The 118,701-nt window shown below is 38.3% G+C and overlaps 8 protein-coding genes across 13 annotated transcripts; 4 read left to right on the top strand and 4 right to left on the bottom strand.

The window, feature by feature from the left end:
• The first annotated feature begins 6,418 nt into the window (after positions 1-6,418).
• On the top strand, positions 6,419-8,183 carry LOC149000614 (transcription factor MYB20-like). The gene is made up of 3 exons (XM_089140026.1): positions 6,419-6,599; positions 6,767-6,896; positions 7,000-8,183. The coding sequence occupies exons 1-3, from the start codon at positions 6,467-6,469 to the stop codon at positions 7,697-7,699; spliced, it is 963 nt and encodes a 320-aa protein (XP_088996152.1). The 5' UTR covers positions 6,419-6,466; the 3' UTR covers positions 7,700-8,183.
• A 3,995-nt stretch (positions 8,184-12,178) lies between these two features.
• On the bottom strand, positions 12,179-83,915 carry LOC149000613 (mediator of RNA polymerase II transcription subunit). Its single transcript, XM_089139416.1, has 21 exons — positions 83,627-83,915; positions 83,501-83,544; positions 74,788-74,887; positions 73,696-74,676; positions 70,230-70,467; positions 51,850-52,106; positions 51,428-51,641; positions 47,613-47,893; positions 42,750-42,833; positions 40,658-40,752; positions 39,132-39,294; positions 38,808-39,053; positions 37,534-37,704; positions 37,295-37,408; positions 36,985-37,110; positions 33,627-33,772; positions 17,677-17,917; positions 16,824-17,589; positions 14,156-14,337; positions 13,178-13,281; positions 12,179-13,064 (listed from the first exon to the last, which is right to left on the bottom strand). The coding sequence occupies exons 1-21, from the start codon at positions 83,711-83,713 to the stop codon at positions 12,863-12,865; spliced, it is 4,842 nt and encodes a 1,613-aa protein (XP_088995542.1). The 5' UTR covers positions 83,714-83,915; the 3' UTR covers positions 12,179-12,862.
• A 2,322-nt stretch (positions 83,916-86,237) lies between these two features.
• On the top strand, positions 86,238-87,745 carry LOC149000612 (non-specific lipid transfer protein GPI-anchored 9-like). The gene is made up of 3 exons (XM_089139196.1): positions 86,238-86,577; positions 86,733-86,774; positions 87,636-87,745. The coding sequence occupies exons 1-3, from the start codon at positions 86,238-86,240 to the stop codon at positions 87,743-87,745; spliced, it is 492 nt and encodes a 163-aa protein (XP_088995322.1).
• A 1,194-nt stretch (positions 87,746-88,939) lies between these two features.
• LOC149000611 (uncharacterized) lies at positions 88,940-91,032 on the top strand. Its single transcript, XM_089140908.1, has one exon. The coding sequence runs from the start codon at positions 89,017-89,019 to the stop codon at positions 89,590-89,592; it is 576 nt and encodes a 191-aa protein (XP_088997034.1). The 5' UTR covers positions 88,940-89,016; the 3' UTR covers positions 89,593-91,032.
• Positions 91,033-96,351: 5,319 nt separating this feature from the next.
• Positions 96,352-102,172, top strand: LOC149000610 (glucan endo-1,3-beta-glucosidase 3-like). 2 transcript variants are annotated; one of them, XM_089140675.1, is made up of 5 exons: positions 96,352-96,559; positions 96,642-96,722; positions 99,818-101,071; positions 101,193-101,220; positions 101,381-102,172. In XM_089140675.1, exons 2-5 carry the CDS (start codon positions 96,668-96,670, stop codon positions 101,529-101,531), a joined length of 1,488 nt encoding a protein of 495 aa, XP_088996801.1. In that variant the 5' UTR covers positions 96,352-96,559; positions 96,642-96,667; the 3' UTR covers positions 101,532-102,172. The 2 variants fall into 2 exon arrangements, with proteins under 2 accessions (XP_088996801.1, XP_088996802.1); XM_089140676.1 differs by lacking the exon at positions 96,352-96,559 and having other exon boundaries at positions 96,566-96,722.
• A 1,804-nt stretch (positions 102,173-103,976) lies between these two features.
• Positions 103,977-105,727, bottom strand: LOC149000609 (SGNH hydrolase-type esterase superfamily protein). The gene is made up of 6 exons (XM_089139486.1): positions 105,471-105,727; positions 105,240-105,367; positions 105,011-105,137; positions 104,797-104,909; positions 104,357-104,606; positions 103,977-104,275 (listed from the first exon to the last, which is right to left on the bottom strand). The coding sequence occupies exons 1-6, from the start codon at positions 105,700-105,702 to the stop codon at positions 104,055-104,057; spliced, it is 1,071 nt and encodes a 356-aa protein (XP_088995612.1). The 5' UTR covers positions 105,703-105,727; the 3' UTR covers positions 103,977-104,054.
• A 343-nt stretch (positions 105,728-106,070) lies between these two features.
• LOC149000608 (F-box protein SKIP28-like) lies at positions 106,071-114,317 on the bottom strand. Of its 5 annotated transcripts, XR_016170674.1 has the most exons (5): positions 113,715-114,317; positions 113,301-113,623; positions 109,001-109,673; positions 108,741-108,811; positions 106,071-107,495 (listed from the first exon to the last, which is right to left on the bottom strand). XR_016170674.1 is itself a non-coding variant. In XM_089139489.1 (4 exons), exons 1-3 carry the CDS (start codon positions 113,782-113,784, stop codon positions 109,002-109,004), a joined length of 1,065 nt encoding a protein of 354 aa, XP_088995615.1. In that variant the 5' UTR covers positions 113,785-114,317; the 3' UTR covers positions 106,074-107,495; position 109,001. The 5 variants fall into 5 exon arrangements, 3 of the variants coding, with proteins under 3 accessions (XP_088995615.1, XP_088995614.1, XP_088995613.1); XM_089139489.1 differs by lacking the exon at positions 108,741-108,811 and having other exon boundaries at positions 106,074-107,495; XR_016170673.1 differs by having other exon boundaries at positions 106,080-107,495; positions 108,741-109,673; positions 113,715-114,207.
• Positions 114,318-114,820: 503 nt separating this feature from the next.
• On the bottom strand, positions 114,821-118,145 carry LOC149000607 (uncharacterized). Its single transcript, XM_089140023.1, has 2 exons — positions 117,754-118,145; positions 114,821-115,756 (listed from the first exon to the last, which is right to left on the bottom strand). Exons 1-2 carry the CDS (start codon positions 117,982-117,984, stop codon positions 115,601-115,603), a joined length of 387 nt encoding a protein of 128 aa, XP_088996149.1. The 5' UTR covers positions 117,985-118,145; the 3' UTR covers positions 114,821-115,600.
• Positions 118,146-118,701: the final 556 nt, after the last annotated feature.

Below are 118,701 nucleotides of genomic sequence, written 5' to 3'. Positions count from 1 at the left end.
TGGTGATAATTTTTATTTTTCTTGAGTAAACTAACTTTTATTTCCAAGACAGAGAGAGAGGATAATCCGAGTTACACATCTTCGCAAGCCGACCAGTGAATACCGGTTAGTCTTTCCTACTCGGTAAGGAGACTGTCTTCTTGGCTAGGGAAGCAGGCAGCAAACGCTGCTGCTAGTCTTCCTAGGAGAATGCATAAACTTACACTGTAGGATGAATGATATTGTAATCATAAATGACAATGATGTCAATGCAGAGTGTCATTTCAGGACTAGTGATGTGTATTTCATCGTTTTTTTTCTTTCTTTTCCCTCGAAGATCAAATCTGTGTTTACCAATCAAATTATGATGGATGGATTATTTAAATTTTTGTGCCATTACTTTTGCAACCTATCCTTTACAGCTCGAAAGAGGTTCTTGATATGATGCTTGAAGCATATGTTTTTGTTTAGTTATACTTTTCAAATAGATTGATTCATTAAGAATGTCACTATCCCATATTAATTTTCTCCAAACATGTATGTTTTATTGGTAAAATTTAACCTACCAAATTAACAGTTACAGGATGGGTTTTTCTGAATCAGTGGTTCTTAGGTTTGCAGTTTTGAGCTAGTTTTAATACAATTACTTTGGAAAAAAACACAACAAAAAATATGCTTATCATAATTTGCATTTTTCAATCACTAAAATAGTTGGGTTTTTTTTAAGGATACAAGGTGGTAAGGCTAAGAAGGTATTAGGTGTGAACCATAATTCTCTCACACTTTTTCCTATCTCCGACACTGTCCAACACCACCGTTGGCTCTGGTCCACTCTTAACTAGACAAAGAAACGACTTATTTCGAGATGAATTGATATTCGCAATCCCATATCACAACTCAATGCATGTTGCACTCTAATGGTACTTGTTTGAAAAACTTTAAGTTTGAAGTAAAGCAGCCATCGACATTAAAAACCGTTCACGTAACGTGACCAAACTATTTTACACCTTCAAAATGTCAATGACTTGGCTTCCTGATTCCGTGTTACCCTCTCTTTTCTTGACACCGTAACAATGCCATAATCACGTTGAGATTTTGTTTATTGGTAACATCAAACACATTAAACAATGTAAAAAACCCTACACTAAGATGGTAACATTATTTATATTTAATCTAGTCACACTAAGCCACTAAGCCACTTTTAATGACTATATAGGTTGGATTAGGGTTTTCCATATAGTCGGATTAGGGTTTTCCAAGTTCTAGATATTGAACTCTTTCAGTACAATTTGAAACTAATAATCACAGTTTAATATTCAAACATAATTTGGCTTTGAAGTATAAGAGAAGATGGTGAATGAAAATTACTTGGGTCTGCACAGTTAATGCACAACACTTGCAGCAAACGGTCGAAATCAAGATCTTGACCATTCACAGTACAATGTTACATATTAAATTGTGTAACACTGAAGTCGAGCACGTGATAAGTGATGAATGACTACTAAGAGATTCTCTTTCTACTTAGAGTGTCAGCATTGCCTCATTATTATGTCATTATTTTTATTTGTCACCCAAAAGAAGCCATTATTTTTTATTATTTAAATATTATCCATTCCAAGCTCTTTCTAGTTTTGTCCACTTGTAAAGCTCACACGAGTTTAGAGTGGCGTAGTGGTGGTTTGGTAGACCGGTCCCACGGACCAGATTGTATTGGTCCGAGTCGGTCCTTTTGATTGGTATTCGAATGCGACAAAAGGTCACCCATCCTCTCAAGTTAACGTTGGAATATTTGTGGGACCCACCACTAAACGGGACCCACTTTGGATTTTCTTTTCTCGTGGCCCCCCTAATGACTGACTTTTACTTAGATTGCCTAACAAAACCTAAAATTCCTTGGGGTGCTAGACAGCACCTGCAACAAACGGTCGAGCTTGATATATCGATCGAGATTTCTAAAAAACGGTTTTCACATTTTTTTAAAAGCGAACGGTTGAGATTTCGATCTTGACCGTTTCGCAGCACAGTGTTGCACAATTATCTATAGTCGAGCTCAACAAAACCAATCATTAGAGAAACCCCGATTCATCAGACTGGTCAGTTTGGAGTTGTTTAAATATTAGTGTTGGAAGCAGTCGTATTCGAGCAAACCGCTTAGCCTCTTATTTATACACCACTCGAGTAAAAATTCTACTTGAGGCAAATTGTGCTTCGTTTTGTAAATTTAAATCCCCCACTCTCCTACAAACCTTCATTACTACTATAACTAGTAATAGTCTAGTACCTAACTCTTCAAACATTAGCTACGGCTCTTACCAGAGGCTTAGCTGTAAGCCTGTAACTCTTCAAACTATCTTTAAGTAATGCATTATGCTTTATGATAAAAGAAAAAAAAATGAACTAGTCACATTCGATACACAATACAACAATCCCAGTCCCAATTAAATATGATCGGTTGCAAAGATTCTTATCTTCCAATCAGTTATATTTGAGGTCATGCTAGATGCAAGGTTTAAGATATTCATATATTTTCTTATCACTTCTTCTAAAATTACTTAAGGTTTGTCACTGGTTCTTTTAATTCCGTCAATTTGAATTGTATCATTTTACCACAGAACGACATTTATCGGTTTTCGTTGAACGTGGTCAGACAATCGCGTATCGGTTTTATCAATATAAGGGTGGGGCCGGGTGGGATCCACGCGTTTTGACTAGATGGGAATGAAGAAGAGTGACACTATCCAAAAGGGTGTCGGTATTTGGACGAAAAAAAAAAAAGCGTGTCGGTAACCGTTGTAACTGCCAATGTCTTGGGAAGCTGTGAAAATCTTGCATCAGAGTTCAGACTCGGTGAACAGATTGTGATTCAAGTTTCACAGGGTTTCACTTTCACGGTTTCACTCCCCTTGAATCCTTGAATCCTTAATTAAGTCAAAAGAGTTGAAAAGTGCAGTTCTACTTCACACGTTCCAATGAGAAAGGAATCTTAACAAAGTCAGATGATCACACGAGGCATCATGTCATCCCTACGTCATCAACCATAATATTTGCAGCGTGGGTCCTACTTGGAAAACTTTGTTGTACATTTGTACCATGTTGGACCAGTTTTATTTATTTTTTATTATTATTTTTTTTTTCTAAGGGTAATATGAGAACTTTATTCATTGAACTGAACTATAGTACAGAAAAACAACAAAAAAAAGGAATGTACTTCAGCAAGAAAAAGAGAAAAACAGATGCATGAAACATAAGATTCGCATAGGGATGTTCGAACCAAAGAGAGGAATGTGACCAAACTATCAGACATGCAATACATGAGGTCTTTTAGGTTAAGGTAGGGGTAAAATTTAGTAAAACTTTAGAAATAAATATGTATGTACGACACAGATAAGTTTAAAAGATGCGGAAAACGGATCTCCCTTCATAATAGTCCAAACGGGAGAAAAAGCGGAGACAAACACGTCACAGGGGAGGAGAGAGAACACACCACAGGGGGTGGAGAAGCTACATTGTGACCATCTATGAGAACTAGTTGGAAGGCGATCGACAGAAGCTTGCGGCAACATTACCTCCAGATCTACGGGATGCTTTTCCAAATCTAGCGCATAACCTCCAGATCCGCATGATGCACCCTAGATCTAGCATCTACAAAGAAATAGGAAAAAAGAATAGTAGGAAGGTGGAGAAAGGAGAAAGAGGAGGAATTAGAAGGGTAAAAGGAGAAGTAGGTGTGACAAGAAGAGAGAAGAAAGGAGGAGACAAGGAGGCAGAGAGACTCCTCAAAATGGAACGGTGGTTGTAGGGTTTTGTGACCTCCCCTTGAATGAATCAAGTAACAAGTATTTGAGTACGCACTGTTGGACCAGTTATGACATATGGTATAGAGTGTTGGATTGCTAAAAAAAACACATTTATAAACTTAGTGTAATAATAATGATGATACTAAAATGAATGAGTAACAAAACTAAGAATGACAAGATAAGTGATGATCATATTATAGTTGTTTCGAAAGTTTCTCTGATAAGTGAAAAGCTATAAGAAAGTCGTTTTAGGTGACACAATCATGTTCAACGGAGGCATGTAAATGAACAATTTAAGGCAAATTTAATTTGGTTTTAATGATTTTAGAACAATCACCAATTTTATGGGGACTCTATGAATTAGTTATTTTTAATACTTTAATCTTGTTTTATAAGACTTTTCATTAGTAAAAATTTTATATATTAAGGGAAGGATTGTATTGGGAGGGGAATTGAAAGAGATTTGAATTGATGACCTCTCACTTTTGAAGTGTTGATCTTGACTATTATTAAGTTTCCTTAAATAAAACATGTTTGCTAAAGAGAACAAGTTTCAATATAGATGCTACACAAAATTTCATTAAAAGCAATGATTGAAAGATTGCATTTAATTTTAGATATGTCACTAAGAATTTCTCATAAATACAATGCCGAATAAGGAGGAGGTCATTTTTTTTTCTTTCTTTTTGTGTTTTTTTTTCTTTTGAGTTTCGAATATTTACATTAGGGTTATGGAACAAAAATGTGGACTTAGCAATAAACACATTAGGTATCACTGTATCAGTTCGTGGAGATTATTTCTCGCAAAAAATAAATAAGGGACAAGGGTTCAAAAAAACGCATGCATCAATAATGTAGTTTATCATATTAGAAGCCAATGTTTGTATCAATACTTCTCAAAAGATCTTTTCTACAAAAAAATAATGCAAGTATAGGGATGAAAATAAAAACTTTGGGGTGGACAACTAACATCAAATGCCAATTCACTGCAAATCTTCGCAAAAATTAGGGTTGATAATAGTTTAAAACAAACTTAGCCATCAATGATGTAATGTATTTATGGAATGACAACATTGAGTTACAATAGATGCATTTATACATCAATTCAAGAAGAATCTCCACAAAAAGTTACAACAATATAATTTCAATTATGGCAAAAATTAGTTGATGTACTCTAGTAGTAAACCAACAATAATGGTCTTTCGAAGGATCTTGAAGTTGATATGCATGATTGGGGTATACACTATCGAACTTGTATCTTCATTGCTTTTCTAATTCCTTTCAAGATTCCAACGGCTTCTCTATAACTTATAAAATTAAGATCGAACGATAATAGATTATGATGAACTCTTGTAAATAAGAGGTCATGAGCTCAAGAAACAACTAAAGATTTGTCTTAAAACCGTCGTTAAGTTCAAACCCACATATTTCCTCACCACATTTCATGGAGTTATTTAGTAATCTCTAGCTCTTTAAATACATTTACTACCTTATCCAAAAAGGAAGTACATTCATAATGAAATAAATGGCTTATCCAAGTATAAGCATTTCAATGTCTTAATTGCATATGTTCATGCCATGAACCTTAAACCTAGAGAAAATGGAAAATAATTTATGATATGAAATAATTATTTGCCACTACTGAGAATAGGTTTCTTATGTGATACTCTTCTAACTTTACCAAGGAAATACTCTAACGAAAACTGAGTTTCCATTTTGCCAATGTTACCACCTTGCGAGGATGGTTTCAAACATAACATAGAATAGCCCTAGAACACAATTTTCATTCAAATGAAATAGACTGAAAAACACTCAAAAAAGAAGAAAACATTTTTAGTAAGCAAGGTTTAAAGTATCAATATCAAATATCGTATTGGTTAGGTGATTTTAAGAAATGTATCATCTTGTATCAAACATTATATTATATAAGCCAATGTATTTCAATGCAGTTCAATAGAGATAAATATCAATATTATCATATCGGTTGTGTCCAATATGATTACGTATCGACTAGTATAGTATCGTATCATGGAAGACCTTAAACCTTGTTTGCTAGAGTTGATTTGGATTCATTAATGGATGAAATCAAGAAAAGATTTAAATCTTCAAAAATTTACTTTTTTGGGTTTTTTTTTGTATTTTTATTTTAATTTGGAAAAAAATCATTAATAACTAACCCAAGAAATCATTAATATTTAACCAAAGAAATCATACCCTCTGAAAATCTTTCAAAAGAAAATCCAGATAACACTAATAGCCATAGCCTAAAAATCCAGGAAAATCCATCATAAATACAACCCAAGAGAACCTCTGTATTAAAGGAAAAACTAATTAAAGCATTCCAAAAAGAAAGAGAAAAAGGGTATATTGGGAACTTCAGAATGATGACTTTTCTCAGCCGTCTGATAAGCATAACTATATCACAGTTGAGATAGAAAGCCACCATGATCTAATTATGGAAAATCTTGACAAGGTCAAATCTCATAAGTACCCTGTATAGTATATACTGACGGTGTAGGAAAAGAAAGATTATCTCATAATCTCAACGTGTACATGGTACCCTTGAGTCCTTTTGGGGGTAGTGAATCATTTATAAATCAAGCTGGTGATCCCTTCAGTCTCTTCAGTTCTCTCTCTCTTGTCGTCTCATTTTTCAAGGCTCAGGTTTTGGATTTGTTGAGATCAGAGAAATGGGAAGGCAACCTTGCTGTGACAAGGTGGGCTTGAAGAAGGGGCCATGGACAACTGAGGAAGACAAGAAGCTCATCAACTTCATCATTAACAATGGCAATTGCTGCTGGAGAGCTGTTCCTAAGCTTGCAGGTCAAAAACAATTTATGGGTTTTCTTCTCCAAACCCAAATGAGCAATCTTCTTGTTTTTGGCTAAATTTGAAGTTTTTGACTAATAAAAAAGTGGTTTCATATTGGTGAATGGTGATAATGGTATTCAGAGATTCATTTTTTCATTTAAACTTTTTATGGATTGCAGGTTTGTTAAGATGTGGAAAAAGTTGCAGGCTTAGATGGACTAATTACCTTAGACCTGATTTGAAAAGGGGTTTGTTGTCAGAATCTGAAGAGCAAACTGTTATTGATCTCCATGCTTCTCTTGGCAACAGGTTTCCATTATATATTTTTCTTATTGATTTCAGTGGGCATTTGCTATGTTCATGCTTTGAAGTCCTCAATTTTTCTTACCCTTCCCTTTTTCCTAAATTGCAGATGGTCAAAAATAGCTTCTCATCTCCCTGGTAGAACTGATAATGAGATCAAGAATCACTGGAACACCCACATCAAGAAGAAGCTGAAGAAGATGGGAATTGATCCTGTCACTCATAAGCCAATCTCTAACCCAAATGGTCAACAAGTTCTACTCCGACCCTCACCATCACCACCACCACCTCCATCACCACCACCACCACAAATGGAACCGGAATTTACTGTTCCTGCCATTTCAGAAGCAGAGCTGAACATAGAAAATGAGATACTTCTGCAGTCAGCAGTTAATGGGATACAAGAGGGAAGTAACATTATGAGCATTGCAGACCCTTTCAGTTCTTCAGAAAATAATACCAGTTTCTGGACAGAAGAAGTTCCTTTTATAGAAGCCGATGAGCTTCTAGCCCCTTGTGGTTCTTCTGCATCAACTTCTTCTATTTCCTCTTCCTCTGTTTCATCTGGGGTTTCATCTGGTGTTTCATCTGGGATTTCATCTGGGGTTTCACCTGGTATCCCTGAAGACATGCAGTTCTCAGGTTTGGACTGGCCTGAATGCTCCAACCTGCCATTCTGGGATGAATTTAACATCTGGGATCTACTTGGTGATGAAGATGATGGCATGAAAATAGCCAACGATTCTCTTCTCAATGAGATCCAAAGAACTGCTCCTGATCAAGAACTCTGGAAATTAGACCCTTCGTGATTATACTTCAGCAGGAATTATATCCATCTGTGGTTGTAGAGAATTCTTGGTGGTCAGAAATGAAAAACCCATGAACTATTTTCTTTTTACAGAAAGAATTCTTGGTGGTCAGAAATGAAAAACCCATGAACTATTTTCTTTTCCCTTCTGTAAAAAACTCAAAATTTACAGGTATTTTCAAAGTTTTATCTTGGGTTCTTTGCATTTGTGACTGTCCTCCTCAAAAAAGCCAAAAAGGAAAAATATAATGGAACTGTCAGAGAAATGCCTCAGCCTTAGATGTTAGTTTCTGAACCGGAATTTCATAATAAATAAAGAAATGTCAAATGCCTTAGTGAACATTTCTCCAGTAGCAGAAAGAATATCCAATGGTTTGTCATTTTCTTTTACTGCTGATTTGTCTTATTGGATTGGATTTTCTCTCTGTATTTTTTCTTTTGTGTCACTTTGTGGAGAAGTCAGTGAGGATTGGGTCAATCATAAATAAAGTTTTCAGCAATTCCTCTATAGTCTCTTTAACTTAAGGGAGGGGTAATTGAATTCAAGAACTTTTAGATGAATTCCATAAGAATTTTTTTGCTAATTATGTGAAATTCAAGTGAGTTTCTTTATAAGGATTACAGTGATTGCTTTGTCTTGTAAAATGGAATTGTAAAATACTAGTAACAATGACTTGGTTCCAACCTTATACTCATGAGGAAGCTTTCTCATTTTTATGAATCAGCCGGTAAGCATGATGTTATGTTCATAGAAAAATACTTGAAAATATCGACGGTGTTGATATACAATTAAATACCGTAATTTCCAAAATATGTGCATCATCAATGTTAACAGTATTTCAATGCTTATATTTCACGATCGCAGGCAAAATGGTTGTCAACTCATCAATCAAGATTATTCGGTTGTCAAACTTGAAAACTTCAACGGTTATAATCATAATATGTTGACGATTCAAATACCTAAGTTTGCGACTTACGTTCAAGACTGACTATTTTTAAGTTTTATTTATTTCAACATGAAATATATGTTGAAGTTAAGAAAAAGAAAATTCGTTATAGACTATGACTAAAGTGAATTATGGTTTTTTTTAAGTGACAAGAGATGAGATCATTAGATTTTACTTCAATTATCACATTGATTTTTTTTTATCCCTTCACTGTGCTAATATTTTTTGAACTCTCTATATAAAGTCAATTTACCTTAAAATTGAACTTTAAAGAATTATTTATTTTATAAAGATTTAAAAACTTTGATGAGTATTTTATTTCTACCATGAATGGAGAAGTTTTTATTTTTATTTTTTTTGAAAAAACAGATTATCAGGTATAATTCAAATTAGAAGGTGACAGAGTACTTTTGTTTTAATTTTTGAGAATCAATTCTGGAATAGTTTCAGAATTTAGAATGAGTTTCAAAGAAATCTCTCTTCCTGAAATAGTTCTCTAGAGATTTTAAAAACAGATGGAATTCTTTTCATAAATAAGTTGTTTACATGGGTCCATCTAAAATTTGGTCCCACCAGCAAAATTACCACCCTTATCCATAGACACCTAGGGACCTACATCAAGATAAGAAATAACATGTGATCCTCCAATTCTGGGAATTTTCAACACCTAGTTATAATAGAAATAGATTTCCAAAAGCTTTATAGTAGAATTCTCAAATCTCTCAATGGCTCTGTTGGAAAATTAAGAAAATTAAGGTAAATAAGTGTCAATTGGGTAACTAAGTTGACCCATCAGATTGGTTATGTTCTAGCAACTCTATCAAGAAAAAGATTAGTGATAGGTTTCAGGTTCTCGATCCAAACCTTTCTATCATAGATCTCAAAAAACAGATTAGTTAGGCCGTTTATTAAAATATTAGTGCAAGTTAATCTTCAAAACGAATACAAAAGTTCAGTCACACTTGCCAAAAGACACTCAGGTTATGTATTTAAGGAGGAGATTGAAAGAAATGGATACACTTAGCATATGAGATTATAATTTTTTTAAAAAATTTAATTCATAGTTTATTTTTTCTTAGAAAAAAATTATAATTTTAAGGTGTCTTCTTAGCTTCTGAGAGTGAAAATCAGAAAAATATGGAAGTTACTATCATCAATTTGGAACCTCATTTTCTAATTCTCAACTGCAATTTCAAAACTCCCAACCATTACATTCACATGCTCTCGTCTCTACTATGACCTCCAATGGTATAAAGCATATATTCCATTAACTACATCTACAGAAGGAGCTCCACCCCATGGGTTTTCTGGAATACAGATGATTCTCATAATTGACAGGTGTCAAACTGGAAGGGTTACCAACTGCTCTACCAAAAAAACAAATGAAATCCTCTTTTAGATTCGAAAAGAACAAGAAACAGAGAGTGAGAGGACATCACATCATTATATAGGAGTCAAAGAGAGAATATATAGATAAACTGGTCCACTTCCTAGACTCAAAAATCCCAGTTTGGAGTCTTTGAAAACTGAAGTTTCTCCTAACTGCACTGAAACCACAAGAAAATGAAGTCAGAAGCAGGTGGGTCTCAGGCTCAATTGTGTAATTTCTGTTAGAAGTTAGAACAAACAGTTGGCTCTTCCATTACAGCCATTCCACACACGCGCATAAAGAGAAACATAATCCACAAAACTGAAAGCAAAACCTAGAGAGAGAGAGAAAGAGAGATTCTATATAACTCTATTACCCAACTATGAAGTCGGTGGTGCTCAACAGCTCTGAGTGACAGTAACACAACTTATAAGTCAATTTTGATTGATACACGTCAGGGGTTGTGATTAGTTTAAAGAATGAAGAATTTTTTTTGTCTCACCAGACATCACCAAAAACCAGAAACTTTCTCTAATATTATTTCAGAAGGGAACTAAAGAAGCAAGATATTACTAAATTATCTAATGAACAGGATAAAACCATCAAAACAAACCCACAAACTTCTTTCGAGGGGGTTCTCTGAGTTTTGGGCTCACTTTACAATGATAACTTCCATGGAAGGATACAGAACTTTGGACAAATATGCAGAGAGAGAGAGAGAGAATGGTTAGGTAGGTAGTGGAAGACTGGATGGATGATGAGAAAGGAGAAATGAATATGATGAACCCATTTTGGAGATTTGTTTAATGTAGACATTAGAAACCATGAGCTTGTTGGCTTTTCAGGGTAAGGTTTTTTATATTATTTAAAATCTCTTCTAGGGTTCTTCAACATCTGCCCTTATTTAAGGGGATAAGGCAAAATGTGGCATAGGAAGATTGGACCATTTTTTTATTTGAACTTGTGGGGGTGGAGAGAGAGGCTTGAGGATAATCATTGGCCGGTTGTGCCACACATAGTTCCATTTCATTGGTCTCTTTAGTGGATTCTGGGTCCCCCACTATCAGCACCACTCCATTTTTCTAATTGGGCGTAAGAAGCTGAATGCTTTAAGAGGCCCTAATTTGGTGTATGACCACTAAATTAGGTCAACCTAGTATGAAATAAGTTAATAAAGCTTGATTTAATTTGTTTCATTAGTTCCAAACTAAGTACTAAGTTCATTCCATCAACTTCGAGTTACATTAAGCCCTTAAACATATTTCATACTAGGTTAACCCAATTTAACAGCCATTCACCATATTGCACTCTGCATTTAACATTTGACAATGGTTTAAGTTTCTGTACTCAAATATACTGCCAAGGATTTGAGTTTTGACTTTGTAAGTGAAGAGCTAATTTGGATTTTATCAAGAAATTAAAATGAAAATGATGCTGGCTAGATTTTCTTGTTCAAGTTGAATTTATGGATTGTTCTTTTTTCTGTATATTAAATATCTAAGGTTCTAACTCACAGTACTACGCGTTTTGGGTTCAAAAAGTTGCAGATGAACCACGCCGACACGATTCAGGAGTCTTGTGGATTCAGTTTCACTTCTCAATCTAAAAAGTGGAATACCAACTGGAGTACATTTGAGCATGAATATGTCCTAATCACTAGAAGATTGCTTCTTTTTTTAAGTGTCGATGACATTAGAAATTTAGAACCCCACCAAAGAGAAAGGTGGGATTTGCTTTGTGATTCCCCTGTTTTCTATATCAATCATTTTCACAGTTGATGATTGCTTTCTTTGTAAGTTGTTGGTGTTCATTCCTATTTCACTTCCATTTTAGAACCCTTATCCTCTTCAGTTAATGATAGCTTCTACATTCTTCTTGTTCGTGCCAAGGTGTACGAGGTGATCTGTTGTAGTTTGTGCCATTAGAATAAAGGAAAGCAACACTTTCTCAGAGATATTGCTTCAACAACTCCTTCCAATTACTCATGATTTGGAAGAATGGCATTGAGGACACACAACCCAAATGGGTTCTCACCTGGTTGCTGGGTCAATATGAATATCGATTACATTCCAACTTCTCAGAAAGCTCCCCACTCCTGAATCATCATAAACTAATGTTTCTTTTCTGAGTTCAACAGGGGCAAATTTTGGTTATGTAGTTTCTAAGAATCAGAAGTTACTTAAGATATAAAATAGAATTTCCCCTTTTCAATCTAACAAAGGTTGAAGTATATCTATCGATTCTACCAAAAAAGTACATCTATTGATTCACTAATGACCCAAGGCATCACCTGAATCATAAGTCTACGACTAAAGTGCAGTTGCAAACTTCAATACCAGATTGAAACACAACGATGTTGAAAATTTGAATTTTCGAAGATTCAAAAATTGTGTCAAATACGAAAATCTACAAGATAAGTTTGGTGTAACACTGCAACTATGAAGCTTCCTAAGAGATAAACTTGGCTATCCATGAAAGGAACTTAAGGTTTTGAGAAATAGAGAGAGACCATTAAAAGGAAACTTCGTTTTTTTTTACTGTTAATAGAAGCGAAGACAATTAATTTACATTCTAACTTGTGCGACAGTAGCTTACATCTTTCCTACAGCTACACGGAAGACTACCTGTATTTTCTCATGAAAAGAACGTTACAAAAATACAACTGGCAAGCAAAATGATGAGAAACTAACTTGAAGCTGCGTGATCTAACAGTGTATGCATTGACAACAATCCCATCAACAGCAGTTCCATCTTGTGCAAAAGTTAGCCACGACGCTCATAGATTTGCCACAACATCAAGTGCAAGACCAGAGAGAACCAGCCAGAAAAATGTAGAGCATTTAAGGCGTTATGAGGGATTTTGGGCCAGCTTTGGATGGGTTGCAGCATAAATGGAGGAGTTCGGATCAGTCTTCAAGTGGGAAAGAAGATGTTGAACATCTGGCCGCAAGGACTCCATTAATTTTGAACAAAGAGTTAAACTCTCAGGTTTAGGCTTGCTACTACTCTGTACAGGTCCTCCCTGTCCTTCGTACAGGACAATATGATGACTGAAAAGACAATAATGTCAACATGTAAAAATCCCTTTTTTATTGGTAAAATTGAGGGAGGGGGGGGGGGGGGGATGCTAGAGATTCGGTAATGGATAAGAATAATATCTTACAGGAAGTCAATGAGATCTGCTATTTCTGATGCCTCAGCAGGACTAGATAGTTGTGAGTTCTTCCCATATACATCACTTATTGAATTAAGCAATAAGGCTAAAGTCTGCAACATGAGAAGAAAATTTTAGTTGACCAGGAAAAGGAATTACAGATCATTAATAAAATGTGGCAATGAACTATGCAAAAGGACAAAGTGCATGCCCCTATAATTTTCCAGCCATGTTCACGAATGTGGAACACCAGCATGCTTGTGTCATCCTTAGAAACTAGATCTATTCTCGCTTTAAAAAAGAGGATGAGAGATGGAGTAAAGAATGAACAGAGAAATCACTAGCAGGAAGAGAGCGAAAAAGAGAGAAAACCTCAGCCTTTTTCCTGAGGCTCTGATTGTTTCAACTTTCAACATAAAATAGTTTCATAAAGATACTAACATCATTTCCAAGGTTGGGCATGACCAGAAAGTACATGTTCAACATGATAGGGGGAAATAATTTTGCAACATGATGCGGGTGAAGTCATTCCATGGGTGCCGAGAGTAACACTTGCCAAGAAACCATCTCTATTTTGCATGACATCCAGAGCTTCCAACATTTTCCATCACACTTCAGCAAATATTTACCCCCTATTCTAATCCTAGTAGTGATTCTGTATCATGAAGTATTGCTACCTCACCTCTCAGAAAAATAGCAAAAATGCAAATTGTCATATTTTCACACAATGGAAATATATGGTATTAGGTAAGGCATCAATATTCCATTCAAAATTTCCTTTTGTATTAGTTCAACTCTGTCCAGAATGAAAATTGGAAATTATTCACCATATGGAATGAAAAATTCATCATATAGAAAATAACTGATATATTGAATAGTTCTTTCTGGCACAACCTTTTGGTCATAGGTTCAGTATGACCTCTTAAATATTAACCAAAAGAGAGGAGAGCTTTGTTTCAAGCAGTTGAGCAGAAAGAAAAATTTTACCTTCATGAAAAGAGGTCGACTAAAGGCAATCCTTGGGAGTAGTGGACCCATAATACGGAATGCTATTCTCAACATTGCAACAGAAGTCAGTGGTTTTAGATGCTTAATTATTGCATGTGTCCCATCCAGCCACTCTTGTGGAAGATTACTGAAGAAAGAGTGGAGCAGCGAAACCACATTACCTGATGATAAGAAAAACAAATGCAAAAACACAACTTCAGATTGCAAGGGAAGTGGACGACCACAGGTGAAAGAAATAGAAGTAATTAATACCTTAATTCATAAAAGGCGAGAGAAACCTAAATGCAAACAATTGCTTAAAAGTAACAGAAAAATGAGAATGCAGTTCAATAGAAATCTCCTAAGAATTGTTTCCATGTTGCTGATTTCTAATACATTCAATATCAGAAGCCTCAAAAACAGGAGGGAGAAAATAATTGGCTTCAGTTGCATCCGAAATTCTTTCTGCATGATATTTCTATAACTAATTGGCTAGAGACTGCACAATCATTGTTCTTACACTACAAAAGACAGCTTTTGGCCTTAATAAAATTATAAAACAAGCCTAGGGTGGTGGCATTAGCATAAATGGGCGAGTTAAAAAAATAAAGGGATGCATGCCTATATAGTGAAGGGCATTTGATCGAATTTGGGACAAGACATGTGACTAATCCATCCCCAAGACCAATCTATCCAATGCTCAGAGATGAGAATTGTCACATATCTCCCCATGTGACTACAATTGGTAAGACACTTCCATAAGCTTCTTCTTTTTTTGATGAATGAATAATTAAATTAACAAAGAAAGAACAACAAACAGCCTCTATAAGGGAGACTAGAAAGAGGAAGTGAGACCCCAAGATACAATAATAAGCCTGTTCCTTGGGGTGTCATCAACCAGGGGGTGGGGAAGAGAAGAAACTCTAGCAGAAATATCAAAATAGATGGTTTTCCAAATCATATCAATAGAACGGGATTTGGAGGTCCATCTTCTAAGGTTGCGCTCCCACCAAAGGTGATGAATAGAAGCACTTCCATAAGCTTATCAGGCCAGCTTGTTCAAATCTTTAACCAATCAACAATAGACATTACTGATTCTAAGCAAGAAATCTACCCAACGGTATATAGTAGTGGCTTTTTTAATTTTTGTTTTTGGGGGTTGGGGAGAGGAGGAGCAACTATAAACCATCCCCAACAGGACACCAGGCCCGAAAACACCTCCACTCAGAATCCAATATTGATTGAGAACTCAAACCTCTCAGGATGACATCCGAACTGTACGAAACAATAGTTAATATAGAAAGGATAATAACCCGTCAGAACTTGGGAATGATCTGATGAGCGGTTTGGGAATAACTTAGGAAACATCAGTCTCACAGGTGGAGATCTAACCAAAAAGTGAAACTAAAATTAAATCCACTCCAACGAACGGATTGGCCTGAAGATTGGATCATATACCAACATCAGCAGTCTACTTCAAAGCCCTAAAGCAATGAAGAAATCTAATGGTAGAATTATAACTAACTTGCAAATCCCTAAATCTGGAACTGAAACAGAGGAGGGATTTTTAATGATCTCTGGCCAGAAATCAGAAGCGCAAGAAATTATGGTTGGCAGGGGTCTAGGGTGTGCTATACCGTCCTAAAGTTGCAGCTACGAAAGGTTTTTAAGGATCAGGGTTTTATAGGGTAAAACAATGTTGGCTGAAACAGGGGAAAAAACAGAGCATGCTGTTTAATGATTAATCAGAAATTTTATACTGGATTGACCTACCTGATGATGGTGTATGATAATAGATGAGAGACTGAGCAACCCAACAGAAAATCAAATGAAATCACAGCCCAGCAAACACATTTGATAAAAGACGAGAATAAGAGGTTCTCAGGATAAGGCAACATATGCATACCACTTCTCTCACAGTTCTGGCCAAAAAGCAACTCAATAACTTCAAATCAAATTGTATCCACAGCTTTAAGTCTTACATCTCTTAGACAAACTGAAAATAAACTCATACTAAAACAAGGGAAGTTTAAACATATCCTATGAGTAGGATTGCTATTAAGCCATAAAAATGTGGCAGAAAAGAAAGACAACTAATAAGTAAGCATTCCTTATTGATCTAGGAATCAAAATAAACAAATAACACCAATACAGGATTATCAACCCTAGTCCCGTATACCTACTTTGTACCCCATTTTAGATGGCATTGAGCTGGTCCATTACAAAGCAAACAAATGTAACCGGAGGCCCAATAACCCAACCTATCATTTAATTTCTCGGCAAAAAAAGGCCCTCTAGGTGACTTATCTGCATCAAATTGTCACAGCAATAAGGCAAACCAAGGTTGAGGCCATGGCAGAAACAGCCTCCTCTCAGCTGCAGACATATAGATTCCCTTCTATGTTGCCATGTAGAAAAAAAAATACACAGTGAAACATACACAAAATTTTCACATATAGGGAGGGAGGAAGGTCTCCACGAGTCAGCCAACAGATGGCACTGTCTGCAGAAACAATCCATATCAGGCACTATGATTTGTCATATTTCAGCTGAAACCCATACTGTCATTGAGAAAAATGAAGATTCGAACGACAAAATCCTGATTTATTGTCTGATAATTGACATGGTTAAGCATACAATCAATAACTGCAAGATTTCAAAAGGGTACCTATTGGTGTCGAGGTGGTATCTTGAGCAGCCCATGTCGGATCCATTAAAGCATAGCCAATGGCAGAGTCTAGTTCCCTTAGTGGTCTTTTACCATCAGTAAGCCACCAGCACTCTTTAATTACACGTGATGCTTCCAAATAAAGCTGTACATGAAATTCTGGAGGAAGCTGAGCCAACAGAAGACCACAAGCTTGGATCATCAAGCAAGATAATTGTTGACATGTATAACCACTTTTGGAGGCAAAGTTAACAGCATTTATTCCAGATGCTGATGGAGTTGATCTACTGGTGTTCAAGGAGTCTGTGCTTCCACCTGAAGGAGAAGTTGGAAGGACAGAACCTTGCCCAGAACCACTTGCAGTTCCTAGCAGACCATTGGACTGAATTAGTGTTGACTGAACATGCACTATTATTTGAACAAGTGATGATACTATCTGAGAAGCAGCTACTGGAAGTGAGAGGATTTCAATTACTGCTGTTTCAAGAACAAGCTGGGTATAAGTTCCAGGATCCTGGTTTTGATAGAAAGCTTTCAGGCTTTCTGATGCATTTGATGGCCCAGACTGAGACACCGCAGGAGTCTTGTTATGTGGTCCCCGAACAGAGTTATTTGGAAATTCCCCCATACATTTTGACTTGCTATTTAGAGGAGGAATGACATGATTCACCAGACCTAGTAAGAGAGTTGCAAAATAATCTGGCGGTGGGCAGGCAGCAGGATTTGATGAAGCAATGTGCTGAGGAAACGACTCAGAAAGTGGGATCTGAAGCAAATTTGGGGTCATTATAATAGAAGCTACAAAATGGAGGATAGAAGCATGCTAATTAGCAGAAGAGAAAAGCATCCTTACCTTGGAAAGATCAAGCACTTTCAAAATTCTTAAAATAAGCTTGCCAGGAAGATGACCATAGAAATATGCCAGAATATCACGAACAAATGTAAACCTCAGTGGGTGGTAAGCAAGAAATGGAGTATACACAACTAGAACTTTCTCAGCTATATCTGTGGCATCATTTTCAATTAGCCGATATATAATTAATGGGATGACTGGAAGTAAACGAGCTGCGATATCATCAAAGAAGGGAGGATACCTGCAAGGGCAACCCAGGGAGGTTGGCAAATAAACATTTAAGCATTAAAAATTATTAACCAATGCAAAGCATGAGGTGGTGGTTGATACCAAAGACCATATATAAACCAGTTCTATTAATTTATGAAAATAACAACACTTCACATAACATACAAACGAAAATTGTTGATCAATATGTCAAATCTTTGTTAACGCTAGGATAATAAGGGACCCGTGAATACATAACAGGATCTGAGGAGGGTAATAATGCACACAACCTTAACCCCACTACAGAAAGGCTGTTTCTAGAGAGTCAAATTTGTGGTGACAGTGAAGCTACCTTTACCACTACACCAAGTTCCACTCACGGACCACATGAATTTCAATAAAAGCTCTACTTTCAAAGTGGTTACAGACTGAGGCAGAAGAAATTGAATGTCTTTGGAGGAAAGTAACTGTAGTTAAATAGTAGGAAAATTCAGTTGACGACCTCCTCGTATGTGCAGGTCCATGGATGATATCATGAATCATAGACTTTTCTATTGCAGAAATTAGGATAAAAGTGTGCAATGGAACCTTAACTACCTTTTGGCATGACATAAGGTCTGGTGATCAAGCACTTAGGGAAGTTTTCTCCATAATATGTCATGAAATCCGATAAATATGGTTGATTAGTTGGCTATACAATCTTGCGGAGTACCATAACTTGGGCATCCACAGCCAAAGAAACCTTAATGATTTGGAAGCGGATCAATTCATTTCCCATTTGGAGTTACTTGCAATCCACAAGAACATAATAGAAGAACATACAAGTTAGAAAACAATGGCAGCTTCCCAATTAAGTTCTATTTGGATTCTGTTCCTACAGAACAATATCAAAATGTGTTCCCGTTGTGGCAAATTTGGGCTAATAGCTACCCATCAAGGTCCAAATTTTCTTGTGTACCACCTATAGGTACACAGTATCCTTACTAGTGATCATTCAATATCCACAGGCCACATACTGCCCAATGAATGCTCTTTCTGTTTTAGCAATGCCTCCTCTAAAGCTGTCCTTGGGCGGCTTAAGTATGGAGAAATGCATGTTTCTACACGCATCGATTGGGTGTCTCTGGACTACCTGTTCATCCTATAATGTAGCAATTTCAAGGAAGAGGGAAGAGATTATTACTTCTCATTTGTGGTGGTGTCATTTGGTGCCATTGGATAAGCCAACTCATGCCTTCAACAATTGCACCTTCCCAAATCATATGGTTGTTGAAAGATTAAGCACGCTCTACCTTGGTGGGCTTCTAAAACTTCAGAATTTTGGGTTGTCAACAACTCTTATACCTTAGTGTGGCAGTTTTTTTTTTTTGGTGGGTTTGCGCATTCTAACTCTTGTATAGATTTGGGTTGTCTGGTGCATATTTTCTTGATGTTTGTCCTATATATGTTAAGAGTCCATAATGGTATCATCAGCACATGATTGTATTGTAACTTGATGCAATGTGTCATTTCACTATTATATTTTACCTCTTTTAGCTATCTTATATTATCATGGGGGCAAAGATGTAATTTCATTTCATGTTAAGTCGGCAACGTATGAAAGTGTTGTCAAGCTATCTTTTTGTCCCTTCCTCCCTCCCTCTCTGGAATCCTAGGTTATAAAAGGGATACAAACAATGGATTATTATGAGAAATTGTATGAATAAAAATCTTCCATGAATGGAAATCCTAGTGATACTCAAAGAGAACCTCCTTTAAAGAAACAAGCATTCGAAACTCATCTCCAAGGCGGTGTTTTGACCGACACAGGGTTCTCTTAACCCTCTTATGGTATTTCTCAATGTTGATATGAGTTGGTGCTCTAGAACTCAGTTTTGCCCTACAACAATTGAAGTTCATGTTCAGAGGTAGCAGTGGCTGTGCAGAAACAAAGAGGTTGCTGATGTAGGAGAAACCCTAGAAACTAGGGGACCTACAAAGTGGGCTACTAGACTTTTAGAATTAAACACCCATTATTGACAGATAGTAAAGAAAGGAATTTGCAGCACTTGAAATCTGATTAATCATGCATGTAAGTCTCATAAGCACAACTAAATAAGAATCAATAGGGAAACAAGGGGATGGGGATCTTGGCACCATAACACTAAATTGAATGCAAGGGTATTAAGAAACTTAAAGAAAAATAGAGCTGTCCTAATCAATATCAGATTTCTAACAAGGAATTCAACAATTAACAATGTAAAGGGAGTCTTGGGAAGTTTTTGTTTTAAACAAAACTACTGCCAAAGAATAAATGAGAAATATTTTGGGAGAGATAATGTTACCTGCTGATCCTGGCTGCAAAACAGGGGTTAGGAAGCATCTAGGAACAGAAATAAGAGAAATTTTTTTTTTGAAGTAGTGGTGAATCCTAGGAAAGGAGAAAAAAATATTTTGAAGCAAAGGCGTATCCTAGGAAAGGGAGTAGGTGATAAGAGAGAGGGAGAGAAAGAAAAGAATCAAAGAGAAGGTAAGGGAGACTAACAAAAGACAACTACACTGCCCTACAAGGGAAAGAGGGAAGAAAAAAACGATTGTATCTACAAGAAAAACAGAACCGTGGGGTTTGGGGAAGGAGAAGAAGATTTCCAAGAAAGAAACTAGGTCTTTTTTGAGAAAAAAAAAAGAGTGGATCTTTGCAGAGGAGAGCAAGGGGATTTTTCTAGTGGGAAACAAGGGTGAAAGGAGGAGAGAGAGATTACTTGGAGAGGGGGAAATGCTGGTTTCGCCAGGAGAGAGAGAGAGAGAGAGAAAAAAAAAAAGCAACGTGAGCTTTTTTTTTTTTTTTTAATTCTTTCATTCATTGCCTAAAAACGAATTCCATACAAGCTTTAAATAAAAAAATTGATTCCTCACAACCCTACATGTTTAATTCCCAAAATAACCCCAACTTAAGTTGTAAATATAACCCAAACTCAAAATAATTCAACATTGGGCCAAAATAGACTCTAGGCCCAGCCCATAAAGATCAAACATGAAATTAAAATATTTCAATAGTAAACTACTACCCAACCCACTAAGACTAAGGAAAATAATATGACAAACTGCCTATGAGCAGTGTTTCTCATCGAACCATAGGATCCTAGCAATCTGATAACCTCCGAACTCATCATCGATCCACATAGATGCTATCGTGGGATGATCTCTACGTCGACGTCGTCGGTAAACTCGGAACTGCTCACTGATGTCCTCATTAGTTGCAGCCAAGGTACGCCATGTTGGTGGTATATCGCCGTGTCAATGGGACCCGACATGACACAAGGGTCCAACATGCAATTTGCCAAATATCGGCAATATATCGATTTTATCAGCCATATTTATTGGAAACTCAATGGATATTTTCCACTTGATTTTTGCCATTTTCTCTCTCTTCTCCAGAGCTTCCTAAGCTTCTCTCTCCTGTTTCTTGTATTTTTACCCTACTTTGCTTCGATCTTTAACGTCTATGAGTAGATCTTGCTTCATTATTGCCGGCTATCAAGTTGTTTGCATCGATCAAGCAGATATGAGAGTTTTTTCATCTCACAAGTAACCATTGTTCTCCAATTAATTTTTGACAAAATGCATGCCATAATATTGTTGGATTGTTATAAAATTAAAGTATGCTGAATAACGTGAGCCGATCTACAAACTCACGGTGTCTGAATTTTTTTCAAGAATATATATTCAAGGTGGTGCAGATAAGCAGATCCCCTCATTCAATGGATGCTATACGGGGGTGAGCCAATGTTGGACTAGCCTGGAGGAAGGCCTGACCCAAAGCAAGCTTAAGCTGCAAGGGTTGATGTGAATGAGTTTATGGCCTCTCCAAATGGGCAGGCACATGCGCATGCACTAGAGGTAACTATTAACTGTTGATGAGGATTAAATGGTGGCACTTGGAACATAGCACGACAATTCAAATCACGCACTTTCGCCCAGTCCAACTCAGAGGGATGATGATGATTGTGGTGGTGGTGGACTTGAGGAGCGTTTGCATGTTCCACTACCATAGACGCAACAGTCCCCACTGAGATACACTAGGGAGACTTATTTCACACATGCCACCCATGATCAGAATCATGGTGGTGAGTAGTATCGTGGTCGTGATACAACCTACAACCAGAAGGTGAAGGGCCATGGGAAGTTGCATCAGCATAGAGGTGGTAATGATGATGTTACCTTTCCGCACGAACCTTATGAATCGTACAGTTCTTAGGTAAATCCTTTAGCTCTGGATTCGATGGATAGCTTAGCAGGAGCGATGGGATCCATGAGCTTGGATGAGTCTGTAGGCTCCACATCTGTTTATGGGTCTATCGGTCTTTATGGTGTCCCTCCTACTTATGGACATTATGTTATGGGTATGGGTATCTCCTCTAGTGGTTTGTATTATGGGCACACGCACAACGATAGTTATTATGAGCGTGGTCTCTCGAGGTCAAAGTCAGATGTGGAGTCCATATTTGGCTCGTGGTAGATAGGCCCACCATCTGCATAGTCACTGGCACCAATAGTATCACCACACCTGCAACACCTTCCTTGGCCCTATTCTCACTTCCCTCACATGGGAGTTCTCTTGGAGGCGGACGATGACCACTATAGAATTGCAGTTCAGGACTATCTAGAGAACTATCAGTATCAAATGAGATGAGATCAGTATGTAAAATGGCCGGGGAACAGGATGCTTGCCACTATGGGTATGACGTCGGAGATTCAGGAGGAGATGGATCTACCTAGGCAGAGTACTTGGTATTGAGATTTGAGATGATTAGATGACTCTATGTACTTGCCTACAGCCCTGCATTGCTGCACTTTTGTAGTACCGTTGTATCTTGTAATTGTATAATGAATTGTATACTTTAGTACTTCTCTTCACCAGTTGTGTACTTGTGTTCTCTTTGCATACATTGGTTTATCTGAGTTTTTCAGACTTCCAGTTTCGCCTGCATACAGTCGGGCATGTGCCGATCAAGAACATTAGTTTAGGTGATGTTTTTGGCCAAAATAACACTCTCAGTGTGTTTATTGGCTTCAAATTAGGCTACACAACAAAATTCAAGCAAAAATGAATACCCCAAAAAAATAGAGGGTCGATTTTTCACTGACACAATACCAAATGTCGGCGAAATGTCGCCAACATTTTGGGGTGTCGGTGGTGTCAACAGCAATTGACACCCAAAATGTCAGCAACATTTTGAACCTTGGTTGCAGCCAAGGCAGAAGCAGCAACAACAACAATGAAAGCTGATCACCAAAGAGAAAGGAAGGTGGGAAGATGCAGTGCTTACTGGTTCTAGTCAGGATTAGAGAAACATGGTGTGTTGTTTGTCTACCACACTAAAACAGGGAGGCCAAACCCCCATAGACAATGAAAGGGCACCCTACTGATGGCATCAAATAAACTGCCTTGGTTTCTAGGCTCCAATACCAGGTTGAGAATTAGAGTATCAGGGCACACTTAAGAATTTCAATGATGACAACGGTCCACTTTATTTATAATGAGATTAAAACTTAAAACTTTTATTTTTTGGATGAATTAATAAATTCATTAACCAAACAGGAGAAGAGGGGAAGGGAAATCATACAAAGCCACAGACAGTCTCGGTAAAAAAAAAATCCAGAAAACCAGCACAAGAGGCACATAACTTTATAATAAAACCAGAACAAACAACATTAAGACAAAATTGACCACAAGGCCAGTGGACCCAGCTAGACCGACGTAGTTTCCATTCGATCGCAGCAAGAAGCCTTCATTGTAATAACGTGCAGGACATGCAGCAGGGCTGATGTGACATCACAGATGCTCAGGTTGGAAGCATCACAGGATTAAGATGAAGAACGATAGAAAGGGGAGAGGGAGAGAGGAGGAGAAACAAAAGCAAAAGAAGAATCCGGATATAAGTTCGAACCTGATTCGAAGAGATCGACAACAATGGCTCTCATGGCTTTACCCCCAACACTAAAGAGGTGATTGAGGAATAGAACCCTCAATGATTTGAAGCCAAACCCTGACAAAGAAAGGGAAGAGGGACAAATAAGGAGAAACAGAGGGAGGAGATGAATCTGGGTCCAAGTTTGAACCTGATTCGGAGAGATAAGTAACGATGCCCCTCATGGCTTCCCCGACGCCTCAGATCTGAGATCTTGCTCAACCTCAACTCTGCAAAAAACAGTGAGAGGAGAGGCATGATCTAGCTTCACCAACCTTCCAAGGTTTCAGCGCCTGGGTTGCACTTGATTCACCACAAGGCAGCTATTCCAATGAATAAGCACAATAAGTTGAATGCTGAAACCGTTGGGGGCAATTCTTTTATTTATTTTATCTATAAAAATAAAAAGTTTCACATGAAAAGGAGATCTTAGCGGCCAAGCAGCTTACAACTCAACAAAAAATAGAAACTTCTCAAAAGCTCTGGCTGCTATAACCAAAATGGAAACAAATAAAAACAAAATACAACTCCTATGTTGCTAATGGCTTATCAACTAAAACCAGTACAAAAATAGAACCCACAACAAATTAATAACTAAATGAAGGAAGAAAATTCGACCGAAACAGGAATTTCGACCTTGCAAAAGGCCGAAATTTCGATCAAAACTGGACACTTTTTCTGAAAATTGGAACTTCAATTTCGGGCCTCATATGGACTCAAAATGATTTGGATTCTTGTATACTACCTATTTCAAGCATAATAAACACAATGGAACTAGTAGTTTGTAAAAAACAAAACTATTGAAAATTTATCATTCAAGTATACTAACAAATGACTGGTTCCGACAAGTGCAAACTGTATTGCATACATGCATAGAATCAACAACATACATGAATTGTTTGGTAGAATGGTTACATATACAACAAGTCAACAAAATAAAATGACCGACTAGATCAAGTGATGGTGTCTCAAATATATTAAGCTAAAGCCTATATATCATATATACATAAAATAAAAATACATAATTTTAGAAAATAATAATTAAAATAAAAAAATGAAAAAATGGTAGCAAATAATAAAAAGATAAGTTTAACAAAACACAATTATAGATCATAGTCCTAGGCTAAACATATATTAATTTCAAGGCAATACAAGATTATTTAAGGCATGAACAAAACAAAAATAAAAAAAGGGGAGGTTTGGAACTGTTGGGTGTGGCTCATACTTCATATTCTAATGTTGCTGGAGTTTCCTTTGTAGCTGTTGTGGCTTAGGAGGTGTTTGAAGGCAAAGGAGTAGTGAAAATGGGATAGAAATCAACAAAAGCTAAGGAAAAACACGTTGGAATGCTAATATGTCGAAATTTTGGTCGAAATGGTCGAAATTTCGGTCGATACGAAACGATATGGATACATTTCGTGCCTGCTACTACATTTCATTTCGATTTGGATTTTTGCAGGCATTTCGGTCGAAATTTCGACCATTTCGATTGAATTTTCTTCCATGAACTAAATAACTTTCAAACTTGGGCCCACAGCAATCCGAAAAATAGCTCGAAAGATGCTAATTGGTGGCACCTCCTTACGGGGCAGATATGGGGTTCGAACATAGTTCAAAAACTCGACAAAAGTTTTAAAATTACAAAAATTCCGAAACAAATATAAAAAACATTGAAACCCAAAAACTACAATTTTCTGAAATTTGGCCATTTCGTTTTGGATTCTTGCTTATTTTGATCTAAAAGTCACTATTTAAAAGTCAAGTTTTTAGTTATTCATTTCGGCATTTCACTCATTTTAGCCTTTTGCACTTTCAAATGGCTAGGGACACTCAGGAAATGGGGGAAAAAACAATGTTCAGTGGAATTTCAATAACTCGGAAATTTTGGCTTAGCCAAATGGCCCTCTAAGACAAATTTTCGGACCTTGGACTTGAAGATGAGCTTTAGTACAATGAATTGATGACCTAGTCATGAGCTTAAGTATAATCAACACATATGGGCCTCCAGTATAACTGATGCAGATCTAAAGACCTATATTCACAATTGTTGGATTCTACTAGGAGTTCAATTAGAATTTGTATTCATGTAAATTTCTATTTCTTGTTACCCAAGTAAGGGTATTTATGTAATAGTGTATTTTCCACTTAATCATAAATAGAGGGCTTGAGATCATTGATCAATAAACCATTCTACCACAATCGTTTCTTTCAACATGGCATCAGAGCCTAAGTTCGATTAGGGAAGAGAAGAGAAAAAAATTCTCGCGGAGGAAAACTACCTCCATTGCCGAGACGTCTCTCCAGAAGCCATCGCCTGCCCTCATCTACATCGACGGCAATCGAGAAGTTTTCTTCACCATCAAACCATACATCGCCATCGTTTTCCGACTCTGCTTCCAGCTCCTTCTCCTGCCTTCATCTACATCGACGGCAACCGAGAAGAGTTTTTAATTTCTCACCTTCTCTCTTTCACCATGCCGCCATCGTCTTCCGCCATCGCCGCCATAGTCATCTTCAGCCATCGTCTTCACCATTGCCATCGAAGCTACCAAGTCTGCTTCACCCACCATAGCCATCGCCATCACCATCGAAGCCAGGTAACCTTCTGAAACACAACGATGTCAGTGACTCACCCACCATAGCCATCGCCATCGCCATCAAAGCCATGTAACCTTAACCTTTTGAAACACGACAATGCAGTGACCTTAAAATTCCATTAAACCCTTGCTCCTTGGCCGAACCATATATTTGGTTCTCTCCAAATTTAAACTAGACCCATTGCTCTTTGGTCGAACCATATGTTTAGTTTTCTTTAAATTTAGACCAAACCAAACCAAACCATATTATTTATTTTTTTCTTTTCTCCAAATCTATTGCTCTGTTAGCCACAAAAAAAAAAAAAAAAAAAAGAAAGAAAGAAAGAAAGAAAGAAAGAAAGAAAGAAAGAAAGAAAGAAAGAGGCTCATATCATTACTTAGAATTGTTTTGGGTTGTTTGGCTATTGCATTCTGCGACGTTTCTGTGACGTTTCTGTTACTTCGAAAGGGTGAAGACTGAAAAACTGCAGACAATTTTGTCAAATATGACAACTATTGTTGGTACTCCTGCTGCCACTGGCTCTGAACATTACCCCACTCTTCATCCTCTTTTTATAAGATTTGATGGAACAAATTATTTGAATTGGTCTTGATCTACTTACTTGACTATTGCCGGAAGAGGACTTGTTGGACACATTACGGGCGCCATTATCAAACCTACTACCATAGGTGTTTTACAGAATAAATGGATCTTGAATGACTCTCTTATTATGTCATTTCTTTTGAATTCCATGATTCCAAATATTGCCCAAGGATATCTATTACTTGATATTGCAGCCCAAATCTGGAAGGCTACTACTGAAACATACGGACAGTTGGGGAATGATGCACATGTTTATGAGCTACGAAAGAAGCGTAATGAGACTACCCAAAAGGAGCTGACTGTGGCCCAATATTATGTCGTTTTGCAATCTCTTTAGCAGGAGTTGGATCATTATGGGAATTATCACCCCACTAACCCAGATGATGTGACTACTTATAGGAAGCACGTTGATAAGATTCGGGTATATGACTTCTTGGCAGGTTTGAATGTGGAGTACGATCAGATCAGAGTGCAAATATTAAGTCGTTCTCCCTTTCCTACACTAGAACAGTCTTACACTCTTGTTCAGTGTGAGGAAAGTCGTCGATTAGCCATGCTTCATACTCCTATTATGGAGAAATCAACCTTACAATCTGTTTGCACTAAATCTTATTCGGCTAAGGAGATTGTCAAGTGTGAGCATTATGACAAACCATATCATACCAAGGCCAATTGTTGGAAACTGCATAGGAAACCTGCTGATTTTGAGCAAAAAAGAGCACAAAGAAAGGAAAACCAAAGGCTAATCTTTCTGAGACAGATTCCACAACACCCTCTGCAGAACGTTGGTTTTTCACAGGAGGAGTTAGCTACTCTGCGACGTATTCTGCAGTCTTCTACTGCCGGTACAGCCTCTATCACTGCTTCCTCTACTACCCATACCAAATCCTATCTTGCTACTTTAGGTAAAACTTTTACAGGCTTCCAAGTTTCTTCAGTTTCTACTCCTTGGATCATTGATATAGGAGCCACAGATCATATGATAGGTTTATCCTCCTTTTTCTTACAATATTCTCCAACTCCTGAAAAGGATAAAGTTCGAATTGTTGATGACCCCTATTCTTCCATTGCTGGAAAAGGGACCATCTAGCATTCTCCATCACTTTCTTTGTCTAAAGTTTTACATGTTCCCTCTTTCTCTACTAACTTGCTCTCTCTCAGTAGTCTTACACATGACTTGAATTGTAAAGTGATTTTCTCCCCATCTTACTATGTCTTCCAGGATTTGGTCACGGGGAAGGAGATTGGACGTGGTAAACTAGACAATGGACTTTATTTGCTCGAGCCGATTAGAGGATCTACTTCTAATCTGGTCCATTCGGTAATATCAGACCTTCATCAATGGCACTATAGGCTACGTCACCCCCCTCTAGGAACTCTTAAGAAAATATTTCCTGATTTGGTTTTTTCTTATAATGAGATGATTTTTTTTGTGAAGCCTGCATTTTTACGAAGCAGATTTGTTCTACTTATTTACCTTCTCTTCATAATAGAAAATCTATTCATTTTATGCTCATTCATACTGATGTGTGGGGTCCCTGCCGACGTGTGTCTATTACTGGCCATAGGTACTTTGTTACTTTTATTGATTGTCGCTCTCATTCTACATGGATTTATCTTTTAAAACAAAAAAATGAGGTTTTCCGATGTTTTCGTGATTTTCATAATATGATTAAAACTCAGTTCAATGCCACTATGAAGATCCTTTGCAGTGACAATGGTACAGAGTATATTGATGGTGAATTTTAGAGATATCTCTCTGACTCTGGCATAATACACCAGACCAGTTGTGTTGATACGGCTACCCAAAATGGGGTTGCTGAAAGGAAGAATCGGCATCTTTTAAAGATAGCCCGTTCAATTATGATTGTTATAAATGTACCTGACCAGTACTAGAGTGATGCTATACTTGCTGCTTCTTACATTATGAAGAGGATGCCCAGTAAGATACTTGGTTTTAAATGTCCTAATGAGATTCTCTAGGGAGTCTCTTCTTTTATTATTCCCCCAAAGATTTTTGGATGTGTGTGTTATGCCAAAATCACAGCCCACCAGAGTAAGTTGGCTCCCCGCAGCCTACGCTACATATTTTTGGGGTATTCTGCTACTCAAAAAGGGTACAAATGTTATCATCCTCCTTCCAGGAAAACCATTATATCCCTGGATGTAATTTTTAATGAGTCTTGCCCTTACTATACACCTCTCTAGGGGGAGTGTCTTAGAGGAGAGGTGTTCTTTCCAACTCTAGATCTTCCTATCACACACCAACACAACTTAAGAGTTCAAAAAGAGTTTCCTGACCAGGGGGAGACTTCGGCCAGTATACTTAAGGACTCTAATCCTCCCCCTTCATTTTCTGAACCATGTGAAGAACCTAGCCAAGGGGAGACCACTCCTGTGGGGCACACTGTTGAGGTCTTTCAAAATCAGATTGACCAAAATAAGGAGGTGCAAACTTATCAGAAGAAGAATTACAACCGGCTAAAGTAGGTAGAAAAAGGTGACACGTTACCACTTCAGTCTCCTGCTCTAGAAACAAATTCAACTGTTCCCCTTGAGGTATCTTCTTTTGATCTTCCTATTGTCGTTAGAAAAGGAGTCAGATCTTGTACTCAACATCCCATACCTAAATATGTTTTTTATAACTCTTTGTATGACTCCTACCGTGCTTTTATATCCTCTCTGTTATTTGTGTCTGTTCCTAAAAAGTGGCAGGAAGCCTATGCTGATAAGAGATGGAAGGTAGCTATGGCAAGAGGAAATGCAGCAATGAAGAAAAATGACACTTGGGAGCTGGTTACACTTCCTCCAGGAAAAAAAACCAATGGGCTGCAAATGGGTGTTTGTGGCTAAACAAAATATGGATGGATTAGTCAACAAGTTGAAAGCTAGACTAGTTGCAAAGGGGTTTACCCAGATCTATGGGATTGATTATCAGGAAACTTTTGCCCTGTTTGCGAAACTAAATGCTGTCAGAGTTTTGTTGTCTGTAGCTATAAACAAAAACTGGAACTTACACCAACTAGACGTAAAGAATGCCTTCTTTTATGGGGAGTTAGCGGAAGAAGTCTATATGTAAATGCCACATGGTTTCTCCGATGACAATACTGTAGGGAAAGTTTGTCGGTTGAAGAGGTCAATTTATGGGTTAAAATAGTCTCCTAGATGCTGGTTTGGACTCCTCCTAAAGGCAATGACTTCTATGGGGTACAAGCAAAACAATGCTGATCATACAATATTTCTTAAGAAGTCAGGTACTAACATCACACTTTTCATTGTTTATGTAGACGATATTGTCATCACAAGGAATGATGGTGAAGAAATTCAAAGGTTGAAGGACTTTCTTGGAAGAGAGTTTGAGATTAAAGATCTAGGGAAGTTACAATATTTCTTAGGGATTGAGGTGTCCCGATCAAAGAAGGGTATATTCCTAATTTCCTATCCTAAAGAAAGTATGTCTTAGATTTATTATCAGAAGTGGGAATGTTGTGTAAAGTAGTTGATACCCCTATTGAAGCTGGAGCTAAACTTAAAAGAAAAAGAGGGAGAACCAGTGGACAAAGGAAGATACCAAAGGCTGGTAGGGAAGCTTATTTACTTGTCCCACACCAGACCAGACATAGCTTATGCCATGGGGATAGTGAGCCAATTCATGCATGATCCATATTTAGCTCATATGAAGGCTGTTACCAGAATACTACAGTATTTGAAGGGAACTCCTGGAAAAGGAATACTTTTGTCACCCACTGATAATCTAAAGTAAAAGCATACACTGATGCAGACTAGGCTGGATTTCCATACAGGAAGTCAATTTTAGGTTACTGTATCTTTGTTGGAGGTAATCTAGTTACTTGGAGAAGTAAGAAACAAAATGTGGTAGCTTTATCCAGTACCAAAGCTGAATATAGAGCTATGGTTCGTGGAGTTTGTGAGCTACTATGGTTGAAAGGCTTGCTGCAAAATATTCGAGTCCAAGTTCCAAACCCTATGATGTTATATTGTGACAACAACGTTGCTATTAGTATTTGCATGCCTTTTGTGAGGTCTGGAGACCAAGTAGCAGATGTTTTCACCAAGAGTTAAAAAGAAAGATATTTCCTTCCTATTGTAGGCAAGTTGGGCATGACTAATATCTATGCCTCAACTTGAGGGGGAGTGTTGGATTCTACTATGAGTTCAATTAGAGTTTGTATTCATATAAATTTCTATTTCTTGTTACCCAAATAAGGGTATTTATGTAATAGTGTACTTTCCACTTAATTATAAATAGAGGGCTTGAGATCATTGATCAATAAGCCATTCTACCACAATCGTTTCTTTCAACAGCAATAGTAAAAACAAACAGTCAAAGTGTCTTAGTAGGTTAGTAAGGATACCTATGGATAGTAGACTCCAATACTTATTAATATTCTTATAACTAGGTTTCTTTTTTCTTTTCTTTTTTAATGGAATAAATCATCCAGTTTTGCTGGTTTGAACCAGTGGGTCAATTTATGTCAATTTTGGAATAATCTCTTCGGGCTTAGGGAATATACCTTTTAGCTGTTTTTTCAAGTCTCCCCACCCTTCCACAAAGTTTAAATTGGTAGTGCTTTGTAATTAGATTCAGCGTAGGACCTCAACTCCTAGATTAGGAATGCCTGTTGGCCACTATAAACAACAGAAATTGTGGGGAGCACTCACATTTGTTAGGCTTTGAAACTTTATTTTCTTGCAAGCTGCTCCAGGAAGTCTAACACTGAAGATGTCTAGTGTCAGATCAAGGTGAGACTGATGCTCAATCCAATCAACATCTTGCAGTGTGAAGCGTGAGTGGTCTAGATGAAGCTCCTTTTCATGGTACAATAACCAATTTTTATTCAAGTTCAATTTCAAAAAGCTGCCGCCATTGAATTTCTGCAGCAAGCTTGACCTGAAACACCCCCTTCCCTCCCCCCCCCTTCCCTGCCTAGACTAAACCAATCCTCAGACCACACCAAATCCGATTTGGATTTCACCCCAGCCCCTGGAGAACTTTGATCCAAACCTCAGACCTAGCTCCCATTGTAAACCCTAGATTGTATTCTCCTTCATTTTCTTAAAACAAAGAAATCTAACCCTGATTCGGCTACAGATCAATTCCAGCATTCCTCCACCTTAAACTCAGCCACACTTTCACCATTAGACTCCCATAAACTCATTTGCCATAACCATCAGCAAACCCTAACGCTCATTTTACCCAAATACCTATTCTTGGCTATTTCAAATTAGAAATTATTGATTGTCACAGCTCCTGGTTGTTTTGGTTTGGAGTTAGTACCCTGCCAATTAGGATAACATCAATAACTTCAGATGATGGTCTAATTTGGGCTGGATATAGCTTTAAGTCATGGGCCCTAAATAGGGGCCTGATTGGGCTAGCCTATCTTCATCCCGTGGTGGCACCGTTGGAGCTCTACATTGGGAGCCCTACGGATGTTATTCCAAATTTAGGATTAATTTTCAGCCAGAGTTAAAGGTACTCCATCATTTGCAAAGTAGGTAATTGTCTTCATATTGTCTGCCACATTGTTTGTTTGGTCCATTAGTGGGCTAATTAGGAATTAATGCCAGCCTACATTAGAAAATCTCCACATATTACAGCTATTATGAAATCTGAGGAGTTCTGAATCACCTCCACAATCAGTTGTGGACACGGCAAACTTTGTATATATTTTTGAGCTCTGCCGTAGTTGTCGGTTACACAGTGGCAAAGAGTGCAACCAGTATGTTGTCAGAATGCTCCAGAAGGGCCAGAACACTCCACTGACACCAGCAACCTACATTTCCTCCAACACTTCAGTCAAAATTAGGTTTAACTCTGACAGGATTGAGTGAATTCCAATCATTAATTCCTCTAAATGTTTGTGGAAAGTAATTCCAATTATGATGTCCTCTCTATAAGGCTGTGATCATAGCATCAAACCTGACTCCTTGAAAGGAATGTTACAAAATTTGTCATGGTTGAATGCCCAATGATGTGCACAAAGAATGATCCCCATCTGCGTGATTTCTAGTCTTTCATCCTTCAGAAACCCAAATTTCTCTTCCAGAAAAGGCATTTCAAGACTTGAAGTATGCCTTTAATTTGTTTTCACTCACTTAAAACAGACAAACAGATCAGCCGTGTATACAATACTTTCAGAAAAAAATTCACGACCATTTATAGAGAATGCATCAACAAGCAGGCAAATAGTAGGTCTTTGGGTATGACCATCAATAATCCAAATAGAGGATTCCAATCATCAACCTTTCCCAAGGAAGGATATCCTCGTTTACTGATACACGCTCTAAAGAATAAATATTATCATTTAGGGGTTATACATTCACCAATGATGGAGTCCAACCAGAATTGTACTACAATCAACTGTAAACTTTTGAGATGGTATTGCCAACTCAAATGAAGGTTCCTAGTCCAGGCACTAGAATAGAAATACAACAGAATGCTTACAAGGTAACTAGTACAATCACAAAACAAGTTAATCCAAACCAGACATTTGTACTTTCTGCACCAAGCCTCTTGATTTTGCAGGTAGTTAAGATAGCATGTAATTGAATTTTTTCCATTCACCAGAGGTACTAGGAGAATATTACCTATCCTTCCAAGATAGATGATTCCCCAGAGCTTTCTGCAGCTCAACACGCTTAAAAATTCCTGAGTTGAGCCAATGATCTGGGGAACCACGATTCAGAAACAATTTGATTCTGAGTTGAAGCTCTTGTTTGTCCAGTAGACTTATCTGCAAAATATATAATGCTCAACCAAACTATGTAACATAATTTTCATTATTTTCCATAGCTGCTAAGGGACATGCTGAGTCTAAATCAGTTTACAACATCAGATAACTAGATCTACAAGCTGTAAGAAAAAAAAATCTCATTACTTGAAGAAATTTGTTTGCAATTGACAGAGTAAAGATATGTATGCAAACGTCTTGTAAGTATTAGAAAAAAACCATCTTTGACCAATATATTTTCCTGCATATTTGTTAGACTTCTTTTAGAGTGGGATGTCTGACCCTTTTTGTGTATGATAGGTATTGACTTAAAAATTAATAGTATGTATAGAGGAAAGTAAAGGAAGAAGCATTCTAATTGTTTCAAAAGACTTACAAGTGGCATGATATCCTAAGCCTGGTGATCGGATGAGGATGGAAGATTGAGGAGGGTAAGTCAATCAATTATTCTACTAAAGTTCAACTGATTCGAATAACCACCTAAGATTTAAGAAACCAAAGTTAGGAGGGCAGGGAACAGGGGGATATTTGACTTCTGTAAGAGGGAAACTATGCTGGACAAACAAAATAAGGATCCAATGTATACCTGCAATGATGTTGACAACACCTACAGGGCTGCAGCTCAACTTTCACAAAATCTCCCTCCACTTTATCAGCTGAGTAGTTGCTTTCACTCGATGGTTCACCCTGCAACCTTGTTGCCAGCTCCATCCTCCATTTTCATTCTTTTGCTCCTACCCTTGATCCAGCTCCCGACTTTCTTCTGATGGAAACCCTTGTGTCAATTTGTGTCCCTTCCTTGCCAAACCTCCCCCCTTTAGCCTAATCTTTCCCAAGCCATATGCCCCACAAACACCATCTTTTCCTCCCTTCATAACCCCTTTGTTTCTGGGCCTTAAATTCAACTTACCCACTACCCTGAAACCCTTCCCCTTAACCTAACCTATTTCTTCCATCCCTCTTCATATACCAACTTAAGTTGGCCTATCAAGATCTCATTGGTGGGATTGCTTTACAAGTGGGAATTCTGTTCATTCTGATCCTACAACCTCATCTTCTCCACCAATGCTGAACCTGCAAACTACTCTTTCCTTACTCTGCTGGCTTTGTCAACTCATCCCCCTATCCTCCTCTTCATGTTGACCAACATCACGACATTAGTTCCCCTCCTTGTCCCAAAAAATCAGTCCCTTTCTCTCATTCAAAACCCTTACTCAAAAATCAGTCCCTTTAGTGGACAAGCCTTGGCACAATGGTTAGTTATCCTACTGAAACTGTTAGTTGCAGGTTCAGAACTTGAAGAGAGCCCCTCCAGCAGAGCAGGGGGCAAGGCTAAGCATTTTGCACCCTCAAACCCCGCAGTAGTAGGAGCACCATGGGCTGGTTCTTCTATTTCCGATGGACTAACCTGCAATCACTATGGATTGCTCATTCCAAGGCTCATGCTCCATCTTGAACATGGTCCTGTTAGTCGTGTTGTACTTATACTTTTGCTTGTTAAGGCCTTCTACTGGTGTGCTATCTTCCTAGTTGTCATGTGTTGTGTTTTCATGGGGTTATCCTCCTTCCCTCTTTCAGGCCCCAGCCTCCCCCCCCCCTTTTTGCTCTCTTGAAAAGTTAGGTCTTGTAATTTGCTTGCTACTTGTTTGTCCCCCCCCCCCCCCCCCCCCAATCCCCCTTTTCTCTTCCCTTCAGCAATGGAAATTTTTATTCATCACCGGGAAAAAAAGGGGTATCCAATGGAATCTGTGTGTAGATAGAAAAGCAAAAAGCTGAGTTGAATTGTGTTTTTCCCTTCTCAAGTGTGACACTAGGTAGAGGTAACCAGAGTGTTTACACCTTTCTTCTCTCTTTAGGAATGTTGAAACATTTTCTTTGTGTCCCCTCTTGTGTCTGGTGCTCATGGTTGGGAACTAACATAAAACCACAACCAGATTCCGTTTCTTTCTCTTGCTCCATGCTCGGAAAACAATCAATTCACTTCTTTTTTGTGTGTCATGCAACATAGGCATAGGCATGCACACAACGGAGACCTTGCTACATGTTTGTGATATTATGTAGTTGAGATGCAAGATGTTGCATACATGTATCTGCTTATGATTGGAAGAGTAGTCAAGGCCAACCAATCGGTTTGTTTGTAAATGAAGGAAGAGGCTAGGAACCATTAAAGAAAGAGTTTTTTGGGTCAGTGATTGACTCCCACTTTGTAATGTCGTGTCACATAATGAGCACAAACCTTTCTCAATTAAGGACACCTCATCCATGGAATAAACTTCGATTGAAACGGTCAAAATTTTGACCAAAATCACTGCATTTTTGGAAATTGAAACGAAACCTTCAAGATTTCATCGAAATCATAGGTTTCGACCAAAATTTCGCAAGTGTCGACACTCCGACTTGTACACCTCTTTTGCTCCTCGTTTGCCTACAAACACCTCTTGAGCTTTGGCCACTTAGGAAACTCCGGCGGCAATAGAATGTGAAGCATGAGCCATCCTCAACAGTTCCAAACTTACCCATTTTTTTTATTTTTGTTTTGTTCATGCCTTAAGTGATCTTGTATTTCCTTGAAATTAATATATGTTTAGTCTAGGACTATGATCTATGATTGTGTGTTGTTAAACTTTTTTTTTTTTATATTATTTGCTACTATTTTTTTTTTCTCATTTTAGAAACTATTTTTTAAATTATGTATTTTGAAAAAATACATATGTACACATGATATATGAGCTTCAACTTAATATATGTGAGACACCAGCACTTGATCTAGTTGGTCATTGTATTTTGTTAACTTCTTATATATGTAACCATTCTATCAAACAATCCATTTGGCAGTATAGTTGAATGAAAATTTTCAATGGTTTTTTTTGGGCAAAATACTAGTTCCATTATGTTTATTATGCTTTAAATGGGTAGGAGGCAAGAAATAAGATGAAATAGAGGCATATAAGGCCCGAAACCTAGGGTCGAAATAAAATAAAAGAAGTACCAGGTTTCGACCTAAATTGATTTCAGTTTTTGCCTGGGTTGAAACTTATGTTTCGACCGAAATTTGCACCATGACCTCATCTAATTCATGAACAGAGTCTATATAAAGAAAACTTTTTCCCTATACAATTGCAAGTCATTCAACAGAAGAAAAAGCCCAAAGGCTTGGATCAGATATACTTTGATACACTAATTATAACAATAATTTGTCACTTCAGAAACCTTACCACGATCGGTATGGCATGGGGATCATCATCACGGTCGATAAGCGCTAGAAGCAAAATATCCAAAGGAAGAATCTCATGGCTCCAAATAAAAGAGGAAAGATTCGTGCTAACCTTTATTAGAAGATCCTGAGTGGGAGTAAACAAAAGAAACACCAACCCAAAGGACGACACCCCCCCCCACCCCAAAGAAAAAAAAGAAAAGAAAAAAAGAAAAAAAAAAAAAAGAAGACAGAAAAGAAAAAGAAATTAGACTCAGGAATAGTATCCAACCTAGGGAATTTCACTAGTGATCACCCAACGCAATGTTTACCTGCAAGAGATGTCCACGCTGCAGTTCCATATGGATATGGTAAAGAAGAACATCAACCAGTATGTATACATTGGATGTTACTTCTTCAGGAGAAAATTCTCTCAGGACACGCCCCTGCATTTAAGAATCATAATACCAATTGAGAAGAACAAAATCAAACTGAGGATAATGCACTAATAAGCTAGCTACATAGCACAAGAATTTATTAAGCTAGTCATCAAAAAGTTATAGAATCTTACTAGATTTGCACTATTAATGTTTTCGAGGTGCCCATGCATAAGAATCCAAGCACCAGCACATAGATACTGCCGATGTTGAGGAAAACTATGACTAATGTACGTCATAACATATTTAGGATCAGCTGATGGAGACAGAAGATTTGTGCATTGATTTATAACTGTCGTCTCTGCCTGCCCACAGAAGAAGAAATGCTTAGTTTATTATTCAATAAATGTGTCAAAGAAATAAATTACTTAAATAAAAAACAGGATGTATTCAAAACATAATCATAATTCGTAAACTTTGGTTTGAGGAAGGGAGAGAGCATAAAGAGCAAATTTCCTCATATCCATCATAGCTTATCAAAGAATATTGTTAGGCATTCATTTCTTTTCTACAAAAATTATAAATAAGTCTCAATAAATCATCCCACTTAAGAAAGGATTCACAGGGACCCTGCTTCCATACCCTAAATTCCTTGCATTTCTGAATCAAAGATAGTTACTCGTTATTTGATAGTAGAGAGATAAAGACACATCAGAACAAGAACATTCTTATGATGTGAACAAGAGAATGCCTCTTTAGTTCTGACAACCAACTCTACTACTGCTCCTTTCTTGTTGACAGCAATCCAGACAACTCAATAGCTCTCCAAGATGGCAGGATCATGAGGTGGACATGCTTCCAACATAGACTCCATGCTCCTAATTTTTGTCAATCAATCTTTTTAAGGGTAGCAATGTCTTCATAGCTTTCAGATCTCTTCCAATGATCATGATATTGCCACATATCCCAGTGCTGTCATACACATCAGTCATATACATGGTTGGAACTGTAGGACACAAGACAATATAAAGTACATAATTCTGTGTGCATGCTTTACAACTCATCTTATCTTTCATCTCTTAATTAAGCTCATGCACTTTATAAATGCTTCCAGTTAGTAAATTATTGGGTTATATCAACTAACACCAGCAATCATCTCTCTTCAATAAAATTCAATTTCTTTTCAAACTAGACTTATGCATTTGCATTTCTATGTGCAAGAATTAAGTAAAATTACACTTCAATCCAACAAAGAATGTAAAACAATTACAAGAAGGATCCAAAAAGTAGATGAAATTTCAGATGCATGCAAAAGTACCATATTAGCGGAAACTGAAGGAATGTTCAACCAGAATATAGATCCACATTGATGAAAACTGAGTTATATCCACCAGAAGTAAAGAAAACACAATACACTGAGACTCTGAGAGAAGGTAATTTGAAAAGTTAAAAGCCATAAACAGTAAACCTGTTGCCACGCCTGAATTGTCTGGGCCCTTTTGTCCACCCGCCCCGTTAAGGCTTCACGGATAACTGGAGGAAAATAACGTAGAGTATTTTCTGACCACATATGTTGACTTGTTGCTGTTATTTGTTCCAGAAGAGGTGCAAGGAAAAGCATGTGTTCAACCTCAGCAATTCCACGAGTTTTTATAGTGATGGCAAGATTTATCATTGTTATCCTATTCAAGGTTTCAGTGAATTCAGTTGGGCCCTGCAAAAGTCAGGACAGAATTTTACATACCCAGAAAAAAACAAAGAGTTACTGTTTAGAGACCTTCACTGTTTTTACCTTCAATTCTTTTTTCACCAGGAAAAAGTCTCTCAGTGACAAGATGAGATTCATGCATAGATTTTCAGCCAATCTGAACACACGATGATCTCCACGTTTGCTCTTTAGCATAGAAATTATTTTTATGACATCATACATCAGGGTCTTGCTTTTTCCATGGTACCTACAAACAAAGAAAGCAGGATCAGCATTCTTTCACTTCATCTTCACAACACATGCAATAAGAAATAAATATGCTATGCAAAGGTTGTCATGGTAAGACAATTAATGTTGTTACAACCACCTATCCCAAAAGCTTGAATTGTCAAGGAAATGATATTACAACGTATATCAACACACAACAACATCTCCCTGCACATGGAGGCCCACACACGTGTCTCTTCATGTGACACCAGGTACCAAGGGGGCACCATGACACATAACACAAACCCCTCACACTTAAAAAATCAACCTCCTGGCACTGATACTATGTTACAACTGTTTGCTGCCATGCTTGAGTTGTTAAGGGCTACAAGAGTGTACATCAACACACATAAAGAAATATAACAAACATTGATCCAAGTTAAAGGGAGAGTAATTAAACCCTGGGGATTGGGAAACATTTCTTTTGAGATTAAGAAATGGTCAATGTTTTAACCTTTAATGAAAATTGGAGAAATTTAGTAAAAAAAATCTCCTTTTTTTCTGAAGTCTGGACTATAATAAGCAGGAAATGGGAATAATATGATTTTCCCACCAGAAATAGAAAGACCCAATCAAACATTCAAATTTCACTCAAGTTGTTGAAATTATTTGTTCCTTGAGCAATTTTGCCAAATTTCCACCCAATACAGGGGAAATGATTTACAATGCATTAAACTAGGCATAAATGAGAAAGATGGGGAAATCGGCTGCCCAAATATCTCCAATAAAAAGCATAGTTCACAAAATCCAATTTGCATTAAAAAAAGACTTTCAGAAGATTAAAGGAGATTTGTGGCTACTTTCATCAGTAGAGGTGAGACTAAAATTAAGTACAGGGAGTAGGAAAATTTGTCATAGTTGGATAAGGAATGGCTTCCTTTTCATTTTTTAGGGTACTTAGTGAAGTACAGTATTTTTGTTCAATTAATAACAACAAATAGATAAGTAACCTAATATTAGTATCCCAAAATATTAACTATTCTGTTAATCTCCCATGAAATAATTTATTCATTAATGTTATTAATCTAATTTTCTGTTGCCAATTACTACACATATCCACCCATAAAGAAAGAAGGGGAGGGAAGGGGAGTCAAAGAGGGCAATGCAGTCTTTGCCACAGAAACTATCATTAGTCAATAACAAGTTATCATGCAACTTTGGACCAGCAGGCTGTGTTCACACACCGAGACAGTTAAGACTTGGTTTAACTAAGACTTTACATTGGCCTTGATATACTTCTTTTTTAATTTGGAGATAAAGGACCACCTATGCAGACCCTCGACTTTGATCATTATTACTGGAACAAAGAATCACAATTTGCCACCAACCAGAATGCCAATCACCTGTAAAGTGGAAGCAAGCGATAGTTCAAAATTTCAAGCAAGAGCAGGGATACACCAGGTTTATTGAATATGGATGGATTCCTCTGTGTCAACGTCTGTAGAACATCACAGCCATTAGTTGAACTCCCACTAGTGTAATATGCAGACAGATGAAAAGAAGAAGGTCTACAGAAGATTTTGATATTAAAAACTATAGATACAATAAAACTAGAAACAGAATCCACTTTCAAAAATTATATCACTAATAAGTCTTAGACAAGAACTAAACGAGTTACATTCTCATTGACCAATATGTAAATTATTAACATCAAGTTGCAACTTTTTCAGTACAGTCTGACCAGTAAAATACCAAAACATGTCAAATAAAAACATACCATGTGGATATGATAATAAAACAATGCCAAAAAAGATAAACAAACAAACAACAGTCAGCATACATAAACTGTATTTCTGCATTTTTCCATCTAAAAGGAAAACAGTTCTACTCTTTCTTTTTTGTTTCACTAATCATTTTACTACAGTTAAGTTTATATATCGTTACATTTTATATATTTATATTCAATTTTGAATTATATTATTATTCTAATACTAACTTGGAATATAACTATCAATATGAGAATTCTATCATTTTGTCTGGAAGCCACTGAACAATAACAGATGTCAAATGTCATTTAACCTGAATGCAGCTTTGGCCAGTCAATCACGATTTCGTAAATTAAAACAACAATTTTTTTTTCCAAAATGGCACATGTAGAGAGGAATCTACACATAAATAACCTTAGACATTTTTATCTGCAATGGTGATATTATCTTTGGTCAGAAATATTGCCATACAGATAAAGGATGCTATCACCAACATACTCACATAGCTTGGGGGCAATTTTAGCTAGAGAGGAATCTACACATAAATCCCGAATTGGAACTCCAGGACCCTGGATGCCTTCACATAACAGCTGGGCCTTTCTACCTATTAGCTTAAGCTTTTGGAGGAAAACTCCAACATGATAACAGAACATCAGGCCCACAGAGAATAATACATCTTTTATAGTGTCAACCCAAAAGAGAAGCCACATATGCCTCATGTATTGGCATCTGAAAAAGGGACAACACATAGGTGGATCCCGCGTAGCAAAATTCTCAGGCCTTGGATGTCTACATCTATTAGTTGGGTCACTGCACCTAATAGCTTAAACTATTGAGCTGGATAATTTAATAAGATAAATATGGGCCACAATACTGAGGGCATGATCTCTGCTAGTGGAATAGGCCAACAGTCTTCCAACTAGCTAGGTTAGCATTAATGTTTAAAGATCCCTTCCTGTGTGTGTGCCCCTCTTGAAACATAAACTAGGGAAAAAAGAAAACACCACAAAGTTAGAACTGAAAAACGACGACATGATGGTAGCACATATCTTCTAAGATGACTTCCTTTAAATTCTTCAAAGCATATCATCCTCTACACTAGATTTTAATAATACATAATAGCAAATTAGAATCAACTGTAAATGCATTGAAGTGCACCATTATATCTATAGTAGTGTTGAGAATTGTGCTGCCTTGGGGCTTAAGTTATTGAGCTTCTAATTTTAGAGATGGTGACATGGTTCACAAGTTTTGGAGAATTGAGTTACACACTTTCCTTTCTTGAAAAGGTTCCTTGGTGATCAAGGTTTAGGAGAATTAGAAAATATAGTTTCTATTTTCAACTTCTTTCTAATTTCATGTACTTACCTTTTTGGTTCTTTCTATTTTGGACAGATTCATGAGTCCATGAGATGTACTTATTATTTCCTTTTTTAGAGGGAAAGATGGCTTGGTAATCAAGTTGTATTCTAGACAATTGAGGTCTAAAAATAAGAGGCTACAATTCAAGGAGTTCTAAGCTAGAATTGCAGCCCATTGTCACTGCTTCTTCTTCATTCTTTTATTCTTTTTCTTCTTTTTGAATTTCCTTTCAGTCCCTAGGCTGATTACAGGTGCTGAAATTCTAACATGTAGAAAAAGAGCCACATGGGAGAAGCATTTCATAAGATAGAGATATCACTTTGACTTTAAAAAAAGAAGCTACACCAAAAGAAGAGAATATTATTACAGTGAAATGTAGACGAAATAAAGAATGGGGTGCAATCAGCAGCAACCGAGAATATGTTTCAACCATTGCAACACTAGGGATGACCTGCACATAAAAGTAAATATTAAAATAGTGCGGTAAATTGATAAAGCCTTCAATATGACTCATTCAGGCCAATAAAGTGACAGGATTCACTCAAAGGGAACTAAGAAAAACACTAAAAATATCCTATTGCCATTGAACTCAGCATAGAGACCACTGCCACAAGCCTAGGAAACTAGTGGATCTGATACAGGACTACCATATGCAGATAAATCACAATACATTTAATTAGTCTTATTTTGAAACTCTGCCAGTATTTGCTGCGGATCCTAAGCCTGGGTAAAGGAGGATGGTTAGTGAATCATGTCAGCAGCCAGCACCTGGAAAAAAACCCAGCCAAACCCTTTTTACATGGATTCTAGAACCTTATATGATAGACGATCTACTAGACTACTACACTATAGCTCAGGTATAGCGATAAGTGCGCAAGAGTTAGCTAGTGCATGGGCATCTCCCATAAGCAACGCGTCGCGGTACTTGCATGTGGTGATAAGTTGGCAAGAGTTCCCGCACCGTGGACAAATGCAGGTAAAGAAGCTAGTCTAGAAATGTAGGATCAGATTGGCATCTTCGAACATAGGAACTTCAACAGGTAAGAGCTTAGAATTTTTTAATAGATGTTATGATGAAAAGCAGGCTTAATATATTTCACATTCAAGAGACTAGATGGAAAGGTAAAAACTAAGGAATTGGATGACTTTAAACTTTAGTACCCTAAGGATAAAAGTAATAAAAGTGAGTAGGCATAAAAGTGGATAAAGATTTAGAGAACAAGGTGGTGGATGTTAAAAGCTTAGGTGACAGGATTACAGCTATCAAGATTGTACTGAATGAAGATTTTTGTAAATATAATTAGTGCATATGCACCTCAAGTAGGACAGATGAAAATCTAACGATACGACCTAGTCTTCAATAGAAACCTAGGAGAAGATTTTTTTATTGTCACAGAAGGGAAACTTTGCCACCAAAATAAGGGGAGTTGTTGTATTTAACACCAATCAGCAGGTTCCCAAAGAGGAGGTAACTTGCCCTTCACTAGAAGTAGAGCTAGAGGAGGAGTTCTAGAAGCAGCAAATAAACTAGATCCTAGTCACAGAGCCAAAAGGAGAAGACTAAATACGAAGTAGCATCTTCCACACTGGATGAAAATCTAATGTTATGAGTTAGTCTTCAATAGCAACCTCGGTGAACATTTTTTATTGTCATGAGAAGGAACACTTTGCCACAGAATGTCCTAAAAGAAGTGGAGTAGTTGTATTTAACACCAACCAGCAGGTTCCTGAAGAGGAGGTAAACTTGCCCTCCATTAGAAGTAAAGCCAGAGGAGGAGTTCCAGGAGCAGCACATAAACTAGATCCTAGTCACAAAGCCAGAAGGAGAAGACTAGATACGAAGTAGCATCTTCCACACTAGACTCAAAGCAGGAGGACTACGACCACAAACCATTGTGGACATAGGCGGCATCGTCAACGGAGACTCTTAAAGCTTCATCAAGAGAGTTGGATTCAAAACAAAGAAGCACCCCTAAGCCTACAAGGTCTCCCTCCTCAACAATGCTAGACATGAAGTAACCTCTAGGTGCTTGTACCAGTGAATCTCCACTCCTATCAAATGAGATCTTGTGTGATGTAGTCCCCATGAAACTTACCAACATCATCCTTGGGAAGCCATGGTAGTTCGACAACAATGGCACCATCACATGCAACGACAACAAGTGTGTACTCGAACACAAAAGACAAAAGATTGTGCTCCTACCTCCAACCCTACCGGAAGAAGCCAAGAAGAAGTAAGCCCTCTGGACAAACCAGGAGAACTTGAACCCTAGCCAACAACTTTTGACGGTCCCCCACAAGGAAGCTAAAAGGAAGACTAGCATGGGTTTAAGTAATTCTCTAGGATTACATGGAGATCGGAAGAAGATTCCGCATTCATAAGGAATGAATGATTCCAAGAAGGGGAATATTAATGTGAAACTAGAATCAGGGCTGAAACAAGGTCTAGGGTAATAGCCCCATACCCTATGGCCCTCTAGTTCAACCAGGGGTATTTGGTGATTTTGTACTTTACAGTAATTCAATTGGGTCAACTTAGGGTTTCATTGCATTCAGTGTGTTTGTGGGACCCTAGATCTACTTTTATTTTTGAACTTGAGTCCTTATTTGTCAAGTTATTGAAGAGTCCTAGTTAGGATGGGATTCTTAAGTAGTAAGGAAGTCCCTTAGTTGCAGTCTACTTCCTACAAGGATTCCATGTGGACCATGTCTACTTTTATTTTTCAATTCATATCCTTCTAGGGTAAGATATGATAAGAGTCCTTGTATGAGTATGAGTCTTCAGTCAAAAGTAGGGAGTCCTAGATTGTTTTAGTGTCTAAAGTTGAGTCCTAGTGTGAGCTCCTTCTAAAGGCTATAGATAAGCCTCTCTAGGTTGTAAAAAGTAAAATGCAGATTATGATTAATGAATGAAACTGAGATTTGAAGGAGCAGGAGTTGGAGCTGTGGGTTCCCTAGAGAGGGACTTGTGGCTGCTTTAGAGTGATAATCCTGCAAAAAATGTGAAGCTTGGCCATAAGCCTACCACCATCCCTATTTCATTAACTTCCCCCCCCCCCCCCACCCCCCCAAAAAAAAAAAACTCTGGTACAACCTTCCAGCCCCTCTCTTCTTACTTCTTCTTCTTATTCTTCATCCTCCTAGCCAGCAGCAGCCTAGGAAAACCAGAAAACCTAAAACCCAGAATTTTTCCGGCACCATAAACCCTATTCACCTATATCTCCTTAACCAACTCCCAATTCCCTCACCCTTTTAGGATACCTTCCCCATCCCCTCACTTACATTTGGTCCATGCCCCCACCCTTTCCCCTCATCTAAACCTTAGAAATTCTGCAATTCTCCTTCTTCACTAGAAAACCCTAAAAGCCTAAATTCCCTCAACTTCTCATCCAAACCGTCAGCCCTTTTAGGGTTAACCTCCCTAACATCTATTGAACAGTCAACCCTAACCTTAGCCCTAATCCAAACCATAGAAGCCCTAATCTCTATAAACCCTAGAATTCGGAAACCTAAACTTGAATATCCAATTCTGAATTTAATAGGACAGCAAGGTTTCAGACTGAAATCTCTTAGGCCTAACTTCTAAACCCTAGCCGAACCTAACCATATACCCCTTTCCCAGCCTAATCCCCTCAACCATGGGGTATTACAAACCCTAGATTGCAGCTAATTCACTTGAAAAGGATTGAGGGTGGACCTAGACCTAGGGCTTACATCAACCAATTAAACCCTAGATCCTGGTTCACATCACAGGTACATCAGAAAGGGGAGAAGTGGATCTGCCAGTGATGATGGAAAGACGGCACTGGGAGGCAGGAAAGTAATGATGAGGAACATGGTACTTGAAACAAATAAGGTGCCTCCAAGGGGACTGAGTACCCCTGTCAAGAATGATGTTCCATGCTTCTTTGGAACTGAATGAACCAGATGAGCTAGAGGCCCAAATAACAGGATCCCCTCTCCCTGAGGGTCTTAGTGGGATTGGAGGAATCAATTTCCACTGATTGGGAAGCACTGGATGAAAGAAAGCTGAAGGGTTCCAATCATCATTAAGAATAATATCAGCAACCAATGAGAGCCTGTCCAGAACACAGTGTAGACAGATCTTGAGGAGACTGAACAAAGGTAACCGTATGAAGGGTGCTAGTGATCCAACAAGAGATAAGAAGAGCTGCCATCCCAATCTCAGATCAAAGGACTCTAAGAGCAGTATATCTGGGACCTAGTATCATCCGCCAAAACCGAGGAGCATTAGTAGGAACTGCAGCAATTTAAATGGATTCATCTTGAAAAGCCATGAGTGAGGCCAATTAACCTAATTAATATGGTTTTTTGGGGCAATCTTACAGATTACCTTCAGGATACCTGCAGAATTCACATATTTGGTACAAGCAAGCCCTACACCTCCCTAACCTTTGGGAAGGCAGACTGAAGCCCAGCTGGTGAGATGGAGAAACCATGGAGTTTCGTTACCTTTCCAGAAGAGGGAGGCCATAAGGATTTGACTGTAGCTGAGGGGAGATTTGAATCCAATAATTTACAATGTTTGAAGCATTCAGGATTAGCCACTTTGATCCTTATAAAACCAAGACCTCTCTCTTCTTTAAGGAGGCACATAACAGCCCAACTAATGGGATGAAGCAATCTAGATGTTTCAGCTCTTTTCCAGAGAAACACACATAAGGTTAAAGGGTCCAATGCCTTGACAGTGGACTAAGCCACCCTCAAAAAAAGAAGAAGAAGAAGACGCATAGAACCAAATTGGAGGATAGACACTTTTGCAAGGGAGAGGAGGTCAGTCTTCCAAAATTGAAGTCTCCTACACAGCAAATCTAACACTGAAGTGCAATGGTGGGCCGTTGATCTGCATAGAACCAAGGCTGCCTAAGTGCTTGACTGGAAAGCAGCCATGAGAGAAGCCTGATCTCAAGAAATGAAGCCATATCTCTATCATATTCCCAGAATATGAAAAGACCAAAAGTAAGGTTTCCGCAGGTTAATATGAAGAGCTGTCTTATCTTGCAAAGTTTGGCAGTTTGGATAACGCAAAGTTCCTCTAATCTCTCTCATTGCAGCAACAAAAACTAAAAGACAGTAACAGAATTGACATAATAAACAGTGAAGGTTTCAACTAACCATAATACCAATTATCTTCTATTTACAATCAGAGAAGAACAATCGGAGAAGAAAATTTTTCATCAATGAAAAAGTTGAAGTAACATTTGAGTACCTGACCGCCAAATAAAGAATCTTCAATTTGATATGACAGTTTCAAACATAAGTTGATAGAAAGACCAGATAACAAGGACATTGGCAATGGGTTTGTTTCCCGCATCATCATTACCCTCTCACCAGCTTGCACATTAGATCCTGGCAACAGTTCTTGAACTCCAGGAGCAGCAAACCAATTCATTAGAGCATCACAAGCAGGTTGGGCCATGGTATGCGAAAGAACCCAAAACATTCCAATCGATCTATCGTCCATATTCATGTAATCTAGCGTACGCTCTCCTAAACACAAAACTACCAAGTGTCAACAACAGTGGTACTTAAATTTCATTTGACAGCAAAGGCCAGAATACCAACAAGGCAGTTTGTGATTTATCAGAGACGTGGGGAATCAATTTGGAAACATTAAAAAATTCAGCAAATGCATTGGTACAAGAAAGAAATCTCTAACATGGGCCAAAAAGCACTGTTATTACGTATAGTAAACCATGACATAATAATATATATAACAACATCCACTAGCTAATACAAGTAATATGAAACTAGACCAATTGAATCGAGCTTGCAATGGTTATCTGGTGGTAGCTGCAAGACCAGACCAATTGCAGAATTTTACAGCTGGGGCCTAAAATTGGAATCGCTTCACTTAGCAACTTCAACCAAAAGAGGCAAGATGAGGAGATCCAACTCAATGAGGGGACTGTTGATGTATGCTAGAAACGAGTTGAACCACAGACCGTAAACAGGAAGAAAAACAAAGACAAAGGGCAGACAGAAGACCCAGCCACCGAGGCAACCTCGGGGTGCTGGAGGGTGGGGGGTGGTTTGTGCAGGCATTGTTGTGTGGAAGAGATTGTACCATCACACCAGCAGGGGCCACAACCATATACTTGCAATTTATTCATCTTCAATCTAAACTCCAATGTAGGGTTACACACATTAATAGCAAACTAGAACTCCTAATAGTGGATTTTATTTATTTATTTATGCATAAGTGGCACCATGCTTGGGGAAGAAAGCATTGAAGGTGCTCTCCCAGATTTGTAGCCCTCCAGATGGAACATGACTAGAGTACATTTTCATTTAGCCACTCCAAGAAGCAAAACCGATTCGGTCATGCATGACCCATGACGAGCAAAATCAAATTTGGGGATTAGTAGAACAGAGCTTTATTCAAAACAATCCCATCCATTTAATTTAAGAATTTGGTCAAAAAGCAGAAAAGGTAGAATTTGGATTCAATAATTATCCATTAAAAGAAATATTGAACATTATTTTTAATACTTGTACTACCTGTTTCACTTTTACAATTATCATATGTGCGTAATATATAAATGATATCAAAATTGGAACAATATTAGTTTATTAACCAGAAAGCATAACAAAAACACTTGGCACTCAATTTAAACTTTGGACTGAGATGCATTCTCGATTCTATACATTCTTTTTTTTATTTTTTAACAAACCTTGACAATATGATTGTGATTGAAAAGTTAGCTCAATTTTTCACCAAAAATTCAAGTTGATAACATTTCAAATAATCATGGATCTTTTAATGACTCACATACGTCAAACGTATGCTCTTCATGATTTTAAGTTTTTAAACCATCAACCAAAAAAATAGATAAATAAATGATTTTAAATTTACAGTTCATCAACCATTTTTTGAACATCACCTTCCTACCAACAGTTTCACCCCCAAAGATTAGGCTCCTAACCAAGAATTGCATGGTTGACAATTAATTGTTATCATTTTTTAAGCAGCCATAAGCATAGTCTTTTAACTCGCCAAATAATTCCCAAATCTGGAACAAATTTTTTTGGCTTATCAAAAAAAGAGGGTTGTTGAGGTTCTTTATTTATTTTATATAATGACCAAAATGATTAAGATAATATTTGGATTCATTTACAGAGCTTATGATAGAGTCCCTAGAGCGTTAATTTGGCAAGTACTAGAGAAAGGAAGTGTTGTGAGTAAATATGTAGATATAGTTAAGGATATGTATGATGATTCGGTGACTAGTGTTAGAACAGTGGGGGACAAAGTAATGAATTCCCGATAACAGTTGGGCTACATCAAGGGTCAACTTTAAGCCCATATCTATTTGCACTAGTAATGGATGAATTAACCAAAGACATTCAAGATGAGGTCCCCTGGTGTATGCTTTTTGCGGATGATACTGTGTTGATTGATGAGACCCAAGTGGGGATTAATACCAAATTAGAATCATGGAGAGTAGCTTTGGAATCAAAAGGCTTTAAACTTAGTAGATCGAAGACAGAATGTCTAGTTTGTAACTTTAGTCATGATCGGGCAGATGATGGGGTGGTGATACTTGACGATAAAGAGATTCCTCAGAGTGATTGTTTTAGGTAACTAGGTTCAATCATAAGTAAAAGAGGTGATTTAGAGGATGAGGTTTCCCAAAAAATTAAAATAGGGTGGATGAAGTGGAGAGGTGTGTCCAGGGTCTTATGTGATCGGCATATTCCATTAAAGCTTAAAGGAAAATTTTATAGGACCGTTGTTCGACCAGCTATGATGTACGGTGCAGAGTGTTGGGCTGTTAAAAAGAATCATATAGATAAACTCAATGTAGTAGAAATGAGGATGCTAAGATGGATGAGTGGCAAAACTAGGATGGATAAGATAAGAAATGATCATATTAGAGTTGGTTTGGGAGTTGCTCCCATAAGTGATAAGCTTCGAGAAAGTCGTTTGAGGTGGCACGGCCACGTTCAACGGAGACCTATAAATGCCCCTGTACGGAGAAGTGATATAATCCATATTGAAGGAACTAGAAGAGCTAGGGGTAGACCTAAGATAACCTTAGGAGAAGTGGTGAGAAAAGATATGTATAGCTTAGGCCTTGTATCTAGCATGGCCTAGAACAGAACTGATTGGAGGGCAAGAATCCATGTAGCCAACCCCATTTAGTTGGGACAAGGCTTATTGTTGTTGTTGTTGTTGTTGTTGTTGTTGGATTCACTTACAATTCGGTAAATCTCTATATATCATGACTTTTCTAACTCTGTGAGACCAAAAAGTGTCCCCGAATTACAAACAAACAACTACATATGCGACTAGAGAACTTGGTATATGTTCACTATAATATCAAGCTCCACAAAATCTTAGGTGGAGTTTACAAAAGTAGGTGAAGGATAGAGGCATCCCTACGTTGAATGAGCTTGGGGAGGAGGCCCAATAGGTAATTCCTTAAGAATTCATTCAACTTCAACTGCAGCTTTAAAAGCTTATTAGTTTTCTGGGAATATATTTGTTGTTTCTCAAAGTACAAAAATTGTTCTCTCTCGTGGTTTAAAAAGTTAATACTCTCATCCCATTGTTATCTTTCGGAATTCATTGCTCAATTTTCTTTTGCTTTGGAGATTTCCTATTTGATCCTGCCTGGGATTAGACCTATTTGTTCTAGCTCTTTATTAGAATTACAAAAAAAAAAATTTTAATTATCATTATGTTAACAGGCATTTGCAATTAGCATCCAAGTTCTTACATCTGAAATAAAGGTTTATGTTTGAAAGTACATGACAAATAAAGCAGTTTTCAAACACGATGAAGAATACCATAAAATTTCTGCAAGCACCCCTAAGTCTTCATTCTCAAATTTACATTAGGGGAACTGATTCATGAATTGTGATCACTGTCAGAATACCAAAGACATGAAACATGGATCTATAAGTGTACAAGATTACAGCAAGATAGACAAGCTAAATAGAGTTCAAATTAAATTAATTACACTCTTTACCAGATTCCCCAAAAAACCCAATACACCACAACAGCAAAGGAAAATGTACCTTTGGTGACTTGCTTCCACCACTCATCTATTTGCTTTCCTTTCTGAAGTTGTTCATGACTTAAAAACTCTCTAATTGAAGTGTTGAAAGACCAGATACGCAATGTTTGGCTACTGCTTATAAAGTCAAGCAGGATGCTTTGAGGACCAACATTATTTGGATCAGAGTTTCTATCTTCTCTGTGAAATGATAGCATCTTCCGAGTAGTCTCCACCTATAAGACAATTGCAGTGTTGTTAAAGTCAAGAATTTATAAACAGTAGACAATTACGAATATGAAATAAGAAACCAATATAAAGGAGGGCAAACAAGCCTTGACAAAAATTAAGGATAAAACTTCTTCAAAGAATGGAAAAGAATACCAAAAAGCTACTAGATAACCCACTTTGAAAGTAATGACTTAAGCAAAGTTAAGAAGCAACCTTCCTGGGGTCTGTACTTGAAGCATTTGTCACAATCTCCTTCCTAGGGTCTGTACTTAAAGCATTTGTCACAATCTCAATTCGAATAATCTGAGCTAGTAGCCATGTCACGTGATTGGTTCGAAGAATCTGGTTCTCACCCTTAGTAATTCGTGATGCAAGTTTGTCCACGAAATCAGTAAAATCAATACACCCATTCTTCATGAGAAAGAAAAACACATCCGAAAATATAAGCCAATCTTGCCAACAATGTGTATCTGGAAAGAACCAATTGCAGATAAGAATTGCATTAGTTTACAAGGATACACCCAGGTAGACTATCACTTCATATACCAGCTACTTCAAAAGTCCACCATCCCCTTTTTCTTTCGAGGATCCCATAAATCGACAGCATTATTAAAAAGGTTAGGAATCAAACGAGCTGCAAGTATGACACAAGGATATGATAACTGCTCCAAAAAGAAGTTTAAATATTGTAAAGCATCGTGGAACTGTTGACGTAAATATAACCAAATTATTCTTGACTAATTTTCATATTCTAATAAAGACCCGGTCCAAGGTTCTACCATCCACCATACTTTTTATATGGGATTTTCTCAATTATTACAGCGAAATACACAAAATTCCTATAATGGCAATCAAGTAAGGTAGATGGTAGAAAACTAAAACTATAAACAACAACAATAAATGCTTTTTTCTAGATATTCTAAAAAGTTGCCATACTTGGGATTTTACTGCACTTTTAAAAATCATTTATGCCTGCGTCCCTGTTCTTTTATGTTCTCATATTTTGGTATGTTAACAATTCAACAGAGACCAGAAAATTAAAACTACCACTGTTTTACATTTGACGTCAGAGTTTTAATGTTTTGCCTCAAGTATCCAAGAGACCACGGTTGTATTATCTGAGGTTAGGGCTATGGATTTAGGCTCACTATTCAAATATGGAGTGAATGTAATAATTCCAAATGCAGCCCCCCAGGTAAGGGAAAAAAGGAGGGGTGGAATGTAGAACAAAAAGGGAAGGCACCCCCAGTGCCCATGGGGGGGTGTCCAGGTGGGGTATTTGAGGTGTGTTTGGCATGCACTAAAGCCCCTGGAGAGGAGACAAAATAGACAAGTTAAGACCCTAGTAACAACAATATGCCTGTTCACTGGAGTACCCAAAGAGTTGGGGTGGGGTAACAATTGAATACAGGAACTAACAAAAGACAGGAGGGTTTCCAAATCAAGGCTGAGGCAATCTCCTAAGATTCAGCTCCATCCAAAGGTGAAAGAGTGTAGCCCCACAAACCAGCTCCCCACTAGTTTCACAAGTAGAACAACCAAAGAAAGACCCAGTAGTCCACAACCATTCCCAGGCAAAGCATCTGATATGTCTAGATTCTAGAACAGGACCAAATGAAGCTAATGAAGTTCAACAAGTAAAGCGACCAAGGGGAAGGGCAAAGAAAAGGTGGTCAACATCTTCAGCTCCATTCCAGCAAAACTGCAATGGGTGAAGGCAAGATGTGAAGGCGAATAAGGAAAACCTAGGTGGGAAGGAAAAGCTAAGGGCTCTCCACGTTGTGAGGGCATGACAAGGCATATGACCTTTAAACCCAAACAAGATGGTGCCAGGGGACAGGGTTGCCAGGGGCGAAGGCAACATCCAAGCAGAGGTGGTACTAACATGCATTATTTTCTTTGAAACATCACATATAGTTGTTTGCTCATGTGGAAACTTCTTAGTTTCTGTGTTGGTTCTGTTAAACCGTGTGGTGTAAGGATAGGCTTCTTAAAGCTACTTAATTATATTACTATTACCGAGTGGGTTTAACGTAATTAACATAAGCTGCCCTTAGTAATTTTACAATTCCAAAAGTATGTATATGGACACCGTCTCACGATTGAAACAGCTTATCAGTCCTCCTGTTTTTTGTTTTCTTCTGTTTTTTCCCCCCGGATGAATTTCATACCAAAGGGAAGAAGAGGGGAGGGAAATAGAAAAGAGAAAAAAGAGAGCTTGACATGCAGCACCAAACCTGACAACAATGAGACCCAAAGACAAGGCCAAGACGCCAAGCTCAATTAAGCCAAACCTAGAAACTCAAAAATAATTTTGTTCTTGACTTGGCACGGATCACAGGTGGCAAAGCATCAAACTACAGGGATTTCTTGCCTAGATGCTTCCATACTGCTTGAAGCAACACCATAGGATTCAAAAATTGCAGTAACATGGCCAAAAAGGGCTGATTCAGCTTGTTGCAGGGATGGCAAAGGATTCAGAAGCCCTAACATCATCAATCTCAGAGCCAAAGGATGAAGAGGTTGCAGCTGTGCAGAATCCTTATCATGAGCAGGGTCTTCAATGTAGTCAACTTCAGAAGCTTCAAATTGATCAGCAACAGTAGCAGGGAGACCAGGGAAAAGCACATCAGAGACAGCACAGGCAGGGAAGGAGGATTCAGGACAGCTCTCAGCACAGCAAAAAAGAAGCAGGAAGAAAGGAAGACAGAGGAAGAGTAAGTGGACCGAAAGTGAGAGAGAGAGAGAGAGAGAGAAGAGAGAGAGAGAGAGAGAGAGAGACAACAGGATGAAGAGACACAAGAGAGGAAAGAGAGTGAGAGGGCAGAGGCCCGTTCATGCAAGGAAGAGAGAGGGAAGATAGGGTTTGAAGAGGAAGAGACAAAGAGAGACAGAACGAGAGAAAAGAGGGAAGAGAGAGGCAGAGAATGAGTGAAGCAAGAGAAGAGTGGGAAGAAGAGACAAGGAGAGATGGGAGAGGGAAGAGAGAGAAAGGGAGAGAGAGAAGGCGAAATCAATGTTTCATGGATTCAGAGCTCTTCTAATCAATCTCTGTTTGATCTTCCATTAAGGCTATCCTTTGGGGTTTGCAGCTTTCTATGGAACCCTAATTGATGCCACATGAAAATAAATTAGGGTTTCTTCTACGAAGGCTGATGAATTGTTTCCTCCTTGTAGGGGTGCAAGTTTGGCCTTGGCGGCCCTGACCGCCCTAAACCCGCCCTGAGCCCGAATAGGGCTTGGGCTAAAAATTTTGGCCCTAAGGGCGGGTTAGGGCCAAAATATTCTGGCCCTGAACTAGGGCCAAGGGCGGGCCTGGGATTACTCTCTGGCCAGCCCAGCCCGTCCCTGATTTTGGCCCTGATCTTAGCCCTAATTCTCAACCTAATCTTGATCCTGACCCTGATTTGAGTCTGGACCCTCCACCCATATGGAGAGGAATTAATTATAATCCACATGGGTGAATACTTGACATGTGTCAAATTTTAAAAACATGATCATGTTTTATAGTAGATTAATAAAAATAAATTATATCCTCATTACCAATGTAGTAAGCATCTATCTGATTTTGGCCCTGATCTTGACCGTAATTTTGGCTATAGTCTTAATGTTAATTTGTCAATGATCATGTACTAGATTTTTACCCTAATCTTCATATTAATATTGATACAACTATAAGTCTCGATTTTGACCTTCAGTCCTTTTAATCATATTAGAATATGAGTTCACTTTTTATATTATTTTTAAGGTAATTTTTATTTTTCGAACTAAGTAATTTTAAGTTCCCAAAAAACATTGACTTTATTTTTTTGGACTAATGCGAGATAATATATTATAAATAATAAAAACTAGTACATAGAGAATTAATATCTAACAAATCTACACCCCCAACTTCTCATCATGAATATTGACATCTTTCTTTTGTCTCCAATGTGATATTTCAGAAAAACTTGTTAAGGATAGATAGATGTGTCTGTAACTAAAATATAATTTTCTTTAACTACGAAAAAAATACCAATACTAAATTGTCATTGAATACTAGTTAACAAGGTTTTGAATGCGGATTTTTTTATTGAATACGGATATCAATGGGAGAGGTTTCCAATTTCCATCACCAAAGAAATGGGAGAGGTTTTCAATTTCCATCACCAAAGCAATGAGAGACTTTAGAGCTCAATATAGAATTATGGAGTGTGAATTTATTTATGTTTAAAGCACTATCAACTTATTGACTATTTTAGCATTTTGTAGGAGCTTGAATCATCTTATATTTCTATGAATTTTATTTTTAGTTTACTTGTGCTACTTTTACGTTTTTTTTTTTTTTTTTTTTTTTTTTTTATGAATTTACATTTGATATTTTAGGTCCACGTACAGGACCAATTAAGGCTACGGACAAGGCCAAGATAGGGTCAATCAGGGTCAGGGCCAGGGACAAGGCCAGGAACATGGCTAATCAAGGCCAATCGGGTCAGGGTCAGGGTCAGGGTCAGGGTCAGGGTCAGGGTCAGGGATAGGGCCAATCAGGGCCAGGGACAGGGCTAATTAGGGCCAATCAGGGCCAACCCATCCCGACCCGGCCTAATTAGGGCCAATCAGATGGGAATGGGCTTGGCTTGGCCCTATAGGGCTTAGGGTTTGGGACAATAATCCTTGGCCCTGAACTAGGGTTAGGGCGGAATGGGCTCAGATTGTAACATACAGGGCTGGGTTTGGGATTGCAAAAGCCCGGCCCAGCCCGACCCTGTGCAGCCCCTACCTCCTTGCATGGATCACCATGATTGATAATCTCTATCATAGCTATCAAGAACATGAAGGGTAGCTGCTGCAGCAGTGACTCCTTGATTTTCCTCTGTACCAGTACTAAATCTACAGTGTTTACTACCATCCCAAATACTTTGACATAACACTCGTTTTCTTCTTCTTCTTCTTCCTTTTCTTTTTTTTTTTTTTTTTTTGGGGGGGGGCGGGGGGTTAGATGGATGAAGATTCCCTATGACTGGGAACCAACCCACCAGATATTGCTCAACTGTGTTCCTGACAATCCATCTCTTTTTTTTCTGTGATTTTTCCTCCATTACCACTGTTCAGGTTACCATCACAAGTGCTTTGATGTAAATGTTTTGTCCATATTCTTTGCTCTATCATGACAAATTGTCTTTTCATGCTACAAAGCTGGTGTTTCTTGATTATGCTTCCACTCCAAAAGGTTACCAGTGTTATGATCCTGTTTGTCACTCAAAAAGGCCAGTGGCATTTTGACCCTGTCAGTCTGTCACAAACAAGCAGCTTGTGACTGTTGATGTTATCTTTTTTAAATCACTCAAGATTGTTCTGATGAGCATCAGAAACTGATCACTTGGGTCCTCCACCTATTCTGGTTGTTATCCCTCTTATAGATTCATCTCCTCCTTTCCCAACACCCCCATTGCACTTGTATACAAGCTATTCCAAGGCATTGGCTTTTGCCCTAAAGTCTACTATTGCAAACAGATTTCCATTTGTATGGAACTCAATATTTGGCAGAGAAGCTGATGCAGAATTGAAGACATATTTACGAAAGAAGAAGCCCATTGGGTTAGGCCCATCAAAGGCCTAAAGTTGTCACCTGAATCAGCCCATGGCTTTCATGGGCTAGGGCTATTTTAGTGGGTTAAAGTTAGCCCACATTTGTTGAACTTCATAGTCTAGACCTAAGCCTAAGTCTAGTTTTTAGAAAGTCAATAAAAGGGGCTTTAGTTTGAAAATAAGAGAACTCATTGTCAAAGGAGTTCTCCTTTGTCAAGAGTTAGGTAGTAGTTGAGTCATTAATAGGTAGGTGGTGTTAGCTAGTGGTTGGATGTTGCCATTAATGTTTATGTCTCTTTAGAATGCTATATAAAGAGACTTATGTAAGTGGTGAAAAAACAACTCATCTATTGAAATCAAATTGCTTTGTTAGCATTCCTTCTCTATGGAGACTCCTTGTGTTTGATCAAGGTAGGTTGGTGTTTGATACAATCGATCCACCTTGCGGTGTGAAGCCCGGGTGTTACTTTGTTGTCCTTATTGTTCTCTTAATTCTCTTATATTGTTCCATCCTTTTCTTCTTTATAGTCTACTGCTGTTTTGAAGACCTATTTAGTCCTTGTTCTTAAACCAATATCCTTGTTCTACCACTCCGGTTTTCAGCCTATCTTTATATCTGAATTTTATTTATCTTAAGTCTAATCAAATCTAAAGTTGATTCCCTGTGAAAGGTCCTATTTGGCTACTGTTTTGATCATTCAAATACAGTACTACATTATTTGGTATCAGAGCCATGAGAGGGAGTGAAAATTCTAGACCATCCAGTCCAACTAATCCTATGGCAGCAATGATGGAGATGGTTCAACAACTGAGCAACCAAATCACTGCGAACCAGAAGCAAATGGACGAGAGGTTCTCAGAAATGGAGGCCAGAGTTGCTGCCTCTACTTATGTTCCTCACCCTCCACTTGGTGAAGAATTCCATCCAGCTCATTCTCTAGCCAATTTTCCTGCTCGAAGAAATATGGGGAGAGGACCCCAAAGGGTTCCAGTTGTGCAACCAACTTTTGAGGAGCACCTACGAAGTTATTTTGCTGGAGAACAACCTACATTCAATAAGCATGTTGGTGACTTGTTAGGGGTAATCTGGTATTTGTACTGCTTTAGTCATGAACCGAACCAGTTGGGTTCATTTGGTTCACAGCCTATTGTATTAAGGAGGCTGGGTTGGTTCAAGGGTATTGTGTGCAAATCGATTTCCTTTTTGAGATATTTTCTCTCTGTTCTACGGGTTCTTCTTGGAGCTCTCTTGAAGCTTCGTTCATGGCCGTCGTGTTCGAATGCTTGTAGTTCTGGTTATCCCTGGTGCTTGAAGGAGGAAACATAGGGCTTTTGATCGCTGGAGTGAGGCGAACACTCGATGGTACTTTGGAGACCTGTGGTTGCTTGTATCAAGTGTTTCGTATTCTCTTTTTTCTTCTTCTAGATCTGTAAACTCCCAAAGACTTAGTGAATTGGATTCATACCTGAATCCCGGAGAGTAGGCTATGCCGAACTCCGTAATCATGTCTTCTTCTTCTCTGATACTTGAATACCCTTGTATGTTCGGTCCACAAGATATTAGGGCATGAGATTTTGATAATACGATCACAGATTGGCATCAGAGCCATCTCAGTCATGTTCCCTGCTTCATTTAGGTATTGTTGAGTCATTTAAATCCTAAATTTGAAGGTTGCTTATACGGTTTAAGGTTGTCTCAGGTTACATTCTTATTTTCTTTAAATTCTTTAGCTGATTATACCTTTGATATATGAATGACAATTCGGTTCTTATAGTTTCTATTCAATTCTGTCATAGTTTTAATCTTATGAAATTGTTTTCATTTCATATGATATGAATGTGTTATGATTATGATTCGGTTCTATAAAACCTCTGTTAAAAGTGTTTCATATAATTGTGGTATACTCTGTTAAGGTGTTTATAACCTGTTGGGTGACAATCTGAGTATAGGTAGGTAATTCTGATATGATTAGGGTTTAATTAATCTCATTTAACTTTGCCTCTCTGATTATACTATCTACTGTCTAACTTTTCTTGTTAATATTGATCTAATACTTGGTATGTATTGATCTGTGGTGTTAACATCTGATTATTAGGCTGCTGTAACTTGTATAAACTGAGCTTATGTTTTTGTGATTAATTAATATTGATTATTTAACTCTTTGTTAGAATAATCTTTTATTTTTTCAGAATTGGTTAATCAGTATTGTGAATAGAATTCTTGTATACTGATTAGTGTCTTGTACCGGGTTCAAAGTGGAGCCTAGTAAGGGTTTCTGTCTACCAGGGGAGGATACTCCTCCCGGTGTGGTTAGTGTTATTACCACAGGCTCTAGTAGAGCTGTAGGACTAGGGGGGAACCCTAGCTACCTAAGTTTGGATACTCCTATGGGGGGTTCTAGGGTAGATATTGAGAAGTTTGATGGCACAGGGGACTTTGGGATTTGGAAGAGGAAGGTTCGAGCTTTAATGGCTCAGCAAAAGCTCCTAAGATCAATAGATGACCCAGATGCTTTCTTTGAAAGTATTGATCCAGTCTTGAGGACTGAAGTGATGGAGAATGCAATTGGTTGCATGCTCTGGAACATCACTGATGGGGTTATCAGGTGTCTTGATGATGATGACAACACTCCTATTAAAGTTTGGAATAAGCTTGAGCTGATCTATCAGAAAAAGAATCTAGGTAACAAAATTTATTTGAAGGAGAGGTTGTATGGGTTTAAGATGGACCCTACAATCACCCTTGACAAGAACCTAGATATATTTAAGAAGCTGATTCAAGACTTAGCTAACACAGGGGGAGAGACTAAATTGGAAAATCAGGACTTGTCTATTATCCTATTGAATTCATTACATAATGATTATCTTGTTGTTAAGAACTCAATCAAATATGCCTGTCAAAACATTTCCCTAGAACAACTGATTGATGCCTTAAAGAATAGGGAGTCTGAACTATTGGCTTCTGGTAAGACTAAAGGCAGTGGGGAAAACCTGTTTGTAAAGGGCAAGGGCTCTTACAAACAAGGGAGACCAAAAGGAAAGGGAAAAGTAATTGAAAGCCATGAGACTAACAATAAGAATAATAATGGGAACAACAAGTCTGATACAAACCTCAAGAGATGCTTCTTTTGCAAGAAAGTAGGACACTTTAAGAAAAATTGCTTTGCATATAAAAGAAAAATGAAGGAATTGGAGACTTCCCATTCTGATATGCCTGGACCAAAGAATGGTCAAGCCAATGTCTATGAAGACATCAGTGAGGTGCTTACCATTTCTGAGGTTAGTAGGCAAGAAGGATGGATTTTAGATTCAAGTTGTACTTATCACATGTGTCCACACATACACTGGTTTACACACTTGTCTGAGTTGAATAATGCCAAAGTTATGATGGGAAATGATGATTTATGTGATGTAGTTGGTATTGGTTCTGTTGAATTATTGAATCACAATAAATCTGTTTTCACCTTACATGATGTTAGATACATACCTGACTTAAAGAGAAACTTGATTTCAATTAGTAGCCTTGACAAATGCTAGGTTTGTAACTTGTATCTCTGGGGTAGTCTTTCTGTATCTAAGGGATCTCATGTATGTTTAAAGGGCATTTCTCAGTCTGGTTTGTATGTTTTTGATGGTAGTACATTCCTAAATAATATCTCCAATATTTGTTGTCTGTCAAGTGAGTCAAATATCACTAGTGTGTGGCATGCTAGGCTAGGACACATAAGCAATAAAGGAATGCAAGCTCTAAGTAAACAAGGCCTGTTTGGCAAGGATGTCATTGATAACTTAGAGTTTTGTGAGTCATGTGTCTTAGGTAAGCAGCACCGGTTAAGCTTTGGAGCTGGGTCTCACTTATCTGGGGATATATTAGAATATGTACATGCTGATTTGTGGGGACCTGCTTCAATCTTGTCTTATGGTAGAAACTCTTATTTCTTATCCCTTGTTGATGACTACTCTAGGAAAGTATGGATCTTCTTATTGAAGACCAAGGATGAAACTTTTGAAAAGTTCAAGTATTAGGTTGCTTTGGTAGAAAACTTGAGTGAAAGGAAAGTTAAAACATTAAGGACTGACAATGGATTAGAATTTGTTAATGAAATGTTTAATGGATTTTGTAATGACAAAGGGATTCAAAGGCATAGGACTGTTAAATACACCCCTCAGCAAAATGGCATTGCTGAAAGAATGAATAGGACAATTTTAAACAAGACTAGATGTATGCTCATCAGTTCAGGGGTACCTAAGGGTTTCTGGGGTGAAGCTGTTACAACAGCTGTTCACCTAATCAATAGGAGTCCATCTGTTTCCTTAGGGTTTAAAACCCCTGAGGAAATGTGGTGGGGTAAACCTCCCAGTCTTAGTTACCACAAGGTATTTGGGTGTGAACCCTTTGCTCATCAGAGCATTGGTAAATTAGAACCCAGGAGTAAAAAGAGCATCTTTCTAGGGTATCCTGAGGGGGTGAAAGGATATAAGCTATGGGATAGGACTGTGCCTGGTGTGAAGACCTTTGTTAGTAGGGATGTTCTCTTTAGGGAGAGTGTGTTCCCTTGTCTTTCCATTGACAATACCAATTTGAATCCACTTGATCAAAGAATGACAGACTTCACTCAATTTGATTAGGGCAAGCTGATGTTTTCTTAAGTCCTGCTCAGACTCTTGATCCTAGTATACCTAATGGACCCTTGACTTCCCCTCAACCTAGCTCTGGTAATAAAGAGTCTGAGGTTGTAGTTTCTGAGATTGAGAGTGGGCCATTGCCCTCTCCTAAGACTTCCACTGGAGAGGTGGAAGAAGTTCCTGATCTGAGTAGTTACCAATTGGCTAGGGATAGAGTTAGGAGAGTGGTTAGGCCACCTAGAAGGTATGTAGCCAACTTTGCACATGAGACTGATATTTCTGTCTCTGATATTGGGTTAGATGAACCTAGTTCCTATGAAGAAGCTTTGGGTTCCAAAGATAAAGATTTATGGGTTCAAGCCATTAATGATGAATTAGATTCATTAAATAAGAACCAGGTTTGGGAACTAGTTCAGAAGCCCAAGGATCAAAGGTTATTACCTTGTAAGTGGATATTTAAAATCAAGGATGATGGAATTGATAATTCCAAAAGATATAAGGCCAGACTTGTTGAAAAAGGTTTTGTTCAAAGAGAAGGGGTGGATTATGATGAAATTTTCTCTCCGGTTGCCAAGTATAAGACTATAAGGTTGTTGTTGTCCCTTGTTGCTCAGAACAAAATGATTATAGAGCAATTGGACGTGAAAACTGCCTTTCTTCATGGCAATTTAGAAGAAAGGATATATATGCAACTACCTTTAGGCATCTCGGCAGCTGGAGATGAATCACAAGCTTACTTGTTGAAGAAATCTCTCTATGGACTTAAACAGGCTCCTAGGCAATGGAATAAACGTTTTGACTCATTTGTGTTGAGTGTAGGGTTTAAGAAAAGTGTTTATGACAGTTGCCTATATTTTCTCATTTCAGATTCTATTGTGTTATATCTTATACTTTATGTTGATGATATATTGATTGCTTGTGTTGATTCTAGTCTTATTCAAGATGTTAAGAACAAACTGAAATCTGAATTTGAGATGAAGGATCTTGGGACAGCCAAGAAAATTTTAGGGATTGAGATTCATAGGGATAAGGGGGAGGATACTATGTTCATTGGTCAGAGATTATATTTATTGAAAGTGCTTGAGAAGTTTAACATGCTTAATTGTAAACATGTAAATGTTCCTTTAGCTGCACATTTTAAACTCTCAAATGATCATTGTCCTAAGAATAACTTTGAAAAAAGTGAAATGTCAAAGATCCCTTATTCTAGTCTTTTAGGTTCTCTTATGTATCTCATGATATGTACTAGACCTGATATTGCTCATGCTGTTAGTGTACTGAGTAGGTTTATGTCTAATCCTGGTAAAGAACATTGGCTTGCTCTCAAGTGGCTCTTAAGGTATTTGAGAGGTACTGTTCATAAAGGTTTAGTGTTCAAGTCCACACCTGGTGATCTTATTCTTGAAGGATATACTGACTCAGATTATGCCAGTAATGTAGATAACAGGAAATCATTATCTTCTTATTTCTTTCTGTTATCTGGTAATTGCATCAGTTGGAAGGTGCAACAACAGCCTATAGTTGCTTTGTCTACTACAGAGGCTGAGCTTGTTGCTGCATCTGAATGTGTTAAAGAGAGTATATGGTTGAATGGTTTGTTATGTGAACTTGGTATTTTGAAGATTAAACCTGTTGTCTTTATTGATAACCAGAGTGCTATCTTCTTATGTAAGAATCCTGTTTATCATGACGTAACCAAACATATAGACATTAAATACTTCTTTCTCGGGATAAAATAACTGATGGTTCACTTTTAGTTGAAAAGGTAAGTACTGAGCATAATCCTGCAGACTGTGGTACTAAGTAATTGTCTCTTTCTAAATTTCTACATTGTCTTGATTTGTTGGGAATTGGTGATGTTGTCTTTTAGTACATATGTTATGTAGTTTTGAGTTGTATATTACTTGTTTTTTGGATTGTGGTGTGTGTCTTGTTGTTATTTGATTGTTTATCAGGTTTTGCATTTGTTGCAGTTTTAGGGGAGATGCTGCCCAAATTTTTTATAACTCTTTCTATGTTTATCTCAGTTATGAGATATTTGCCTGGTGTGTGCATGTGTGCTCTTCATAGTTATATGAGTGAGTTATGAGTTATGAGTTATGTTTAGGGTTTTCTCTACCTAGTGCAATCTGTTGCATGGTGTATCTGCATGGAGTCATTAGTGTTTCATGGTTAGTGTGTGTCTAGGTATTTTGCATATTTTATTTGCTTTGTACTGTGTTTTTCTTTTGTCTTGTGTGTGCAGGTATACGTGGATGATGACGGTCGCATCCAGCTCACTATAGTCATTTTGGGTGTACAGATTAAGGGGGAGATTGTTAGGGGTAATCTGGTATTTGTACTGCTTTAGTCATGAACCGAACCGGTTGGGTTCATTTGGTTCACAGCCTATTGTATTAAGGAGGCTGGGTTGGTTCAAGGGTATTGTGTGCAAATCGATTTCATTTTTGAGATATTTTCTCTCTGTTCTACGGGTTCTTCTTGGAGCTCTCTTGAAGCTTCGTTCATGGCCGTCGTGTTCGAATGCTTGTAGTTCTGGTTATCCCTGGTGCTTGAAGGAGGAAACATAGGGCTTTTGATCGCTGGAGTGAGGCGAACACTCGATGGTACTTTGGAGACCTGTGGTTGCTTGTATCAGGTGTTTCGTATTCTCTTCTTTCTTCTTCTAGATCTGTAAACTCCCAAAGACTTAGTGAATTGGATTCATACCTGAATCCCGGAGAGTAGGCTATGCCGAACTCCGTAATCATGTCTTCTTCTTCTTTGATACTTGAATACCCTTGTATGTTCGGTCCACAAGATATTAGGGCATGTTTAGAAAATGCGCACGTGTCTCCCTCGGGGGGTCGTGGGCCCGGACGAAAACGAGGGAGGGCGGGGCCCCGCGGTTTTTTTGTTTGTTTTGGGGGGGGTGGGGGGGGGTGGTTGGTTGTTTTTGTTGGTTGGAGGGGAGGGGGGGGCGGGGGGGCCGGACCCGGCGGGGCGGGGGGCGCGGGGGGGGGGGGGGGGGGGGGGGGGGGATGGGATGGGGGGGGGGGGGGGGGCCCCCGCGGGGGGGGGGGGGGGGGGGGGGGGGGGGGGGAGGGCGTTTTCTCTCTTTTTTTTTCGTTGGCGCCACACGCCAAGTTAATTTCTCTTCGCCAAGGGAGCTTGTCGGGGATTGCAGAATATATGGAACAATTTGACTCTCTTTCTTCTCATACAGGAATTCCAGAGAGGGAGATCCAAATCTTGTCACGTTTCAGATTGGGTTTACGGCCTGAAATCAATAGGGCCATTGGCATTGTGGATGTAGAGAACGTGCAGGATTGTTTTGAAAAGGCCCTACGTGCGGAAGAATTATTGGCATCCAACAACAAAAGGTTTGGATACCAAGCCGGGGAGGCTAGGCGAAATTTTCCAGCACCAAAACCTACAACAACAACCCCTACTCAACCCACATTTCCTACCCGACAAGATAAGGGCAAGGCTCCTATGACTAGTGGCAGCCAAGCACAATGTTTTCACTGTCAAGAGGTTGGACATTATGCTAAATATTGCCCACACCGTCAAAAGATTAATGCTGTTGCTGAGATAGAAAAGTCAGAAGAGGAAGAAGATCCTGATCTATTCCCATACCCGCTCGATGATGGCGACTATGACGGAGCTGCATATGATGAGGATGATGCTAATAGAGGTGATGCTTATGGCATTCATATAGTAAGCCGCATCTTGGTGGCTGAAACCAAAGGAGAGGACTGGCGGCGCAATTGTATCTTCTACAGCCGTATGAAGTCCGGAGATAATACCGCTTTGGTGATAGTTGACAGTGGGAGCTGTGTCAACGTTACTTCAGACACCTTTGCGAAGAAAGCAAACTTGAAGGTGGAGAAGCACCCTCAACCATATCGGGTATCCTTGCTGAATGGGAATACTCTGGAGGTAAATCAACGGTGTTCCGTACCACTGAAGCTCCATCGATATGAGGAAGAGGTATGGTGTGATGTAATCCCTATGCATCTTACTGATGTTCTGTTTGGTCGACCATGGATGTATGATAATGATGTTATAGTCGGTGGGAAGAAAAACCAATGTGTATTCAAGTTCAAAGGACTTCACACTGTCCTCCACCCAGTCAATGTCCCAGCTGAAATGCGTCAACGGAGGTCCTTGAGGACCAATCAAAGGGGGACCGATGAAGCACAAAAGTTGTTGTCCATACCGCAAAAGAAGCTGCTGGTTGTTCCTCACAAGGAGTTCATTCACACTAGCCATGATACAGGGCTGGTACTGGCTCTAGTTACAAGGGTAGTCACGCCTCCACCTGAGGCGACATTCCCTCCACCCATCAAAGAGTTATTTTCTGATTTTTCTGATGTGGTTCCTAATGAGTTGCCTAATGAGCTACCTCCTATGCGCGATATTCAACATGCCATTGATTTGGTACCGGGTTCAGTGTTACCAAACCTACCGGCTTATCGCCTTAGCCCAACAGAGCACAATGAACTCAAAAGACAAGTGAATGAGTTGCTACATAAAGGATTCATTCAGGAGAGCTTAAGTCCATGTGTTGTACCAGCATTACTGACTCCAAAGAAGGATGGCTCATGGCGCATGTGTGTGGACAGTAGAGCAATCAACAAGATTACAGTTAAGTATAGGTTTCCTATACCACGGCTTGATGACATGTTGGACATGCTATCCGGGGCTAAGATCTTTTCTAAATTGTTTCTTAGAAGTGGCTATCATCAGATTCGTATTCGGCCTGGAGATGAGTGGAAGACTGCCTTCAAGACCAAGGATGGACTATTCAAATGGAAAGTCATGCCTTTTGGTCTGACGAATGCACCTAGTACATTCATGAGGGTGATGACACAGGTACTCTGTCCTTTTATTGGTCGATTTTTGGTCGTATACTTTGATGATATATTGATCTACAGCAAGCATCCAGATGATCACATCGATCATCTACGGCAAGTCTTGAGAGTGCTTCGCCATGAGAAGCTATACATCAATCTTAAGAAATGCTCCTTTATGCTGCCAAAGGTTGTGTTCCTTGGTTTTATTGTCTCATCACAGGGGGTTGAAGCTGATCCAGAGAAGATAACAAGTATAACAGATTGGGCTACACCAAAGACAATCACTGAGGTTCGTAGTTTTCATGGACTTGCATCGTTTTACAAGAGATTCATTCGGAACTTTAGTGTAGTCATGGCACCTATTACCGAGTGTTTGAAGCAAGGCAAAGGTGAGTTCAAGTGGACAGCAGCGGCAACCAAAGCCTTTCATCTTATCAAGCAAAAGATGACAAAGGCTCCAATACTTCGCCTGCCAGATTTTGACTGTACATTTGAGGTAGCAACTGATGCCTCACATATTGGTCTAGGAGGTGTATTGATGCAAGGAGGGCACCCTATCGCTTTCTACAGCAAGAAACTCAATGATGCCAAGCGACGCTATTCGACATATGATCTAGAGCTCTATGCTGTTGTCCAGGTATTACGCCATTGGAGACATTATCTCATCGGCAAAGAGTTCATTCTCTATACCGATCATGAGGCGCTGAAGTATCTACATTCACAAAAGTCGATAAGCAACAGGCACGCTAAATGGGTTACTTATCTCCAAGAGTTTGTGTTCGCAATGAAGTACAAGGCAGGAAAGGAGAATACGGTGGCTGATGCATTGAGTCGAAAAGTACTTACTCTTAGCACATTCTCAGCACATGCAGTTAGCATTGATCAGATACGTGATGAGTATGCATCTGACGAAGATTTCAACATGCCATACAAGGAGTTACAGCAAGGCAAGCAACATCATAAATACTCACTTCACGATGGGTATTTGTTTTTGGGAACTCGGTTATGCATTCCAAATTCTTCCCTACGACATCACATCATACGGGAGCTGCATGGCGGAGGTTTGGGAGGTCACTTTGGCAAGGATAAGACTATCATACAAGTTACCGATCGGTATTATTGGCCCCATATTGCAAAGGATGTTGATCATGTAATCAAGAGATGCAGAGTCTGTCAACTAGCCAAGGGAACCAAGCAAAATACAGGTTTGTACTCACCATTACCAGTTCCTCATGAACCTTGGATTGATATTAGTATGGATTTCGTACTTGGGCTACCCTCCACAAAAGAGCGATCCGACTCCATCATGGTTGTGGTTGACCGATTCTCAAAGATGGCTCATTTTATACCATGTCGAAAGACCTTTGATGCATCTCACATTGCAAAGATATTCTTTAAGGAGGTTGTACGACTACATGGACTACCAAGTAGCATTGTCTCAGATCGTGACGTCAAGTTCACGAGCTACTTTTGGAAGACATTGTGGCTGAAAAGTAACACAAAGTTACAGTTTTCAACCGCATTCCATCCACAAACTGACGGGCAGATAGAAGTGGTGAATCGAAGCTTGGGAAACTTACTGAGGTGTTTGGTTCGTGATTATGAGAAGACATGGCCATCCATACTCGACATAGCTGAGTTTGCTTACAACAGCTCAGTTAATCGTACGACAGGTCGTACTCCTTTTGAGATTCTACTTGGAGTTCAACCCCGACGGCCTATAGACCTCATTCCATTACCACCACAAGCACGTGTGATTATTGAGGCTGACGAGTTTCTATGCCATATCACAGAGGTACATGCTGATGTTCGCCGAAGAATAGCTCTCAACAATGATGTCTACAAGGCTACAACAGATCATCATCGACGATATGTGGAGTTTCAACCAGGAGACATGGTGATGGTTCGTGTCAACCCAGAAAGGTTCCAACATGGGGTCAACAACAAACTCCATCCAAAGAAGATGGGTCCATACAAGGTGTTGAAACGCATTGGACCAAATGCTTATGTACTCGAGCTACCAGAAGAAATGAACATAAGCAATGTCTTCAACGTGGCTGACTTACATCTTTATGTAGGACACCACTCTGATGATGGAGACACTGAACAAATGTTGAGGCTGCCCCAACTCAAGCCACCAATCACTGACATCATTGAAGAGGTTTTGGATGACTCTTACAAAACCACTCGTCGTGGCACTGGATACCATGTTTTCCTCGTCAAATGGAAGAATCGTCCACGACATGATAGTACTTGGATTCATGCTGATGATTTCAAGAAACTCGATCCCGATTTGTATGAACGTTACATGTCCTTCGTTCATTCGTCGGAGACGAATGTTTTCAAGCCGGGGAGAGTTGATGCAGAATTGAAGACATATTTACAAAAGAAGAAGCCCATTGGGTTAGGCCCATCAAAGGCCTAAAGTTGTCACCTGAATCAGCCCATGGCTTTCATGGGCTAGGGCTGTTTTAGTGGGTTAAAGTTAGCCCACATTTGTTGAACTTCATAGTCTAGACCTAAGCCTAAGTCTAGTTTTTAGAAAGTCAATAAAAGGGGCTTTAGTTTGAAAATAAGAGAACTCATTGTCAAAGGAGTTCTCCTTTGTCAAGAGTTAGGTAGTAGTTAAGTCATTAATAGGTAGGTGGTGTTAGCTAGTGGTTGGATGTTACCATTAATGTTTATGTCTCTTTAGAATGCTATATAAAGAGACTTATGTAAGTGGTGAAAAAACAACTCATCTATTGAAATCAAATTGCTTTGTTAGCATTCCTTCTCTATGGAGACTCCTTGTGTTTGATCAAGGTAGGTTGGTGTTTGATCCAATCGATCCACCTTGCAGTGTGAAGCCCGGGTGTTACTTTGTTGTCCTTATTGTTCTCTTAATTCTCTTATATTGTTCCATCTTTTTCTTCTTTATAGTCTACTGCTGTTTTGAAGACCTATTTAGTCCTTGTTCTTAAACCAATATCCTTGTTCTACCACTCCGGTTTTCAGCCTATCTTTATATCTGAATTTTATTTATCTTAAGTCTTATCAAATCTAAAGTTGATTCCCTATGAAAGGTCCTATTTGGCTACTGTTTTGATCATTCAAATACAGTACTACATTAAAAAAAAAAAAAAAAAAAAAAAAAAAAAAAAAAAAAAAAAAAAAAACAAAAAATATAAACCCCCCCCCCCCCCCCAAAAAAAACACCCCCCCCCCCCCCCCCCCCCCCCCTAAAAAAAAAAAAAAAAAAAATAAAAAAAATTTTTTTTTTAAACACCACAAAAAAAACCAACCTTAAAAACCTTCAGGACTACAGCTTATATTCTTCTGCATGCATACACATCTCATATATGGATATGAAATCAAATATACATAATTATAACAAAATGTAAACAATGATTAAAAGAAGAAAGATTTAGACTTGCATAAAGTAAGAGTACAAGAATGCTACTTTTTAATTATGATTGATAAACAGTTGAAACAAGCAGAACAAATCGATGAACAGAAAGCAAGATGGAATGCACACTAAACTCAAATACATGTCATGATATAGTGTATAAAAAGAATTGCCTGAATTTGTTAACTTCAGTAGTTCCATTATCCTATCAATTGTTGCCTCACAGATCATCTCAGAAGAGAAAACTGTGCCGGGAGTTGAAACTTGTTGCGAAGGTTGCCTATAACAAGGAGCCAAAAGAACCACACGCCTCCACCAGTCTGGAGATGGAGTAGTATTAAGAGCATGTCTCAGACAGCGCATTGCTCTTTCCCAGTCCAAACTCCCTCTTTGGATGGAATTGGCAAGATCCTATACCAATGAAAAAAAAACCAGATTTGATTAAACTCTAGGCAGTCCGAACATGATTACCGTCCAAAAGTACTTTTAAAAAAAATAATTCTAACAAAAGATCAACCTACAAAGACATCCTCATCTTCCCCATCAATCAGCAACTATCAACAAAAGATCAACCTACAAAGACATCCTCATCTTCCCCATCAATCAGCAACTATCATGACAACAAGATGTTCCAACAATTAAACTGACCTTGTAAATAGGTCTTGCGAAGCTCAGTTAGAGAGTAAGACAAACTAATTAACTTTGTGACAAGAAGCCCTTCCAAATTCAAAGATGTCATAGAATGCTTATATAGGGCTGGCAGACAAAGCTGTTGACCTTTCCTACCCTTCCTGACGTATATAAGTCACATAATGAGCATACTTTATTGGTAATAAGCCTCGGGTGTGGTTATGTATGCACTGGGTCAATGATTTCACGTCTTCTCTTTGCATGGACCACTTTTATGGGCCTCCTGTGTACAAGGAAAGCATAAGGGATTAGGATAAGTAGTATCTTGATTCATTCCTAGACTAACTAATGTAGTGGGTTTTACTTTCCTAGGTAGTATTGATTAGTCTTTCAGTTAGCTATCTAAGTAGTTGTTGTCTTTGCAAGCCAATACTATGAAAGACATTACTACTAATCTAATACCAATATCATTATCAACCATTATTACATTAGGGAGTGGCATTGGTCAACCAGAAAATAATGAACGGCTTCCCACATTGGCACTGGCATATGACATTTACTTGGAAATCAAATTTTCTGCAAATATTGTCTATGTCATCATTGACTGACCTGGTGAGTTTCCACTCAAAAGTATGGCATCACATGCAACACTTAAGTGAGTCAATATTAGGACTATCGAGAAAATGTTATATACAAGATGGGCCACATAACTGAGTATGGGTTTGAAATGTGCAAATGGTCAATCCATCCGTCCCACTACCTCTCAAATAGTTGATATTGCCACAGCATCCATCCACTGGTTTGAATCCAGGATAAAGAACATGGTGCCAACCTAGTTTTCAACTAGTTAGAACCCAAATTTGATCGAACCTTCTTATGCTTTGGGTAAATACTGACATGTGAAGGGCTGGTCAAAACTGGTTGAAACAACCAAAAGGGGTTTGCTTGAAATTGGTTAAAATTAGTTGAAACTTGGTATCTTCTAGGTTGATAACTTGATACTATCAAGATTTCAACCAAAACAAAAAAGTGTCAAGAAGTAGTACATATTGTTTCATCTCAGAAACCAGGGAACCGAGGTAGCTTCGTCAAAACCAACAGTTCCAACCAGTTTCTTCTGCCCTGGACCAATGTCTTAAGATGCCATGGAGAAAATTCACTAGATGGCAAGTCATAGAGACAAGATGGTCCAGAAAATATGACATGTAAATAACTCAAAAGATGCTATATCTACTCAATGGCTTGATTGACCAAATCAGCCCTCCATATGGCTAAACAAGGGCAGGAATAAGGAAATGCAACCCTATTTACCAGTTACTCCGATAAGGAAACATTTTATTACATCCCCATCTGGCCATCTATTCATCTGTTATTCACTTTTTCTCTCTTCCTTATGTTCTCTGTTATTCTAGTTAATGTAATTTTAATTCTGTTACATGGTATCAGAGAGTAACTACAGATCCCATTCTGAAATTAAAAAGTTCCCAGTTTAATTGTCTCTGGGGATATTATTCTACTTGTAGTCCATCTGCCGTTGTTCCATCTAGACTTAGAATTTCTTATCATCACACCAAGAAAGACAATGAAGATTTAATAGCTTTACAACCTTTTCTATGGAGAATCTGCTGATCGTTGCAGAATACTTGAAGATTATGCCAACGGTTCATGCTTCTTGGAATTTTTTCCAATATTGGTGTACTCACACTTTGAGATACGGTAATTGGTCATATTTATTTGTTCACGTGTAATGCCTACAAGTAAGGGGGAGATTGGAAATTTATGCTCAAGACTTTTATCCTAAGATGGTCTTCTACAGCAACAACTACTACCTACTTGGTCCGCATCAACCGATACTGCCTTCTACCTACCTACTTGTAGTAACCCATACTATCTTTTACCAACCTAATTGGTCCGCAGTAACCTATACTGTCTATTTGTTTCACATAAACCTATATTTGACTTGTAGAGATCTTTGTTTTAGACTTTATTTCTACCTTTGGTTGAGCAGAATTACTGTCTGCTACCTACAACTTGCCTTCTTATGAAGAGCTTATGCACAAACATTGGAGCTACACTTTTTTATTTACTTGTTTAGACATTAGAACTGCACTTTTTATCTACTTGTGTGGATATTGGAGCTGCAATTTCTATCTTCTCTTGTGGAGATTCCCACCTATTACCTGCCTTTTGTGAAGCAGCCATTGGAGATTATACACTTGTGAGACAATCGATACTTCTATAATTCTATTGGCATTCTTTGAATAGTGCCTTTGATATTATTGTTGATGTTTTGCTTGTGGATGTGGTTCATATTCACTGCCGCCTATTATTCTCATTGTTGAATGGTTTGTTCAAGACGAAGACTATTTAAGTTGCTATCGACTATGTCTTGGGTATACCACATCTGCTATTGCTACTTATACTCAAGATTATGAAGTTTTTAATATATGTTGTTGTTACTCCAAGCAGAAGCCTTTGGTATCCATACTCCATCTTGAGGAGGAGTATTAAGATATGTGAGATTTACCATTTCATTGGAACCACACTATGTAGGGTCCATCCCAGATTGGATTAGATCTGATTCCATTCTGCCCAGATTTTATTTTATTTCCTTAGCTCCTACTTATTATATTAGGATATTACTTTCAAATTTTTTGCACTTTCTATTTTATTTAGTATGACTAGCAAGCAATACTTGGGAAGATTTGTTCCCCTTCCTTCTTGTTGCTTGGTTGTCAACTAAGTCTATTTTAAAATGGTAATATTTGAAGATGTTTGAAGATCTTGTAACTAGAGTTGAAGATATTTGAAGATCACTCTAAGCTAGAAACTTTTCAATAATAAAATACACTGTTGAAAGGAAGAGCAACATCTTGCACAATTCTCCATCCTTTCCTTCTTCTCCACCACTTCTTGTCTCTTCCTTTCGTTCTCTGTTATTTCTAGTTATTTTAATAATTATGTACAACAGAAAAAAGAGAAAGAATGTATTCCTATAAAATTATTCACCTCTCCATGCAATGGTTCCCCAAGAACGCTAGGATAAGTCATTGGCACATATCGCACATTCGCAACTTGTTCTCCAGATATATTTGGATATGCCTGAGTGATAAACCGATGGGTGCCAAATGTAGGGCAGTGGAGGTGCTGATCCAGCATTTGCATGTGCATAGCCACCATATCTCGCCTCCTATGGGTCTCCAATATAAGGGTGAACAAGGCTTCATCATCAGGAATATTTTCAACGAACTGAAAGCCACTACGAAGTAGTTCATAAAACGGCACACGACATTTATCCTCCTCAACCAACAGCCAAATTACATCCAAGCAACTGTGCAGCCACTCATTAAGAACCCTATCAGGTTTCCAGGCCTTTAAACCAGCACCTTCATCAACCCCCTGTTGCCTCTGGTCCCAATTAACTAACCAATTCAGCATGTGAGAGAAAATGTCAGCATAAGTAACTGGCTTAAGATTGGACTCAATCCCAGCCAATATAATTTTGCAGGATAGCTGACGGAGACAGCTAATTGAATTGTCTGTAAGTGATGGATTGACTCTTGATATGGGCTGTCCAGTGCAGGAAACATCAGAAGATTTAACTGGTGACAAAGTGGAACATGCTGATGGTTCGGTTGCAGACTGACCAGGAGATCCCATACCATGAATTGAAAGCAAAGGAGATGTAGGATTTGAAGGTTGAAAATTAGTAGGATTAGAAACTGTACTAGAAGATGGACCGGTACCAGATTGAGATAAATTGTTTGATGAAACAGCAGTAACTGCTTGATTACCCTGCCCACTTGATGCCTCAGCAGCGGATATTGAAGAAAGGAGATTAGGCAAGAATGAATCCCAGTTTACATAACCTATGTTGCACAAGCTCCGTATGGCAAACAGAATAAATTCTGCTCTTGGTGCATGACTGCAACATTGCAAAACCAAAGAAATGACAACAGATTCTGTCATTGTACGCAGTTGCTCCTGATCCTACAAGATGCACATTTTAAACTAATCAGATGCATCAATAATCAAAAGACCCAAGTGCGATACCTTCGTATCCATATCATACTAAGCAAACAATTTCTGTGAATGACTTACCGGAAACTGACTTTGAAGCCGCTCAAAGTCAAAAAGAAATTGCTCATTTCGTGGAGGAAGCTCTCTGTTGAGAGCAGTCACCCTTTTTTGAGCTTTGTTCCTAATTATATTTTTACCAACTATTGATTAGAACAGTAGCTGGAAACAATCAAATGTAGTTCAACAGCAGCATAAATTTTGTTAATTATATGTCTATGGCCTTAGTAGATGCATATTTAAAAACTACTACCTGAGCATACAACAAGATGGAGACAAATCATGGGAAATATGGGGAATTGCAGGATCATCTAAAACACTAAACAGCCATAAGCAAGATGGCAATTTATGTCAACATAACTTCAATGAGACCAGACAGAATTAGGTCTAATACTGGGCTTCTCAATGAAACAAAGTAGATGTTATGATTCAGAACTGGCATGGAAGTATGGACTTAATCTTAGTTCAGCCTGCAACCAAAAGCAACATAAAATTTTAGCAATTTCAGTGTATAAAGAAACCTGAGGCACATTTTTATATGACAAAGGAAATGAAATTCCTCCAGGGTTTTGCTTTCCTTAACCACGGACCATATTGAGAGCAAATGCAACGTATTATTGTAAAGATGTTACAAGAAAGTAGATATAGAATGTCAGATATGTGTTCAGGAAATAAGTTAACTGAAAGCTCAAGCTTCAGCATAGATTCTTTTCTTTCAAGGTTATCAGACCCCAATCATATTCTTGACCCCAGATGGAACCTATTTGAGGGCAAGAATCCATACAGAAGAACCCATTTAGCAAAGATTCTCCAGACTTGCTGTTTCTGGGTTGTGCTTTTTACCTATTACGTTCATATTCTGTTTATTTTCCATCTTATCATTTGTCATTTTCAAATTTTCATTTCTTATCTCAATACCCATCCATCTTTCTCCATCTCTTCATTCCTCCTTATTCATCTTGACCTCAGTTTCCCCTGCTTCATTTTGTAGGATCCATAGAGCCAACCCCTACTTCTTGTTCTTGTTGCCGTTCACCTCAGTTTCCCCCCACGATCGATTCCTTCTCTTCTTGCTTTTTTCATGAATAACTGTTCTTATTCCAAAAGGAGAGGAAGGTAAAAAAGTTTAGGAGCCAACCTACCCAAAGACCAGTATGGAAGAAAAACAACAACAACACCACCACCAAGGATCCCAAAAGGGCGCCTTAAATACAAAAAATTGCCAGCACCTGGCAGCTAACTTGGAATAGTAATAGTGCAATGTTTAATTGAAAGGAGGCCTTCTTCATGGGAAGCCATACCATGGAAGCAAGGAAAGAAGACAGGTCATTGCTCACCAAAGAATAAGAATTAAAATGTACAACCATATATCAAGCAAGCATAAACATCCTGTGATTCAATGACAAAGACTCTTTCAGAACCAAATTCAAGGTCACAAAACACCTAGCACGGCGAGATTAATGGAGAAGTGTCTCAGGCTGCCAAGCCAAACACCCGCTTCAGGGATACTTCTGTTAGTAAATTGGAGGATAAGGCATTGTTTAAAAGTTTATTCAGTTAGCTTTCTAATGCGAACACGGACTGGAGACCCCAGCCAAACCCTAAAGTGGGCCCCAAAAGCCATCTCCACATGCTGACCAAACCCATTCATGGGTATTTTGGTCATTTTCCAGCCCTTTTAGGGTTCAATATGGGTCTAGCTGAAATCCCCCTTGATCTGCTACGGATGCCCATTAAAAGATTCATTACCCGGTGGATTGATTTTGCTATTGCTTGTCAGCCTCTTTGGGCTTTGGAACATTCATTTACTACATTCTCCCACTGGCCCGAGTGAGAAGGAGTTTATCCTCATCTGTTTGATTCATTTCCAACTAGAAGAAAGCCTCGGAGAAAACAAAAAGTCAACTAAGCCCTCACTTATTTCATTTCGGGGATGAAGAAGAGAATCACCCTCACCCCCCCCCCCCCCCAATTCCTAATAGTGGGGAAGACCATTCATTTTTGGCTTTTTCTGGGCTCTTTCGATCTTATCCGTACTCGATGTGGCGCCCGATCCAAGGGCTATCAATCTGCTTCTTTTCTTTTTTTTTGGGTTACTGACTTGTGAGTTATAGTCCATTCTAAAGTCTTATTTGAGTTGTGGATAAGAATTCTGCGGATTTATAAAAGTTCTGAAAACCCTAAGTTTGATAAACCAGACCTTCTTAAACCTTCTGAATCCCTGACACCCAGTTCTGAAATTACAGAACCAGCAAGGATAGCCCTTCATCTGCCCTAGCCAGACCTTCACAAAGCCCTAAATTCTGATTTCTGCAAATATCCAGAAAACTGTTCACACTGTAACTATTGAGACTGAGAAAACACCCTCAGAAAACCTCACAGCTGATGAGCACATTGAACTATCCATGTGGCTGAGGACCCTCAAAGCCCAGGCACAACGACGCAATTATCAGGGGTGCGCTCTACCACTGAGCTAATAGCCCGTCATGTGGGCCTCCCACTGGGGGCCCACTATGCCAAAAGCGAGAGAAACCCCATCCCTCTCTTTCCTTTCTGCGCCCCCATGTCGCCACACAGAAGGACATGGGGACGTAAAAAGGGGGATCCTATCAACTTGTTCCAACCTAGGATAATAAGCTCATGAGCTTGGTCTTACTTCACTTCACCGTTGAGAAACGAAAGAAGACTTCCATCTTCAAGCTTAGCTTAGATGTAGCTCGCTTCTTTTTGGGTGTGAAGCAATGTCAAACCAAAATACCCAACAAGCATTAGCTCTCCCTGAAAAGGAGGTGACCCAGCCGCACCTTCCAGTACGACTACCTTATTACGACTTCACTCCAATCACTAGCCCTACCTTCGGCATCCCCCTCCTTGCGGTTAAGGTAACGACTTCAAGCATGGCTAGCTCCCATAGTGTGATGGGCGGGTGTGTACAAGGCCCGAGAACGAATTCACCGCCGTATGGCTGACCGGCGATTACTAGCAATTCCGGCTTCATGCAGGCGAGTTGCAGCCTGCAATCCAAACTGAGGACGGGTTTTTGGAGTTAGCTCGCCGAGAATTTTCATTCTTCTTCGCTAGAATTTTCTGGGCAAAAGGAAAAAGTACCTCACTACCCTTAGCCCTAGATCCTGGTTTACATCACTTTCCGATACACATATTACAATCTTAAGCTGTTCTGAAGAAGTTATGACCAATTTACTTGAAGGATATAGCTTTGCAATTCAGGAAGTTAAAGCCGATAGAGAGTGTTAAGCCAACAGTGCCTTTTAATCAAGTAAGGTCCTAAGTTAGAAGTTTCTCTGAGTTCCTACTTTGAACCTTCCTCTCTTTATTCTCAGTTATAAAACCAACCGATTGAGCAAAGCATATGACAAGCTAGAGTGGTCGTTCATTGAGGCGACTCTTCACAATTATGGATTCCCTCCTCGATGGATTACGTGGGTCATGTTTTGCATCACAACTCCAAGTTACTCAAATCCTTCTCAATGGTAGTCCTTTAGAATTTTTCAAGCCATCTCAAGGATTAAGACAAGGTGATCCACTGTCACCCTACATTTTTGTTCTCTGCGCAGAGGTACTGTTTTCACATTGGAGAATGCCCGTATAAACAAGTAGTTGAAGGGGGTCAAGATCTCAAGGGGAAGTGAGAGCTGAACACACTTAGCATTCACCAATGATCTCATCTTATTTGGGCAAGCAACTGAAAGAGAAGCTGCCGCATTCCATGAGGTGATCCATTCATACTATAAGAGATATGGACAGCAACTAAATATCAGTAAAACCGGAGCCCATTCCAGTCCCTGTACTTCGGGTCACCTTAAAAGGCAGGTTTCTACTCACTTTCAAACGCATGGAGATAATGAATCTAGCTCTTCTGTCTCAAAAGGCTTGGGAGCTCTTCAGTCCCAATCAATATCTTCGGGGAAGACTTATGAAAGAAAAGTATTTTAGAAATGTTCACTTCATGCATGCCAAACCAACCCCTACCTCCTCGTGGGGATGGAAATCAATTTTACAAGCAAGGGACTTTATGAAACCTGGACTTCTCAGCCTTGGTGGTATGGTCTTTCAATTAATCTCCCTAGGTTGGACCCTTGGATTCCAGGGACAGATTTACAAAAAGCTCCATTTCCTCTACCTTCTCAAGCTCCAACAACAGTATCATTCTTCATTGACCAACAAACTCATTCTTGGAAAAGGCAGCTCATCAAGGACTGGTGGCCACCTGATTTGGAAAAAAAAATACTTAACATGCCCTTACCTTGGCATGACATGCAGGATTCAACTATTTGGGTTCTAACAGCATCTGGAGACTTTTCGGTGGCTTCAGCATATAGTTTAGGTTTGGAAAGTGATGAAGATACCGAAGCAAACATCTGGCTCAAATTATGGCACCTTCAACTTCCACCAAACGTCATCATATTTATTTGGAAGATTCTACATGGGAAGGTTTCAACACCTGATTTGTAAGAAGGAAGGGCTGCAATGTTCCAGAAATGTGTTGTCTCTGTGGAGATCCTCAAAATTATGTGAATCATCTCTTCCTATCTTGTTGTTTCAGCATACAAGTTTGATCATGCATCACTCCTTTCCTTTGATCATCCACTGACTCTCTACAAAACCAGGTACAAAATCTAATACTCCATAACAGCAAGAAGCAGGAGGGTATGTGGAATTTATTACTGCATCTCAATGGGCTTTGGGCCCTGTGATTGAATCATAATAACATAATACACAACAGGCCATCTAAAAGTCCTCAACAGGTTGCTCAACTTTCTCAACAGCTCACTGCAGATTATCACTGTCCTAGCCCTGCTCAACAGGTATCAAAGGAAACTATATGGATCAAATGGGAGGCCCCAAAGGAAGGATGGCTGAAGTTCAATGTCGATGGCTCGAGAGTGCAATTAAACCAATCTTCTTTCAAAGCAGGTTATAGCGGGGTACTAAGGGACAGCAAGGGAAAGATTATTCTTTGTTTTTGTGAAGGATGTGGAGACCAATCAGCAATGGTAGCTGAAGGCCGAAGCGTTGGCGGATAAAAGAGTTCTAATTTGCGCTAAAGATCTCGGGACATCAAGGTTTATCATCCAGGAAATAACTAGGATGTCATAGGTCTCATCCTACTCAGTTACCTTGTTGGAAATTAAGAACAATTATTCAAGACTGCAGGTTGCTGGCCTATTCTTTTGAATTCTTGAGTTTTACTCATACTCTTAAGAGAAGGGAATAATGTTGCAGATCGATTGGCAGCTCAAGGGGCAATGACTCAAGCTATGTATTTTAGTGATCATCCCCCCCCCCTTCCTAATTTGGCCTTTGTTAGTTGATAATTTAGGTTGTATGTTTAACTGGGGTAATAAATTTAAATAGAATTCTTGTTTACTAAAAAATAAAAAAGGAAGCATTGTAGCCCACAATTTCACTAATACTTCAGCTGTATGCAAAGTTTGCTTCCTTGAAGCTGTTCCTTGGTGCTCTATCATAGGAGGAACAAGCTGGTGGTGAATCCTGCTAAACATCTAGAGGCAAGAAACCCAGGAGATCATTCTTGATTGCTGTTTTTCACCCTTACAAGCTTACAAGCCTTCAAAAGACCCACTTTGTGTAATCAGTACTCACTGCTTCTGTGACTGGTTTTCTGCTTATTTTACCTACTTCCTAGTTCCATTCCCCCTCACACTCTCCTGTCCAGTCCAATTATCACCTTTCCACCATGTGTTCAGCAAATCTTCCCCATCCTAAGGCCTGATGCTTGTTTCAACCCGTCCCGCCCAGCAGATTGACTGCTACAAAATTCCCTAAAAACACCTACAAAACCAAGTTTTTTGCCTACCTGCTGAACTCAGCAGAGGATAAATATGCTGCAGAACTGTTTAGTTTATTCACTTAACCATCTCACAACTCCAGTACAGTTCCTTCATAACAAACCTAACTCCAAATGAAGACCCTAACGTATCGAACCAAACCTGCCTATCCTATCAAGCTGAACGTTTCCCCTGTTTCAAGCTCCTCATTTTGGCACTAGTAGAACCTTCAATCCTGTCCTACACGAAGTCACCCAGGGGAGCTAGAAAATTTGTAATTGACTCAAAATGGTACATTGAAGTCATGGGAAACAAGATTAGGGAGTAGATCAATAATTGCTGCCAGTCTTCTGCACTTTTCACTCACGTATGGATTCCCACATCCACCATTACCTCTCCTTTCCCTTTTATTGCTTTATCAGTAAAGTGGTGCAAGATAGGATACATAAATGCTCACCCTACATGTGGAAAAGTTAGCATTGAAGAATATAGACACTTAGAAAGTACTCTTATATCTTCAGTGTTCAGTAAGTTAGAGAGTCCAGAAAGGTTAGGATTAACCCAATTTAACCCTTCCTCACCTTGCCAATGCAGTAACTCTAGGTTACATCCCTTTAGAGATCCAGCAAGGTTCTAGAAGTCTCAATGGAATAAGGTTTACAAACTTTTATTTTTGGGATGGATAAGGCTTGGGAATAAAGACGAAGACATACAAGGGATAGTGCACCTGTCTCTCTTTGGTCATATTCTGACAATAAGTTGTCACCGGAGCTAAAATAGTCATAAGTTTACTGTTGTAAATGGCATAAGGGTAAATGTCAATAAGAATATTCCTCTACTTGTACCTATTAATCACTTATCACAAAGTAGTATGTGGTTAATTACAGTCAATCATTCCCTGGTAGTAGCTCTCGATGATGGAATCTTAAACCACCAAGAGTCGATCCTCTCCTCCCTTGTTTTCAGTCCCTCAGATCTTTAATTCGACCTGAGAGAACCTACTTTTTTCAAGAATCAATTTTTCTTTCAGGGTTTTCCCTGATTCATTTTCCCTGCCGTTGGTTTGTGAAGATGATAGGGTTTCAGGTTGTGGCTGCCTACTACTACTGGTACCACACAAAAGAACTAGAATTTTGATAATTCTTTGGTGATGTCCTTTCTCATCAACTCCGTTCAACCCCAGATTACTCAGGCTTACCTTCTCTAGTTGTCTTGGATACCGCCACCAAGAGTTGAAAAAGGTGCTCAGTATATATATCCCCAGGTTGAGAATGATCCAGAAGTCTATGAACCACAGCAGAAACTTCACAAAACCAAGCTAAAGGACCTAACTCTGTCACAATATTATTCTGATTACACAGTCTGTGACAAGAGTTGAACTTCCATGATACACTTCACCAATTGTACTGCTCAATGCCACTAGCTTAAGGAAGCGTGAAGATAAGTTTAGGGTGGGGTTTGTTGTCTTGCCATCGTACACTCATGTTATTTTGCATGCTACTTCTCAAGAAGGTTCAGCCTTAATTTTAAGTCTACTACACGGCCTAGAGATGGCTCTATAACCATTACAGTGATCATTTCCCTCAACGTGGAGCCTGTCAAGAATGACTACTGTGGCATGGGAAAACATACCAAGGAATTCAGTTGGAACTTCATGGCCCATCTACTTCCCTGCTCATGACAGGGTCATGTTAGGTCCTCCTGGTCCCACATGCTCATCACATTAAGGTGTCTGAGCCTACCCTTGCTAGTACAGTCTTCTCTATCTGAGGACAAGCTTGCCATGCTCCAGCATTTGATGACCAAATTGAAGCCTTCATCATCAACTACACCTGCTTCTATGTCAGTGTATACATCTATTCTTGTCACTTCTGACTACAACTTGCTACAGGTACTTCTTTTGGTGGTCAATGTACAGCAGTTGTCTCTCATCCTCGTACAATTGACTCTGGTGCTACTGATTGCGTGACTGGCTCTTCTCTCTTTTTTCAGTACTCTCCTTGTCAGGTAAAACCAAGGTTCAGGTAGCAGGTAGTCCCTGTTCTTTTTCTTAGGAAGGGTTCTATAAATTTTTCTCCCACTTCATCATACATGCTTTTGATTTTTCTACTGATCTACTTTCCAGCAGCCGTCACACTATTGATCTGAATTGTGAAGTAACTTTTCCCCTTCTCACTGAATTTTTCAGGTTCTAGTAAGAGAGAAAACAATCGACTGTGATAGGAGTGCATGGTAATCTACATTTGCTTAACAATGACATCTCCCACGGTCATCAAGTTTATCAGAGTGATTCTACTTTAGCCCCTCTATCTGATTTGGCAAAGGCATTTGAGCCATCCTCCTGTCGAACTTCAGATAAAAAATTTCCTAGTTTATTTCAAATGAGAAACTCATAGGATTTGTATTTTGATGCTTGTGTTTTAGCCAACCAACTTGTTCTACTTATTCTAGTTTGAACAATAGAAGTTTTACATATTCTAGTATAGTACATTATGTGTAGGGCCCTCCCCTATTTCGATATTTTGGTTACCATTGGTTTGTTATTTTTATTCGTTCCATTGTATTCCCCATAGAATCTTATATACGTTATGAATTATGGCGCTCATTCCATGACACACTGAATCCATGCCGAAGAGCTTATGAAGTTATTTGGTTATTCAATGAATAGCTTTAGGTACGGGATGTTTTCACATCACAATTTCCCTTAAAAGCATCAATCTTTTAGCTAAACCAATTGCCATAAGCTTGATGAAAATTTTCACTGTTTTCCCATTTTCCGTTACTTTTCCTTTTATTTCCAAGTTTTGTATTTTACCTAAGTATAAGAGCAGATATATCACAAGCCAACCATACAGATTAAATTCATATTCACAATGAGTAGAAAAACACAATGATAAAGTCAAGCACAGGGGACAATGAAAGCTTACGGAGGTTCTGGAACGGTATCATCTGGTTTTTGGCGGGGATTTCTCTGCAGCAAAAATTAAACTTTCAATAAGTCGATGATAAGAAATGAACTTGCAAAGAATGTCCTGAGAGAGTACAGTAAGTACCCCTAAGTAGAGATTGAAGAGATCGATAATAGCGGCTCTAGCAGGATGAAACTGGTAAGCTCTGTTCGTCCTCTGGTTTTGATCCATGTGTTTAGAGACAAGCTCGGCAATTGCCGTAAACAACGACCAGTTAACGGAGTCACAAGCAAGCTCAAATCTTTCTGAAGTTGCAGGGTAGAGTATCGTCTCCTTCGTCTAATTCGATTGTTTCCCTTCACGCTTCGAATGAGAAAGTTTTCGTTCAGTGTTGCAGAACGAAAACCACCGTCTCACCGTCGCAGGAATTTTCCCCAAGCGTATGGTTAACGCAGACTTTCGACCCGGGCTTGGTTCGATAGCGGACCAGAATTTTAGAATTTTTGTAATTGGTTCGGTTCGAACCGGTTTGGACTTTGGACTGATCAGCTTTGTCCCTGATCTCTCGCTTGTACAATTTTATAACCTTGTCTTGATATTCCAATGAACAAACCTTCTATACACGTTAGGCTGCTAGGGTTAGGGGAGTCCAAATCACCTCCCTGTCAAGGAAGAACAACGTGCTCCCCTGACATGATTACCAGGGGAGCACATTGTTTATCACCTAACGTTAAAGTGATCCAGACTTGTCACTAGGCTGCTAAACGCCTATACGCCTATACCTTAAATTGGAAGCCATGCCCTAATTGAGGGATAGGTTTTCTTTACCCTCGTATATAGAGGATTACATTACCTTTAAGTTGCTCCACCAAATATTTAGAATTGGGACCTATCTCTGCTTCACCTCGTCAATGTTTAGAGGTGAGTCTCCCTCATAAATGTGTAATTGAGAGATGTAAAGGTAGCAATCCTCCCGATGTTGCAATGAGCGTACCTTTTATACACGTCACATTGCTAACCTTAAAAGTGGAAGTTGTGCCCTAATTGGGGGATTGGGTTTATCTACCCTTCGTATGTAAAAGATCATACTACATTCACATCCTTCCACCACATATTTAGAAAAGGGACCTAATTAGTTCGCTTTTGATTCATACCTATTGTCCTATGTTAGAAAGATTTTTTGCATAGTCCCACTAAACCATGGCCTCTTGAGCTTATTTTTTATTTTTTTTAATCGAAAAACATGGCCTCTTGAATTGGTAACTCACTTTCTAACGTTTGTAAATATGAGGCCTCCGTTATCACTTATCAGTTATATATGATAATGTATCTAGTGCTATGGGTCAACTGGTTGAGTCTGCAATGAGGCCATGCTTTAAGGGACTTGACTTGTTTCTAAGAAATTCAACACCAAATGAGCGCTATAGAGGCCCTTTGGAGTTCGGTACTGCTTTGGCCTCCCGTCACCATATATTTAGGGATAGACTCACCTTGTTTGTATTCAAAAGTGAACCTCCCTCCCAAACGTCTAATAAATGAGATGCGGTGATTTCTAAATTTCGATTCAAAACTTGTGGCTCAACCATGTCGAATAATACATTTTGGTATTTGCCAAATCAACCATAATGTCGTGTGAGACAAATAGAAATAATATAAGGCAATTTTCCTTTTTTTGAGGTAAAAGCATAAGCCAAGTTCACCCGAATTGTCATGTGATACTGTATGCATCTAATTCATCTCTTTCAGCAAGAAAGGAAAATCATCAGCATTGTTCTATTAAAGGCTATAGTTTCTTGTGGAGGAAAAGAGGCAATAAAGTCCAACTAACCAAACACTTACCCAAAAAGAAAAAAAGAAAAACACACTAACTAAACATGTTGGTAAACAATAATTTATACTTTTTAGCCTTCATCATCAATTATCATCCACAAAATAGAAGGGTTAGAACAACAACAAGTTAGGCATCTTTCCTTTTCTTTATGGTGATGCTTCCTTTTAATGGAAGGTAGGCAATTATCAAGATTTTTATATTTGTATTTTGTGGTGTGGGTAGATTAGCAATTTTAGTATAAATTTCACTAAGAAAAAAATAACTACCATATTTGACTATATATCGGGTAATTAAATGTCAATTCTTTGATATAAAGCCTAGACTATAAACGATGATGCATACATTTCAAATCCAGATAATCCATCTATCAGGATAGAAGTTTGTATCTCCTTATATTTTTGCACCACACAATAATAATAAGGCACACTAGAAGTCTCACTATTGATATATTTAGTCAGTATTTAAAAGTAGACCCCACATCTATTGTGTAATAAAGAAGTGTGAGGAGAACACATACATTTACTTGACAGACATATCATAGTCAAAATCTTAAATTTAGACAATAGAATCTGATACCCAACATTAAAACCTGTGACAAAGGTGAACACCTAAAATCCATTCATATTTAGAATAACTAGAGATCATTACAGCAATACTCCTGAAAAATAGTAAGAAAAAAAAAACTTTGGATTTGATTTTGGCTGCATTACACTTTCGTTGTTCAGGGAAAATCTAACCTCACTTTCCCACCATATCTCTATGAATAGTGAAATCCATAACTACCCAACCAGCTATTTTCCTCATACAAATAGTAAGAGAAAATCATGGTTGAAAATCGCTGCAATTTGCAGGATCGAATTGCATTCCTGGTTTCCAACATCTAGAAACTAAGTGCTCTTCGCTGGTTTTTCTTGCTGGAAAACCATGGAAACCAAGTTCTTCCTATCCTTTATTCTGATCTCTTCATGGGTTTTCTTGGGTTTCTCCATTCAAGAACCCGGGAAGGATGAGTTGGGTCCTAGTATTGATTCGAAATGCCTTTCAAAGCTCGTTCCTTGCCAGAGTTCTTTGAAGAATCCAACATTAGTATCAACAATTTGTTGTATTGCAATAAAGGAATTGCTTGATGATCATCCGAAATGCCTGTGTGGTATGTTCTTCAATGCAGAGCTTTTGAAGAAACTCCAGGTTACACAGGAAGATCTTTTGAGGATTCCAGCGACCTGTGGAACGACGAATATTGATCCTGACGGGTGCGACAAACGTAATCAGATCTTCCCTTTTTAATTTGGATTTTGGATTTTGAATTGGGTTATCTTCTCCTCATCATCATTTCATAACACAATGGCAGAACTCAATTTTTTATTCTCTTTTTATTGCTTAGTTTTTCTTGTTACAATTTTGTTTATTTTGGAACAGTCCCTGCTTCGTCCCCAACTGCTGCAGTAGTTTCAGGAAATGGTGAGCTTTTCAAGCTTCTCAATCACATAAACTATTTGAATTGTTTAGGACCCAGGGTCTGAAGATGGCTTATGATATCATGCATGGTTAATGAGTCCGGATCGCCATAATTGAATTATGTGCTCTCGTGATGTTTCTCAACTACATAAGAGGGTGGGACCCACCTCTGAATATCTGATCAAATGAATCAGAAGGTAGGTTCAATGTAAGTTGATTGAGAAGAATCAGTAAAGCACATTGTTCTCCCATCGATCACGGGAAGGTGATCCAGACTTTCGGGTAACTCCTAAACCCAAGTGTATACCCTCTCCAACAACCCCTTCACCATCACATATGGGTTTGCCCGTGTGTACCATGGGCAAGTTTGCATCTTACTCACTATGCAATGGGAGGATGGATGGACAACCCTCCTGGGTGGAGAGGATCTAAATTCCCAAACCCCCCATTAAGAACCCAAATTTGATTCATTACCCCTCATTCATGTGAAAGAACAAAAAAGATATATACTATTTGGTGTATGGCTAGTTCAATCATATAATTTCCATCTACCAAGAAGCTTCTATCAAAAAATGGTTGGTGGATTTTATGCTTCCATCATATTGGTTGTCTTTCGTCCTTATGCCCTAGCTGATCATTTTATGAACCGCATTTACATACATGTTGTAGATGTCAATATGGTAACTGATACTCTAACTTGGAAGCCATTATTGGTTTCGAATAAAATAGTCTTGTCTATTTCCACTGATCAAGTCCATCAACATCTAATAGAAATCCCCAAGACCGAAGAAATTGTAAACTTATCAAAACAAATATTGATAATAATTTATTAAAATATATTAACTCAATTGTATCAATTTTCAGGCACTCAAGGTTCCAATTCAACTATCGGGAAAAGTTCAGCAAATGAGCTCTCTCCTGTCAAAGTTTATGGTTTGGTTGCTTCATTTGTGATGCTATTGTCAGCATTCTAGGTTAAGTAGATTTTTTTAATTAAATTGTAGGTATATGTTTGAAGATTCAAATTTTAATTTGTAGGCATCTGCATATTTTAGATGATATGAAGAAAATTTCCAAATACTAACACAATTTTTTTTTCTAGATCTAACATTTGCAGTCATATGTATTTTGGATGAAATGAAAATTTTTTTTTTTCAAATACTAACATCCATCCCCCCACCATTTTTTTTTTCAGATCAACTTAAAGCCCCAAGAAATTCCAAGGAAGAACTACTTTTTTTTTTGGTAAAACCAAGGAAGAACTACGGGTTCCAGAGAAGAAAACATATATAAATCAATTATAAAGTTTTATATGGAATCGATGAATGATGATAATCATGTGAACCTCTGTTGTTATCTTCATTCTTCCTCATGAGAGGAAGTAATGTCACTACATTAATAAAATTATCAATTCATCAACAAACTTTCACTTGTATTGATTAGATTCAAAAATAGTTTTTTCCCCTTCCTCCCAGATCTCAAATTTGTGATTTTTTGAGGTTTTATTCTTCTCAATATTTAAATTAACAAAACTAATTAAACAACTTTGGATTTACAAAACTAATCAATTTGGCAATTTTTCGTCGTCTTTGGACTTTTTCACTTAAAAAATAATTCATACTATCACATTAGGTAACCATGCAAATAATGAAAAAATAAAATAATAATAATAAATTCAAGAAGTAGGTTACTTTTTTTTAGTTCTAAACACCTCATCGTTAGGGGAAAACAATGTGCTCTTCTGATGGTCTTTACATTGAATGATTATGTAAGACAACCTGGAGTTTGACTTTAGTGCTCTTCAATTAATGAGCAGTACTGTGCACAATTACATCTTCAATGCGCTTTTTATATAATTAATATAGATCCTTCGCCTAGCCTTGGGGATTCGAACTCGACCTCCTCCTCAGGCGCGTTTTTATATAATTAATACCTCGATGGTTAATCTCTACAGAGATTTTGATCTCAATTGTTCGTTGCAGGTAATGTGCATTAATTATGCAACCCTAAAGCAATTTCCCGAAACCTAATAATGTAATTTTCCTAAGTATATTCAACAAAGGATAACCACAGATGGTTAATTTTTCCTATCTAACGGCTCAGTGTAAATTTTCTTTTTTTTTTTTTATTTTAAATATTGCAAAATATAATTCCAATAACCTGTGTTTATTGACAGGTGAGGTAGAATTTCATCTTCTTCCTCCATTCTTCTTCGTTTTGAGTTTTTGAGTTCTTGAATCTTCCCATGGCGTCAAAACTATCTTCGTTCAAATACTCTGATAGTCTCTCTGTAGTAGGAATCTCAATCTGCACGGCTTTTCTATGCGAAGGCATATCATGGATCCTCATCTACCGCACTTCTTCATACAAATCTCTCCGCTCCACAATCGATAAAGCTTCGAAGAAGCTCGAAACCATGAAGACTGTAGACAACAAGGGAGGATCCAACAAGAAATCGAAGACCAAGAAGATCGATCGAGTTGAGACCAGTCTCAAGGAATCAAGTCGTGATCTTTCTCTTGCCAAAATCAAGTCTGGAGCTGTTGTTGCTCTTGTGCTCTTCGTCGTCTTTGGTTTACTAAATTCGCTTTTTGATGGAGCGGCTGTAGCGAAATTGCCTTTTGCTCCGGCTGGATTTGTTCAGAAGATGAGTCATCGTGGTCTTCCTGGCAATGATCCAACTGATTGTTCCATGGCCTTCTTGTATTTCTTGTGCTCGATTAGCATTCGCACCAATTTGCAGAAGTTTCTTGGGTTTTCTCCTCCGAGAGGGGCTCCCGGTGCTGGGTTGTTTCCGATGCCAGATCAAAAGATCAATTGATTTGGCTTAGCCGGCGGTGAGGTCGTTGTTCGGTTGTGATTGTCCTTTTTACTTTACTATTTCCATTTACAGTTGTTGAAGTTTCCAACTTCTGATCATTGTTAGACAGTTTGATCGCGTTTGAGGCGCCTTTTTGAAGTGCAGTTTTCTTCTAGGGCTATGTAATAGACTTGTCAGTGGAATGGATCCAATGAGCTTACGTAATTTTTAGCCGTTTATTAATATGGTTGCTTCAGTTCTTGATTTGTTTGTGCTTTTAACACCTCTCCGAAACATATGTAGTTGAGCCAATTTTTTGTATGAATTAGCGTCACCATAATTTTGGTTGTTTGAGGTTCAATCAACTCCTCAGGGACTGGGAAGAAACAAAACAACGATCTTCTATTGGTCCCACCAATCCATTGAATAATTCTTGTGCAGATCTTCCATTAAGATTTTATCGTTTGATTGGGCAAAAAGTCTGCTCCATGAAGTTGTTGCTCCAATTTGGTCCAGCGAAGTTGGAGAGTAATCCGATGAGACTTTCAGGAATTCTACCATCTAACCTTAGGGAGAACTGTTGATATAAAAACCACTCAATTTGACTCAGCCAGGAGCAAACCCTAATATACCTACAGTTATATGATAATAATGAGATCTTTATCTGGCTTAGTATTGTCAGCAATACTCTGCTTGATTTTGGGCTTCATTTCTCTCAAAGATGGAGGCATTTTTCATGTTGGTTTCCAACTTCTGGCTGTTTTGCATTTACAATTTCTTTTTAGGTTTTGCTAAAGGGTTGCTTGAACCATCATCTTGCCAGGACTTGTCTTCCATTTTCTTCTCGAAATGGACTAGAGTCGGAGTGGTTCCAATTCAGAATTTCAGGTAAGATAAACACAGGATAATGAATACCGAAGTCCAATTAGGATAATTAAACAGGGAAACTCAGAAGCCCGAGGAAACAGAATCTGATAGCAGTTGGAGAAATTTTTATGGTAACTCATAGGCTTAAAATTCATTTTGGTAGGGGATTTCTGTTGGATAGAAATGCATTGAAATTGGCAAATTTGTACTGAAACAGTGCATTTTCTTGCCTTGAGCTTCAGTTGACCATTTTGTTTGGGATGGGGGTGACAGCTGAAATGACCAAAACTTTGGCGAAACACAGAATTTCAACAGAAAGTGTCGATTCTGATTCACCTCTTGCTTCTTTGTAGCCATGTTAAATTTTGTGAAATTTCACTGAGTTTTTGATCCATGACTTGACCAGATATATCTGGTTAGGGTTCAGAATATCAGGCTGAATGCTTAATCTATGCAGCAAACAGAAGGAAAAAGAGCTTGCTACCAGCGTATTGTTATTTCCCTATTCACACCAGTGATTCAGTCCTGCTGGACTCTAGTTTTTCCTGTTCAGTATTTTCTCCTCTGTCCGAGGAACATGCATCTCTTGGAATTTCAGTCCAACATTACTCTTAAATTGAACTACCAAAAAAACATGATTATTAAATTGGAATTTCTAATGAAGTAGGAGTTATTAGCTGTTGATGTCATGTCTGGAAACTGATTTTCCCTTACCCACTTGAAAATACAGGTTATTTGTCTGTCACTACTAGTTTATAAATGGTTCTGTTAGGCTACAAGCTACCATACAATTTATGAGCAATAGAATTCAGGTTTTTGGAACTGGTTTGTGGGGATTCAGAGTTGTAAACTTTAGGTGGGTTCTCAGGGGGTTTAATGTAGATCCTAAGGCTATGAAAGGTAAATACTTGCATCAAGCTTCTTTCTGTCATCCTTCTTAGTTTTTCTTTCTGATTTATTAAGATCACCATAAGCTAGCTTGCAGTAACACTCTTTTGGTTGCTTCTCAGCAAGTGTAGTGAATTATTAACTCTCTCAATTATGCTCGTCTCGAGCTGATATTTCATACTTAATTCTCTGGAGCCATATTTGCTTAGTTTCTGACCTGAAATTATAATTTCACTGGCTAACGTCTGAGCTTTCTCTTCTCTTCCCTGTTACCCAGTAGTTCTAGGAATCCTTCATTTGACCTTCTTAATTTGTTGACTTGCTTATTTCTGTCATATCCTCTCACTAATATTCCAGCTCAGTTCTGTCATGTGGAACTGATCAGAATGTATCATTGGAGTATAGTTGAAGGAAGAGAAGAAGATGAGATGGAGAAAGGAGAGAAGTTAGGCCTTGCCATGGTTTTCCTTTTCCCTTTATATATATATATTGTGTTGGCCCTAAAAAGGCAGCGCCCCTTGGGAGCTAGCTGCCGATCTTATAGGGAAATATATCTTTGCCTGTCTTCACCCTCAATGGTTTTACTGTAGCAGTAAGCTCTTGATGAGAAAGACTTTATGTACTGCTTCCGAAATGGAAGATCAGTATGTACAAGAATGGCCCCATACATAATGCTAATCCCTATCCTAGGCACATTACACAAGCATTCCTAGAAATACGGTTAGCACTATTCTATCACCCCCTCGAGCTGGGGCAGAAATATTGCACATCACTTGCCTACCTGAACATTAAAATGTGTAGAGGACATCTTTTTGGTCTAGATATGTGCCATTTGTTCTTTGGTTCTCTCAAATAGTATGTCTTACAATGGCATTCTAATTCAAGTCTTTCCTTGGTTGAGTGGCAACCGATTTCAATATGTTTGTTATGGTCATGTTTGTGTGCTATGCTAGTTGTTGCTTTGTGTTGCAGTATAATTTCATCTTCTCCACCTCAAAGCCAAACTCTTGGATCTAGTCTTCATACATAAAAGTTTTTAAACTCCCATGAGCTGTAGCGCTAAATTCTCCTGACTGTTTCTTTATTCTCCTTATTGCCCATCCCAACTTCCATCAGTATATATGCCTGAGTAGGTTTTTTTTTTCTTTTTTCTTTTTTTCCTGGATGAATTAGAGAAGGAAACAGAAATAGGAAAGGAAACTACAACCATAAAAAAACTTTATTTAAGTTTAGCTCACAAGGAAAATAGGTCCACACAACCCTAAAGGAATTAGAACTTAAAGTGTATGATTTGTGACTAGCTTTTTGTTTCGATATTGTAGCCTGTATCCAGTATTCATGATTCTTGTACTTCTTTCTCTTATTTACTTTATTTAGTGCTTATGTTTTTGTAATAAAATTCATGGTTGCTATCAACTTGACTGTATGGAGACTACTAGCATGCTGAGAGAGCTGAGGCAAGTGCTTTGACTTTTGAACCCTCTGAGAGAAAATTTTCTGTTGATATTGAACTTGTCATGGAAGTATGCACAAATATAGCCATTAATTAGAGGATCTCACTGAAGAGATGTTTCTTTTTTCATTTTTTTTTTGGTTGGGGGGGGGGGGGGGAACACTGAGATGTTTCACAGTATGTTATAATTAGGCATATATAATATAAACCATTAAAAAATGAAAGCATTTTGGTGAAGCTATGCAGGAATTCTTGTGCATCTTGTCATGTGATATGGATTTCATACTAACACCAGATAGGTAATTAAAATTGGAATTTTGTGAGGGCTAGTGTGGAACTGTGCAGGTCAAGTTTCATTTGGGTTTTTTTTTTTTTTTTTTTGGGGGGGGGGGTTGGAGGGTTAGATCTGTTTTTAGTATCAAATTCAACTGAAGTTTTGTAGAGGATCGACAGAATTAAGTATTGGTTAGATAGTTTTTTATCTGGCAAAATTAAGTATTTTGCTTTAGGGCAGCTTACATCTTGTATTGTTACTTATGTGAGTGCTTCAAGTTTCATCTACATACCATTTCAGTCACCTATCATTGCAATCTTGGTATGATACTTTGGGGTTTTGGTAATAAAACTAATTCATCCAAAGAAAAAGGTTAAAACTCCTGAAAAGGGACATTAATGCCTCTGCAAATTCAGATAATTTCTAAGGGCAAATTCACCAGATGATGATTTGCCAGCTAATGTCTGAGAAATGTTGCACCTCTGGTTACAGTTCGGTTCAGAGTAATTTGATATTTGGTCTGAACTCCGGACAGAGTCTTCCAGCCTGAGTATGTAGTTCTTCTTGGCTTCACAGTCTGTTGCCATTGATGAAATTTGTAATTGCATGGGAACGGAAAACCCCACATGCCATTCTTGCTTTCTTGGTGAACCATATATGTATTGCTTTACAGGGCCTGATGGTGATAGGATATGCATTTTTTTTTTTTTATAGTTCTGCATCTCTGCGGCTCTTGTAACTTGACATGTTGTTATTTAAGCTGTTTTGGGGTTCACTGTTAGTGGAGCCCATTTTAATGAGATTATTATCATTTTTTGGGGGTAGAAATTTTAATGAGATTATCGACCATCACATCCATTTATCTTGAAAAAGCCAATTCAGACAAACCATTTAGTGTTGGTTATTAAAAACCATGGATCATTATAGGCAGATAAAAAAGTCCCTCTCTTTAGATTATGAACGATGTGTAAACTTTTTGTTTTTGTTTTTTGGAATCAATGAGGTGAGTAGGAGCGAGTCCAGATCTTCTATCAATCAGGGTAGAGGTTTGTGCTCCCTTTGCAGGGTGTAAGGAAAATATAGACTATTATCTTGACGAGTAGAAAATCCACTTAGTCGGAGTTAAATTGAATACAATTATTTCAAAAAAGATAACAATTATTTTAAAACAGACAAGGATGATGAAACTTCACAAAGGATTTGTAGATCATCCTAAATTTGTTGTTTGAGTGGTAAGATAAATTATTACAAATTTATTGAAATAAATAATAGCAGGTTTTAACCTCAACCCAATAGAGGACTTTCTAAAATGTTTATATATATTTTTAATTCAACTATTACTACTTCATTCAGTAAAGGTTTGTTTGGTTACATGAGTTTGGAGATTTTCAAATATTTAGAGATTTGAAATATATGGAGTCATAATTCATAAAAGTAACTGTTTGGTTAACCTGAATTTGTGAAATTCTCATTATGAAAAACTGTTTGGTTTAGGTGATTTTTGTGAATGTGCAAATGTTTAATGCTTTTATAGTAAGATTCACCTCATATCCATAAATCTATAGATTCATGATTTTAGAATAAAAAGATGAATATTTAAATTTCATAAATCCATAAATTTTCACAACCAAATGGATATAAATCTCGCATTTATGAATCTAGAGATTTGAAATCTCTGGATTCAAGTAACCAAACATGACCCTAAAACAAAATATGAGATTGATCAACTTGTATTTCAAAATCAAAACGATCTTCAACTTTATCTTTACTTAATATAAGATACAAAATTCAAAGGAAACAATTTTCACAAAACAAAGTTTTAACTTTGTTCTACTAATATAAGAGAGAATAATCACAGGAAACCATTTTTCAGAAGAAAAAAACTGAAATAGCCCAATAGAGAATCAAAGATCTGCCAAATGTTAGAAAAAACAAGGGAGGGCTTGGCTTTATTGCTAGATGGTCCATTCCAAAAAGCTTCTCTTCAATGAGAGTGCTACTTTACTCCTTGGTGGGCTGCTTCAACGTTGTGCATGCCAAAACTGATAATCATGAGTTGGTTAAGTTGGTGCAAAGACATGGCAAAGATTGTTCCTTTGCAATGAAGTCATTGGTGGAAGATATCATCACTTTCAAAGGAAATTTCTTTAAATTTAAAAATTAAGATCACTTATGTACCTCGGAAAGCTAATAAGGAAAGCCCCTTCAGTCCAAAAGAATGACCATATTCTACTAAGTAGTAATTTTAGTAATGCTTCACCACTCTTAAGCTTGTTTTAGACCGTGTTTGGTAGTTGAAATAAAGCTTGGTAGAAAAAAGAAGTGAAAAAAAGTTTAAAAAATAAATTTTTTTTTCATAAAATCCCAAATATATGGTTTTTTTTTCCTCATGGAATAGGAAAGTTGGTAGACAAACTTTACTAATATAAAAAAGAATTTTATAGAAAAATATAAAAAACAACAAAATAAGACTTACATTTAATATTTTTCTACAAAATTCTTTTCATTTCCTTTCCTTCTTCCTCACCTCATTATATATGGGAGTCCGGATTGTGTCTCTCGACCACTGCTAACCAAGAATTATAGAATGGTGAGTAATGGGGTTTATTATTTTTTACATGTGAATCTTACATAATTTGTAATTCTATTCCATGAGAGAGATGATCCACATTCTACATATGAGTCTACCTGTTTTTCTTTTCATCTCACTTTTACAAACCAATGCAGCATTTTATAGTGAAATGCTTGGTTACTTAAAGAAAAAGAAAAAAAATCAGCCAAATGCTTAGGAAATAACGACCAAGATTGTGAATATTTGTGTCTCGTGCAAAGAGTGCTTCCTCGAAGACGAATCTGGATCCTGTGGCATTCTGTCACACAGGTGCAGGTGCACAGGCTCCTCTGCTCATGTAAGAGCGTTCTTTTCTGAGATTCCCTTTAAAAAGAAAAGAAAAAACTTCAAAACAAAGCAAAAAAAACACAATAAAGAAAACAAATTGGACCATGCATATGACCGTTGAATCCAGCTCCTTTGCCATGTCACCTTTGTCAGTATTTTCGTAGATCGCATAACATTTAGACATTTTAGGAGAAAGAAATAAAAAAGTACAAAACAAAATCAGATTTTGAAAATTTTAATTTTTATTTAGAGCAACAGTTCTTCTGTATCTGTCATCAGTACAGTTTCATTGGTCTTCTGGCACAGATCTCTACACATGGAGCCTTGGAATAATTGATCAGAAGCTCCAGGATTTTTTTGGGTCAAATTTTCATAGTAATATTAGAGGCTACTAGATGTAGCATCTATTCCTAATTCATGCAGTGGAGCCCAGAAAAGTTCTGCCATGATGTATGCTATAACTGGTTCAAGAGGACGCTAGGGAGTTAATAACCGTTCGATCTCTAAAAGTTTACACAAATTCTCACATTGCTTACTATAAATTTCCACCTAAGCTGTCTTTGTAATTTTGCTTAATCAGGAACCACTTTTACACTCAGGAGGTCAGGTGGGTCTTCTTCTTTTCTGGGTTTCCCTCGCCTTTCCTCTCAAGTTCTTCTCAGGTTCTCATTGTACTGTTGGTTTTGAAGGATTTGGGTTTTGGATTGAAGGATCAATGGCTTTGCTTCTTCTTTTGCTCTTGGTAGTCTCTGTTGTCACAGCTGACCAAGGTGCGTCTTTTCTACTCCACCTTCTCCTATTTTCTTTTTATTCTTTGCCTCTCATTTACGCGGGTTTTCCGTTTCTTAGTAGACTTATGATGTCTCTGTCAAGATTGGGTTGCTCTGTAAGAGCTGTTGCTCTCTTTAATCTTTATTCATTTTTGGGTCTCCTATATTTTGAGCTGGGTTGGGTTCCGACCTCTGTGTCTTCTCTTGTGCCCTTTAGTTTGGTTCATGTTACAGAAACTCAGTGCTGCTGTTTCCAGGTTTAGCGTGTTAAGCTTTTTTAAGTGAATCGAGTGAAAAGATGCTTTATTTTCCATCTATTGTTAAGTTCATGATTTGTGGGATTGAGACGCTTCTGGGTTTTGGTATACATCACTTGGTTTAGTTTGGTGTTGAAATATTTTGATTTTGGGTACAAAATGCAAATGAAAAAACAAGAGAAGTAAAGACCTTCTACCTGTAGATTCGCTTGAGAGACAGAAGGACAGATACTTGTGAGAAAAGTCTCCACCGTTCCGATTTTCTTCTATGTTCTCTACTTTTCCTGCTCATCAACCTGTTGAAAACTCTGTACCAAGTTTAGTTCAAAATCTCCAAAATGTCCTTTCCTTCCTCCAAAATCTGCAACCACAGTGTTAATGCTAATGTTGCTATTAAATGATCCAGACTTCATGAATAAAAATGTTCTCATACTGGGCCCAAATAGATTGTTTCCTTTCTCGAGAACATGAAAAGATCAGAACATAATGGACTGTGTTCCCTACCGTTCCTTCCATGGCGGGTAATGGGTTATGGGCATGGTTCAGTACTCATTGTAAACCCCTAGTTTCTTAAGCAGCTTCATATCTGTTGAATATAGCTTAAATTAATACTGGAAGATAAAACTTAGTTGCTGTACTTTCATTACTGTCTTGTCAAAACCAAGGCTATTTCATGCTTTTACCTACCGTATTAAACAGATGCAACTGCTTTCTGAACTGAGAAATTTATATCTTAAGCTGCCCATCTGGTTCAAAACTTACTCTTTAAGAAAGCAAATCATTTGTGTAAGATAGTATACCAAATGAGACAGGGTTAATCTGTCACTATAGATTGAAAGAATAATTTCTTATTGTTGTGAAGTGCCTTTCTTAAGGTTTTGGATTAAGTAAACAGATTATATATATATGTGTGACCACAGACAATACTTAATGGCCCAGATTCCCAAAATACTTGAATTTGTCAGATAGTGACCCCTTTTATTGCTCAAATGTTACTCATAGCTGGCATAGACTATTTGTATATTGTGTCATTAATTTATCTTTCTGATTGGGGAATAAAGTTGAAGGCTTGATTGCTTGAAGCCCATCCCTGATATAAGAAGTGTAGATTAGTGCCTGAAAAGAGGACTGTGATAAAGAAAATCAGATAGTTTTTTGAGCATTATATTACCAGTGACTGTTTTTCGTTAGTGTTCTACTTGTTAAGAAAAATAGCATAATGGGTTGGGTGGTGCAGATTAGTCCAATTGGTTCAATGTGTAGTTTAGGATTTTGCATTTTCTGGAGCACATGACCGAACCTCTGTGAACCTTCTGGCAGTCCAATGTCTGACATTTTTAGGCAGTCAGTGCAGCCTTTGATAAACTGCCTCCCCTCCTAATTTCTGTATACCAGCAAGTATATGACATTCAAGATTACAAAAATTCATAATGTGATTTCAAGGTCATGACTAGTTAAAGGAATCGAAATCTAGAACTATCTTAGTCCCAACTGATATTGATTCAGCAAATTTGGACTATTATTTGGCTAGACTAATCCACTTTTTGGGATTGGCTGCTGTATCGACAAGAAAATAATAAGTAATAAAATAATATACATGTCATTATGAAAATAGGAACTCAGTTTTTTTAAGGTAGGGTTTGCTCACCTCTCTAGTGTTACAATCCATGGCTGCATGCTGCAACCACTAATCCAGATTTGTTTTATGTGTTTTACTGTCTGAATTGCGTGCTTTCCAAACAAAAAAAGGATATATCATACAATATTGGTCTTATCTTAATTTTTTTTTTAATTTGAAAATAAAAAGTAAGTATAATTTGATTTGATCTTTCAGTGTGCTGTTGGTCATGCTGATGTATAATTTTATTGGGTTTTACTGGATTTTTTGGCAAAACATCATGTGGTTAATGTCAGAAAATAAACAATTTGATGCAGTTATTTTAGCTTAAAGTTGCAATATGCAGTATTCAAACGACTTTTTATTTTTTCTTTTCCTAATGATTTCATTTCTTTCTGGATTTTTTAAAGAATTTTCTGGCTGATATGTTGGTCGGTACCAAAAAGTGAACCAGTTCAGCTAAATTGGCTTGATTGACTTGAACTTTATCAGTGTTTGTTTCAGCTGGGACTGGTATGGTGCTCGATTGGATACCTTTAACCAAACTGTATTGCCCATGCATTGACCAAGGGCCCTAATTTCTGATGCCTTACTGAGAATATTGGTCATGACAATTTCATCCAATGAGGGTGGATGGGTATTACTTAATGAGGCTCATGAATGCCTGGATCATTTATGGTCTTGAGTTTAGATCATATTTAATCAAAGGTAACCACTTCTTGGATAAATGTTGCAGCTGAGTTTTTCTGTTTTTCGATCTCTTGAGCCTTTGCTTTGAGCCCCAAAAAAAGCCTATCCTGTATGATTGCAGCAGATTTCCTCTTAATAGTGCTCATGCTATCAATGTACTGAGACAGTGAGAGTTAAACAGATCTTTTATATGCTTGCCTATGCTGCATGTTTTCAGGCCATGTTGCTGAACTTGTCACCACCCAAAAAAAAAAATTAATAATAATAAAGAAAGTTACCACTCAAAGCCTGAGTATCATGATTCATGAGTTTGAAATCCGAATATAGCAAGCACTGTATAAACATTTTATTGCTACACATGGTAATATAACAGAGTTTATAACATGTAATGCAATGCCTGGGTCTTGAAAATAGTGAATTTTTTTTTACGGTTTGTGTTTCTGTGTGCATCTGGAAGTATAGATTAAGCAATATTCCCTGTTACAATGGGCATCTAGACTAGTATCTCATGTTTTCACTGTGATCTACAGGTGCGTTTATTGGTGTAAACCTAGGCACGGACCTCTCTGATATGCCAAGCCCAACTCAGGTGGTTGCCCTCTTGAAGGCCCAGCAAATCAGACATATCAGGCTCTATGATGCTGACCGTGCCATGCTTCTTGCACTTGCGAACACTGGTATTCGTGTTACAATCTCTGTCCCAAATGATGAGCTCCTTGGGGTGGGCCAATCCAATGCTACTGCTGCCAATTGGGTGGCCCGGAATGTTGTAGCACATGTTCCTGCCACCAACATCTCGGCCATTGCAGTTGGATCTGAGGTCCTTACATCCCTCCCGAATGCTGCTCCTGTCCTAGTAAATGCCTTGAAGTTTATTAATTCTGCTCTCGTTGCAGCCAACCTTGATAATCAGGTCAAAGTGTCAACACCACACTCATCCTCAATAATTCTCGATTCCTTCCCACCATCCCAAGCTTTCTTCAACCGCTCCTGGGACCCGGTCATGGTCCCGTTGCTTAACTTTTTGCAATCCACAGGATCATACCTCATGCTCAATGTCTACCCATATTATGATTACATGGAATCAAATGGAGTAATACCATTGGATTATGCACTTTTTCGCCCTCTGCCTCCTAACAAAGAAGCTGTGGATGCTAACACACTCCTTCACTACACCAATGTCTTCGATGCCGTGGTTGATGCAGCATTCTTTTCCATGGCATACCTTAACTTTACTAACATCCCAATTGTTGTTACCGAATCAGGCTGGCCTTCCAAGGGTGCTAATAATGAGCCAGATGCTACTGTTAACAATGCCAACACGTATAATAGCAATCTAATTCGGCATGTGCTCAACAATACTGGGACTCCTAAGCACCCTGGTGTTGCAATTAGCACCTACATTTATGAACTTTACAATGAAGATACGAAACCTGGATCACTTTCAGAGCAGAATTGGGGTCTTTTTGATTCCAGTGGTGTACCTGTTTATATTCTGCATCTGACAGGTTCTGGAATGGTGTTGGCAAATGATACGACTAACCAGACTTTTTGCACTGCAAAGGATGGTGCCGATCAAAAATTGCTTCAGGCTGCACTGGATTGGGCATGTGGACCTGGGAAGGTAGATTGCTCACCTTTGTTGCAAGGAGAAGCATGCTACGAACCGGACACTGTGGCTGCTCATGCAAGCTATGCTTTTGACACATATTATCATAAGATGGGAATGGGTTCTGGCACTTGTTACTTCAATGGCGTGGCTTCAATTACGACCTCAGACCCAAGTAAGAAATCATGCCGGGCTGACCTCTAGATTGTATTAATGTTCTGCTACCAGTTTCTGTTGCCTTGTTCTGGGTGGACTATTTTCATGATTTACTGATATTACAATTCCTCATTTTGCAGGCCATGGTTCCTGCATATTTCCAGGGAGGTATGATAAACCTTCAGGATACCTGATTTTCCCATTAACTTTGTAAAACATCCATGCTAGAAAGCTTTAGTGCATAACTGGCATCTTTGAGATTTTTACTGTTCCAAACTCCCTAGTTTGCATGAGTGAACTACTGACTTTTCACTTCTTTTATGTACAGCGGTGGCAAGAATGGTACGTTTGTAAATGGGACGACGCTTGCGCCTTCTTCGAATTCCACAGCTTCAAGTTGTATTCCACTGAGTTTCCATTATGGTCTTAGAAGTTCTTTGTTTATTGGATCTATTTTGTTCAGTGGATTTCTCTTGTAAGGCGGTTTTACATGGCTAAGTCTTCTTGGGTAACTGAAACCCAAAATCAAATTCCTTTTGAATTTCTGGGACAGACACTGGGAGATGAGTTCTATCATGTCAGTTGGTACCCTGCAGCATACCCAATTTTGTGCCTCCAGTAAAGGAGAAGGGAGCAGCAAGGTTGTTAAATTCTAGAGCAGCCCGTGGTTAATTTGTTTCTGTACAAACCAACCAAGGGAAGTTATTTGGGTTATTGGTGTATGTGCTCTTCATTATTCTGGGCTTCCACTTGTATTGCATTCTTTGACTAGATCTTATGAATGATCCATCAATGTGCAACTCTGGTTGTTACGTATTTTGCTCCCTTTGATCTGCTGGAGAGAACCCAACAGGCTTCAATGGTTTCTTGGGTGAAGGAGAACGCAGGATTCTTCATGCCTCCATGGAACCACAACCTTTTACGGAACATGTAACAGACAGGCTCATCCCTTTGTAATATATAGAATGATTTGGGTTATATGTCAAGCATAGTGTCTAAATTTAGATTCTTTGAGTAGGCACTTGAGCAACCTTAAGAGATGCTAAATCTTGGAATTCTGACTAACATGCCAACGCATTGGGAATATCTCCAGTCACTGATTCAAAATATGAAGGTTTCGTATAGTAATTATCTATAAAGTCAAGAACTTGTTGACCACAAGAACCTACGCTACTAGAGATCATGTACTGCCAGAACTCTGGTCATGCGTCTACTGCTCTTAACAAGTAAGTATAATTTCTGTGGAGTAGAGTTCTCTTATTGCTAAAATGAATATATCATCCATCAAGGGAGAGAGATATGTTTTGTCTTCATGTTTTTCCCCTACACAATAATGGGACTGATCTCAAGGGAGAGAGATATGTATTCCCGCCTATGAGATTTCCTGCCGATGCATGCAAAAACAACCACAACGATGAGAATGAAAATATTAATGCCACTGAATGGATGGGAACCCAAGACCTTTCCATGGAAGGTTGGGCCTTTAACCGCTTTTCTAACCCACCATTGACAAACTCTACTTATATTATGTAATAGGGAAGTGTTAGGGTGGAGTGTAGATCATCTCCCCTGAGTCCTTGACAACCACAAATTACGTATGGTACGCCCTAATGAGTCCGGATCCTCCATGACCGTTGACCACAAATTACAGGGAGCTAGGGTGTGATGAATTTTTTTTAATATTTTTATTTTTTACTTGTAAGACCCAAATAATATGGAGTCCGGATCAGCGACTCTGACGTGTGCTCCCCGTTTCCTGACCACAAAAGCCAGTGGTGCCCACGGTGAAAAACACTTTTTGGAAAAAAAAAAAAAGCTTTTTCGCCAGTGGGACCTACTGGTTTTTGTGGTCAAAAAACCATGGGGACCCGACGGGGAGAAGATCCAGACTCCATAATATGGGCGGTTGTAACTCCCGCTGGTGGAGATGATCACACGCCCTTGTTTTCGTTACATTCCCCCTAGCATATCCGAAATCGCTGGAAACTGGGCAGTTGTGCAGGGTCAAGGGAAGTAATTTTGGTTTAAATGGAGGCCAGTTACATAAGAAGCACAGGATGGAAACCCTAATCTCTTCGCCTTATAAATGTCCCTTCACCGTCCTCAATTCATAAACTAGGGATTCGTCGTTTTTCTTTAGTTTAGGCAAATGGGAGGAGATATTGTGTTTGGTACCTCTGTGTTTTTCGGTAAAGCTCGAAGATTCAAAATGCATTTTTTTTTCTTTTGTGTTGGTGTTTTCTGGTAATCGATTTTATTCTTTCACCGTAGGAAAGAAGCATCTTAAGTATGATTTTCTCTGTTGATTTAAACCAGAGAGAATACGAATAGATGCGAAAGCAAAAGAGGTACTTTTTTAGGACAAGTGAAGTCCTCAGCCCCACTTCCATGGATTTCACTATTTCTCGTAGGTTCCACATTTTCATTCTCTTAATTTTTTTTTTTCATAATTTACGCTTGCCTTTCAAGATTTTTTGATCGGATTAAATCGAAGAGTGAAGCGTTGTTGCTCGATGATGATCGTTTGCTTTAACCACACTGAAGAGAAACAGAGGGATTTGTCTCTCTTGTTGTGTGAGTTGGATACTCTCTCTTGTTCTTGGTATTGCTTCGTGATTCTTTGCTTTAATGGTGGGATTGTTGTAGTTTAACTACTAGTTCCCACCATTAAAGAGAAGAAGAAAGCTTTGCCTAGCATTTGGGAGAGTTTCTGATGCGCTTCAAGAGGCTTCCTTCGTAAGTTTCTTATGTGGAAAACTTTGGCCCTTCGACTGAGAGCAATCATTCCTAATCTTCCTTATTTTTAGAAACCCAGTTGTACGTATCTCTCTGTTGATTTCAAATGTTGTATATACTGAGTATTTGGATTGATTGGAATCTGTGATTTGACTATATGATATATAGATGATTTGTCTTTTGGGTGCAATATGATATATAGATGATTAACATCTGGGTTCTATGCTCTTCGTTACATGGCCAAGTTACTGTGTAACTGGGATTAATTAATGCCGAGCAGGTGCAGGTGCAGGTGCTGGAGAAGGAGAATTGGCAAAAATCGTGGAGAAGAGGCGATCAGCAAGAATTTTGTTTGCTGCATCTGTTGGATGGAAAGCATCCCAGAAAACATAATTTCTGCGATTGCTGCACATTTTAGAGTTGGGTAAACAGAGTCCACCGACGCTTGTGTCCACATTGCAGCATGAGGTGTTGGAGATCTTGAAACCTGCAAGAACCCAAAATTAATTTACCAATGAGACAGAAAATTTCAGTTTTTAAAGGTTTATTTACAGGAGAGCATTCTTACCATAGATGGTGGGATTCATGATTAAATCTAATACTGCTGGATAGGTATCTGCAAAGCTCAGTTGTGCATAAGGAAGACGACGGTTGAGGAACAGAAGATGTTTTTGCACTCTCGAGTTGAATTGCTGAACCCATTCATTAACTCTCTTTAAGCATTTGCCTGTTTTTGATTTCACCCTCTGGGAAGGGATGCAGCCAAGAGGTCCAATTCCATTGAAGACAATCTTACGTGCTCCCAGTTGATACAGTCTCTGTATAATTTAAACAAAAACCCACCAGTGATAGATTAAAAACTCTGGAAAACCATAATTACTAAGAAGAGAATCTCACGCTCAAACCGTCCATTCAACATCAATCAAAGATAGATGATGGATGTTAAACTTGGGTTTGATCTGAAAGGTGTTCTTATGTAGGGCAAGAGTGGATCAGATTAGCCATTACCTGGAATTGTTTGTCTAAGGTGGAGATTAAGAGGTCTATGAATTCATCAGGTGTGTACTCTTGGCCATCTGCTAAGAAGGGCTGTAAGTAATTGTTGACATAGTCATTACTGCCTGAAATGCACCCAAACAATTTTTGAGTCTCAAAATGGTGAACAGTTTCGAAAGGTGATCAACTAATACTCTTATTGGCATTTGGGAGGACTTCGAGTTACCTAATCCAATTAAGTATGCGGCATTGTTCACTAGCTGCTCTGCTGCTTTCTCCCCAATTTTATCCTTGATACTGCTTTTGGTCTTCTCAAAATAATTGATCTGATCATCAAAAGACAGTCTCTGAATCTGTGGCACATACAAGGTTAAGTGTGAGAAGATGAAAGCTATGGAGGAATTGCTGGTTTGTCCAAAAGCCAATATTCAAATAATGATGGGTCTGGTAATTACAAAATAAAGTCCAGTGTCATTGAGAATGCCAGCTCCACCAGATGCATAATTTACTCCTGTAAGGATTGCATCATCGTTCTGGGACAAGGAAAGATATGGTGGTGGTGATGGAATCCCAAGTCTTGAAGCTGCAAATTTGGACTTCGTTATTCAAATTATCATAGTGAGAAGAACTATAACAGTATACAAATTGAAAAGCAATTTTGAAACATGAGAGTTTGTCTGTAATACATATGAAGTCACCAATTGTTCTTCCATTTGTGAATCTTCCTGTTGCCTTCCCTCCTTCGTAGTCAACTCCATACCATGGGTAATTTGATTTTGCAAGAGAATACTGGAGATAGTTGTTGTTCCCAACATCTGTTAGCGAATCGCCAAAAACGAATGTGACTGGTTTAGCTGCAGAAGCTATGGAAACAATGGCAGTGAGGGTTACAAATGCTACTAGTTGATGCCTAACCATTGCTCACCTCTTGGCTGACAGGTTTGTTGTAATTACATGGGTTTATATAGCAAACATGGTACAACCAGTCTTGCCCATTTCTTTAAGTTTTCAAATTAGGTACTTCGATTTCCATAAAGCTCTTATTACAAATTGTTCAATTGGATTTTTGCAATTTAGGAAAATTTGGTAGCTGATGGTCTGTGAATCAGTTGGAAGTTGGCCAACTCCTCTGTTCGCTGGTCTGCAGGTGTTGGGCATCCAATTCTAGGCAATTAAAAGTTTTCTTCTTTCCCACGTTTGTTAGCTATGTTACATATAAATTTTTCCTTGAATTTCAACTCCATTAATGGAGGTCACATCTTAGAAAGACTGAAGCTGAACATGACAGAAAGTGGAACCTTCTACCTTGTTCTGGCTTTTTCCAGGGAAGCATTACAGCAAAGAGGAATTCCTAGGTTTCAGCACGACTCAACTACCATGAAAACATTAGAAGAGAAAAAATTAATTCAATCAGATTTAATCCAAGAGTGAAGCTGTGTTCCTTGATGATGATAATTTGCTTTAGTTAAGCACACTGAAGAAAAACCCGCCTCGCTTGTTATGTGGGTTGGGCAGTCTCTCCTGTGCTTGGTGTTGCTTCATGGTTCTTCCCTTTAATGGTGGGGTTCTTGTGCTTCAACGACTAATGGCTCCCACCTTTAAAAAGAAGAAACCTCTGCTTTGCGTTTGGCAGAGCTCCTGATGCATCTCCAAGTGGGTTCTGTCGTAAGGATATTTAGAAAACAAGATTGTTAAGGCGCCTGTGCCTGCCTCATTGCCTTGGTTTTCATCGCTCTCTGTTGCCTAGCATTACCTTTTCACATTGACACCTTGACAAACTTTTAAAAATTTTGGCGAAGAGCAATCATTTTCAAATTTTCTTTATCCAAAACTCCAGTCGTAGAGTTCCTCTTTGTTGTCTGAATGGTGACTGTTGAGGTTTTTCGTCTTTTCTATGATTTCACCTTCTGGGGACGATGCAGCCAAGAGGATGAACAGTGAACACCATTTAAGACAAATCTTATGTGCTACCAGTTGTTGCAGTTTATAATTTAACAAAATCCATCCTTGATTAACAATTAGCAATTTTTGAGTTGTTTCATACCTCCCATTGCTCCCCTCTTGGATGACAGGTTTGTAACAATTACAGGGATCTACAGTGCAAAGATGGCGCAATCGATTCTTTCCAATTTCTTGAACTTGGAGGTTTTCAAATTAGGTACCTCTTTGATTTCCACAAAGGTCTCACTAGAAATGGTTCAACTGGTTTAATTGCATTTTAGGAAAATCCTGTAGTCTTTGAATCAGCTGGTCGTTGGCCAACTTCTTTGTTCTTGGTCTTTTGGGCAGCTGGTCACCCTTCTTCTTTACCCACTTCTGTTTGACCTTGAAATTTTCAATTCTGTAAATGGAGCTCATATCTTGGATACAATGACTGCTCAAAGCTAAGGGCCTAAGGCCATTCAATCTTTCATAAGTCTTACAGAAGTCCAATTTCAATGCCATAAAGACATTGCGTGCTACTAGCTCACATCGAGTATTAGATGTTATAACAATGTAACTGTACTTGGAGTTGCAGTGTGGGAACATGCATTCCAATGATGAAGATGACAACATAAAGATTTATGCTTCTGAAATGGCTCATCTGGAATAAGAATCGCAACTGTTTTAGAACTAACAAAATAAATCCACTACTGATGAACTGTTGAATGACAACAACATCATCATCATCATCACCGAGAGTGTCTGACTTCGCTTGAAATTTCTGCAGGCTGTATTTACAATATTTGAAGGCTTAGAAGAGGGAAATTCATCTTTCAAGTTAAAGCCAAGCTATATGGTTAAATTGGTGCCTGCCCATGTTCATATTACATCTTTACCCAATTATAAAACTATACAAACATTCGACAATCGCAACATGCATATGCAAATGTTCCTAGGCATTTTACCTTCTTGAAAGGTCCTTCTCACACAAAAATGTGGTGAGCAAACTTTCATTAAAGAATGAAGTATGTTCTACACCAACTAACCTAACACACCCTGTTCATTTTCCCTTCTGGTTAGCAGATATCCTTGACCCAAAATTCATTGCGTTTACCACTGATATAAATGGTAGTTGGGACACAGAGAGAGAATTTCAGCCAAGAAAATAGAAACCAAATTTCTGAAATTCCGAAGTCTAGTCTGGCATAGGCTGAAACATCAGTTTTTACTGTCATTTCAGTGGACCAAAATTCACGTTGAAACTACTGATCAAATTTCAGTCTGAGTCTCCACCCGAGACCAAAACTTCATGACATTGTACTAGATTCCTGTGGGCAGAGAAGAAAGCAAAGACTCCAAAAAAGGTGGATGATCATAGATTAAATGGTCAAGATGCCAAGCAAAGTTTGACTGTCAAGCTGAACTCCTTGTTAAGTCAAAATAAAATCATGCTCACCAAGCCTTGATAACATATAGATGGAGGCAATGTTTCCCTCCATCCACAGAGGATGGTTCACCCACCACCCTTGGGTGCAAACCCATCCCTGGGTTTTTATATGCTCCGAAATACCCTCCCAATGCCTACTTCTCTGCCTCCTTCACCCTGTGGTGAATGGAATTTACTTCAGTGGGTGCAGGAAAACTTGGCCCAGCACGAACAAAGTTTTCCTCAAACACAGAGAACGGTTCAGGCACCAAACCATCACATGATACTAAAGTCTGCATGGTGTGAGAAATTTTCATCATTAATATGCCAGCAACAAAGCCTCTAAATTACTGATTTTGTACTCCTCAAACTATAGCCCCTGTCTATTTCATGTTCAGATATTTATAGTGGCATGTCAGAGATATGCAAGATACATCAAAGATACAGGTAGAAATTGTTAAGAAAGAAGTGGAAATGCAATTGATACATGAATATCCTAATTTTAAAGCTCAACCAACAAAAGTAGACACAATATAAAACATAACACAACACAGGGAGAAAATTGTGTTCAATGGATTATGTATAAATAATAAGGTTTCTTACATACATTGAAGGTCTAATACCATAGAATTGCGGGATTTCTCAAGACTTGAACATCATCTCAGGTATAAGTGCAACCTAGATGACATTGTACAAATCAAACATAAGTAATATAAACAAAAATATTAAATGAAGGAATGTACCCATAGTGTGAGTATGGAGCTGTATCAATTATTATTGAACCATAGCGAGCCATTGTATCGGGTCATACCAACTGACAATATGTTACATTTTTTATACATTGATGACTAAGTATCGTATGCATACCTTAAAGATACGATATATATCCATATATATCAGAAAATATTGGCGGATACAGATCGTCCATACAATCTTCAAGCCCTGATGACCACCTTTCCAGATCTCTTGTGGATGATATATGACAATGGGCACATATAAATCCGGAGTCGTCAGACTGGAACATCCCACGATCAGCATGTAGGCTACAATAGGGTCTGTTACACAGGTTGCATTTTTGGAGCCGTAGCCAGCATTCTGAACACAAGATGTCATTGCAAACGGTATCATTCAGCTCACCCAGTTCCACACATCCACCACACTCTTCACACCTTGGAACACAAACAGAGCATCCTCTACATTCAAGCAGTGGATGCACCTTTTTCCACTTGCAACTGTCCCTTGGGCAGTCGAACACCTGATTCACCTCACTGCACTTTGGACAGATACTGAGATCTAATGAAGGAGCTGTGTCCAAATTGATGAACGGTGGTAAGCGTTTATGATAAAGGAATGATATGGGTGGTTTTTGGTCCTCTTTTTGCACCATGAGACAATTAAGGATAGTTTCAATATGTTGTTTTGTAACGCCATATATACCATACAGCCTTACATGCTTCAAATATTGACTATGCTCAGTCAGCATCTTCACTATTGCCACAATGCCATTAGCTGTCAAGCTAGTGCATGCTGGTACATAAAGCTGAACCAAAAACAGAAATGTCAGATCAATTAGGACTTCTTAACACCCCACGTCCCCAACAAGCGAGCACACATACACAGAGAAGATAAAAAGAATAATAATAATCATATTCAAGCATACAAAAAAAAGCCACTAGTGTTAGTAATTCCTAAACATAAATCCTAATCAAGCATAATTTATACAAAACCATGACAGGTGGTGTGGTGGCCTGTTGAAATCGACCATTCTTATATAGTCGCTATGACATAAGTCAATGGTTTCAGAAACTTATAAAACAGGGTAACATATGATCAACTCGTGAATTACGTTTCACGGTATATATGAGATCCAAAACTTGTCTGAAAGATAAAGAACAGTTTTGCTAAATTCCTTCAATTTTTCTGTTGTTTGTTCTCTTTATTTATTTATTTTTTTTGTTTTTATTTTTGCTATTGTTTCTGCTTGTTGTCCTGTATTCAAAACCCCAATAATAGTTCTGAAAGAATTCAATTTCAATCTGATGGCCCAAAACTCTTGTGATCTTTTACTTAAATTTGTTTGAATCCACGTAGCTGACCCATTGACTTGGGATAAGGTTATGGTTGTTCTTGTGGCCCAAACTTGACATCCAAGTATATGTATCTTAGGCGACTAAATTTGGGCACAACAATGTGAAAAGAGAGCAAAAATGCCATCATAAAGAACCATGCCATAAGTCGGGAAGATATGAGAAAAAAATGGTTTTGTGCTTCTTTGATGTGAAATTATGGGGTCTCCCAGTGAGAAGCCTGCATAAAAACACAACAAACCTGAAGTAGATCAACTCAACTGTCCTCCTTGTCCACATTTTAGTAAATTTAATTTCATTATTACTTCTCCTTCATAATTGTTCAATACAGGGATCGACAGATAGATGGATAAATTCATTTGTTGCAACTCATAGGCAGGGGACAATTAGTTGCACATTGTACATGTTGGAACTTGGAAGTATAAAGTTGTCCAGCATATTACACATGAGAGGAAGCAAATCAGTATAAAAACTCATGCATCACCGCAGTGGATCAAGAAAAGCAAATAAATGTTCGTCAGGTAGTATAGCCTCAGCCTTGTGGAAGTGCCTTTGGCCCTGGATGTGTTGGGCTGCAATTGATCCGATGATGTAGATTTCATCATGATGGAAGAGAAGTGATGTAGTATCAAGCCTAAAAATATACCCTCATACTGTTTTGGTTGACATCAGAAGATTCAAAACTAGACCCAAACCGAAGAGCCCAAGAAGCCAATATAATATTTTAATCTGTCTTTTAGGATTCCTAAGGGGCAGACCTTGGCGCAATGGTCAGTGAACCATGGTTGCAGCCTGAGCTCAAGGCACTGAAACAGCCACTCAGCAAAAATTGCTGGGGGTGAGGCTGCATAGGCAAATTGCCACCCCCCGGGGGCGGGATTCTGCTTGTGTCGAAGCCTTCAGCTTTTCCTGGGTTTTGCCTTCAGCACGTAAAGAATGCAATTGTGGCTGCCACTGAAGACTATCTGACAACTAAGTTTTATGATTGACTCCCTCTTGAGTAGAAGGTTGAAAAGCCAGATAAAGAAGGTGGTGATGGTTTGGAAACTCAAAATACTTATAACGTTTTTTTGGTCTCAACATGAAAGGTTGCCTTTGAGGGGAATGAAAATGAGGAATTATTCCACTCAAGGTTTCCTTGCTTCAAGGACTCCATCCTGAGAGCTACCAGAGTTCTGCTATGGACTGAACTGGGACATTTGCCACATAGCTAGCCCCCAACTTTCTAGAACTCGACGTTAAGGTTTTTCAAGAGGGGAAGAGCTGATTCAGGTCTGATCACAAAGAAAAGAAAAGATAAGGGACTTCGACAACAACAAACCCATCAAGTTTAAGTTAGATCATTTCCTTTCTATCTTCCTCCATCACTTTAGAACATCCCAGTATACAAGGTTCTGGCCACTGCAACTGCAGGGTCTGGGAAGGGCAAGCATACAAAGCTTTACTGTCTGCTTTGCTGGAGAGGATACTTCCAATTTTTGAACCAGCAACCAACAGTATGCAGTAACGCAACTTAACCATTGCACCAAAGCTCACTAACAGATCTTCCTCTTCCACTTTATCATTACTTTTAGTTAAAATTGCTGTTTCAGTTATTGTGGTCTATTCTGTGGTACTAAAGGTTTTTCATTGGCATTTAAGTGAGGCCTAACTGATCTGAAGTTACTAATGGTTTACTGCCTTCAGAACATACCTGTGGTTCCCTGTTTCTGTTGTAGCTGTCTGCAAATTACAGAACTGCTATCTCAACCTCTATCCTTTAGAACTCTTGGATGTTTGTGGTTTCCATCTAATAGGTAATTCACCACCTGCCTCTAACCCAAGCTGGGATTAAGATCCTCTCTAACTCCATGCCCAGCCCAACTCCTCCCAACCCGACATAGGCGGAGTGAAGTGACAGCCCTGCCCCTACCCAAAAGGCTGCGCAGTGTAGGGTCACTTCTGCCTGTAAGTTGGGATAGGCGGGGAGTTGGAGAGGACCCAGATCCCCCAAGTTGGGGAGTGATCAACCCTGTGGATAGGGAGGGTTTACTAAATTTTCCTGCTTAGAAACTATCCTGTTGAATTGATGAACTGTAAAACTGACCATCAGATTAATCTGTTCTGCATGATGAGTGGAGAATGCGATCCTTGTTTGATGTTAATCTGTTTACTGGTCATGAAACTTTTTCCAATTTGATTCCCTATTCTATCAGTATATCCAAAGATTGGATTGGATAACTTTGAGGGTACTAGGGAGACTTAGTTTTGAAAGCTGTTTGGGACAGCTCTGAGATCTGATCTATTTCGGGAGCTTTGACCACTCTCCTAGTACTGGTCGGAGCTTCCACGGTTCTGCCTATTAGCTGTAAATTGCCAGAGGCCAAAATTGCTATGATGAGAGTTTGAACCTGTTTTGTTTTTTGGTGCCGAAACTGGCAGTCATGTACTAGAAGAAGAAAAAATTTCAGAGAATTTTCAATTTTCATGTACCATATATAGACTTGATTTCTGGATGCAACTGAGAAGGAAAATTGTCCTTCCGAGGCAAAACAAATTTAGTTGAAGTACGAAAAATGTAGGTAATTGTGAATGATTGAAGGCGTGTATTAACAACAAGAAGGCCATAAACAGAAGTCTCATAGGAAGTAATCTATCTAATATCGTGAATCTCCACCAGAGCAGAAAAATTCCCAACAAAATAATACAACATGTAGATATACAGCATTCAGTATAGTCTAGATCATGCACAACTTCTCCCCTGCCATGTTCAACAGATATGACATAGCAGGCAAGGCGTTCTTGATCTTCTCCAGGCACCATCTAAATCTCAGTGTCCTCTTAGCCTAATCCTTAAACTTATAGAACATTTTACAGCCTTTGGGGAATGCCCAATTTAAAGATTTTGAGAATGATTTTCTGTTAAACTGATTTAAATACTTAGCTGGCCATGCTCTCTATTCCTATTCTCAGGACTAAGGTTTTCGGACCAATGTAACTGACCTATCTTTTTGTACACGCCGATAATTTTATTAAATGAATCAATTTTCATCATCAAAATAAATGTCCAAGTAAATCCAACCACGATAAAAAGTCCATACCTTGTTGATACAAGGGTTGTTCTCTGCGACCCTCTGCAGCCCATCGTCTGTTATTTTAGCACAACCGTTCAAAGACAAAGTTCTTAACCTGCCATGCGCCCTAGACGTAATCTTCAACAGGGAATCATTGAGAAGACGGCAACTCAAAGGGGGTTCGACGAAGATATCCAGCCACAGTAACACATCATTGTCAACAGCATCTCTAAGTGATCTACAAGCCGCCCTCATTGAAAAGCGTTCTTGGAGCTGTAAGTAAGCCAGGACAAAGAACAAGGCTTCGTGGGGTTCACCTGGTTCTACAGCTTCATCTGTACCAGCCGAAACTGATTAAAGAAAAGATCCAATTAGTAACGGGTCTGGAGAAATAACCGTAAATCAAAGAATAAGCAGCTGCAAGAAACCAAGACCCATTACCATTTTCAGACTGAGAACCGTACAGAGACACAAATTCAAGGTTTTCCTTCTCATCAAATTGAATCTCCATGATCAATGGAGTCAACACTTTATCAAGGCGAGATGGATTGATACTGATTTCAAAAGGCTTCAACTGAAGAATATTTTGCAGAGAAGATTTAGTAAATTGTGATTGAGATTTGAGATGATTAGAAGAAGAACCCACAAAGGATAAGACTGTACGTGAGATTCTGAAAGATAACCCAGCTGATTGAGAGGAAAATAAGAACTGGGTTTCGGTCTAAATACAAACTGGGTTAGAGCAAGGCACAGAAATATTACAAAATGGAGTTTTACAGGCAGATTTGTTGTCCTCCCTAAATACAAGGTGGAGTAGCAAACCCTTATCCTAGTAATTTGGAATTGGAATTTTTTTTTTGGGTTTTGGATAATGGATTTGGATAAGTATGCAGAGGCTGCCATACTTTGATTTCTTGCTGAAGCTGAGGTCATTAGTCACCTGAAAGGATGTTAATTGGATTGGTATTTTATTCGGTTCATGGTATTGAACGTCAAACTATTTTTATTAGCGGTTTTGATTTTTAAATCAAAACCAATTAGTAAACAGTTCTAGCTAATTTATTTCTGTACAGTTCTATAACCAGTTTTAAAATGGAAATTTTTATATTCAAACACAAATTGAATAATTTTAATTTAATTTTCTTTTAATATTAATCAATATATTATCTTACCCCAAAAAAATAATAAAGAAAAATAATGACAAAAACAGTCTGAAATTGAATTAATGATTAAAGTCACATTTCCATGTAGTCATGGTGGATGAGATAGCACTGGATAAGTACAAGAAAGATATTTTTGGAACAAAAAAGGGTTTGTGAACCCTAAAATAATGAAAATATTTTCACCATGAGTGGAATTTTTTTTGCGTTCACTAGTTTTAGAAAAATTAGCGGTGAAATTTATTTGTATCTAATTTCAAAATTAACCAATTCTTTTTTTTTATTTATTTATAATTTTTAAAGGAAACTAGTTGTATTTTTGTTAGACCCTCGAAATCTCAAATTCATAGAGTAAGGCATTACTTTCTTGTTAAAATGTAGCATTTACTCAAGTCGTCATTATTGGATTTGATATTTTTTAGTCTCCTCTCCACTAAGTGAGAATCAAAATGAAATCTTACCTGAAATAATAGCAAAATGGAGCTTCACATTCATTTTTTCCTCTTTCTTTTATAGTATAAAATAAATCAGTTCCCTGAACTTTCTAACAAGAAGAACCTTTAGATTCTATTTAGTTGGATGAGATGACAAAAGACATAGCATATAAGAAAGAAACTATATTTTAAAAGATAGTTGAGGATTTGTAAATTGTCCGAGTCTCCTACAAACATGTAAGTCAAAAAGTTATAAGAACTTTGGTTATTATATTTCAAAAAAGAAATTTTGGGTGGAGGTTGTAGCCTTGTAGGGTGGGGGAATGCAAGAGTGGGCTCTTTTTATTCTATAAGCTGTTCAGTGAATTCACAATTATTTTTGATAAATTATTTTTGCTTTGCTTTCTCTATGTAGGTTCAATGTGATTAGGCACCTAGTCCTAAGTTCAATTCCAATTTGAGCATTAGTAATTTACATGAGAGAGCCTATGACAGTAGCAAGTCTGGCAAATATTCAAGTACATGAGAATACATGAATGCATGTGAAGTGATGAATGGGGCAGCGAGCAAAGGCTTCCACACAAGCAAAATCCAGGAGATGAAACAAAAAATAAATGAAAAAAAGGAATGATACAGTCTATAGATTTACATCACAAATAAAACTATCAAATTAAGATTTCTGAATGGCATGAAACTAATGCAGATGCTGGTAAAACTCAAATCATGATCACTGTCAATGACCCAGGGGCTCAACAGCAGTTTTGAATAGAAGGATGTAGACCTTGTCAATGGAGAAGTACAAGAAACCTCCTTGGGAATGGGTTACATATGAGCCAAAACTTGTTCCAACAATGCAATGCCAGGCTGGACCATATGATGTGTCAAATTCCTGGAAAACCAAAAGTGAATGAATTAAAGCTGTTTGTACATAAGTGCAGTGATGATAATAGATGAACTGGTACCTACAGGTTAAGAGGTGGTGTTGGTGCATGCATGCCAGGCTTGGCACCAACCAAATGTCCTGTTCTTCGGTTGTTATCTAACTTAGGCATGCATAAAAGGAAAGAAAATCCTTCACAAGGGTAACCCTGGTTTTAGTTAATGAAATCATTTTCATTATATGCTGTTGTTCACCTGGATGAGTATTCATCTCCATTCATGACCTAATATGTGATTAGTTCCTCATTTATCCATGACCAGTATGACTTCACAAGATGCCATTTCAAACAGACATCCTATGCACAAAAATGCTTAGCAAATCCAAACTAAAAGATTTCATCCAGGAAGTGTGCAACCAGCCTAAGCAAGCTTATTGATTTCACAAAGTACCTCTTCCTTGATGATGTTATATAATAATATTAAAGAACAACTCTGATGATTCTAAAGGAAGTTTGCCAAAGTATGAATGATGATTCCAACAGAGAACATTTCAGTAAAAGTTAACAAAACCTGGTACTGACTCTGCAAGAGATCTGGAAGAATTCATCAATCATCAATCATGCATATATGAAAGGGATACTTTTTTAAGAGCTCATCATTTCCATTTCAAGCTCACTCCAATTATTGAGAACCATTAGCAGTGAAGAATAAAGGCATCTTAGATCTTTTCAATGGATTGCTTGCCGAAATAGAAGTACTTAATTAAAGATGCATGGCCTTTTCATCTGTCAGATGGAAACTTCAGAACAATGTTATCAAACTAAAAGACAAATTTAAAGGTATTCTCTTGCCTTTTCATATAATTGTATCTTATAGCACCCACTGTAGCATGTAACATGACCAGGCAGCAAAGAACAATTTTACCCTAAACAATTGTACTTGGTTGGGAAAGCCTATTCTTTTTTCCCATCCCTTGTCTGATTCTCATTACAGCCAGCCTTATAGAAATAACTGTAATAGTAATCAAATGCCTATGAACAAGATCATACTCAACAAGACTTAGAAACTAAAACACATTGCTTTTTTTATGTAGTGCTACCTTCGGATATAAATAGTCCAAGTAAGGTTTCACAACCTCATTAATATTGCAAGGGATTGTAACCACTTAGAAGGCAGGCCTTGGAGCACTACTTAAGGTTGCTCCTTTGTGACCAACTGGTCATGGGTTTGAATCTGGAAACAACATCTTTGCAAAAGTAGGGGCAAGGCAATGAACAGCCTCAATTACAAAAGTAATGTGTTGCAATGAATGAGTCATATAGGACATACAGATGTTGGGGCTTATGCAAAATAAGTAAATCTAGAGAACATGAGCTTTCAAAGTAGTAAATGAGCCTCAGAAACACCCCTTTAAAGGTCCATGGGAACCACTATGTACAAAGGCATGTTATTTTCAAATCCCAAAAGTCACAACAGATTTCAATAGCTGACTAGATCCAAATGAATTTTTATTAGTTTCCAATCTCAGCTTTCTAGCTAAGACTACTGTCACTTACTTAAACCATAATCAACATAATAAATTCTAAGCAATGCATATTTAGGGGCTATACTAGTGCAGCATCTGCAAAGTACTACCAACAAACATTGGTTAGAGACTGAATCTTGATCTTTGAATGCACTGACTGGAACCATGCAAGAATAATTTCAAAACAAATTGATAATTTTGTCTCTTCTTGTTTCTGAATTCATCTACAACTACAGAGTACAGAACCAATAACACTTTTACTGAATATTTTACACAGGAACAACAGTACCCTGATTAAAGTTGCTTCCAGAGATCTACTTTAATCCATTTCATCTGTTACCTGATGATACCCACAAAATGAAAGAAATAGTAGTGAACAGAGAAACCCATTTGGAAACCAAAATGTTGAGACTTACATGAAAAGCTATCATCCAACATTCACCAAGACACAGAAAAGGGGAAGATGAAGATTAGCGCATTACCTTCTTAAGAGCAAGTGCTAGGCTTTTGCTGTCGAGCTTTTTGGACATGGAGTCAAGGGAATCTCTGGCACATCGGAATGCACGGTGTTGCAAGGCGATGGGCATGTCAGCAGCCCTGACCCGAACATTGAGTTGCTCATGCTGTTCTTGTTGTTCGATTGTTTTCTTTTTCTGTATGAGACTGCTCAAGAATCTGCTTCTTCTCGCAAGCTCTTCCTCTGCTCCGTCCATTTTTAGTATCTCATTCCAATCTCAAGTTTCTACACTTACCCATTTCTTGCCTTCCATTTCTTTGACTGAAAAACTCAGGAAAACCACTTAAAGGATGAAGAGAGAGAAGACCCAACAACAACAGCAACAGTAACAGGGCAGTCAAAAGTTCCTTTTCTCTGTTTCTGTATGCTTGCGTGCGAACGACGGTCTTGGGTATTGGACTTGGACGATTTTTTTATTGTGCTTTTGATTGTTTAATTCATGGAAAAGATAAATAAAAAAGAAATTCCAATTAAAGAAAGAGACAGTTTTCCGCGACCAAATGCTATTTTTTGAGACTTTCCACTCGAGCAACTCTCTTCTGGTATTACCAAAAAAAACAAAAAAATTCCTATACTGCTGGTCATAGAGAAAAGATATACTTGATGAGTTCATGTCGGTGCTTTAACTGGTTTGTTAAAAAATTTCACTAACTTAATTATAACTTAATTACAGTATGTGACGAAGAAATCTCGGGGATAATTGATCCCAAATTTAGATAAGATATATGTTAAACACCCAATTTCAGTAAGAATTCAAGAAGAATTCTAGTAATATAAAGATAACAGATCCCCTACAAATTGTTTGACAATAAAAAAGAGAAAAACTGTTAAGAACGAACGATAATAATTTTATAAATCTAACCCATGGGTAGAATCGATAAAAATCAACAACTCTAAATAGGAGATCAAGTTG

The sequence above is a fragment of the Hakea prostrata genome, chromosome 11 (assembly GCF_041222555.1).
Source record: "Hakea prostrata isolate BN-2017 chromosome 11, UWA_Hpros_2, whole genome shotgun sequence".
NCBI lineage: Eukaryota > Viridiplantae > Streptophyta > Magnoliopsida > Proteales > Proteaceae > Hakea > Hakea prostrata.
The sequence above is the reverse complement of the archived record's forward strand: the minus strand, read 5'-3'. Positions and strand labels throughout refer to the sequence as shown.

Excerpts from the sequence above, each read along its gene's own strand:
- LOC149000614 (XM_089140026.1), top strand. The coding sequence starts at position 6,467 with ATGGGAAGGCAACCTTGCTGTGACAAGGTGGGCTTGAAGAAGGGGCCA. Across the intron at positions 6,600-6,766 it reads AGCTGTTCCTAAGCTTGCAG|GTTTGTTAAGATGTGGAAAA; the intron begins GTCAAAAACAAT and ends TATGGATTGCAG. Across the intron at positions 6,897-6,999 it reads CATGCTTCTCTTGGCAACAG|ATGGTCAAAAATAGCTTCTC; the intron begins GTTTCCATTATA and ends CCTAAATTGCAG.
- LOC149000613 (XM_089139416.1), bottom strand. The coding sequence starts at position 83,713 with ATGGATCAAAACCAGAGGACGAACAGAGCTTACCAGTTTCATCCTGCT. Across the intron at positions 37,705-38,807 it reads CAATTCAGGCGTGGCAACAG|GCAGAGACGACAGTTATAAA; the intron begins GTTTACTGTTTA and ends TTCTGTGGGCAG. Across the intron at positions 13,065-13,177 it reads GCAGATCTCATTGACTTCCT|TCATCATATTGTCCTGTACG; the intron begins GTAAGATATTAT and ends TTGTCTTTTCAG.
- LOC149000612 (XM_089139196.1), top strand. The coding sequence starts at position 86,238 with ATGGAAACCAAGTTCTTCCTATCCTTTATTCTGATCTCTTCATGGGTT. Across the intron at positions 86,578-86,732 it reads TCCTGACGGGTGCGACAAAC|TCCCTGCTTCGTCCCCAACT; the intron begins GTAATCAGATCT and ends ATTTTGGAACAG. Across the intron at positions 86,775-87,635 it reads TGCAGTAGTTTCAGGAAATG|GCACTCAAGGTTCCAATTCA; the intron begins GTGAGCTTTTCA and ends ATCAATTTTCAG.
- LOC149000611 (XM_089140908.1), top strand. The coding sequence starts at position 89,017 with ATGGCGTCAAAACTATCTTCGTTCAAATACTCTGATAGTCTCTCTGTA.
- LOC149000610 (XM_089140675.1), top strand. The coding sequence starts at position 96,668 with ATGGCTTTGCTTCTTCTTTTGCTCTTGGTAGTCTCTGTTGTCACAGCT. Across the intron at positions 96,723-99,817 it reads TGTTGTCACAGCTGACCAAG|GTGCGTTTATTGGTGTAAAC; the intron begins GTGCGTCTTTTC and ends TGTGATCTACAG. Across the intron at positions 101,072-101,192 it reads AATTACGACCTCAGACCCAA|GCCATGGTTCCTGCATATTT; the intron begins GTAAGAAATCAT and ends CTCATTTTGCAG.
- LOC149000609 (XM_089139486.1), bottom strand. The coding sequence starts at position 105,702 with ATGGTTAGGCATCAACTAGTAGCATTTGTAACCCTCACTGCCATTGTT. Across the intron at positions 105,138-105,239 it reads ATGACACTGGACTTTATTTT|ATTCAGAGACTGTCTTTTGA; the intron begins GTAATTACCAGA and ends TATGTGCCACAG. Across the intron at positions 104,910-105,010 it reads CGCATACTTAATTGGATTAG|GCAGTAATGACTATGTCAAC; the intron begins GTAACTCGAAGT and ends GGTGCATTTCAG.
- LOC149000608 (XM_089139489.1), bottom strand. The coding sequence starts at position 113,784 with ATGGAGATTCAATTTGATGAGAAGGAAAACCTTGAATTTGTGTCTCTG. Across the intron at positions 113,624-113,714 it reads CGGTTCTCAGTCTGAAAATG|TTTCGGCTGGTACAGATGAA; the intron begins GTAATGGGTCTT and ends TTCTTTAATCAG. Across the intron at positions 109,674-113,300 it reads ACAACCCTTGTATCAACAAG|CTTTATGTACCAGCATGCAC; the intron begins GTATGGACTTTT and ends TTTTTGGTTCAG.
- LOC149000607 (XM_089140023.1), bottom strand. The coding sequence starts at position 117,984 with ATGGACGGAGCAGAGGAAGAGCTTGCGAGAAGAAGCAGATTCTTGAGC. Across the intron at positions 115,757-117,753 it reads TAGCACTTGCTCTTAAGAAG|GAATTTGACACATCATATGG; the intron begins GTAATGCGCTAA and ends TTGGTTTTCCAG.